Raw genomic sequence first — 144,179 nt, forward strand, 5'->3', positions numbered from 1 at the left:
CTTGCCCCAAACCGACCAAAAAAATTGCAAAAAAAAAAAAAATTAACACCTCCCCCAAATTTTCACTTGCGATTAAATCGGAGCTCTGAATGGAATAGACTCCTCCGCACCACAGACCGACACAGACCGACCTATCGATCAACAAGGTTTATTTATCTGTATCCCATGTGCTGCCGGCTAGTGACATGAGGACCTTGTTCCTACATCTCAACTTGTCGCATATAGCTTGGCCTGCGCGGACGTCGTGAACATGTTGTCGAATGTGACCTCTAGAATTTTGGGGTAGCTTGTGGTCGAAATTCTGCTACCATCGTCCAGGACATTCAACTCTGTTCTCACCTCTGCCGTTCATGTGGTGAACAGAGTGATTTAGTGGCGGATATTTGCTTGACATAAGGCAAGGTACCTGACGCCAAGACCGTACAATCATCCGCATATATTACGATCTGAATACCGTCTGGGAACCACCCTGTTTAATTCTATTGGGCTTGGACTTTTTGTTCCTAAATTCCGAACACGAACGACTTGCGTCAACACATAAAATTGATTATCCAATATTTCAAATTTGGTAGGAAGATAGTCTGCTTGATGTCCTCAGTCGTAGTTGATGCCATAAACAACTACTGTGTGTGTAAATGTGGTCTTCGAAGTACATCCCCCATTTATCGCCGCTGAAGAACATTAGATGCCATGACAAACGAGAGTAGTTTTGGCACAATTACGATTGGCATAAATTCCTGTAACGCAAGAATTGATTACACCGTGGAAAACATATGCCCAGCATGCGATACAGGTTTGTATAATACACTTCTCCTTTTCAACTACCCTGTCAAACCTATTCAACTAACTCTGTAAGCTTTGTGGTTACAACCTTTCGAAGCAACTACATTCCTAGACCTGGAGTTAGAGTCAGAGACAGATTGAGTAGAAAAATGATATGATTTGATGTTCGTTTTCCTGCTTATATATACTGTTACAACAACAAATGTTTGGCAACTATGGAGATCACTAATTACCTCTCACCAATACTCAACTTCTGAGCTGCTAAAATCTTGATTCCCCATGGCCTGTTATATCGAATCGTTGAACTTCTTCCTAGGTTAGGTTAACTTCTTCCTAACTTCTATTTAACAAAGCCGAGATCAAAATTGTTGAAGGGGTCATTACAGGACACTGTTATGTAAGATCCACAAATTATTGGTGAGATGAAAACAATGTCAATTACTGCAGTCTATGCGACGATTTAGGTTGGAGGGTGTGGTGGTAAAAGAGACTATCGGGGACATACTATGGCTGTGTGCAATGTTAACTCTAGACGCAGACTCTTCGGTGACAATGAGTTCTCGTCTGTCTCCATACCTTTCAAAACAGGGACCCAGCAGTAATTATACATTCAGCCTTTGATACAACCAAAATTGTGCCTCATCGGAATAATTTATTATGTTTGGCCGACAATTTCGTTTGAAACAATCCATTTAGTCCTGTCCATGCAGGTTCTGTAACAGAGCAATTTATAGTAAGTATGTTTTGATTTTTTCGTATCATTTTTTGCGTAGCAGAATACAGTCGAAATCGCTCATAGCGTCGCTCAAGAGGCCGACGAAATTCGGAAGCTATAGGCGATAGTGGTTATAAACTATATTGGCAAAATGAGGTGACTTTGTACTATATAGAAATTTCTGGGTATAAATAAGTTGTTTTTTTTTTTAATATGTAAATGCAATTTTCCTACTTTTTCGTATTAAGAACATAAAGGCATTCATAAGTTTTAAATTTAATTTAGAACCCTGTTTTTTCGAATCGTCAGTTGCTTTGTTGTCATGAAAGAAATCTCATGAAATTAGGCGTTCTGAAATCTAGTTCCATATTAGAGTAATTTTATGAAATTGCAGTAGTTGGGAACTCGATCAAAGAACGCCTAATTTCATGAGACTTGTTTTATGACAATAAAGCAATTGACGATTCGGAAATCAGCCACAATGTTTTTTCTTCATATGTTACCTCGTTAAAGCCGATAGCAAAATCCAAATACTTGCCACAATGGCGACGTTACAACCGATATGTCGTTATTTATTTGTGTGGGCTATAAAGGGCAAAAATTCGGGACTTTCGTATTTCGTCGTTATAGGCGATATGACGTTATAAACCACGACGTTATAAGCGATTTCGACTGTATATCAATTTTGTTTTTTTTTTTTTATGGAAAATTACCCAAAAGTAAATAACTTTGTTACAGTTTACTTTAATACACTCTATGAAATTATCAAACATCGACATTAGAAAAGATATTTTATGTGAAATTCCAATAGATTTGATTTCGTCATATTATCACTTTTTTCCTTTTGATTCCAACTAAGTAATCAATTTAAAGCAACAACAGGTTTCGATAGAATTTCCTTCGTTTTACATTTTCGAAATGGTGAAAGAGACCCCAAGGGAAAATTAATAAAGCAATTTACAACACTCAACTATGTTGAGGATTTGCTAACCCACATTAAAAAGGGGATTTTTTTGTCATAACCTTGCTTTTCAATATTTTGTTCTTGTTCAAATTACAGCGCAACATTTTCAATAAATAATATTTCATTCTTTTTGTATTATTTTCGTTATAGTTATGTACGATTTTTATTCATAAACATTTTCAATAATAGTTTGCTTTTTTAATGAAAACAATTCTACGGGTTGTTATGTTTCTTATATGCTGTTTATATTATAGTTTTTTGCAGGGTTAACCTTCTTTATGAGGATTTGTTTGAAGTATATACAATGGAAATGACATTTGAAACCCAGACCCACTGGGTTAACCTTGTTATATATAAACGGCCTATTATTTTCTGGCATATTCTGTTTAAAGGTTTACATAAGTTTTACACTTATAAATTACATTGAAATCCAATAATATTTTTTTTTGAAAAACAGAAACCAATTTCATTGTTTTTTTTTTTTTTCTATATATCTCAAGTGATTATTAATAACATCAAAAGAAATGAGGGATGGAAGGAGGATGGAAAATTAAAGTAAAATAGGAAAAAAGGAGGTTAGGTTTTATTCAGAGTTGGCCTCAATTTACGTTCTGTGAAAAGGAAAGAGAATTACAGCAGGTCCTTTTGGACAAAGTAGAGTAGAAAGAATCATTAGCTGCTCTAAATGCAATGTGTACTAAGTTCTCCAAAGTAGTTATAAAACATACGATCAAAACATTTTTAAACACCCATGTTTCACGTCAAGAATAGACATCGAATTGATGTTAAACACCACTTAAGTCTATTCCACAACTATTTAAATCCTAATTTTATATTAAATAAAAATTTTGATGATATTCTTTAAAATAGATCAAATTTACATAAGGCAATTTACCTTGCCGCAAAAGTTCCCATTGCCGCACCACTTCTCTCTCCACGTCAAACTAACAATTGTGGCAGAGAAAAATTTGCCTAATGGAAATCTAAACTTTCACATTTCTAAATAAGAAAATTGTCTGTTTTTTGTTCATTAACTTTTTCAAAGAACGAAAAATCGATGCTTCTGAATGATAAAAGAACTGAGATAAAAATTCAATTAGGGATAGGGAAAATTAGTATAAATTATTCTAAAGTAGAAAAGAGCGAAAAGAAATAATTAAAAATAATAATAATTAATTTTAACATGGTGAAGAAGGAGAATTATTAGGATATGACGAGTTGCCCGATGAAGAGGCAGCGGAGTGGGGGGATGATGCTGATGAAGAAGAAGAGGTAGTAGATGATGACGATGGCATAAGAGAAGATGATGATGCCGATGGTGAAGCAGTAGAGGAATTGGTGCGATTATCACTATTATCATCTGCATTATTTGAACTACCAAAGCCTGAACTGAGTGAATCGTAAGGTATATTTGTTGTTGTACCACCCAGTTGTTGATGTTGTTTTTGCTGTGTTGTTTCTAAATTATTATGCATAAATCTAGTGGTGACTGCTGTCGCTGCTGCTAATGGTGTTTCATGTTTCTCCGCTGTTCTACAAGTGTCTTTTGTTGTTGGTGGTGGTGAAGAAGCAGCACCTGCAGTTGTTGCAGGTATAGCATTAACAAGTATGGATTTACCATTTTCATCTAAAATTATATTAAGTTTATCTTCGATAATTGGCTTGTGATGTAGCGGTGTTTCACTTTCGGTTTCCTCTACATTGGTGGGAACATTTAAACGCAATCCCTTCTTTAGATCTTCGGTTAACAGCTCATGCAATGTTGTTCCATCACGTTGTTTGGAAATTTTATATATAGCCGGACATGATTTTGAAGATTTGACATCATTGGTATCCTTGATGTCGTGCATTTCATTTAGTTCCATATTACTATCGGCAGGCATGTTATCTAAATGTGGCGAGAAGAGAGATAGAGAGGAGAGAATATGTATAACTAGAGTTTGCAGTTGAAATATTCATCTGTTCAATTAATTTGATTTAAAGGTTAGGTTCTCCCCAAGCAAATGGGGATTAACATTCAGGCTTTACACTACAGATTTATCTGCACTGAGCTAGACTCAAGTAAATATAGTCTATGTGATCATTGCATAGCCAAGTGTGGAGATACTCATGTTAAAAGACTATTATTACAAACAATAGAGCATTTGTCATATGCCGAACTATGGTAGAACAGAGGAATGACACATAGCCCATATATAACAATAATCGATGACGGCACACAATCCCAATTGGCATAGATAGTACCACAGACTGGGGCAAATCATTTTTTTTCGGAGACAAGTACTCTAAGGGCATTTATTGTTGTCATGACAGAGCAAAACAGGCATCTGCTGGTCCTTCTCTGCACAGGACATTAGTTCTGATACTCGTATAGGACATCTTACAATCTCGCTTCCTTCAGAAACATAGTTCAAACTACGGATTAAGAATCAGAGACTCGTAGGCGGATAACTATGAGTACTCAGGACCGAGAGGTCAGAAGAAGTATACAACAAAAGACGTGACAGTGACAAATCCGAATAGGTCCAGTGTTATTTTAAACGAAAATTTATAGAGCACCCCGAGAGTTATAGAGCGAAGTGGAGTGTGCTACACCCTATAAGAGTTGACTCAGACGAGAAGGTACCATCACAATTTACGATGAGCGAAGTTGCCGACGACATCCGAAACGCAAAATCGTCTAAAGTCTTGTGGCCACACGGAATCTCAATAGTAATGCTAAATCAACTGGTGGATGAACCCTGTGTTGAGTATTTACCATGTGTCCTCTACCTATCGTTACCCACCCACATTGTACCAGAAGTCTGGAAAGTTGTCCACTCAAGGATGCCAGCAGAGGCGAATACAGGCCGATAGATTCTAGAGCAGCATCGGGCATCATCACAATTAAAGGCTAAACATTGTGCCTCAATCGAAAGAAGGCACGCGATGTTGTTGTTTAACATCAGCAAGGATTCCGGAAAATAAACCGCACTACAACAGCATTACACAACATATCCTCATAATCGGTCGAGGGCTGAACCAGAGCAGGCCCTGCAACCGAACAGTTATGGTGTTATGGTATGACCTATCGAAAGCCTTCGAGACCATCAACCATGCGAAATGTGTTCGAGGACAAAGAGTAGACTTCCCTCCAGCCGTGTTTGCAACGTTAGATAATCAACTATATGTGTGTGGGCACCTGTCGCTTGTGAAATTGAGAAATAAGAAGTCTAAGGCCCGTACCAGATCCCACTACCAGGTCTTAATCAAGTAATGGTAAATGATCTAAAACAATTAAGGGATTTTGTTAAGAGCACAGAATTCCTAGAGTAAAAATATACAGCGTCCCTTTCTTCAAAAAATCTAGTCTGGAGTACACAACAGGCCTACTATGGCTTAAGTGTATGTCTACAAGGACATATGCCGATTCCTCGCCACTCTTTTCAACATAAATTCACCTAAGACCCGCAGTGTGAAACAGCGATTTCCCCAGGGCGGGACGATATCTCCGGAACTGCTTATCCTCTACCATTTTAAAGTTCCTCACCCTCCAGACGGCATAGAGATCGTAATGTATGCGGATGACTGTACGATCTTAGTGTCAGGTCTTATCGTCGATGACGTTAAATGTCTACATAGCTGAATTAGTGCAGTTCTTTCATCTGAAAAATATGAAATTATCCGCCACTAAATCCACTGCCACACTGTTCACCACCTGGACGGCTGAAATAATGCTCCCCTGAACATATTAGTTGATGGTGTCTTGATTTCGACCACAAACCAAAATACAGGGTAGCATGTTTACGTCGTCCGCATGAGCCTCAGCTATTTGCGATAAGATCAGAAGTAGGAACAGGGTTTTAAAGTCGCTGGCTTTGTTCACCTCTTGAAAAGCAATAGGCCGGTCTGTGGTAAGCTATGCGGTGCTAGTGTGGTATACAAATGCTAACGTTGCGCAGTGCAATAATATTCAAACCTGACAGAATGCCGTCTTGAGCACTGCAGCAGGGTGCCACCTCATGACACCAGTTGATCATCTTCATGAGGAGGTTCACGAGCACATGATGTTGTCGATGCATTAACTATTTGGGTGTTAACGCCGGACAGTGTCACGACCGTGGCCAAAAATGGTAAAAACTAAATACTTCGTTGAACAAATTTGTTGATGGGGAGTGATAGAAAACATATTAATTAAGAAGAATCTGAAGTTTGGTACTGATACGTGAAGTAGTTTTTGCAATATGAGGATTTAAATCCGACAATTTTAGTTAATACTTATTTTTGTGTTTTTTTTTTTTCTAAAATTAATAAATTATATTATGCGTTAATACTTAAAATTTAAAAGTAACGGTCGCTGCAAAGATGGTTCCTAAGTTCTCTTGGGATGTAATAAACTTGGCTACACTTTTGTTTGCATGTAAATATTAATCATATGGTGTTTACATTTACCCAAACATGTATTACTAAGTTTATTAATTTTCTGAAGCAAATTTTAAATTGAGTGGACTGGGAAAAATATTGTATAAAAGTGTATATCGATATTTTTTGCTGCATGAGTAGTAAAAAGTGAGTACTTCAAATATCTAAAGGTCCCAGCTGCAGAGGTTTGCAGACGAATGTGTCATTTCTCTTTTTCAGCAACCACCTCACTGAGAGGATTACCCACTTTTTAACAAATAGTTTTGTGGTGTTGGCCATAGCGCGAAAACTAATGAACCGATCATCATATATTTTTGTGGGCTTATTAAGTACCTAATAATCTTGCTTTAAAACGAGCGAATTTTAAAAATATCAATTTTTAAAAAAATTGTGAACAGCGAAAATCAAAATTGGATTTTTTACAAAAAATTGACCGTTTTTTGACCACTAATCGGTCAAAAAATATTTTTAAAGGAAATTTCTCATATATAAAGACAAGAGTTGATATATTCAATATGCTCACAAACAATATGAAGACTAAACACCAAATTTCAGTCATATCGGGTAGATATTGAGGCCACAACACTCAAAATACCAAAAATGAGAAGGCACGGTTCTATGGGGGCTATAGGAAGACGAGGACCTATACCGACATATTTCTGGTGGAAGGTTATAAGTCCCCCAAAGGAGACTTAATACCAATTTTCAGCCATTTCGGTGTGATAATCAGGAAGAAACCTCTAAAATACCGAAAATCGGGAGGTACCGTCCTATGGGGGCTATATGAAGGCGTGGACCTATGCAAACAAATTTCAAGGTGAAGGTATAATGTCCCCTACGAAGACTTAATACCAAATTTCAGCAATTTCGGTGTAATAATGAGGCTAAAACCTTCAAAATACTGATAATCGGGAGGTACCGTTGTATGGGGGCTATATCAAAACGTGGACCTAAGCCCACAATTCTCTGTTGGAATGTTTGATACCTCTGACGAAGACTAACCACAAAATTTGAATACTTTCGGTTGGTCATTGTGTCTAAAACATTCAAAATACCGAAAATCGGGAGGTACGGTTCTATGGGGGCTATATCAAAACGTGGACCGACCAACCCAATATTTTGTCCTGAAGATTGTAAGTCAATAATAGGTACGTGTACCAAAATTGATGCACCTACGACAACTCCTTCTATTTTTGGCCATAGTTAATATGAACTCGCGACATTGTGCGCCGTGAGCAACCCGGCACGATCTAGTGGACAGGTGCTCTGCTGAGACCCGGCCTTATAAATAATGTAGAATCCGTCTTTAATTTTTTTTTCGTTTTTTTTGGCCATCCTGTGTATGCAAAATAGTGATAGAATAGTTGACGGCCCGGAAATCTCTTTGGGCAATGCTAAAGTCAAGAATGATGCTGATCAGTCTTCGCTGACAGTGTTGATACTATGGGCGGTGACGATCCAGATAAGACTCACATGACTATTGAGGATAGTTTAGAGAAACAAGGAATGAAAAGGTAATGTGGCAGACGGGGTTATGGACTCAAATGCACAACTTGTAGTCCTATAATACATATAAGCACATATCGGCAGGATGCCAACAACAGTCAATGTATCTACAGACAGAAAAGCCAACGAATTTGGATATACCAAGACTATAAAAGTGTTGTGCTGTATCTTCGCAAATTCGTGAGATGAGATCCGAATATACACCCTGGGAAGAAGGTCTTCTTTATCAAAAAAAAAAAAACTTAGGTTGATGATGCTAGACACGTCGTTCGGACTCTTGCATTGAAATATTTAGATCTATTTCCGCTAATATCTTATCACAAAAATTCAAAATTTTGCAATTAATAATTCGAATTACAAATGAAAAGATTCAAATTACAAATGAAATAATTCGAATTTAAAATGGAATTCTCAAATAACAAATAAAATAATTCGAAATTAAATTGGAATTCTCAAATTACAAGTGAAAAGTTTCGAATTTCAAATGAAATAATCAAATTACAACTGAAATTCTTCGAATTACATGTGAAAATATTGTAGTTTAAGACAGCTTCTTCGAAATGTTTACGAATTTCGGCAAAAAAAGACATTAAACAGTGACAGTTATCTTGTCACTAGAGTTGGGTAATCTAGTTCCTAGTTCCTTGTACTAGTTCCAAAACGTATGAGTAACATCATGAAATATAACGTGTGATATTAAGTACACGCAGTTTGTTCAAAGAAAAAATGTGGGCCATTGGAACTGCGAAGTGAACTAGATAGTTCCATATAGTTCCTTTGGCACAACTCTACTTGTCACCACCACACGATGACACCACTTCTGTTTCTCTCAATCTGTTACTTTTAATTTCTGGGTTTCCTTAAAACTAACTTTAACTTACCTTCATAAAAAGCCGAATGTCTTTGGGCTTTACCACCCTCCACATGAAATTTATCCGCCATCGTTGCTGCATAATGATTATCTTCAATGCTGCCAGCACCCTTCGGGTGATCTGTGGTTATTTGCAGGTGACACAATGTCAAAGCAGTATCATCTGTCATGCCAACATTTAAATTATTGGCTAAATTATTAAATGTTGTAGGACTATCATCTTCGCGGGACATGTTTTGTGTGGGGGTATTTATCAAAAATGGTTGCTGCTGTGTCAAATTGAACGATTCCAATTCGTGTTTGCGATGATCGAGATTCTCATTAATGTAATTTATGTGAATGGGAGATGTTTGTAAATTCAGCTGTGAACGACGGTTTTGTTCCTGTTCCTGTAGCGATGGTCCGCCGCCGGCTGCCGTTGTATAACAAATGGAAGCTTTATTTGCCTGACTATTGGCCAATAATTTTGATTTGAGTATTTGTAAATCTTTGACATCTTTGGAATTGTATGTCGATGAAGGAAATAATGAAGCTGTTTGTAGAGGATCATTTGTGGATGCCATTTTTGTTTTTAAATACATATCAATATCTGTAAGAAAATGCCGGAGAAGAGAAGAGAAAGAACAAAAACACAATGGGAAACATATGAAATTGGCGGTAATTGGGGAATAGATGAATAGGTTGGTTTTTGAAGTGCGCCGCATATTGCGCTGCACTGCACTTATATACACACAATATGTATATCGTGCTGTTTATTCGCACACATTACCTTCGGCATAGTCTTCTTCGCCGCGACCACGACAATTCTCAAAATAGAAACTGGGTAAATTCTCAAGAACTTTATTCAATGTCTGCTGTTGATATTTGTAACCCTCGCGTAGACGCAATACTTGATGAGCGCTGAATTTGCGTATTTTATTGCGCTGGAAGACATAATTTTCGCGTACCCAATTCAATTGACCGGTGGAATATTCACGAACCTTTTTCACCTAAATCATACATATACACATACATAGACATATTGAAAATTTACAAATAACTGAAAAATATATCTAAAAATATTATACAACATAAACAAATAAAGATAGATATACATATGACAGTGGCGGGTGAGCGAGACGCTTATGCTGGGTGTTAAATTGTTGTTCGGTTGGTTAATTTTTTATACCTTAATCCAATTTGTATTAATTTGAAATCAATTTGTGGTATTCGTAATTTGAAAAATTTTGTGGACATGTCCATTTTCCGTTATGGTTTCCAACACAGTGGCATACATTTATTTTATGTACAGTGTTCAAATTTTTGCACCAAAATGTTTTCATATTGGAGAAGACTAATAGGTTGTTATCCTTCAGAAAACTTAAGATTTCTTTAAGGCTTCTATAAGAAAACCCAGGCTTCTGTAAGAAGACCTAAAAGAAGAACTATAAGTATTCTATAGAAGACCTCTAAATCTTCTTTGGAAGACCCATAAGTCTTCTATAAGAAGACCCATAAGTATTCTATAGGAAGATCCATAAGTCTTCTTTAGGAAGACCCATAAGTCTTCGATAAGAAGACCTATAAGTCTTCTACAAAAATACGTCTATAAAAAGACCTAAAAGACTTCTGTAAGAAGACCTAAAAGTTTTCTATAATAAGACCTTAAAGTCTTCTATAAAAAGACCTAAAAGTCTTGAATAAGAAGACCTAAAAGTCTTCTATAAAAAGACCTAAAAGTCATTTATAAGAAGACCTTAAAGTCTTCTATAAGACCTTAAAGTCTTCTATAAGACCTCATAGACTTCTATAAGACCTATAAGTTTTCTATAAGAAGACCTAAAATCTTCTATAAGAAGACCTAAAATCTTCTATAAGAAGACCTATAAGCCTTCTACAAAAAAACCTATAAGTCTTCTATAAGAAGACCTATAAGTCTTGTACAATTTCTTCTTATAGAAGATTTATAGGTCTTATTATAGACGACGAATTTGTCTTCTAAAAGAAGACTAGTGGGTCTATTCAAAGGCCGACTAATAGATCTTTTTTAAAAAATTTCTAGTATCCCTATAAAATACTAAAGATATTCTTATACTGCTAATATAACTTCTTTCTATAGACCCTAGAGACCTTGGCTTGTCTTTTTAAACACTGTACGTAAAATAACTATTTGCTCTAGCACACTGCCTCTCGCTGTTTTATTCGTTCTTGTATTTGCAAGTTTTCTTTCTTTCTTCGTTTGGTTTCAATATTCGATGACCAATGGCCAACCAAATGGAAGAAAAAATAAACTGACTGATAAGATATTATGAAATACGACGACAATCAGTTAGAAAATGTTCCAATTGTCAAATAAATTGGGACACACGAGAAGATACGGCAATGCGTTATTTACGAAGAATTATACGAAATGAGACAAATATGATTATTCAGCAGGCAACATTCATCAACCGCGAGCTCGCTCATTGCTGGCGGTTGTTAAAAGGCCTGTGAGTTTTTTTCATGTCTTGCTATAAAATAATTATGGGCAAATAACTAATACGCAAACAAACAACGTTTTTTTAATTCTGCTAAGATTTGCGTTTAAATATGCTCAACACACGTGCACCCCCCTAGTGTTATTCTTTTTTTTTAAGAGAGGGCAGTTCAGTGTAGGATATACCAAATCATGCGATTAAACCATCATCCGTATTTTTACGTCGACGCTTGTAATCAACAACAACACAACAACTTATTTTTTTGTTGTTTAATTTGTTCATTATGTTTGTCAAGTGTAGGCTGTGGAACTTCACTGGTTTACGAACAATGAAATTGAATACTTGTTTTTTTAAAAATTTGCCCTCAGTAGATGTTTTGTAATTTACGTAGAAGTTTTCTTATTTTCTCTCCAAAGTCATCCTTCGCGTATTTGTTTTGTGTTATTTACAACCTTATCGAAGAAACAATTGTCGATAATTTTTTGTTCATAGAAAAATAAATAAATATGGAAATGTGTGCATCCTGAAGGGCTGTGTAAATGAGAGATTTCACAATAAGACGAAGCTAAATATCTTAAATCGAACCCTACCAAATCGTTGACCTGTACATGTATGTGGTAGGTAAAGTATGGGGAGCCGTTATATTGGAGGCTTAATCAAAGCTTGGATCAATTTTTTGCAAGGCTAATTTCTACATCTGTCAATTAGGGTGATAATTTGTCTCAAGCCTACAACAAATTGGGCGGAACCGAATGACGCAATTAGGGGTACGGCTATACCAATTCTGTAGTGGATTTAGGAACAAAAATCGTTGAAATTTAAATGCTTATAATTTCAGAAATTTACCGATTTTGTAGCTAACTCAAAATATGAGTTAAAAAAGTCCACTATAGGAAAACCAAAAATGCAAATGCTAATATCTTCAAAATACCTTAAATGGGGTGGCACCGTTATATGGGGTTTATTACAATACGAGGTCCTATATGGAATACTTTTTATAAAAGTGCTTGCTACCATCGGAGAAAACGAAATGCCAACTTACAACCAATTCGTTTCGAAAATATTGCGAAAAACTTCAGAGTACCTTAAATCGGAAGATGTCGTTATATTGGGGCTATACAAAACAAACATGGGGCTATACAAACAAACAGGGCTCAATTTTAATACCAACAATTCTAAGGACTTAAAATACATTTCAACATAATTTTATTCGCCTACTTCAATTTGTTTGGGTGCTAAAGTGATTTCCACAAACGGACGGACATGGAAAATCTCATATGGCTAACCCACACTCCCAACATAGAGAAAATAAGTCACACCTTATCAAGACTTCATACTACTTCGCAAGTTCTTCTCTTGATAAATCCTGACTGGATGAACCTAAGTGCCAGTCGGGCTTATTATATTGGGACAAAGACCAATGACTAGAATGTGGATTGGAAACGAATGAATGAACGGAATGACAACCTTAATGTACCCTATATTGCATGGAGGAGTGTATAAAAACAACCCAAAACTTTCGGGATCATTAGCGAATCGACGATTCATGGACTAACTCTGGCCTACACTCCCAAGGTAGAGAAAACGAGGCACTCCTTATCAAAATACTACATACACAATAGAACAATCGCCTTGCACACTAAATGCCCAGGATTGATTCAAAGGCCAGACTATATAACATTTTCAGCGGTGACAGAATCACCCCTTCGCGTAATGTAGGCGACATTTCCTGAGTATTTTAGCCATGTAGAACTTCTCCACAAGTGCCGCTCGGACTCGGCAATAACATTTAGTTCCCATCGGGGGAAAATGAAGGCATCGGGCATTTTTCTGAGAATCGTATTCCCGATTTGTCATGTACATGTACAAAACGCAACTTAGGTGGATTGTTGTGGATGTGATGATGATTTGGAATATACCGGCGATGCTCCAATTTGCCTTAGAGTGAATATATCCGATCCTGGAAGAGATATAAAACAGGCTTGTCTGTTTTTTCGTCCGGGACAAGAGGTGAAAAGCTCTGACATCAAGCAGGAAAACCTTATTAGCTTATCCTTATTTCTCCTCAAGATACTGGAAAGACTGATCGACTTGAAGATTAGGAGCCATGTGGATACCACCTCTCTTAGCAACTGGCAACATGCCTGTAATCTGTAGAAACGGTTCTTCATGGGGTGGTGGCTATATTGAGAGGAACATGGAGAATTCAAACTAAACCTTCACTATTTTTTTTGCATAGTGGAGGCTCACAATAATGTAAAACTTGAATCACTTCACCTCTTACTTAGAAATGTTAATACACCGGAACAAATTGGGTAAACAATAATTAGAGTTTATTCTCAGGGTGGGGTACTCACACCGTTCCTGTGACTGTTTGTGACCAACAATATACTGATGTACACTCCACGTCAGTAGAATAGAACACCTAATTATACCCTCAGCCTTTAGGCTAAAGAGGGTATTTACACTTTGATACGACCAAAAATGTGCCTCATCGAAATAATGGTTTTAGACCCCAAGTATGTTTGTACGATATCCGTTTCAGACAATTTTGAGTAGATCTAGCAATGTCCGTCCGTCTGTCTGTCTGTCCGTCTGTCTGTCTGATTGGCTGGTGCGCACGATAACTCTCGAACGGATCAATCGATTCGGTTCAAATTTTGGGTATCTAAATATTTTGCCCAGATTTGATTTAAGTTCGAAGATGGACCATATAGGTCCACTCCTTCACGTACCTCCCCCACAAAAGTTCCAAAATGTTCGGAAAATTTGTGGGCACGATAACTCTTGAAGGAAGTAACCGATTTGGTCCATACTTTGCACATCTTGAAATTTCTACCAGACTTAGATGAGGTTCCAATATGGACTTAATCGGCCCACAGCTTCGTGTACCTCCCACACAAAATTTCGGATAAGTTCAGTTTAGGACTTGCTCTCGAATCGATTTGATTTTTGTTGCAACAACTTGTATTCACTACCCCCCATACGAGAGTGCAAGTTTCATCAGGTGCAAGTCCATACTTCCTGAGAAAATGGCCGGAAAGGTGCAAAAAGCCCCTATGACACCTTGTGTAGTGGTTGGAGCGCAAGATAACCCTCCAACGGATTTGTCGATTCGGTCCAAAATTTGGTCTTTGTAATATTTTATCAAAACATAGTTTAAATTCGAAGATGGGCTATATCGGTCCACTCCTTCAGGTACCTCCCCCACAAAACTTCAAAAATGTTCGGAAAAATTTTGCGCACGATAACTCTTGAAGGGAGTCAGCGATGAAATCCATACTTTGCACATCCTAATATATCTACCAGATATAGATCAGAATCGAATATGGACTATATTTGTCTACTCCTTCTGGTGCCTCTCACACAAAATTTCGGATAAGTTCACTTTAAGACCAGCTCTCGAATCATTTTGATTTTTGTTGAAGCGATTTGCATTCGCTACCTCCATTACGACGGTAAAAGTTTTTTCAGGGGCAAGTCCATATTTTTTGGGAAAACAGCCCGAAAGGTGTAAAAAAACCCATATGTCACTATATGTGGCGGTCGGAGAGCACGATAACTCTCGAACTGTTCAACCAATTTGGTCCAAAATTTGATCTTCGTCATATTTCATCCAAACTTAGTTTCATGGGGCAATACCGGTCCACAACTTTCGGTACTTCCCCCCAATATTTAAAAAATTTCACTACAATGCTAGGACGATATCACTTGAATGGGGCAACCAATTTGGTCCAAACTTTGGATCTCCTAATATTTTAGTTTAACTTCTAAAATGGCCCATATCGGTCCTCCCTAAGGGTACCTGCCCTACAATTGTCTTAGTGCAGTTAATTCCTAATCCACATTTTTGTCGGCAAGTTCAAATGTTCAAAAATTCTAAAGAGACCTTAAATACATTCGATCTGTCCGGAGGTGAAAGTTTCGCTTCACATTGGCTGAGGGTATCTATCTGTCGGCAAAGCCGACTGACACTTTTTTACTTGTTTTTTTGTTAATGTTATCCTATTTATCCCGAACCGAATGAATCTACGTTTTTAATTTTGTAGGAATCTCAAGTCTATGATGTTCCATATCAAACATCAGTATATTGTTGGTCACAAACAGTCACAGGAACGGTGTTGGTACCCCTCCCTGGGGATAAACTCTAATTATTATTTACCCAATTTGTTCCAGTGTGTTAACATTTCTAAGTAAGAGGTGAAGTGATTCAAGCAAACGGCCTTGGATTTAATCCAACGAATACAGAACTGGCACTGTTCACTAGAAAACATATGCTCGGCGATTTTATGCTACGACTACCGCATGTAGTGCACTCCTCTCCACTCCATCGGATATCTCTCAAACAGAAGTTCAGAATTTTTGAGTGTAAATCCAGTTAAAGTCCACTTCTCCTTATGGTCTTATTCAAACGGTATATTTTTTTTTTGGGGAAAGATAATTTTTCTGGACATATGTAAGTGCACCGAAAGTTCTTGGGAGGAGCAAGAGGAAGGTACTCTCCTCGTGGTCGGAATTGACCATCACTTCACGGCCAGTCTGACAAAGACTAGGGGCACGACTCTACATCTACAAGCGTTAGAGGCTAGGATGGGTGAGGCAAACAAGCTAACAAAAAACAGCTAGGAGGTAATTAATATCTGCAAGCAACAAAGAAAAGGGAGCCGAGAACCAATAATCGAGGTCATCCAGATTAACATCCCTCAAAGCCAGACGACAACAATAGCACTGAGGGAGCAAATTACTACAGGTAAAATACATATTGGCTTAATTCAGGAAACTTTGACTATTCAGAAAAAGGTCTTTGGACGACTAAACCATACAAATTACCAAATATTTTTTTAATCTAAATACGGACGCAACTTTACTGAGGCAGGGGAATGACAGCATATACATACAGTGGTGGCCAAGAAAATTGCACGTTTTAGAAAGTGTTTTTGAGAGTGAAATTAGGTATTTTTTGCAATTATTAGAGTTTTGTCTTTTATTGGAAAGCCTCTTCTCTTCCCGGAAATGTCTATATACATGTGTGTGGTAAATTATCCTCTGATGAGCTTTCTAAATATTTTCAAGTTTACAGACTCTCGAATTTCCAATGATACCGCCCGTTATAACATCAATAGTTTAGTATTCCTCACCCTGATAAGGGTCCAATAACTACGCTCATATGTTATTTCCGAAGTTTCTGACTCTTGCACCCGTGTTCATGCTTCTCCCCTATGACCCGGCAAAAATGATATTTTTTGCATGCCCAAATGGCAGTTGCATATGTTTCGACCATTAAATTTAAAGGCGTGTCAGTATTTTAATTTTGTTCATAACTGTTTTTTTTATATCGAATCAATACTTTTTATTTTCTTGTTTTTTAAGCATATAAATAATTGCAAAAAATACCTAATATCACTTTCGGAACTGCAGCGACTGGTGGGGAGAAGAAAACAAACAGGTAACGAAGTACTAGTAGGTAGCGATACATAGCTAGCGTGGGACAGTACTAACAACTCATTTAGATTACTTGAGTACTAACGACCTAAAAACCCATTACATAACATCTGTGGTTGTCCTTGTAGTGAAATATTTTTTAATTGGGAAGTCAAAATTCAATAAACAATCTAGAATGAGTTTTCTGCTAAATCGATTTTTTAGTTACGACACTCTTTAAGTAAATAAGCGATATGTTCTACGGATAGGTTCAAAATGGAGTGATGGAGTTGGCTTTTCTATTGTTCATATGTTATGCGAACAGTTTAAGAAATAAATCTTTAATACTTTAAATTTGACTACTAAATTTTAATTCCACATGCCATTATCTAGTATGCGAAAAAGCTTAATGCAATTTATGACTATTATCGAAATTGTAAACTTTTTTGTATATAAATTTGTAGAGAATCTTCCAAACGATGTAAATGCCTAAAGATAATATTTTTATCATAGTTATTGTAAGATACAATTCAATTATCCCTTATTATTGGTATGATACATACAATTTACCAAAATAACTTTCTCTCGTCTTGTCATTACATTACTTTCGGACGATCCACCACTGCTACACACATATAATCATATCTTGTTGATCTTGATAACAACAACAAAATTCGATATACCTGATCATAATATTGATCCTTAAGCGCTGTCAAATGATTTGAGCCCATATCACGAAATTCTTTCAAATGTTTTGCCTGAGATGAGTAACTATTTTGTATCCATTCAACTTGTTGGGTGCAATTTTCACGTATACGATGGACCTGGGGAGGGGGGCAATACATATCACAATAATAATCAAAATTATTAATAGAATATTTCCAAGTGGAAAAATGCAACAATGAATGGTCAAAAAAATGTATTACTTGCTGAGCATAATTTTCTCTTAAACGTTCCAATTGTTGACTCTTATAATGCTCTATGCTATCCAACATGGCGTATATTTGACGTGCTCTGGGAGATTTCTTGTTACGTTTTGCACAGCAAGTGAATTTATCAAAAATACCAAATCTACAAAAAAGCGGAAATCACAGGAAATCAATAAAAAATTGGTTTTATCGCAATCAATATACCTGGATTTTACTCACCTATTTAATAGTTGTCTAAAACCTTGAACAATAAGGGTTAGCAGTAAAAAGGCGGTGGCTGCTGCTGTACCGGAAAGTAAACTTCCGATTTTAACGCGATAGAAAATAATGGGATCTATTTGTAATCTGTAAGGAAGTTTCAAATAAATATTCAAATTGATTAATTTGATTTTGTTCATTCAATTCATCACCAACATCAACTCACCTTATATAAGCCGATGCATTACCCATTACATTGTATGCATAACACGTATAAAGGCCACTATCACGACGTGTAATGTTACTTATTAGCAATGAACCATTCTCAATTAGTGCCACACGTTCCTTGGCATCTTGACGTTGCAGACTAACATTTAATGTTGTCTCCTCATTCGTCAAAGAGTTAAATTCAAATTTGCCCAATTCTTTGTCATTGTGATTGATAATAATTGGCCGTTTATCTGGATCAGCATGATAGCGTAGAATTTTATTTGTTGGCGTAACCTTGAAATACAAATAATAGTCATAATGATGATACATTATAATGATGCGGAAAATGGAATAAAATATATCTTAGTTAGTCTGTCTTTGAATTTTGCAACAATTTATCTTAATGAAGATAGTAAGGGGAATTTATAGTGCAATAAAACATCTCAAATGGTTTTAAATTCTAGGGAAAGTAATTTAAAAATGTTTCAGACTTTTTTGTTACAGCATTAAGGAGGCTAAAGCAAAAGCAACAACTACTGCGAGAGGGTCTAAAATATGGGGATTCGAAAATAGCATCTTAATTTCTTACCATCAATAGACTTTCAAACTCGTCGATATTCAACATTACCTCCACAATTTTTGATACCATCTTCTGAGAAAAAATGATGAACTTGGTATTTTCATCGTAGCCTTGTCCTCTTTTTCAAGTCTGTTTTTCCTTTCAACGAAATTGGTTTCAGACAATTTCGAGTCTATTTAGCTCTGTCCGTACTAACTCTTGAACGGATCAATCGATTTGATTCATACTTTGCACCTCGTAAAATTTAGTTCAAACTTAGATCTAATGGGTCATATCGGTAATATTTCTAACAGCCATAGATCAGGTATGGACTATAGGTCCACTTCTTCGAGTACCTCCAACACAAATTACAAAATTGTTCGTAAAAGTGCAGCATAAGGGCATGTCTCAGATCGTTTTCACTTTTTTGCAGCAGATTGTTCTCGTGACCCCTATTATACAAAAGTACAATTTTTTTTGGGAGCGAATCCATACTTCGTCAGTTGGGTCGAAGAAGAACTATATCGTAAAACTCCTTCCGGTAACTCCCTCACAACAGTTAATAATGTTCGTCTAAGTGCAGTTTAAGGGCTTTCTGAGGATTGTTTTAAACATTTTCATCGTAGGTAAGCTTTGTTATTCCGATTACAACGCTATAATTTTTTCCTGAGCAAGTCCATGCTTTCTGACATGATGGCGCAAAACCTCTACAAATCCTACTATGACCAACTAAATGGGTGTTTTGCAGGAATGATCCTCCTCATGTCTGTTCCGTTTGCCAGATCCACATCCACTACATGTCAACATCGGTGAGATGTAATGGATGTAGGGAATGGATACACTTACGAGGCTGCTCTGGTCTTTGCCGCCTCCAGGATTACTGCGATAGGAGATATGTTGCTGCTTGCTTTGCTAGAGCATATCCCAGCGTGCCTCAAACTTCGAAATGTAAAGTGTGTCGTTCCTACAATTCAATTGCAACGGTCTCCGCAACAAAGTCAGCGAAATTGTAGAGTATGTAGACTCATGGTCGCCGCGATCAAGGAAACAAAGCTCACCGTATCCTGTAGCTTGCAACGTTGCCATGGTTTTGCAATGTTTTGCGAAAGGATCGCACAAGAAGCGCAGGAGGAGAACTTGCTTCCTTATACACTAGTCTGTCCATTACAGCTGGGCTTAAATGAGGGACTGCCGAGGTCGAGGTGCTTAACGTGTACATATCTCAGATTAATAATTGTACCCTGCGTTACATCCCCGACATTAGTTCGTTTTTGGAGGACAATACCGTCTGGTTTCAATGTTCATTATTCAATTTCCATTGAAAGGCATTATAAAATGGAAATAAATTGAAAAAAAAAATTGAAATTGAAATTTCAATGCTCATCATGAGCTTTGGCATTCCGTCCTAGGCAATCACCAGCGCTGGCCGAGCAAATTGAAATTTGGCATGGTGATCGAAGACACTCCAACGACGATTAGAGGAGGCTGCCCCATCTCGCCAGACATTATCATTGTGGCACCCGGTCTGGTTGTTAGAGATTCAATCGACTTAGTTTGTAATTTTCATTATAATATTATTTTATATCAATCAAGTATGCTTTGACTTTTGAATTTTGTTGTATTGTCAATGTGAAAATATTTTTTTCATTCCCAAATAAAATTTCGTGTGTTCAAATCGTTTGTTCTCGAAAGGAATATTTTTCCACATATTGCGCCGCTAACAGGTTATGGGCTCTATCGCAATGGATTTTTTGAGAACATCTTTCGCGAAATTAAACGCAGATAATTACCATTTATGGAAGTTCAAGCTGGAATTAATCTTGCGTAAGGAAGATTTGTGGGAATGTGTTACTTCCGATGTTCCTAGTAACCCTAATGCGGAATGGAAGAAAAAGAATGAAGCAGCGACGGTTATAATTGGCCTTTCCGTTGAAGACAATCAACTTATGTTGATAAAGAAAGCAACGAGTGCCCACGACTCTTGGAATATATTGCAAAATCATCATGAAAAAAATACGCTTGGGACTAGTGTACGTATCATGAGACAAATATGCAATATGAAGTATTCAATGGATGCGGATATTAATGAACACATAATGGACATGAAGTTACTATTCGAAAAATTGGAAGCTATAGGTGAGAAATTTTCCGAGCGCTGGTTGGTGGCCATGCTTCTTAGCAGTCTTCCGTCGTCATTTGACACGCTTGTCACAGCCTTGGAAGTTCGAAAAGTTGACGAGCTGACTATTAAAATCGTGGAAACGTGCTTAATTGAAGAATGCCAACGCATGAAAGGTAACGTACCATCAAATTCAATTCTCAAGACATCTGAACGCTCTGAAGAACGCCACGTAAAGCGATGTCATTTTTGTAAAGCAAAAGGTCATCTGAAAAAGGATTGCTGGAAATTCAAAAAAGCCAAGAACAATAATGTCAACAAAGCGAACGAGGCAAAAGACGAGAAAGCTGTTGAAGGTAACTATTGCTTTTCAGCAAATTGTGACGCAACATCATGGGTTCTTGATTCCGGCGCAACATGCCATATCAGTTCAAATCGTGCTCATTTTGCAACATTGGATACGACCGTACATGAGTTAGTTACCGTTGCAAATGGAGAATCGGTTCATTCAAGTGGCAAAGGCAGTTGCAATGTCCAAACAGTGAATTCAAAAGGCGAAACATTTAATATCAAAATCAAAGATGTGCTGTATATACCATCCTTCCATGGGAATTTATTGTCGGTAAATAAGATATTAAAAAATCGATTTAAAGTTATATTCAAGGAATCGAATGCGAAAATTGTGGCTGCAGATGGAAAAGAGGTAGGCCATGCCGAGATGTCTGCTGGTTTATTCCAACTTCGTCAAAGTCAACATGCATTGTCTGCAACATGCAACTCGACCAACTGTCAGCACTATTGGCACAAAATATTCGGTCATAGAGACGTTGAAGCTCTTCGTGAAATGGAGAAAAGAGATTTGGTAAAGGGATTGAAGATACGTGATTGCGGTATAAGAAAGGTATGTGACATATGTATTCAGTGTAAAATGACGAAGAAGCCTTTCAATAAAACCTCTGAGGGAAAATCAGTCAAGGTTTTAGATATTATCCACACTGATGTATGTGGACCCATGCAGACTGTAACGCCAGGAGGAAAGCGTTATATCCTTACATTTATTGATGACTTTAGTAGATATACACACGTCTACCTAATCAAAACCAAAGATGAAGTCTTCGATAAAATTAAATGTTTTTTAGAATTGATGAAGAATAAATTTTCAAGATACCCATCCCTTATACGATCCGACAATGGTGGTGAATATACCGGTAAGAAGGTGCGGAATTATTTGGAGGAGAGAGGAATAGAATGTCAATATACTGTGCCCTACTGTCCGCAACAAAATGGTATTGCTGAGCGGAAAAATAGATCCCTTGTCGAAATGGCAAGATGTCTACTGGCAGAAGCCAAACTTCCAAATGTGTTCTGGGGAGAAGCAATAATGACAGCAAACTATTTACAAAATCGCACTTTCTCCAAAACGATCGGCATTACACCGTACCAAGTATGGGAAAAGAAAGTACCCAATATTAACCATTTGCATGTTTTTGGATCGAAAGCTCATGTCCTTATACCAAAAGAAAAACGCCGAAAGTTAGATGAGAAAACTGAAATTTTAACTTTCATGGGTTATGACCAGAACACAAAAGGATACAGATTTGTTAATCCAATTACCAAGAAGGTAACTATTAACAGAGACGCAAAATTTACAACGACTAATGTATATAACGAGAGCAGTGAGAATTCAAACCACAACAACTCGGAAGTACAACTCGATGTTTTTACAAGAGAAGCAAATTCCAATAATACTCGTGATGAGGGTCATGTACAGAATTTAGCCGATGATATTCAGTCCGAAGAAGATGTATTTTTTGAAAGCATGGAAGATCAAATTGAAATCTCTTCAGATGATACAAATGAACCACTACAATTGCGCAGATCAACTCGTGAAACAAAAGGAAAACCTGCTAAAAAGTACGGGTATAGTGCTCAAAATAATGAAGAATTTCAGGAACCAAAAACTTTTAACGACGCTTTACAATCAGAACAGCGTACAGAGTGGATAAAAGCAATGAAAGAAGAAATAACATGTCTAAAGAAACTGAATACGTGGGAGCTCGTGGTACCTCCGCAGAATGCAAATATCGTTAGCTCAAAGTGGACATTCAAAATAAAACGGAATGCTAAGGGAACAGTTCAAAGGTATAAAGCTCGACTGGTAGCTCGTGGATACTCTCAAAAATATGGTCAGGATTACGATGAAGTTTTTGCTCCGGTTGTTAGACAAACGACTTTACGGACCTTTTTGTCCGTAGCAGGAGCAAAGAAAATGTCAGTTGTTCACTTCGATGTAAAATCAGCGTTTTTGAATGGTGAATTGCAAGAAACCATATATACGAAACAGCCTCCAGGATTTGAAGAGAGCGGAAAGAAACTGGTATGTAAACTGAATAAAAGCATATATGGACTCAAACAAGCTGCTCATGTATGGAACAATACGCTCCATAACGTTTTGAGTAATGGAGGTTTCGAACAGTCAACAGCAGACCCATGTCTCTACACAAAATGCACCAACGAGGAAGGGATAACGTATGCGTTAATTTACGTTGATGACATATTGGTTGCTAGCGAAGAGAAGTCAAACGTCGACGAAGTAGAAACATTACTCAGAGGTAACTTTGATATAAGTAACCTTGGAATGGCGAACCACTATTTGGGTTTGGAAATTTTTCAAGACAAATTGTCGAACTTTTGTATTCGTCAGAGAAAGTACATTAAGGACTTGGTCAAAGAATTTGGAATGGAGAATTCGAAAGATTCAAAGTACCCTATAGATCCAGGATATGGAAAGTCTGAATCAGAGCAACTGCTTGATAACACAAAATATCAAAAATTAATTGGATCACTACTATACATAAGTGTCAACTCTAGGCCTGATATAGCCGCTAGTATTTCAATTTTGGCTCAAAAAGTGAGTGCACCAACTCAAGAAGATTGGACGGAATTGAAACGGGTCCTCAAGTACCTAAAGGGAACCAGTGAATATTTCTTGCGACTAAACTGTGTTAATGCCGAGCAATATATATTAAAAGGCTACGCCGACGCAAATTGGGCCGAAGACAGGGTTGAAAGGAAATCAAACTCTGGTTACATATTTCAAATTAACGGCGGTACTATCAGTTGGTCATGTAGAAAACAAACATGTGTATCTCTTTCGTCTACAGAAGCTGAATTTGTTGCCCTTTCCGAAGCATGCAAAGAAGCCATATGGATTAGACGATTATTAAGCGATATGCGAATCAGTCAAGAATTACCAACAACAATATTTGAAGACAATCAAAGTTGCTTACGGCTCATTAAGGAAGAAAAACTTAGCAATAGGACAAAACACATTGACACCAAAGTTCATTTTGTGAAGGATCACATTGAAAAACAAAATATAATATGCAAGTATTGCCCTAGTGAGTTAATGGTAGCAGACATGCTAACGAAACCGCTCCCTGTATCAACATTTGTAAAATTCAGAAAATCTGTTGGTGTGGAAATCGATTGAGGAAGGGTGTTAGAGATTCAATCGACTTAGTTTGTAATTTTCATTATAATATTATTTTATATCAATCAAGTATGCTTTGACTTTTGAATTTTGTTGTATTGTCAATGTGAAAATATTTTTTTCATTCCCAAATAAAATTTCGTGTGTTCAAATCGTTTGTTCTCGAAAGGAATATTTTTCCACATATTGCGCCGCTAACACTGGTAAATGGTGTATCCTGGGAACTTGTCATTTCCCTGGTCTTAGACCGTCTTCCGATCATCGCTATCGTAAACAAACTTCATAACATCCGAACAACGGAAAAACTGATTGGCTAGGGTCCCGAGAATTTAACTTCAGAGAGCTGCCCATTCCTTCAGATCCACGCGTAGCAGAAAGAATTTTTCGGGACATCGTCATCCGAAATCAGACCAAATTTTTAGCAAATGCGACGGAACTAGCAAAGAAGCGTAATGAGCTTCGACGTACGAACCCTGAAGACCCAAAAGTTAGGGACCTTACTCTTGAAGTCAACGGGCTAGTACGCTAGCATTAGTCGAAAAATTGGCTAAACCACCGACGGTTAAATCACTCTCAAATCCGAGATAAAATATAGAACGGTTATTACTTTCAACTGTCTTACTTTCAACTGAAGTTCAAATTGGGACAATGCATTGACTGTATCATCTCCTTTAGTCCCATTTCGATAGGACTTGCGGTTTCCAAGCAAAATCGTGAAAACCTAAAAAACCCCTAAAAATTTCAACTTGAATCGCCATTTATTTAAAAAGCGCTCCGGCGACTTTTTTAGTCTTTTGATTTTTTTCATCTATGAACATTGTAGTTTCAGAATCCGCAAAAACTTTCCAGGTGTAAGCACCTTCCATTTAAAGTTGCTTCAAGAGCACCGAGCTTCATGACTGGATAGAGAGGTCCAAAGGTGTAAGCAAGGAAATCTAGATCAACGAGCCAATCAGGCAGGTTTGAATAGCATTCACACTGATGCAGTTGCACAGGCAGTACAAAGGTACAGCGTGAATGCCGTACTCGGAGACCACCACCAATCCATCGCAGCAGAAGAACGCCAGCTTCCTGGATAAACGCGAATGGTTATAGCAATGTTATAATCCGGACGGTGCATCCGCCTCAATTCGTTCTGAGCCCGAAATGATAACACGATACATAACAAATGCCCTGTATTTGGATTGGGACCGAACGACACGCTGCATTTGTTTAAATGATTTTTTCAATCTGGATACAGAGCCACCATAACCATATAACTGAAAAATATATACGAATGAACATATTTGCGTTGCTACAACAACAACTATGAGTTGTTTTACAACAGTGAGAACAAACGGATAATAATAGAATCTTCCTTTATCTGTAAACTTGATGAATACTGTATTGCTACAAATAGCATGTCTCCTTTTTATAGTTTTTAGCTTTAGGTCTAGCCCGAAACATTACTTTTAATTACTAAGGAGAGGGTTCCCCATAAGTGAACATATAAATATTGAAACATTAAACCTGGCCTATATTTATCTATTTGAACTTATGGACAACATTGTCTTTACGTCATGTACTTACCCATATAACATCCGGTGCCGGGCTACCCGAAAAACTACAATCCAATTGTGCCGTTGAATGCAGTTCATGCATTTTCAAATCGGTCGAATTTAGTAACGCCGGTTTGGTACAATTCAACGTTTTCAATATCTGTATCATGTCACCGGGATAACTGTGCAGACACTTTAGTGAGGATATCAGTAAATCTAAATCTTCAGCCTTTTCCGATGAGGTAAATTCTTCTTCGTCGCTCTCCATCGGACTATCGAGGAGCGAGAGCGAATGTCGATGTAAACGCAAGGTGTTATTTGTCGATGTCAGCCACGTGGCAAGCCAATACAGCTTACAATTGCAGATGTAGTCGTTATTTAGAATATTTATAAATCGTAGATTTGGCAGATATCTTAACGATTCGGGTAGATAGGAGAGTTTATTGTGGCCCACATTTAGGCGTTCCAGTTGTTGTAGATGAGCAATTTCCGTGGGTAATTGTTGTAGGGCATTGTGAGCCAGGAGTAAAACCTTAATGTTCGGCGCATTTAGGAATAAAGTCTTTGGAAGTCTTTTCAAATTGGGATTGTACTGCAGCGACAAATGCGACAAATGTTTGAGGACTGAGGGATCAACATGTGCCGCATCCGATCGAGATAGCAAATTGTTAAGTTTCTCAAGCGGTGTATGTTCCAGTCGGAAGGAGATTAAGTTACGCTGATGCATCAATATACCACTGGGCAGTTGGGTAAAACGATTGTTGCTCAAATCCAAGTGTTGTAGCCGCTGCAACGGATGGAATAGTATGGAGGAGATTGTGGTTAAATTATTCGACGATATGTTGAGAGTAATTAAATTACTCAGCGACTCGAATGCTTTGCGATCAATGCTGGTGATGTGATTCACCGACAAATCCAAATGCAATAATTTCTGCAAATTATAGAAGGAATTCTTGTTGATGCCCTGCAACTGATTGCGTTGCAGCAACAACAGTCGGAGTTCACCGTTGGGCGCAAAGAAGTTGTCCGGAAATGATAACAGCTTGTTGTCGGCCAAATTGAGGATTTGCAAGTCTCTCATCGAACGGAACAGTTGAAACGGCAACACCTGCAGTGCATTGTGAGCCAGGTATAGTCTTTGCAATTTGAAAACATCATCGAAGGTGTTCCGCGGCAGGTCAGCAATCGAATTGAGGGTTAAATTTAATACTTTCAATTCACTTAAATTCTTGAGGAACACCCCGTTCAGGGTACGTAAACGATTGCTGTCCAGGCGTAATTCTCTCAGCAAATTGGCATGATGCAGTGGAGAGAAATTACATTGTTGAGAATCGATTTTATTGCCCGAAAGCTTAAGTACTTTTAAACGTCTGGATACCTGTGGTTTTATCCAGCCGATACATTCCAGCAAATTATCCGACAAATCCAGAGCTTCTAAATATTCAAAATTCGACTCGTATTTGCCAAAGAGATCATCCATTTGTTGATCTCCCACAGCTGATGATATCCATTGGAAATTCTGGACACTTTCCAGTTGTTGCAATTGTAAACGATCACCGCTCTCGCTGCCGTCACCACCGGCGTCATAGCAATGCTGTAGAGTAATGTGGGTATATTTGATATACTTTTTCGCTCTAAGCTCTTCGTTAATATTCGAGATGGAGGTGTTTTCACAGAAAAGTTTGAATACATTTAAATCACCACCATCGGCGGCATTCGAAGAACCCACAAATAGAGGACTGATAAAAGCCACATTATTATCGTCCTGATAGTCGGCCAAGATGTCACGCTCTTGTATCTCATCGTTGGCATCCTTCGAAGATGACCGAAAACCAAAGGCCTCAAAGGGATTAAAGATATGTGAAAAGAATCGATTAACCTCTTTGATGGGCTTTTGGTGGCTGGGATGTTGGATAAATGTGGGCGTCGGTTCATGGGCCAATATCGATGAGATACATGATGTTGTTTGAGTATCAACAAGTGACGGTTGTTGTTGTTGTTGCTGCTGCTGTGGTTTTAATTTGGTAATTGAATCTTGGGCTACGGCTTGTACTACAAACGAACGATATTGGCGAACCACTTTATTTACATTTACATTATTAGTAGTGGGTGCATATAATGCTGATTCATGTTGTTGCTGTTGTTGTTGTTTTTGTAGTAATTGTAAATTATTTAAGTCAATAGTAAGGAATAGAACCAATATCAGGGAGATCTGGGATACTGTTTCCATTTTTCTGTTTGTAATTTTAGAAATGTATGTGACATTCTTTTATCATTCCCGCTAGGCATAGTATATCTGGAAAGAGAGAAGAAGAAGATAAATATAAAATTAGTTTTGATGTATATACATTATTATTCTTAATATAAATGAAAAGAGTGCTCCGTGCACAACCCTTATTTCGTTGAGGCACATTTTTGATCGTATCAAAGTGGATATACCCCTCCTCTTTGGCCATCTGAGGTATAATTATGACCAATCAATTTCAAATTTTAGTGGAAACAATTTAATTAATATCGCCATTCTTTGAAATCGGTCAATAACAGTGTGAAAGTGAAATTAAAATTTATAATAAATTAAAAAGTGTGCGAACGCGGAAGTTACACATTACCCAGCGTTTGTGGTTACAGTTCTATTTGCAGAAGAGTTTGTGATTTATTATTCAGTGTCAGTGAGGTGAGCTATCCAAAAAAAAAGAAAAAAAACACACACAACCATAATTGTTAAAGTGAATCCAAACAGAAAAACAGTCAACCAACATTTTAGTCATAAATAAATTAGCTGGCATTGTGGTTGTATAAGTACATACAGAGTACAGAAACATACAGCGTACCCCCTTGGGAATCATGGGGGGGGGGGGGGGGGGTGGGAATTGTAGTACATACTAACTGCCAGTTACGTTGTAGTTGTGTTCGCAGCATGTGTGTAGGAATTTCTTTCTTGTGCTTTTACTGGAGAACATTTGCTTTTCCTGACCATGACCATCACATATCGATGTCAACACATTAAATTTATATGAACAAAGCTGCTGGTTGTAACTGCTGCAGGGAAATTTTTTTATTCCTTTCCTTCTATGCCCTTATCCTCTCGAAAATATTATGGATATACAATTGGAGAAAATCTCTGTACTGCATCGCAGCTGGTGCTGTCATTGATTAATAACATCAATATACACTAGCGGTCATCTGAATAGGTTTGATTTTTTTTCTTTTTATATGTTAAGGTATCTTCTGATGTGGTCGTATTGCAGATCCATAATATTTAGTTTTTGAGAGTCCTATACTATGCCAACATTCCCAAGAAAAAACTTGACGGTGTTGCCATATTTTCGGAAAATATCCCAATTATAATACAAAATGTACAAAAAGTGACCAATTTTTGCGATCATCAGAATAGGTTTGAATCAAATAAAATTGAAAAATTGTACTATCCAAGCAAATATTGCGCAGTTTTTTGGTTTAGTTTAGTAAAATGGAACATTCTGATAAATCCTACAACAAATTTGACCCGCTTTATTTGGAACGTGGGTTCAATTCTCAACATTGAAAAGTTACCAAGAACTTTCAGATAAAATCAAGAAATATTCAAACCAAAACGTTTTATAAACTTGCTTTAAATGACTTTTTGATTTCGTTAGATCTCTTCTGAGCTTCGAAAATTGTCTGAAAGCAAATACCAAGTGTAGCCATATTATTAGGATCGATAAAATAGAAAGGTCATTGAAAATAGTTGGTATTTTAGTACAAGTTTCATTTTTTAACTAACCTTGCAGTACAAATCTAAGTATTATCATGCTCACAAATCCACCATAGTTGACCACATGCATCATAAATGTTCGAAAATTGGTCTGGAAGAATGTTTCATCGACGACAATAAAGTAGAAAATTGTAATTCAAATTTAAGTCAAAGGGGCATGATATCACCGACTGTTATAGTGCTGTAATACCTATATAGTCAGGTCAAAATGTTTTTTTCTGTTCACAAGTCATAAAACAAACACGAATAAGTACAAAAGAATGGACTACTGAGGTTATACAGCACTATAAAAGTCGGCGATATCATGCCCCTTTGGCTTAAATCTGAATTACAATTTTCTACTTTATTGTCGTCGATGAAACATTCTTCCAGACCAATTTTCGAACATTTATGATGCATGTGGTCAACTATGGTGGATTTGTGAGCATGATAATACTTAGATTTGTACTGCAAGGTTAGTTAAAAAATGAAACTTGTACTAAAATACCAACTATTTTCAATGACCTTTCTATTTTATCGATCCTAATAATATGGCTACACTTGGTATTTGCTTTCAGACAATTTTCGAAGCTCAGAAGAGATCTAACGAAATCAAAAAGTCATTTAAAGCAAGTTTACAAAACGTTTTGGTTTGAATATTTCTTGATTTTATCTGAAAGTTCTTGGTAACTTTTCAATGTTGAGAATTGAACCCACGTTCCAAATAAAGCGGGTCAAATTTGTTGTAGGATTTATCAGAATGTTCCATTTTACTAAACTAAACCAAAAAACTGCGCAATATTTGCTTGGATAGTACAATTTTTCAATTTTATTTGATTCAAACCTATTCTGATGATCGCAAAAATTGGTCACTTTTTGTACATTTTTTATTGTAATTGGGATATTTTCCGAAAATATGGCAACACCGTCAAGTTTTTTCTTGGGAATGTTGGCATAGTATAGGGCTCTCAAAAACTAAATAGTATGGATCTGCAATACGAACGCATCAGAAGATACCTTAACATATAAAAAGAAAAAAATTCAAACCTATTCAGATGACCGCTAGTGTATAAGCACGTCCATACATACATACATATGTGGAAAAGTGAATTTTGTTATCGTTGTTCTGGTTTTTGGGGTTATGTAATAACGAAATTCCTACTTTATGTGGCCACAAAGATAAATTCTGTTATTGTGGGATAGTTGCAAAAATAGTATAACTTATGAAACTCGGTCAATAATTTTTAAGAATTTGTATAACAACTATTTTCGTCGAATGGGTGACGTAGAAGAAGAAAGATTACATAACAACTCTCCTGAATAAATGTGAAATTACTTAGATCTCTCTTGGATATCAAGTTTAAAATGACGAACCTGTACCTGTTGAACCCGGCTGAGGCGTCGGTTTAGTAATCCATCCTTGTGTAACCAGCAAAAGCTAAAACATCCAGATTCAGGCAATTTGTAAACTCTTTGAAATCTGTCTTTTATCGACGCCAATGCCCTAACTGAAGACACAAGGATGGACGAGCAGACCAATATTATACTGTACGAGCGCTTAAAAAGAATATATGATCGATGCCCTGATCAAGACAATAAATTTATTTTAGGCGGTGTTAATGTTAAAAATTGGAAAGAAGAACGTTCTTGGTCCAGCTGTGGACAATTTAGCTTCCGATGATATTAATCAGCGACTTGAATGCTTCGCGATCAATACTGGTGATGTGGTGCAGCGACAAATCCAAATTCAATAATTTCTGCAAATTATAGAAGGAATTCTTGTTGATGCCCTGCAACCGATTGCGTTGCAGCAACAACAATCTGTGTTCCCTATTGGGTACAAAGAAGTTTGTCCGGAAATGATAGCAATTTATTGTCGGTCAAATTGATGATTTGTAAGTCTCTCATCGAACGGAACAATAAAATTATTTTATGCGATGCTAATTCTAAAAATGAATGAATTTGGCCCAGCTGTGAAACCGCTGACATCGACCATGTTGTAATTGATGGAAGGAGTTGTCACACGGAGGAAAAAAGGCCTCTCTAACATGTGTCTCAACATAGTTTGCAGCAAACATATATATGTAACATAACATATGTTTGGGTCCTGCAAACAAATATATGTTTGGCTGCAAACAAATATTTGTTTAGCTGCAAACAAATATTTGTTTAGATGAAATAGAAATACAAACCAAAAATCCCCAAAAACATACACATTTATAAATGATGGTGGTTTTTCTTTTATTGAAATGCATAGAAATACCAAACACAAAAGCAACAACAGACGGGTAGATACATAAAAAATTCGAAATACAATAAATAGTGTCACACTTTTACAAACAAAAAAAAATCAAATAAAAGCTATTAGTTATAAAATATAGAAACATCGTTGAACGCTTTTCGTTAGTAGTAAAATAAAACACATTCTCCTGAAAATTTAAATCATCAACGGGAAATCGGCATTTGAAATCAATTGATTATGTAATGTAATAAATAGGTACATTCATATTTCAAATACAGTCGAAATCGTCACTCTCGAACCCTGGAAGGAGGGAAGATAGGATCTCAGTCACGCTTGGCGACGTTAACTTGACTGACCCGAAGAGGTGTTCAAGTTATTTCAATCGACAGTTTGTCGAGCACCTCGAGAGTGCCATCAGGAAGGCCAAATCATCCAAAGCGTTGGTCCCTGAAACAGCTGGATGAGCCGGGAGTGAAGTATCTCACTAAGGTTCTCAACTAGTCGCTAGCCAACCTCATTGTTCCCGAAGTCTGGAAAATGAATCGTACAGGCCGATTTCGCTTTTGTCGTCCGTAGCAAAGATCCTGGAGGCCTTAGTCCTCCCCAGTGTCAGAAATAGCTATCAAGTTGCCGATCATCAACATGGATTCCGTAAACGGCACATTTATGAAAAATGTAAAATGTATTAATGCCATTACAAATATTAAATGCAATTTCTTCCTTGTCCAATAAGATATTTCCATTCACCTTTTTGATACAATTATAAAATTAATTAGGCATTTCTTTAAGAAAACACAAAACACTAGCGGTATTCACTCATGTTGGTAAAGTGGCATTGTAGATCTTGTACATCTTGTTAATATTGTAGATCTACAAGTGTTTACAATATCACAACAACAAAATACATGAAAGTTTAATTTACCACAGGGTTGTTAATTTACTCGACCTAAAAGTATTGTAAACATTCCATTGTACTTTTACAAGGGTGTAGAACAGCTGGTTGTTGGGCCATCACTTTGTTGTGAGTTTTATTTTATGTCGGAGTTTTGCTTTTTGGTGGAAAAAGAGGAAAAATAAAAAGAATGGAGGCCAAGAAAAAAACATTTTTTATGAAAAAAGTATAATGAAACTGAAATTAAAAGATAGACTTACGACGACGTTAAGATGTTTTGATTTGTTTACGATATTCACAAAAAAGACATTCACAATTCGTTGTAAAAAGCCCTGGTACATTTAGTACATTAACAAGAGTTGTAAATCTACCACCATGAGTGAATACCGCTAGTGATTTATTCACTCACTTTACCGTCTTTACTCAACGGCTGCCTTGGGGAAACTGAAGAAAAACTGTCTTTCTCGCAAAAAGAACAAAAATAATTCATACCCTTTTTTCCTCTTCACTTGCTAGGTTTGTTAACTGTTACAGAAAAAAATGACTGGTTGTGGAAAAAATCGCAACAACAGCAACAAAGCACGAAACACACGCGTTTGGCCGCATACCGCAAACCAGCGTCGCCCAAGAATTTCCATCAATGTTCCCACTAAACAACTGTTGCCGAGCGCTCTGATGTTAGATTTTTTTAAGAGTTTTTCCAATGTATGATCAGAAAATATTCCGATTTCTCAAAATTTCCTTCAGAAGTTGAACCTATTATCAGCCATTTTTCTTTAAGGAATCTCTGAACATTTTCTTGTGCTTGTTTTCGAAAATCTGCCAATATTCCGCACATTCTCTGATGGGAAATGTTGATTCGTTTCTCTTTCTCGCTAGTAAATTCCCAGATAGATTATTTTAAGAACTACAAAGACAAGGTAGAGTTTTTGTTTTGTTTGCATGCTGTGGTTTGCTTTTTTTTTAATTATTTAGCAACTGTTAATTGACAAAGACGTAGCGAAACAAGTCATTTTGCGATTTAAATCGGAAATTAAAATTGTAAGTTTGCAAACACATAATGGAATAATCAATATCTTTAATTATATTTTAGAAAAATCAAATAAAAGCATTCGAAAACTTTATCAGGAAGGACTGCGACTATAATTTTGCAATTTTTGCGGGCAGCAGCGGTGAATAATAAAATAAATCCACATTGTAATTATGAACATAGCTTAAATAAAGAAGTTCTTATTTAAATTGCAAGAAATTCGAATCAAATCCGAATAAAGATTAAGAATTTTGGGCGAATATATTTGGAACATCTAATGAAACATCAGAATAGTTTCCGACTTTCGGATAGAACATAGCAAATTTTTTAGAATAAGTTCCGAAACTTTCCAGAATCTCGAAACACATCTCCGAAATGTATTCCATTTTCGGCACATTTTCGAATACTTCTTCAGAGTTTTGTCCGAGATTGTTACGAAAATCACAATTTACTTCAGATTTTTTAAGAAATTTCTTCAGAATTCGAAACTAATTCGAATGTTCTTTTCGCATTTCCCTCGACAAATTGTTCAGTATTCTGCGAACCGCTTCACACAAAAACGGACATGTTTTGCATGCGAAGACGGCATCAGAAATGGAAACTTGTGCAGAGATTTCGTCCGAATTCGGTACGATTTCGCCAAAAATTGTTTAGTGGGTTATTTTAGCGAGTGTGTATGTATGAGTGAAGAAAACAACAACCACATGATGTTTATTGTTTGTTTTTATTCACTTACACTGTAAGTAAGAGAGAGAAGCAAGTGCAAAAACAACTCAGTGGGCGCCCCAACTATACTGTCATTACAAAGAAGCGCGTCCCTGCCGCAAGCAAACACACCACCAAAGCAAAAACAAACATTTTTAACCTCCCGTCTTCGCTTCTGCGTCTTCTATTACACCATACACACAGCCCTTTATTATAAAACAGCATTCCGCATGCAAACACATATTTCGTCGAGCATAAGCGGAACAAGTGGAGTTGCAACATTGGAGCCGGAATAAGTGAATTGTGGGCAACGGTTAAGTAACTCTCGAACCCTTGAAGGAGGGAAGATAGGACCTCAGTCACGCTTGGCGACGTTACCTTGACTGACCCGAAGACGTGTGCAAGTTATTTCAATCGATAGTTTGTCGAGCACTGCGAGTGTGCCTCAGGAAGGTCAAATCATCCATGGAATCTCCATGGTAATGCTGAAGCAGCTGAATGAGCCGGGAGTGGAGTATCTCACTAAGGTTCTCAACTAGTCGCTAGCCAACCTCATTGTTCCCGAAGTCTGGAAAATGAATCGTACAGGCCGATTTCGCTTTTGTCGTCCGTAGCAAAGATCCTGGAGGCCTTAGTCATCCCCAGTGTCAGAAATAGCTATCAAGTTGCCGATCATCAACATGGATTCCGTAAACTGCACAGCACGACAACAGCGCTGCACGCCATCTCCACATATATTTGTCAAGGACTCAACCAGAGACCGCCGTATGATAGAACAGTGATGGTGGCGCTTGACTTATCAAAAGCCTTTGAAACAGTCAGGCACTCCACGCTGTTTGAGGACATTGAGCAGACAACCCTCCGGCAAAGTCAATTATATGTGTCGACGCCAGTCGTACGTGGAATTCAGGAACAAGAAGTACAAACCCCGTAAGTGAAACAGTGAGTTCCCCAAGGTGGGGTGATATCTACGGAACTGTTTAACCTCTACCCCTCCCATGATTCCCACCGTTTTCCACGAGAGGAATATGCAGATTTCTGCCACAAAATCTACAGCCACTCTGTTCACCACATGGACAGCGCAGTTTGGAAAAGAGTTGAATGTCGTGGTCGACGGTAGCAGAATTCCGACCACAAACTGCCCCAAAATTTTAGGGGTCACATTCGACACTACGTTCAAGTCGTGCGCGCAAGCCACAGCTATCTGCGACAAACTGAAAAGTAGGAACAAGGTCCTCAAGTCCCCAGCGGGCAGCACTTGGGGTACAGATAAAGAAACCTTGTTGACCACATACATATAACGCGATAGTCGGTCTGTGGTAAGCTATGCGACTCCAGTTTGGTCCCCGGGATTATGTGATACGAATTGGAAAAATATTCAAACCTGTCAGAATGCCGTCCTGAGAACAGCAACAGGGTGTCTCCTCAAGTCTTCAGTGGACCATCTACATTAGGGATAGGTAAGTTAACTTCCGATTAATCGGTTAATCGACATTTTGCAGTCAAAAGTCTAAAAATCGTAGTCGACTTTTGTCTGGAGGAAAAACAGCATAATCGATTATCTTGTGATCGATTTTCGAGTTTGACCATAGATTAGGTGTGTTCGTTTACTCAACAATTTGTACAAATTTGTACAAGTTCAGTAACTTCATGCAATCGGCTAAGGTCTTTTGCATTGTACTGTAGAGTAAACGAACAACATCCAGTAACAATTTGTACAAATTATGAGTAAACGAACACACATATTGTTGACTGAAATAATCGCCAGACCGAAAAATCGCATTTTTAGTTTTAGACCAAAATGGAAAAGTCGAAAAATCGATTATTGCTTTCCATTACCTATCTCTAATCCACATGAGGAGGCAAAGATTCTTCCAGTACTGCAACACAATGAGATGCTTTCGTTGCAGTACTTGCTTGGGTATTACCGTGAGAACCATCCCAATCACCATCTGGTGGGTGGCCCGACACATTCAGGCATATCAGGAAGGATATCCACGCTCTAGAGAGAGAGGTCCAACGATACAAGAGAGAATCCCTAGATCAACAGGCATATCAAGCAGGTTTAAATAGCATTCACACGGACGCAGTTGATAAGGCCATAGTGTGAATAAAGTCCTCGGAGTACATCCCCCATCTATCGCAGCTGAGAAGCGTCAGCTGCCACGACAAACCAGAGTAGTTTTGGCTCAACTTCGCTCGGGATATTGAAGTCGCCTAAATTCTAATTGGGCGGACATCGATTGCGAAGTGGAAGACATTTGCCCAGTATGCGGCATGGGCCCGCACGACACAATGCACCTTTTCAACTGCCCCGCCAAACCTACTCATCTAACTCCAGTGTATCTGTGGTTATATCGCATCGAAGCAGCCACTTTCCTGGACCTAGGAGACCCAGAGCCAGATAGAGCACAAGAACGAACACACCAACATACAATAATAAACACTGTTACAACAACAACTTAGGTTACTAAACAATGTAAACATTCAAATCGCCGATACACTCGCCTTTCCCCCTCCTTTTTAAAATAATAAAATACTACGAGGCGCAAAATTTACACCAAATCGGTTACTTTGAAGAAGTGGACCGATCGCCTCATCTTCGAACTTCATCTTAGTTTGGACAAAATATTATGAGTGGCAAAGTTTGGAACAACAAATCAGTTGATAAGTTCGAGAGTTATCTTGCGCATCAGTCAGACAAACAGACGGAATGGGCTAAATCGAACCCAAATTGTCTCTTTAATCATGAAAATGAGTGAAGAATTGGATTCAACATTGAAAAAAAAAATGAAAAACCATATACGAGGGCGGTTCGGAAACTTCATAGCCTATCAATGAAAGAGAATAGTTAGTTTTTCAAAAATATTTTTATTTTTCAATATAATCACCTGAAACTTCAATACACTTAGTCCAACGCTTTTCTAGCAATTCTATCCCTTGATTAAAATAGTTTTCCTCAAAGTCTTCAAAATAGTGGTTTACAACTGTAATTGCATCTTCATTTCAGGTAAAACGCTTGCCAGCAAGGAATTTTTTTACATTTGGGAACAAGTAAAATTCACTGGGAACTAAATCAGGAGAATAAGGTGGGTGGTCAAGCAACTAGTACTTTAATTCGTTGATTTTAGCCATTGTTAAAACACTCTTGTGCGCCGGTGCGTTGTCTTGATGAAAAATTATTTTTTTGTGTTGTAAGCCAGGACGTTTTTCTCGAATTTGTACATTTAATTGATCCAAAAGGTTGCAATAGTACTCTGAATTTATTGTTTTACCCTTTTGCAGATAGTCAATCAATAAAATACCTTTGAAGTCCCAAAAAAACCGTTGCCATAACCTTACCAGCCGATTGAATTGTTTTTGCCTTCTTTGGGGGCCTTCCTTCAGCTTCAGTCCATTGTTTGGATTGTTCTTTTGTCTCTGGAGTATAGTGGTGGATCCATGTCTCATCAACAGTTATGAAACGACGCTTAAAATTAATTTTATTTCGCTTAAAACGATCCAAACAAGCTTGAGAAATGTTAATTCTTATGCGTTTTTGATCGACTGTTAACAAATGCGGCACCCATCTTGCAGAAAGCTTTTTCATCTGTAGTTCTCCATGCAAAATCAATGGACTCGATCATTTGAGATGCCCATGACATTAGCAATTTCACGCACTTTTATTCGTCGATCATTTAATACCATATCATGCACTTTGGCTACAATTTCTGTTGTTGTTGCTGTTTTTGGACGTCCACTACGTGGTTCATCTTCAATGCTTGTACGACCACGTTTAAATTCAGCAACCCAATTTTTTACTGTTGCATATGAAGGAGCACTTTCACCTAACACATTCACCATATCATTATGAATTTCTAGTCCCGATAAACCTTTTTTATGTAAATATTTAATGACAGCACGCATTTCTAATTTTTCCATTGTAAAAAAATTGCGGATGCGTCTTTTTTGAACACCTGTTTCTATATGAAGGAGTTGCCAGATCGAAACAAAATTTAACATGTGTTCATAACAGAGATGGAAGTTTCCAAAACACTTAAATTTTTTCTGTTTATACCGCGCTTTTTGTGCTAGGCTAAGAAGTTTCCGAACTGCCCTCGTAGACGAAAAATTTTAAAATTAACATTTTCATTAACCCTCTAGCCGGCAAGCCTGCCTTTAGACGGGTCGCAGTAAATACGTTGCTATGCAGCTCTAATTTTTTAAAACTTTGTTTTGACAGTAAATATCAGTAAAGAAACGAATGACGCTTTTAGTGACAAAAAAAACGCAGCGATCATTTGTCTGCTGGTTACTAATTATTGAGTGTCAAAGTCAATTTTTAGAAGAAATGTGTAAAATAATTATTTTTGAGAAGAGTGCAATTTTCACAAAAGTATAAATCCTTATTAATTCACAATGAGTAGTGTTTTGAATAAGTTTTTTTTGCGAAACATAACGGGCGAAAATTGGACACTGCCTAAAGGCGGATCTGTCGGTTACAGTCAACTTTACGCATTGCTATATTCACAGACAATTTGTATTTTAGTTTTCTGTAAACATATTTTAGACATTCAAACACGAAGATAAATGCTTAAAAATGTTTTCCTTATGCAAAAATTTACGATATTGTCACAAATTTTCAAATTTCAACCACGTTGGACTTAAAAAAATTTATAGGAATTTTAAATATTTGTAATGGTATCTCAATGTTGAGAGTTAGCAAAAATTCCTTAGAGACAATTCGTAACTCAGTGACATCCAACCAATTTGTTTCCATCAAAAAAAATCTTATTTAATGACACCATAAATCATGCATTGACGAACAAATGTGTTCTATCAAAGTTTTGACCAAATTTCGGTAATATATGCCCGCGAAGCTCCACAACTTCTGGCATATCCTTTGTAAGTGTGATGTTTTTTTTGCAATTATACAACGAAGCTGGCGATAACGATGTACTTCCTCAAATGCCTGACATAGGAAGATCAACCAGTGTGGTCATTAGGGTATCAAAGACTAAACTCCAACAAGGGTAAATATAATGTAAATTACAGGGATGTAAGTCCAAATGTATATTAAGTATATGTTTATGAAACAATTACAATTTTTATCCAAATTTATATTAAGGAACATTTAAAAAAATAAAAAATCACAAGTTACGTCACCGGGCAGGTCCGCCTTTTGGCGGTCAAAAACTTTTCTCTTCTAGAGCATAAATTTAACATTTTTGCCTGCTTTTACTATTAACACATGGCTTATTTACCTAAAAATTATCGATAAATAATTTTTTTAATTAGAAAAAAATTGACCGGTTAGAGGGTTGATGATTTCTGAATTGTTTTCGTAATTTTTCATTTTTTTTACAATCAATTACAGTCGCGTTTAATCGCAGGTTATATGTCGGTTTTCCATGGACTTTTAACTAGTAAAATCAAATCCGACACTATTTACCGAGAAGTTTTACATTAGAGTAAAATACTTTATTACTGGTGAAAAATAAGATATTGCCTTGCAGAAGACTCGAACTCGTTACATTTCATCGTTCTTAAATCAAAGTGTTTTAAATGTTCATTCTCATTTGTAATAAATGACCCAAATATATAGCTTTTCAACTGACATAACTCACATTCACACCCGTGCACACACACCCACTAACACTTTTACATAGTAATTTCAAACACAATTACACAACACATCCTTTTGATGAATAAAATTTGGACAAAAAAAAGGAATAATAGTTACCACACTATCACCACACAAATTGTCCGTTGATAGAACTGACACAATACTTGGTCTAACCACTCCTATTGCCAGACTAAACGTATCCACTTGTATTTGTGCAGAAACAACTGACTATCCTGTGATAGGAGCAGCAGCAGCAGAAACAACAGTAACAAAAAAAGCACGCGCCAGTCAACAGTAGTAGCAGCTGTACAAAGAGCACACGAAGGGAAAGTAAAATAACAACAAAAACATGTTGTAGTTTCCTTTGCCATAGCTAAATGATATTGCATACATACGTACTTAAAACACACACACACACATAGAGAGACACTCGGCAAAGCGTCACAACCATTTGTCCTTGAACTTTTTGGTGAATTGAAAGTGAATAGCAACAACAAAAACAATGCATAATACCATCCATCCCTAATCCTTCCATCCAAAAGACACACTCCGCACAAAGAAGCACACAACAACACTACTACTCCTCCATATACACTCCGGAGCCATCTCAAAGTTTAAATCGAACCATCCATCCTTCAACACTGAAACATTTCAGGGACGTACAAGAGAAAACCTGACTCGACTGACAGACTGGCTGTTATTTTACCTTCAAAATTTTCTAATTTATTTTCTTTTTACAAAATTGACTACCCCCGAAAACTCAAGGATATTCGTAACACGATTTCGTGCAGGTGATTCATTTAGCATATAAAGTTTTGCAAAGGAGAAGAAGAAGTGAAATAAATGTGAATTCTTAGAAAATAAAATGAAAATGGGAATTGCTGTATTGTAATTCAAACTTCGATGCAACTTCTTCGAAGAGAACTATCAGGACTAGCAGCAATAGTCAAGGGGAAATGCATTAAATAACCCATGAACAGCTTTAAGGTGACATACTCGTATTATCCCATATCATTTCTACAAGAAATATCAGGAAGGTGATATCCTAATCCATGATGTTCCAAATTAGAGAAGCAGCACAACGAATCAAGAGTGTTGAAGAGTCTAACTGCGACTTGCAGAACAAAGGTTCAGTTAGGAACAACCCAAAGTTAGGAACAAATTAAAGGGCAGTAGCACTCACTAATGCTTATTTATTAAACAATTCGATGATTACGAACTGCGCTATGGCTGCCATGAAATGAAACATGAGCTATATACGAGGTCTGCACGAAAAATATCTGGCCTGGGCAACACCTGGTGCCAGTCGCCATTTGAAATGTGTTTTTGGAGTTTGTCAGACAGTTTGTCATACGACCATGTGGTGTGTTGTTTACATTTTCGTCCGATCATTTTTTACTACTTTCGACGTGGATAATCAAGAATGCATCGATCAAATTAAACCTTTGTATGTCGATAAAGGGCCACCCTATATATGATGAATACAATCGTGGCCGACACTCGCCAAAAAAAAAAACGACCGTTGTGCCAGAAAAAAAAGCCGTGTGTAAACGGATAATGCAAGATCGCCATGTTATATACCGTTAGATAGAGGCATCCTTGGGCATTTATTCCACCAACTAAAATTTGATATTGCATGAACACTTGGCGTCAAAAATGGGGTTTTTATCGTCGGATCCCGTGTTGATACTATCGCGGTGCTTCAAAAGACGTTTATAAAATGGATCCAGGTGATGAATCATGGAACTATGCGTATGATCCCGAAAAATCACAGCAATCGGCAGAAGATGCTGCAAAAGCGTGCAAAAACCATTTTGGAGGCGTCTCAATCGAGCCACTGTAAACAACCCAACATATGGTCATATGTCAAACTGTCCTGAGTACGCTTAGGCTAAAAACTGTCAAACTTTCCAAAAAAAAATGTCAAATGACGCCGAGTCCGAACGACGTGTCTTTTGACACCATTTGTAGAGAAGTTTTCATGGCTGAAATACTCGGGAAATGTAAGATAACATTACGCTGAAGGGATTTGCCACCACGGCGGCTCCCAAACATGAGCTATATTAAATTACAAACTTAAAAACATGGTATCCAAGTGGATGTGAGAATTGTCGCCATCCGTAACATTCTTTAAAGAGTAAGATGAAAAGATCAAGAATATATTCTACGAGTACCTAGCATCATAGCGCATATTAGAGCTGGGCAATATAGTTCCCGGAGCGGATCGATCTTTCTAGTTCCTTTTCCGGAACTACACAACTCTAGAGCATATGAGCGTTACCTTGGTCATGACATTAAGATTGTTCTAGGAGATCTTAATGCTATAGTTGGTAGGGATAATATCTATCTTTGGTCCCACGTGAAGTTCAGCTTTCATGAAGTAACATCCGACATCAAATTTGCAGTGGCAAAAAACATGGTAGTAAGCAGCACCAGGTTCCAACACCTCGAAATTCACAAGGCCACTTGGATAACCCCAGTAGAGTTGTATAGTTCATGAACAAACTAGTTCAACTGAACGATTCATTTAAAATAGCGTATGAACTAGATCAGTCGATATAGTTCATTATAGTTCAATAGTTTACTGAACTAGAATCAGTCGGTGACAGTACGACCAACGAACGAACGATTCACCATCTAGTTCAACATGTCGTTCACAAATCCCTTAAGTGACGCATAAAGTGAAAGACATTTTTTTTTAAATTTAATTAATTAATTTTCTTAAATTTTTTCTTAAATTCTGATGCGAATGATTGAACTGCGTAGTGAACTATGAACTAGATTGCTGAGCTAATTCAGTTGAAAGAGCTGAACTTTTCCCAGATGGAAAAATCAGAAACCAGATTGATCATGTTGTGCTAGCCGGAAGAAACTCTTCCAGCGTGTTAGATGTTCGATCGATTAGAGGAACGAACATCATCGATTCGGACCATTTCCTTGTAGCAGCCAATGTACACGCTCGTCTTTATGTTGAAGCAAAAGTACGATCTAACATAGGACATAACCTGACGATACAACAGACAGCGCAATCCTATTCAGCTCAACTTAAACACATGCTGTAGTAGCAACACGAAGTGTAAGGGAACATTTCGGGCGAAGAGAAGAAGAGTAGTTTCAGAAGAATAAATAAAGAGTCGTAAAAAATGTGCGTAAGATACTCGAGATGTTCAGGAGCTATCCAGATAGCAGTTCGAGAATCTCTAGTTCAGATTTAGTCCACAAACCGTGGCTCCGCTTAGTACTACCTTTGGATTTGGGATCCTTAGATAATATATTGCGAAAACTGGCCGCTATATTAACTCCCTCCATAAACTTGGGAGACTAGTTAATCTGCCTATCCGTTGATTGAGCAGATTGAGAGTCTTTAGACCAGAGTTAGTCCACGAATCACCGCTCCGCTTAATACTACCTTATAATTTGGGAACATACATGATTTCATTCCTGTACTTATTGAAAATAACCTTGTAGACATCTCAATCAGGTCATACCAAACCGTTGAAACTTCCATACTAAACTTCACATCTTTTGGGAGGAAGCGGGGGTAAAGGAGCTCCTTCATCTCCTCTCTCTCTCTCTCTCCCAAAATCTGTGAAAGTTTCGTACGAAAGTTTCAACGGTTTGCGCTTTACAGTAACATACATAAGGTAAGATTATATGAGGCATTGAGTTATTGGCATTATAATAGACCGCGTGTCGTGCTTAGTGCTCCGTCATTCGTGTCTTAAAATGAAATACGAGGAAGCACGCAATGGCCCGATCCTGCCAAATGATTGTTTTCAAAATCTGCACTCTTTGAAATATTCGAAAATCACATTAAAATATTTCTTCTCCTCCACTTAGATTCGAGACTGTGACTCTTCGGTAGGTAGTGCCGCACACTATCCCCTGCAATATGACATTTTGTATACATTATTTGATGGTCGGGATTACAGTTATGCACTGGCCGTGTCACGCAGTACATAATGTTTTTGATTCCACTAAAAGAGTTTCTTCTCCTTTGCTTTGATTCGTGTCTGCAACCCTTCGGTGAGTAGTGTGGCACACTATTTACTGCAGTACGACACAGCCGGGTTGTGCTCTGTGGTACATAATGTTTTTGTCTTTCGTGCCTCAGGTTAAACACGGGCGAAGCACGAAAATCACACAAAAACATTACTTCTTTTTCGCTTAGATACATAGGAAGGGGTATTTGTTGGTCGAGTTTAGAGATAGACACGGATCGTGTCACGCGATACATGATGTTTTGGACGTTTGTGTTCATGCCGTAATTTTAAAGCACGAATGATGCTATCCTGCCAGTTTTTTAAGGCACGCCGTAAATCTGCCATTAAAAAGATTTTTCTTGATAAACAAAGTCTGGATAATTATCTACTCTGCAGTACAAAGGACTGCGTCAATACCCCTCAGGTCGCTTTAAACGATATTCTGGATCTTCAACCTCGGAAAAACCTAATACAGTTTCAAGTGAAAAGAACGGCGCTTCGGACATGCGAAAGTCTTAAAATTAATTGATAATACAGCTTGAATTAAATGACTGGTGTTGTGTAAGCGACTATATGCCCACCTCCTTCAGGTATGACTATCGGTTATATTTCCTAGTAGGGAAACATGGGTTGAATGTAATTCTCTTCTGGACGATCTGGCAATATACACAGGCACTGGTGTCGCCGGCATATACTGCGAAAACCCACTAATTAAATATTCATATAAGCTTAACAATAGCTGCGGCGTTTTTCAGGCAGATATTCTTGCTATCAGGAAAACTGCGGAATTGGTGAAAGGACTTGATTGTAATCTTATAGGACCTGACAGTGACTACAAACGTCGATAGCCCAGCGACTCTCAAGGCTCTCAAGTCACATACCATTAACTCTTGTGCTATACTTAGTTGCAGGAAAGCTCTGCATGACATACGCAATATCGTTAAACTATGCTGGGTTCCGGGTCATAGTAATATAATGGCAAACGAAGCAGCAGATGAACTAACTCGAGGTGGCTCTAAGTCTATCGACCTGCCATTTGATGAAACTGTCCGGCCACAAATGTGCTACTACATCGACAAACTTCGTGAGACCTACAGCGAGAAGGCACATCAAAGATGGTTATTGGAACCTGTTTGCGGATATTCAAAGCAATCTCATCGTAGAACGACCTCCCACTTCTCACTCGACTAGTTAGGGATGAAAATCTCGGTGGGACTTATAACAGGTAACTGCAGAGTGAGATCTCTAACTTCAAAGTGAAATGACAGTGGCCTTGACAAATGCAGGCTATGTGAAGATGCAGAGTAAAACTAAACTTCTACTTTATAGGTGTCCCTTGTTGCAATCAAGAAGACACCGAATACTAGGTGGATATGAGATAGATATTTTGACCTGACATAGATCCCATTATCTTACTTAACTCTGCCAAGCACTTATCCTGGCTTGGCAAAGGACCATAACTACTAAAAATTTCTGTTTCTTTTGTCTACTTCCAGTAACACATTCGATCAATGATACTGCTACAACCCGGTAATCTACTCTTCCTCATCTCTAACTTTATCGTCTTTATCCGATAACTTCATCAGCATCATCATCTTACCACAGCACCATCTTCAACGCCTTTAACCTACCCAAAATGAACACAATGGACCAACGGTCTCTGAGTGAAACAGTCACCTATACTATTAGATTGCTGTACATCCTTAAACCTAAACTAACGGGGTATTTTATGGTTGGGATTAAGGCTGTGTGTGGGTCGTGCCGTTTTTCGTGTTTTTGTTATATCAAAGAGCTAATTATGGAATTAGACTCCACTGATTGAAAAAGTGAAGGTCTGCTATTTCCCTTGTCCCCTTTTCAGGGATATTTGTGGAATTTTTTTTTTATAGATGCCCAATTCGACTACTGTGTCGTCACCTTCGTGTCTGATTAATAGACAGCGGAATCCTATGCAAATGTATATATGGTTAGGATAGCCGTAGAGAACATCTGATTAGACAGAATAAAACGAATTAGGCCCAGAAATGTTTGCATATTTTGCATATCAAGGGCTTGCTGCCTGAATATCCTACCGAAGTGGCTGAAATTTTGTATTAAGTCTTCGTTTGGGGTATGAAACTTTACACCTGAAATTTGTCGGTATTGGTCCACGTCTTCATATAGCTCCTATATATACCCGATTCCGATTTTTTTTTAAGGTTGTGGCCTCAATATCACACTGAAATGGCTGAAATTTTGTATTGAGTCTTCGTTGGGGGTATTAAACTTTCCACCTGAAATTTGTCGGTATTGGTCCACGTCTTCATATAGCCCCCATAGGATAGTACCTCCCGATTTTCGGTATTTTGAAGGTTGTGACCTCAATATTCCTCCGAAATGGCTGAAATTTGGTATTAAGTCTTCGTTGAGGGTATAAAACTTTCGACCTGAAGTTTTTCGGTATAGGTCCACGACTTCAAATAGCTCCCATAGAACCGTATCTCCCGATTTTCGGTATCTTAAGGGTTGTGGCCTCAATATCCCACCGACATGACTGAAATTTGGAATTTAGTCTTTTTTGGGGGTATAAAACTTGCGACCTGAAATTCGTGGGTGTAGGTCCACGTCTTCATATAGCCCCTATAGAACGGTACCTCCCGATTTTCGATATTTTGAAGGTTGTGGCCTCAATATCCCTCCGAAATGGCTGACAATTGGTATTAAAGCCTCCTTGGGGGTATAAAACATTCGACCTAAAGTTTTTCGGTATAGGTCCAGGCCTTAGCGAAATGGCTGAAATTTGGTAATAGCCCCCATATAAGGATACCTCCCGATTTTTCGATATGAAGAGAACTTTAAACAGAAAAATTGTACACACGAACATTTTTGTGCCTATTATTGAAATATTTGTTGTCATATGTTTCGATTGCAATTTAATCAGAAGCAAAAAATATGCCCAGTCCCAAAATTTGACCTGAATCGGATCGGACCAAAATTAGGGGTTGCATTAAACTCCGCTGTCTACTGATTAAGCACGAGTTTAAAGAAACCAATTTTTATTTTGGTTTACGTTTGTCAAAGCTTACATAGCCTCAATTGTTTGGAACTTTTCTTTATCCCCCAAACCTTTGAATACCCGACTACAGACGCCACTGCTGCTAATGCATATTAGAGCAGATTCACTTTCTGACTTGGACATTTCATTTGCGCAAACAAAACAAAAGAAACCCCTATTGGGAATTGTCATGGAAATGGATAGTTAAGGACACCACGAACGACGACGAAGCAGAGAATTTACAATAACCTGTTATAACTTTTAACTGATAGAAATTACGTGTGTAATAGCACAGCACAGGGCAATGGAAATAACTCGACAACAACAGCAACAAACAATGCAGTAACAAATTAATAGCAGTTGAAGTGACGCCTTCTTTTGACCACTCTTCTCTTTGTGTACAATACAATGTGACAACGTCAACAATAACCATTTGTAATTAGTTCGAAAGTGTCATTACAAACCTGAAGAAGAACAGAAAGAGGAAATGTTTATAATTACCAACATAGTTGGTTTATTAAGTGCAAATGGAAATCGCTTAGGAAAAGGTAATTTAATGACTGATTTATATGCTATTGCTTTACAAAAGGGAAATAACAACAACTTTTGTAGATTTATATCTAAATTGATAATTTATTTATATATAAATATGTACATATATATGTGTTTACTTTGTGTATAGTTTGACTAATTGCAGGTGGGTGCTTGGTTAGGCTATAAATAAAGCCTCACACAATAACAGCTCCCTATAGTATGCAAACGAAAATATGGTGCCGATTCCTGGTAGAAAGGAAAAAAATGGATGTTGTGAAGAGGCAATATATGAAAACCCCGCACATAGAATCAATTACCGCCCACATCGTTATGGTCTCTATTAACATTTGATTTCAATAAAATTTTCAGTAAACAATTAAATGTTTCTAGCCCTAGCTGCCTACTGGCTACGTCGATGGGTTGTGAGATTCGATTAATAATTTGAAGTTAAAAGCAATCCCTTGGATGCGAGGAACTAAAAACTTGACAGGAATAACAATCTGGAAGCGATGCGAGGACAATTGTTGTGTGGTTTATTAAGTCCAAATGGAAATAGCTTAGGAAAAGATAATTTAATGATTGATTTATATGCTATTGCTTTACAAAAAGGAAATAACAACAACTTTTATAGATTTATATCTAAATTGATAATTTATTTATATATATAAATACATACATATATATGTGTTTACATTGCGAATAGTTTGACTAATTGCAGGTGGGTGTAGGTTAGGCTATAAATAAAGCCTCACACAATAACAGCACCCTAAAGTATGCAATAGAAAATATGGTGATTATTCCTGGTATAAAGGAAAAACAAACGGATGTTGTGAAGAGGCAATAAATGAAAATCCCGCACATATAATCAATAACGCCCACATCGTTATGGTATCTAATAACATTTGATTTCAATAAAATTTCCAGAAAACACTTCAATGTTTTCTTACCCTAGCCGCCTACTGGCAAGGTCGATGTGTTGTGAGATTAGATTCATGATTTTAAGGTAAAAGCGAACCCTTGGATACTAGGAACTAAAAACTTTGCCAGGTGTAACAATCTGGAAGCGATGCGAGGACAATTATTGTGTGCTAAAACACAACACGTTTAAAGCACATCCCACCCTTTTTTGAAAATGTTCGAAAATATCACGAACATATTGGGGGTTATTGTAAATGTAAATTCCCCGGCAGTTTTGTCTCCCTACCGTTTCATTTAAAGGAGATAGTGAGAAAGCTCATGGGATATTTTCGTTCAGAATAACCCACATTATTTCTCCTCCGTTTGCATACGACCCTGAATGCGATCCATCTTTGTGTAGTTTGGCACAACATCTATTGCAATACGACACTTAGTATGGGGTATTTGTTTGTCGGAATCAGAGGTCCGATTTACTCGCGAGTGAAAATTTGGTGGGAGTGGGGGCAGGTTTATTTGAGGGTGGCGTAAGTTTTTGTTTGGTGGTGGGGAGGGGGCAAGTTGCCTCCCTCAATTTACTCGAATTAGAGAAGAGTTACACTCGCTAGTGGAATTCGAGCGAGTATTCTGAGCTCTGGTCGGAATTACATGATGTTTTATCGCGCCAAAGGATTTCCACACATCTACTTCGACCCATCGCTGATTAATCTGGTACATTATTTACTGAAGTATCACACTTAGTATGGAATATTTGATGATTTAAAGTAGAGGTGGTGCTGATCGTGTCACGCGGTACAAGATGTTTTTATCGCAATTTTTTTAGACAAAAAGATTTCCACACTTTCACTGCGACCCAAGGGCAATAATCTGGTGCATTATTATCTGCAGTAGGATACTTAGTGTTTGTTGTTCCGTTGTACATGATGTTTCTATGATCCCTATTTTAAACTAGCAGACCCCGGTCCGCGTTACTGGCCCGTCGCAATGAGTTTTTATGACAACTTGTTATGACAATTCAAAAATTTATATTTTCTACCTCAATTCTTCGGCCCATTGTCAAACCGAGGAGGAATTTAAATGTATCTACAGATTTTGTCTGTAACCTTTCTATTTTACTACGGACTTTGTCGGATTTTTTCGTTCATTGATGCTGTTTAGGATTTATTATTGTCCATGTCCCCTGTCTTTATCCTATAGCGGTCTAATTATAAAAGTTAAAAAAAATGATTAAGTCGAATTCTCCAGCTTATTGAGACTTTTATGTTTTAGTTTTTCATGGCTGATGAACCGTTGAACCTCATCATTTAAGGAAATTTGTAAATTTATCGTTTGTCTTGGTCGGAGGCGCAACCACCTTTGTCTCGAAAATTTATTTGCACTCATAAGTTTAGCAAATAGAGCGATTATAAAACAATAAGCCCCGGAAATTCGTCTATAAATAAAGGGCATTTTGGACCACGGGACATTCCTGAACATTTTCTGAAAATTGCATGAAATTAGGTTCAGTAGTTTTCGAAAAATAATGTATTGAAAAAAGTGGGCGTGGTCATTAGTTTTCAATATATAACATATTTAAAAAGTGGGTGTGGTCCGGTAATTTGGCTCCAAATATGTACCTGGTATACACACAACCCCATTGTCTCTCCCAAAATGTATGCTGAATCTGATATAATCCAACGCTGAGCTTCTGCTGCAAAGTTCATGGAAATTCAGTTGTATTGGAGATATAACATATTTAAAAAAGGCAGGCTAGGTCGGGTTTTTAGGCCACAAAGAACGTACATTTTTAAGCCGATACATTCGTAATATTTGCAAACATAGCGTTTTTTTAAATATCGCATAGGGGAGGTACCGCACCCCCTCTGGAATTCAATAAAATATTTAGCCTGTACATTCCCTGACAATTTCCAGAAAATCGGTTCAGTAGTATGGTAGATGTAACATATTTTAAAAAGTGGGCGTGGTCATGTTTTTGGGTCCCAAATAAGTAGGTAAGGTCGGAGACACAAGAACAATTGTCTCGCAAATTAATTTCCAAACCGATACATTCGTAATTATTGTAAATATAGTACTTTTAAAGATATAGGGTATAGGGGAAGTACCCCGCCCATTTCGAAATTCAACAAATTATGTAGTCTATTTTCATCGGTGGCCATTCCATGACAATTTCAAGAAAATCAATTCAGTAGTTTTTGTAGAGAAGATTAAAATTGAAAAAGTGGGCGTAAAAATGGGCGTGGTTAAATTGCATAAAAACCTAAGTTAGGTTATGACGAACATTTAAAAAAAAAAAAAAAAAAATATCCAAATTAACCAACTCGGATAGGGTCTAAAGAAAAGAAGTAAACACAATACTTCTTGTCTCCCGGGGTTTTTTGAGTTGTTTGCCCATTTATGAGGAAGTTTGAACTTGCCTCCAAAAAAATCGTACCGTCGTAACTGGGGCCGTTGCAAAAAATTCATAACGATCCGAGATGAACTGTTAGACTGTACTTCTTCCAAATCAACTCCAAACTATCTGAAACGGATTTCGTCCAAACATATATACGCTCTTTAGCCTAAAGACTGAGGGCACGAGAACAAGTCATACAATGGTTATATGATACCTTGGTTCTGCCCATCTTAACCTATGGTTGTTGTAACAGTTTGGCTGCCTCGTTTTCCCTGAAATGATCTATAAGATGGTGGTATGAATTAAATTTGTACGTGTGCCGGTACTGTGTGGAGGGTGATTTGTGTGAGGATGGATAGGTTGTTATGTGTGTGGATGTTTGTGAGGGTGAGTTGGGATGTGATTGGGATTGTGCTGTCTGGATTAGGTTGGGAGCTGCAGGAAATTAGCCACTTCTACTGGCTTTAATCACAGATCTATGGGGCGTAGGTCTGTAGGTTGTGATGTGATTTATCGGATGCCAAAAAATGCGCGCTTAAGTTCTGTCAACAATTTGTGGTCCACCCAACAGAGCAGAACAGGGACAAAAGGGCCGTCCTCAGGAGAGCTAAGAAGCTTAACCTATGGCGGACTTGTCTGGTGGCAAGCACTTGGGAATAAGGCACTACTGTCCCAACTATCAAGTTTACAAAGCTATGCGTCAATTCTTAATACCGTTACAATCAAAAGCACACCTCAGGCTGCATTGAACGTGATCCTAGATCGCCAACATTTGGATATCCTGGCCCATTTTCATTCTGCGAGGACGAATTTTAGGCTTCGAGAGTCATGATCGTGGCGAGTTTCATACTTCGGATATGCGAAGGTCTTAAACTTTTTTGATAGTCAGCTTGATTCAACCTACACAGGAATCGTTTTATATGCCCATTTTCTTCAGGTTTGACTCACTCTCCGTAATTTTTCCAAGCAGGGACTTTTGGGCTGAAGGTAACTATCCTCTGGACTGAGACAGATCCAAGAGGGAGGGTAGGCACTGGCGCCAGCGTATATTCCGCAAATCTATTAATCTAACCGGATATTCTTGCTATCAGGAAAGCAGCAGATTTGTTTGCAGCTGTATTCTTCAGCTGTATTTTTACTTTTTTTTGTAAATTGGGTTTCAAAATGTAATAGGGTCTACTCATAAAATTTGAAATTTCGAAATTTCTTACCATAAAATATTTATTTTATGTTGTTTTTGTAAATTTGTTAGTTCTTGTAATTTATGCATTTACCTTCTTAAATTTGCCTTGGTAATCTGATGGGAAATGAATGAGAAAGCAGATGAACTAACTCGAGGTGGCTCAAAATCTATCAATCTACCAATTGATGAATCTGTTAAGCCATCAAAGTGCTACTACATATCGGCATACCTCGTGAGATCTACTGTGAGAAGGCAAACGGCAGATGGCTTACGGAACCTGAATGTTGGATATCCAAAGCTATCTGGCCTGTAATCTATTAACGTAGAACGATTTGCTTTCCCTCATTCGCTAAGTTAAGGGAGAAAATCACTGTGGGAATTATCACGGGCCACTGTAGAATTAGATCTCTATGGTCAAAATTGCATGGGGGCAGTGGTAGAGATGGGCGCATGCATATCGTGTCGTGAGTACTGCGTTTCGTGCCTTTTTCAAAACGTGTGCATATTTGTGCCTTTTTGTAGGAAACATGAGTGTAACGATCGTGACTCTTTTCATAATCGCCGTGTTAGTGCGTCAATGCGTCATGCACGTGCCAAATTTATTAGGCACGCACCCATTTCTAGACAGTGGCATCGATTACTGTAGGTTATGTGAAGATGCAGAAGAGATAGAAATGGTTGAACATCTACTTTGCAGGTTCCCCTTGTTGCACACACAAAACTACACCGACTACTGGGTAAATAGATAAGCTCACCTTCTTATCACAAAGGACCATGTACGTGCCTAATTTCTTTGGCACGTAACCATATCTAGACAGTGGCATCGATTACTGTAGGTAATGTGAAGATGCAGAAGAGATAGAGATGTTCGCTGGTTTCCCTTGTTGCACACTCAAAAATACACCGACTACTGGGTAGATAGATAAGCTCACCTTCTTATCACAATGGACCAAAGATCTCCTAGTAAAGCATTCTCTATATCCTGCTATGCTACTACAACCTCGTATACCTATATCATATTTTGATTTGATTTTTATTAAGGATTATATAAAATCTTACATATTAGGTCATTCTATAAAAAACCTCACGCACATAATGATTTAAACAAATATAAAATAATTTCAAAGGGGTTTGAGCGGAAGATTTTCCTAAATTTAAATGAAATAAACGTTGTTTTAGTCATTATTAAAATCGAAAAGTCAACACCCTAGTGAAGTGGTTTAGGAATTACAATTTCTCAATTAAACCACAAATTGTCTTCGCTGAGTTGAATCGGCCATTGTAAAAACCACAATATAACCGACACAATTTAAGTGTTCATTTAGAAATCTTACAATGCAATCTGAGCGATTTAAAGCATCTGCGAAAATAGAACAATTATTTACATTTAAATAAAATATTAAAAAAAAATTAAAAATACTTCCCTAAAAAATATATTGAGAATTCGTTTAATTTTTGTTATGGTATGTATGTACGCAGCTGCACTTTATTGCATAATTTTAAAATATTTAGTCTCAATTGTTTATAGAATGTCTGATTAGATATTTAGAGAATGTTTATTTTCCAGCTATACCAAAGATTGGATGGGGGTACCTACTAAAAGAAATCTATTTTTATGTGAAGACTGATGCCAAAACCTATAACTTTGCGTGTTGCGTGTGCGTTTAAAAAACAAAATACATGTATTTCAATTTGAAATACATGTATTTTGTTTTCGTATTTTTGAACGCACACGCAATACGCAAAGTTTTAGGTTTTGACTTGAAACATAAACAAAATATTTTCCAAAATACAATCAAAACAAATTATGACGAATTTGTCAGACATCTTTTCTTCGATTTTGAATAAGCGATAATGTTTTTATGAACACGAAAAATAAGAGATAACCCACCAGAAGCACTTGTGCGTGAATACATTTCATTATAAGTGTCTCGTGATCAAGAGAAGGCGATCAGTACACCTGCACTGTCTGAAGCGAATACTTAAAATACAGCACATGTCGAAGGTGTCTTGTGGTTACCGACATATTTTTCGAAGAGATTAGTCATTTAACAATCGGACTGATTGAATGTAAATTCCTCGTGCATTTTCTCACTTTCTCCTTTAAGTTGAAACGGCGGAAAAACGAAACTCACGGGGAATTTTCGTTCAGAATAACCTCCATTAATTAATAACGAAATACCGGATATCAACATTCCCTTTAAAACTATATCATCAGCCTATCGGAAGAGTTGATATGAAATAAATCGTGGCAAATTTACTTGAATACGGTGTATTAACAGGTAATCTCTGAAGCAAAAAATACTACAGATTAACAGTCTCCGCAATAAGGTCAGCGAAATTGTGGACTATATGAGTCATCATGGACGCCGCGATCAAGGAAACAAAGCTCACCTCCACCTATAGCTTGCAACGTTGCGATTGTTACAACGTTCTGCGGAAGTATCACACAAGAAGAGAAGGAGGAAGACAGGAAGTCAAGTCCTCCTGTCTGTCCAGTACAGACCAATCTCGATTGAGCTTGACTCTAGTGACCCATACATGGTATGAAGACCCATGAGTTAGAGAATTTACTCCTGAAGTCAATAGTCTAGTAGGCAAACATAAGCGGAAAAAGTGACTAGACCACCTGAAGCAATGGTTAAGTGAATTGTGGGTAAATGACTCTAGAATCCGGAAAAGAATGATAATAGAACGTCTGTTACTTTCAACGGCGTGGCAGTGACAGATCGAAATAGTTGCGCGTGTTATTTTAACCGGCAATTTATAGAGAACACCGCGACTGATAGGGCGAAGAGGATTGAGGTACCACCATAATTTACTATGAGCGATATTGGAGATGTCATGCGAAACTCGAAATCAGCGTTGGAACTACACTGAGTTGAGTATTTGAGTGTCCTCAATTTCTCGTTAGCCACGCATAATGTACCAGCAGCATAAGAAGTTCCGCTACTGAAATCAGGCAATGATTCCAGCAGAGGCGTATGGTGCAGACCGATCTACCTCCTGTCGCCAGTAGCGGAGATTCTAGAGGCACTACTCCACCCCATGATAAGAAAGAGTTTCAGTTGCCCAAAATCAGCACGGATTCCGGAAATTGTACAGTCGAGGACAAACTAGAACAGGTCGTGTGACCTAACAGTCATTGTGAATCTTGCCAAGCTGTTTAAGAACATAGAGAAGACTTCGCTTCAGCCATATTTAAGTGAGTGTAGTTTGTTGACTTCATAAATAAGAAGTCGATGACCCGTTGAATGAAGCAGGCTGGTATCACCGGAACTGTTTAACCTCAATCTCTCTGTAACAACCACACCCTCCAGACGGCATAGAGATCGTAATGTATGCGGATGATTGTACGATCTTGACGTCGGGTCCTATCGTTGATGACATATGTATGTGAAAGGTAGACAGCGGAATTTTATGCAACCCCAATTTTTGGTCCGATTCATGTCAAATTTTGGGACTAGGCATATTTTTGGCTTCTGATTAAACTGCTATCGAAACATATGACATATGCAACATTATGCAATATGCATAAATTTTGCATATGCAAGAAATAATATGTGCATATGCAAAATTTATGCATTTTACATATTTTCTTATGCAACAAATATTACAATAATAGGTACAAAAATGTTTGTACCTAATTCTTTTCAGACAAGCCAATAAAATAGAGAAATGTATAACCACAGCCACAACCTTCAAAATACCGAAAATCGGGAGGTATTGTTCTATTGGGGCTATATGAAGGCCTGAATCTAAACAGCCAAATTTTATGTGGAAAATTCTTTACCCCCAAAGAAGACTTAATACTTAATTTCAGCCATTTCGGAGGGATATTGAGGGCAAAATCTTCAAAATAACAGAAATTTAAAGTGGAAAGTTGTATACCCCCAACGAAGACCATATGCCAAATTTCAGTCATTTCGGTGGTATATTGAGGCCACAACCTTCAAAATACCGAAAATCGTTAGGTACCCTTCTATGAGGGTTATATGAAGACGTGGACCTATACCGAAACATTTAAGGGGGGATGTTTTATACCACAAACGAAGACAGAATACCAAATTTCAGTCATTTCGGTGGGATATTGAGTCCACAACCTTCAAAATGACGAAAATTGGGAGGTACGTTGAGGCCACAAATGTTAGCGCTATGCAGTGGAAGAATATTGTGACCTCTCAGAATGCCCGCTAGAGGACTGCAATATGGCACCTTCTCATGCCACCACTGCTCCATCTTCTCCATCTTCTTGAGATAACGAAGATTTTTACCGATATATCAGCACAATTAGATGTTGTCGATGATGTACCTGCTTGCGTGTTATCACAGTGAGCATACCTGCCACGATCTAGTGGACAGGCTTCCTCACCCCGGTGCGTCAATAAAGATCTTCATGATCTATAGAGAGATGTCCAAAGGCACAAACGAGGAAAAATTTCCAGTACTGCCTCGTCAGGATTTGAAAATTGAAAACAGCCATACAAGACCGGTGACTATATATGTACATATGTATGTCGATAGTCAGACGCCATCTAAGGCTCTCAAATCATGGATCATAAACTCTAGAGCTATGCTTGATTAGGGCAATATCTTTAAACCTTACTGGATTCGAAATCATAGTAATATGATAGGAAATGAATGAGAAAAAAGCAGATGAACTAACTCGAGGTGGCTCAAAGTCTATCAATCTACCATTTGATGAATCTGTTAAGCCATCAAAGTGCTACTACATATCGGCATACCTCGTGAGATCTACTGTGAGAAGGCAAACGGCAGATGACTTACGGAACCTGAATGTAGGACAACCAAAGTTATCCGGCCTGTAATCTCTTAACGTAGATCGACATCCCTTCCCTCTTTCGTTGAGTTAGGGAAGCAAATAACTGTGTGAATTATCACGGGCCACTGTAGGGTCACTCTATGGTCAAAATGGCGTGGCGGCAGTGGTAGAGATGGGCGCATGTCGTGCTGTGAGCACTGCGTTTAGTGGCATAGCTTGGAACACCTGTGAACGTAAAGGACTGTCGCACGCAGCCCTACAGTCGCCAAATGGAGGTAAGTGTCGATCTAATTCCCTTGAGACTTTTTCAGAATTTAATGTAAGATAAAAATCTGTCAAATGGTGCCCAAAATAAGTCCTTGCACAGACCATTCACCATTGCCAATGTGAGAAAATGAATGATTTGTTTTGGAGATGAGTTATCGAAAAGATTGTTTACAACAAAGTTGTTTTGCATGTTGTTGTTATTTGCTGTCGAATTTCCCTAAGTGATTTGGCTGACGTAATATTTTAAGTGATTAAAAAACACAAACAAAAGAAGAAAATTGCCGGCGCACAAGTGTCTATCATTCTTTTTTTTGGCAAAGGAAAATGTCGTCAAGTTATATTTTTTTAACCATAATTAAGAGAACAATTGTCCACAAAACATTTGTGTGTTTATCTAATTGAAAAACAAAAAAATATGGAACTTCGAATAGCATCATGAATGACGTAGGGAAGGTCAGATATTTTAAACAAAGGTATTTTTTATTGATTTCTTTTATTTATCTCATGTGGTACCGTGTCACCTATTGGGAAGGTACCTCTCATCTGATTCTGATCTAACGTGAGATGCACAAGACGCAACATACTAATAACAATAATAGGTATAGTAAATATATAACCATATATCTGGTTGTTGAAAATATATTATGGTGTCTGCCATTATTATAACATTATAGCAAATGTTGCTGTGACTATGGCTACAACCATATTTTGTTAGAATAATAAATATGGTAACTATATTGCCAGATATTTGATTGGTGTCATAATATGGTACCAGTAACAAAATATGTTTCTATACAAATACCATATCAATCTAAAGCATACGACGAAAAGTCAAGTCTACCCAGACCTCTACAACTTTTTTGTAGCAAAACGATGAGGGTAAACATGTATATTGTTGTATTAACCAATAGACACAGACACAATATATATGGTTGAAGCAACAAAACATATTTTTTTAATTATATATATAATTGTTCGACAAACATCCCCAAAGGGACAAGGACGACTACTCTCATATCAATGAGTGAGTGCACGCCGATTCATATTAGCTCAATAATACGGGACCTACTGTTTATCGCCGAGTTCGAACGGCGTGTCTTACGACGATGTGACGCAGTAGATATTGGGAGTGTGTGCATTTTAAGGGTTGCCCTGGGTCGTCTATGTTGGTGCATGCTGCGAGAACTCCTCCGCAGACCCCCCAACGGCAACGACATACGCAGCACATCGTCGGTGTCATGCTTAAGTGTTCCATACGCCATTTTTGACATTTTGAGATAAAGGTACCTTACAAGGTTTTGAACCATGCTCTTTCGGATTTTTTGGTCGGTTTTTCTCTATCTCTTATAGTTTCTGAGATATTCAGATGCCAGTATGTTCCATATCCGCTTTGTGACCCAAAAAATCTTGTCGTTTTGTTCCATATCCATAAAGCCTGGCGTATGGAACAAAACAACTTTGAACTTTTTAGTTCCATATCCATGTCGTTTGGCGTATGGAACAAAAAGAGACAAAAACTAATTGTTCCGCGCCAAAAATGATGGCGTTTGGAACAAAAAATTGCCCATTTTTGCCAAGTTACGGAAAAGTGTGGCGTATGGAACAAATTTTTATAAAGGACTTGGTTTAAAAACTGAAGAATAACAGTTTCTAAATTCAAATATTTTTGATTATTGTATTGTTATATGAAAACGAAAATTTATAAATCGTTTAAACAAAAAATCCCTTGTTTAAAGACAAAATTTTGATGTAAGTCCACAAAAATATACTCAAAAACGTCCATTCAGCTTGAAGCTAACCGACTACAAAAATGGTATTATAAGAAAATCGCGTTTAAATGTTTTATGTTACCTTAGAAATGCAAAATATCAATCCGTTTTGTCCGATCGAAATTTTTACCACAAAAAAGTAGTGATAAGTGGAGACAATCCCTTAAATAAGTCTTAAGGAAACCTTTAATTATGGTCCTTATTGTGTTTATATGAGAAAAATAAATGTTTCATTTAAAGTCCTGATTTTTAAACTCCACAGTAGCACTTCATATAAGGGAGGTGGAACACGATTGATAAAAAGTGTTTTGGTTGAAATGTGACAAAATGTGTTCCATGTGACACAAACTGCCAAAAACATGAAAAAAAGATTCCATGGAACAATTCAGCAACTTTTTGCAATTATAAAAATTGACCATAACTTTTAGACTATCACAGATATCTGACTAAAATAAAATACTGATATATTCTATGAGTTTAGTTACGTAGAACTGAGCTCTTAAAGTATTGGATTATTGCACCATTTTTATCCTATATGGCCTTAAAAATTAACTTGAGCTTTTCTCGAATCAGGCAAATGGCGTATGGAACACTTAAGCATGACACCGACGACATAAAACCGGCAGTTGCTGTTCGAATTCAATAATGCCTCATTATTGCAATTTATTTGCTTCGAAATAAGATCGAAGTAATCATGAGTCGGAAGAATATCATGGCCGCGGCGGTAAAGGAAACCAAACTCAAAAAGAACTGCCGTTTACAGGGTTGTTGTGGTTGCAAAGTTCTGATAAAGGATCGTACCATAAGTTTAAATTGGGGACTAGCTGTCCTGTTGCACAAGTCTGTTCAATGCAGAACTATTTCACTCGACCCTGGCTTAACGACTCGTACATCAAATGTGGGGTCGTAGCAGTTCGGTGCGGAACTGCCAAGGAAGCGTTTGCTTAACATTTTGACTCCTCTGATAAATAGCTGTACTCCAGGTTTGAAAGCTCATAACCGGGTGGGTCCTAGCGGACTTTGGCTGAGCAGATAGATGGCTCTACGTTTTGCGGTCAATGAGGATGCCCATGCTAGAATTAGAGGAGAGTGCCACAGTTCGCCAGACATAATCCGTCGTTTCTCTTGAATAAAACCATCTCCCCATAATTATCTACATCAGCGATTTCATCACCTCTGAACGCCGTACTTCCATCAATCATGGGAAAACTAGTTGCTCAAGTTTCAGAGAGTTCATGCATCGCCGTTTCAGAGATCTGCCCAACACTTCTGATATTCGGGTATCTGAAAATATGTTCCTAGACATCATCCTTGCTGCAGCCGCTCGCCATATACCTTCTGGTCGAATACGCGAAGTGAGACTAATCTTCCCAGCAGAAGCGAAAAGATTGGTAATTGAGCGTGGTGAGCTTCGTCGTGCCATCCCTAGTGACCCCAGAGTCAGGGAGCTGACACTTCAACTAACAGGTTGGTCGGCGAACATAAGCAGAACAAGTGGTTAAATCATCTAGAGAGTTGCAACATTGAAGCCGGAATAAGTGAATTGTGGACAACGGTTAATTCAATCTCGAAGCCTGGAAAGAAGGAAGATAAGACCTCAGTCACGTTTGGCGACGTTAGGCGATAGTCAATTATATGTGTGAGCGCCAGTCGTACATGGAATTCAGAATTCACAAGAAGTCCAAGCCCCGTAGAGTGAAACAAGGAGTTCCCCAAGGTGGGTGATATATCCGGAACTGTTTAACCTCTACATCTCCTTTTTATACCCTTAAATTTGTCATTCCGTTTGTAACACATCGAAATATTCGTCGGAGACCCTATAAAGTATATATATTATTGATCAGCATAAAATTCTATGTCGATTTGACCATGTCCGTCTGTCCGTCCGTCTGTCTGTTGAAATCAAGATACAGCTCGCAATTTTAAAGATAGAGAGTCAAAATTTGGTACAGAAGTTTTTATTACTTGTAGGATGGTTGGTATTGAAAATGGGATATATCGGTCCACGTTTTGATATAGCCCCCATAGAACGGTACCTCCCGATTTTCGGTATTTTTAAGGTTTTAGCTTCATTATCCTACCAAAATGGCTGAAATTTGGTACGTAGTCTTCTTTAGGGGTATAAGACTTTCCCCCAGAATTCTGTCGGTATCGGTCCACACCTCCATATAGCCCCCATAGAACGGTACCTCCCGATTTTCGGTATTTTTAAGGTTTTAGCTTCATTATCCTACCAAAATGGCTGAAATTTGGTACGTAGTCTTCTTTAGGGGTACAAAACTTTCCCCCAGAATTTTGTCGGTATCGGTCCACACCTTCATATAGCCCCCATAGAACGGTACCTCCCGATTTTCGGTATTTTTAAGGTTTTAGCTTCATTATCCTACCAAAATGGCTGAAATTTGGTACGTAGTCTTCTTTAGGGATATAAAACTTTCCCCCAGAATTTTGTCGGTATCGGTCCACACCTTCATATAGCCCCCATATAACGGTACCTCCCGATTTTCGGTATTTTGAAGGTTTTAGGTTCATTATCCTACGAAAATGGCTGAAATTTGGTACGTAATCTTCTTTTGGGCTATAAAACTTTCCCCCAGAATTTTGTCGGCATCGGTCCACACCTTCATATAGCCCCCATAGAACGGTAACTCCCGATTTTCGGTATTTTGAAGGTTTTAGCTTCATTATCACACCGAAATGGCTGAAATTTGGTACTTAGTCTACGTTGGTGGTATAAAACTTTCCCCCAGAACTTTGTCGGTATCGGTTCAGGCCTACTCAAATTCGTCGGTATAGGTCCACGTTTAGATATAGCCCCCATAGAACGGTACCTCCGGATTTTCGTAATACTGAAGATAGTGATGTCAATATCCAACCGAAATGGCTGAAATTCGTTATTTCGTCTTCCAAGAGTTATAAAATATTCCAGAAGAGTATTATCAGTATAGGTCCACGTCTTCCTATATCCCCATAGAAGCGTACTTCTTGATTTTCGGTATTTTTTTAGTTTTAGCCACATTCTCTTACCGAAATATAGGAAATTTGGTATTTTGTCTTCTTTGAGCCTATAAACTTTCCGTCAAAAATTTGTCGGTATAGATCGACGTTTTGAAATAGCCCCCATAGAATGGTGCCTCACATTGTTTTACCGAAATTGCTGAAATTTAGTATTAAGTCTTCTTCATACACGAAAGGAAACTAATTATTCCATTTTACTTCAATACAAATTGTGGTGGAGGGTATAACAAGTTCGGCCTGGCCGAACTTAACGCCATTCTTACTTGTTTCAACTCCTCCAGACGGCTTAGAGGTCATTAGGTATGCGGATGATGGTACTTTCTTGGCGTCAGGTATATTCCCTGATGTCATTTGTAAAAGACTGACCTCCTATTTGACTGATCTTATCAACTTTTTCCACGCGATGAATATACAAATATCCACCCATAAATCTATGGCCACTCTGCTCATCACATGGACTATAGAGGTGAGCACTGAGTTGAAGGTCATGGTCGATGGATACAGAATTCCGACCAATAACTACACCATGATTCTAGGGGTCACATTCGACAGCATTTTCAAGTCGTCCACGCATGCCATTACTGTCTGCGACACACTGATATGTTGGAACTATTTCCTCAACTCCCTAGCCGTCTGCAATTGAGGTGCAGATAAAGCAACCTCGTTGACCACGTAAGTATAACGCGATAGGTCGGCGACAGTGTGCTTCCTCGAACTTATATCGAGTGGAACGCGATGGAACAATATTCAAACCTGTCAGAACGCCGCCCTGAGCACTGCAACAGGGTGTCTCCTCATGTCTTCAGTGGACTATCTACATGAGGAGACAAAGATTCTTCCAGTACAACAACACAATGGCATGCTTTCGTTGCAGTACTTGTTCGGGTGTTACCGTGAAAGCCAACCTAATCACCATTTGGTGCATAGGACGCCCCACCCAGGCATGTCAGAAGGGATCTTCATTATCCTGGAAGAGAAGTCCAATGTTACCTGAGAGAACCCCTAGATCAACAAGCATATCAAGCAGATTTAAATAGCATAGACATGGATGCAGCCGTGGCAGACATAAACAACTATCGTGTGAATGCGGTCCTCGATAAATCTCCCCCATCTATCGCAGTTGAAGGAGGAGGTCAGCTGCCAAAACAAACCAGAGTAGTTTTGGCTCAACTACGCTCCGGATGATGCAGCCGTCTAAATTCCTAGGGCAAGGATCGATGACAACGTACAAAATTTTCTAGGATCGGGATTTTAGTCGGTTCCGGCACGTATTATTAAATTTCTGGGACGAGTGTAATTCGGGTAGTTTCGGAGCATAGATCCGATTGTCGTAGAAACGTGATTACCCGGTTGTTGTATTCGTGTTTACATTCATTCGCCTTTTTAGTTCAGTGGAATATTTGTTATGTCTTGTTTATGAAACTTTCTAAAATTGTTTTCTTTTTTTGCTTCAAAGTAACCTTTGATGCATGGCAAGCCATTTGCGAAAAAAGGAGAACAAAAACTGATGCTATTGCGGTGAACATAAATATTTATTTCGCAAAATGACATCCAACATCCAAGTAATGCTGAATTCTCAAAATGTAAATTGTTGCCAAATAAATTGAGTTCTATTGTTTTCCTTCGGGGTGTACATTTGTGTGTGTGTGTGTGCGCGCATATAACCTTCACCGTGACAAAGAAATTGTATTGTTTTCTGTGGCTACAGTGTCAGCTTTTCTCACGTTAAAGGGGGTTTTGTGCATGCCAAACCCGTCACAGTCAGTCCCCACATTCATTCATAATGAGACTTTGTCGGCAAAACACAGATGTGTTGGGTATTCTCCTTCTGTTTATTCAAATCTTAAGTTGAATGAATTGCAGTTATGTCCGTCCGTCAGCCCATCTGCCTTGCCTGCTTGCTTGTTGTGTGTTTTTAGTTCCTATTTCCAATTTCACCCAAAACAATGCAGTCTTCCATAAATCTAATTGAAGTGATTTTGTGCTGCAACAGAACAGAATTTGAAAATGGGCTTTCAAACCTTCTTTTGTTGGCACTTGGATGCGGGACATTGTTTAGAACAACAAATTGCGGTTTGTGATTACATGACGTTTTGTGGTTATCAACAAGAGCCAAAGACAATAATATTTCCTACTAATGAATGTAGGTTAGGTTGAAACAATGACTGGGGAAATGGTTAAATCTAAACTGAAAGGTGGAGGACGAGAGCGAGATAGGAAGAAGAATGAAATAATCTTAGGTGACAAGGAAATCAATGAATAAAAAGTAATGAATATGGACGCCGTGGTGTAATTATCGCCTTGCATAAAAAAGTTCAAATCTCCGGCAAGGCAATATCACACGTTTCAGCGGTGCATAAACCATTTAGCTAAACGGTAACTACGTTTGATATGAGAAAAAAAGCTTCCTAGTCCCTTATGGGATGTTTGTGGAAAATTTTTCCAAAATGGGACTGGGATCGTTTACATTTTAAATGCAATTCTTAGATTGTTATATCCTCCACCATAATACGAGGGCAGTTCGGAAACTTCTTAGACTAGCACAAAAAGCGCGGTATAAATAGAAAAAAGTTAAAAAGTTTTGGAAACTTCCATCTCTGTTATGAACACATGTTAAATTTTGTTTCGATCTGGCAACTCCTTCATATAGAAACAGGTGTTCAAAAAAGACGCATCCGCAATTTTTTACAATGGAAAAAATAGAAATGCGTGCTGTTATTAAATATTTACATAAAAAAGGTTTATCGGGACAAGAAATTCATAATGATATGTTGAATGTGTTATTTGAAAGTGCTCCTTCATATGCAACCGTAAAAAATTGGGTTGCTGAATTAAAACGTGGTCGTACAAGCATTGAAGATGAACCACGTAGTGGACGTCCAAAAACAGCAACAACAACAGAAATTGTAGCCAAAGTGCATGATATGGTATTAAACGATCGACGAATAAAAGTGCGTGAAATTGCTAATATCATGGGCATCTCAAATGATCGAGTCCATTTAATTTTGCATGAAGAACTACAGATGAAAAAGATTTCTGCAAGATAGGTGCCGCATTTGTTAACAGTCGATCAAAAACGCATAAGTATGAACATTTCTCAAGCTTGTTTGGATCGTTTTAAGCGAAATAAAATGGATTTTAAGCGTTGTTTCATAACTGTTGATGAGACATGGATCCACCACTATACTCCAGAGACAAAAGAACAATCCAAACAATGGACTGAAGCTGGAGGAAGTGCCGCAAAGAAGGCAAAAACAATTCAATCGGCTGGTAAGGTTATGACAACGGTTTTTTGGGACTTCAAAGGTATTTTATTGATTGACTATCTGCAAAAGGGTAAAACAATAAATTCAGAGTACTATTGCAACCTTTTGGATCAATTAAATGTACAAATTCGAGAAAAACGTCCTGGCTTACAACACAAAAAAATAATTTTTCATCAAGACAACGCACCAGCGCACAAGAGTGTTTTAACAATGGCTAAAATCAACGAATTAATGTACGAGTTGCTTGACCACCCACCTTATTCTCCTGATTTAGCTCCCAGTGACTTTTACTTGTTCCCAAATCTAAAAAAAATCCTTGCTGGCAAGCGTTTTACCTCAAATGAAGATGTAAAGCACTATTTTGAAGACCTTGAGGAAAACTATTTTAATCAAGGGATAGAGCGGATAGAGCGTTGGACTAAGTGTATTGAAGTTTCAGGAGATTATATTGAAAAATAAAAATATTTTTGAAAAACTAACTATTCTCTTTCATTGATAGGCTAAGAAGTTTCCGAACCGCCCTCGTATGTAGGGTATAATAAAAATTGTCATTCCGTTTGTAACACATGGAAATATTCACCGGAGACCATATAAATAAAGTAAATATATTCCTGATCAGGGCCAAATTCTATGTCGATATAACCGTGTCCGTCAGTCCGTCTGTTCAAATCAAGATGCAACTCGCAATTTTTCAGATAGAGCTTTGTAATTTGGTATAGAAGTTTCAATTACTCCTAGGATGTTTGGTATTACAAATGGGCTACATCGGTCCATGTTTTGATATAGCCCACATAGAACGGTACCACTCGATTTTCTCAATTGGAATTGGAAAAAGATTCAAACTTTCCAGAATGCCGCCCTGAGAACAGCAACAGGGTGCCTCCTCAAATCTTCAGTGGACCATCTACATGAGGAGGCAAAGATTTTTCCAGTAAAGCAACACAATGAGATGCTTTCGTTGCAGTACCTGCTTGGATGTTACCATGTTAGCCATCCCAATCATCATCTTGTGGGTAGGCCCGGCACATACAGGTAGATCAGGAAGGATATCCATGCTCTAGGGGGAGAGGTCCAACGATACAGGAGAATAAAGTGTGAATAAAGTCCTCGAAATAAATCCCCCATCTATTGCAGCTGAGGAGCGTCAGCTGCCACGACAAACTAGAGTAATTTTGGCTCAACTACGCTCGGGATATTGCAGTCGCCTAAATTCTTATTGGGCGGAAATCGACCGCGCCATGCCTAGTATGTGGCATGGGCCCGCACGACACAAAACACCTTTTCAACTGCCCAGCCAACCCTACTCATCTAACTCCAGTGGATCTGTGGCTACATCCCATCGAAACAGCCACTTTCCTGGAACTGGAGATAGACCCAGAGCCAGATTGAACAAAAGAACGAACATACAAACATAATAACAAACACTGTTACAATAACAACAACTCGATTTTCGCTATTTTCAAGATTTTTTTTCGCTGGTGGTATAAAGCTTTCCCCCAGAAATGTGTCGGTACAGGTCCACGCCTTAAAATAGCCCCCATAGAGCGATACCTCCCGATTTTCGGTATTTTGAAGGTTATGGATACAATAATTACTCGAAATGGCTGAAATTTGCTATTTAGTCTTCGTTGGTGGTATTCAACTTTCCCCTTTAGAACTGTACCTCCCGATGATCGGTATTTTGAAGGTTGTGGCTTCAATATTCCCCCAAATAGCTGAAATTTGATATGTAGTCTTCACTAGGGGTATTCAACTTTCCCCTCTAAATTTGTAGGAATAGTCCACGCCTTAATATAGCCCCCATAGAACGGTACATCCCAATTTTCGGTATTTTGAAGGTTGTGGCCTCAATATTCCACCGAAAAGGCTGAAATTTGGTATTTAGTCTTCGTTGGTGGTATAAAACTTTCCCCTGAAAATTTTCCGCACAAATCTTTCTACCTGAAATTTGTTGGTGTAAGTCCACGCCTTCATATTGCCCCCATAGAAGTGTACCTCCCGATTTTCGGTATTTTGAAGGTTGTGGCTTCAATATATCACCGAAATGGCTGAAATTTGGTATTTAGTCTTAGTTGGCGGTATAAAACTTTCCCCCCGAAATGTGTCCGTACAGGTCCACGCCTTCATATAGCGGCCACAGAACGGTATCTCCCCAATTTCGGTATTTTGAAAGCTAGCCACATTGTTTCCGAAATTGCTGGAATTTGATTTTTAGTCATCTTCATAAACGAAATGCAACTAATTGTTCAGTTTTACTTCAATACAACTCGTGGTGGAGGGTATAAAATACCCGACCGGGCCGATTTTAACGCCGTTCTTACTTGTTATACCCTCCACTATAGTATGGAGGGTACATATATTAAGTTTGTTTTTTCCGTTTGTAACGCATTGAAATAATCATTTGCGACCCTATAAAGTATATATATTCTTGATCAGGGTAAACTTCTGAGTCGATCTGTGCATGTCCGTCCGCCTGTGGTAATCACTCTAGCATCCACAAAAATGGAGATATGACGCTGAAATTTTGGGAACATGCGTCTTTTGTTTGGGAAGATGCGTCTTTTGTTTGGTATAGCTCCCATATAACGGTACCACCCGATTTCAGGTATTTTGACGTTTTTAGTTACATTTTCAAACCGAAGTAGCTTTGGTTTTACATTTAGGGTTCCTAGTGATCAAAAAGCTTATATTCCAAAAGTCGTCAACATAGGTCCATGTTTTGGTATAGCCCCCATATAACGGTACCTCCCGATTTACGGTATTTTGAAGATTTTAGCTACAATTTTTAATCGAAATAACTGTAATTTGATTTTTGAGGTTCTCAGTAGCCACGGAACTTCTCCACCGAAAATCGAATTAGCTGTAATTTGACATTTGAGTTTTCAGTGGTCACTAAACTTCTTCACTAAAAACCGTCAACATATGTCAATGTTTCGGTACAGCTCCCATAGAACGGTATCTTCCTACTTTCGGTACTTTGAGGGTCTTAGCTACATTGTTTGACGGAACTACCCGTAATTCGACTTTTAAAGTTCCCTGCAGTTATAAAACTTTTCCACCAAAAGTTGTAAATATAGGTAGACACTTTGATATAGCCCCGTAGGTGGTACCTTTCACCTGGCTGAACACATTTTTTAGATTAGATTAGATAATTTTTAATTTAATAAATTTGTGAAAGGAAACTAATTATTCCATGTGAATTAAGACAATTTTATGGTGGAGGGTATAAAATGTTCGGCCGGGCCGAACTTAACGCCTTTCTTACTTGTTTTTTATTTCTTTTTAATTTTTTAATACTCTTATTGCATTTTCAAATTAGCATACAGTGTTCTATATTAAAGAGAGGTGAGAGGAGCGGTGTCCGTTTGTTCGAAAAGTAAACATTTGATTAATTATATGCAAATTATTCACACGTGATATTAACCGCTGAAGGTCCCTTCCTTACAATGAACGGTAGAGTCGCATTAACACTTTTACGTTAGAAATGCAACAGAAAACAACAACAACAGCAACTGAATAAACAAAATAACAATGGCTACAAATCGAGAAGATAAAAGCTATTGTCAATATTTTGATAAAAATAGAATAAAATATCACCCGATAAGGGGAAATCATAACAAAGTATTTGCTAGGGGTACTCGAGGGAGGGATATTTGCTATTATTTGATTATGTTGAAAATTAAATTATGGAGGACTGGAATCAGTGGGATAGAACAGGTGTTGTCAGTATTTTCTGTACCTAGTCTACACAAAATCGCCAAGTACTTTTTGGCACAACCATTATTAAACAAGTAAAAAAATAATTAGTCGCCTTTACCGACAGCTAAATACCCCCAGCCTGTGACTGCAATAAACGAATATCAAAAACAATGGTCCTAATTATATCACTATCCCCCGCCAGATATACAGTCGACTCCGGTTTACTGAAACGAAAAAAATAGCATGTTCGTTTCAGTTACCAGAGTTTGCACATAACCAGAGTTCGGATAACTGCTATTTTCTCAGTTATCCGAACTTCGCATAAACGAAAACGTTTTCAGGAATCCAATCATATACCCTTCTAGCAAAGTATCAAAGTCGAGAGTGTCGACGAATATGTTTAAAAATGAAATAATTACTTTCTCTTCAGCAAAATTGTGCACCAAATACCTTAAAATCGGCCGAAAAATATATATTTGAAAAAAAAAACCAAATCTGAGCCGATTTCAATATAATTTGGCAAACTTATTTCTAGACCGAACTTCGTCACACATTACAACTTTCATCGAAGTTGCGGCCGAACATATGTATGGAAGTTATATTCAAATCTGAACCGATTCTCACTAAAATAGCGATATGCCGCCTATGGCTAAAAAGGAATCTTCCCCAATTTTCAGACGAATTGCACAATAAATGCTATATTTTGTATCGAATACGGTGACAAGTAGTGAAAGAATTGAAGACAATCCCACGGTGGTGGGTTCTTCGATACAGGATTGGCCACCACACAACACCCGTGTTTCGGACGGCGACTGCCACCTCAGTTTACATATGTTTGTATTTGTATTGTTTTTCTGTGTTTGGGAGCAGCATATCCCGGAATGCCTATTCCGGATTCTTCTGGTCCATGGCGGGACGGTGGAAAACCCAGGACGAATTTATTTGTGATCTGTTTGACACATCCGCATCCACTACACTCAAACTTCGGTGAGATGCAATAGATGTCGGGAGTGGGTGCATCTCAGAGGATGTTCTAGACTCGTCCATGCGAGAGACTACGACAGGGACTATGTTGCTGCATGCTATGTGAACACATACCTCAATGAGTCGTCGTCAGATTTCGCATCCACCACACTCAACTTTCGGTGAGATGCAATAGATGTCGGGAGTGGGTGCATCTCAGAGGTTATTCTGGACTCGTCCATGCGAGAGACTAAGACAGGGACTATGTTGCTGCATGCTATGTGAACACATACCTCAATGAGTCGTCGTCAGATAACGCGACTTCCCCCGAGTCCCCCAACATCAGCCGCACGCGCAGCTCTTAACACCAGCCGTTGCTGTTCCCAGTCCCTAAAAATGTATCCTATTTGCAATTTAATTGCAATGGACTCCGAGGTAAGATCAAGGAAGTAGTGGATTTCATGAGTCGGAAGAATATCATGGCCGCGGCGGTGCAGGAAACCACTCTTAAAAACAGCTGAAGATTACAGCATTGTCATGGGTACAAAGTACTGAGGAAGTATGGCTCCAGAATTGGAGGTGGAGGATGATTAGCTTTCCTATTGCACTAGTCTGTTTAATACAAACCTATCTTGCTTAACCCAGATAAAACCACTGGTCGTTTAAACGCCACAAAAAATGGTTGCAAAAATTGACGTAAAACTCTGGTTTTTTCAAATATTTTTGAGGGGTTTTTTGCATTTTGTTATAGTATTGTCTGTTATCTGTAATTTCACGCTGATAGCGCTTCATTTGACCTACGCATTTCCACGCAATTGGCCAAAAACCCAAGCTATTCAAAAAAATCGACTTTTTTGTAATTTTCGACTTTTGATGAAAAATTTAAATATGCGATAAAAATTTAATCAAAAATGTTAGAATCATATAAAGTCAGGGATTTGTTAGGAAACCAAGGGATTGGCATGTAAGGATACACCAATATTACCCTCCAAAGTTTTTGGAACTTTTAAAAGAAGGCCCGATTGCAGGAAAACTATACGTTTTAGAGAAAAAAGTAATTTTTTAAAAAATGCTTAAAAAATCTCAAAAATATAATTTTCATAAAAAATTTTAAGTTTTCTCGCAAAAAAAATTCTCGGCGCTAAGTGGGTTAAGCCAGACTCTAATGACCCGTACATGGGATATATCGGGGTAGCAGTCAGGTGTGGAACTGCCGAGGTAGAGTAGCGGCACGTATACATCCCGCAGATAAATAGACTGACTTCCGAAACGTCAGTTGCTTTGAAAATTTCTCAAGCATATTCCATATCGCAGTGATACAGAATATGTGCGGTGCATTTTATTCCAAAACGTTGCTGTTGCGCATTTGGAACGCAGAATTTACTAAAAATAAACACCAGCACATTTTCGTGACTTCCCGGAAGTCAGCCTAGCTGACTGGAAGGTCATAACCGTCTGTTCCTGGCGGATTTTAATGGTCATTATGAGCTGTGGCATTCGGTCCTCTGAAACGACCAAATGTGTTTAGTGCTGGCTGAGCAGATTGATAGCTCTAAGTTTTACATGAACGCCGCACTTTCATCAATCATGGGAATCCTCCACAGAGTCAGGAAACTGACACTGGAAGTTAACTGGTTTGTCGGTGAGCATAAGCGATACAAGTGGTTAAATCATCTGGAGAGTTACAACATTACAGCCGGAATAAGTGAATTGTGGGCATCGGTTAAGTCACTCTAGAACTCTGGATAGAAGGAATATAAGACCTCAATCACTTTTGGCGACGTTGCGCTGACTGATCCGAAGGGGTGCACAAGTTATTTCAATCGACAAACTTCGGGAGTGACAGGGCGAGGACTACTACTTCGCATTAGATCTCTCCTTGCCCAGAATGAACCACCACAATCTACAATGGATGGTGCAATCCCACGGCAGCGGGTTCTTACGTACCGGATTGACCCGAAACCAAAAGTGTTTCGGCCAGCGGCTGCCAACCCAGCATTATATGCTGCTACAACAACAACAACAATGGATGGTATTGCGAATGTTATCAGGAACGCTAACTATCGAAAGGAGTTGTTGTCATTGGTTCAACCTATTACATCATAATGCCTCTATCAAACTTAAATCAAGAAGGACCATATCTTACAATTCATTCCGGTACCTCCCTCACAAAGGTTAAAAAATTTCATTGGAGTGTAGTTTATGGCTGTTGGAGAAGTGTTTTCATATTTCCATCGAATGTAATCCTTGTGATTGTGATTACAACGATATAACTGTTTTCGTCAACAAGTCCAGGCTTCCTGACATAATGACCAACTAAAATGACAGGTTGGCACGATGACAATGAAAGAAATTGCTATGTTGGTCCATTCCTTAGTTACCTCGTTCCCAAAAGTTAAACACTTTTGCGTTTTAGTCCAGTTTGACATTGAAATTGTTTACTATCCCGTGGTGGCTTTTTAATCCTGGGAAGTTTTGGTTTCCTATAAATTCTTCTTTCTGTAAATAGCTTATCTTGGCCAACAAAAGTTCTGAAGCAAAACAATCTTATAATACCCTTCCCACAAGAGTAGGGTATAAACGAAAGTCGCCCGCACTGAATGTAAATACGAAGAGCAGAAAAGGCGACAGCAAAAAAGTCCATAATTAAATTAGTTTGAAAGCTGTAAACAAACAACCAAACCAACCATCCATCCATCTGTCTGTCCATCACATTCACCTAACCATCATCATCGTCAAAAAAACACAGAAAATTGCGACAATGACAATGGCATAGAGTACATACAACGAACGCAATAGTCGTCATCCATGCAGCATTTATGGTCCCGGTAGTAAGGGCGGGCAGAGTAAGGACGGGTGGCCAAACAATCATTCAGATATATATTTTGGCATTTGTTTGTGTATTTTATCAGTTTACATTATCGCATGTTTTCAGTTGAAATGTCAGACCGCATTATCTATGAGTTGTGCATTTTCACAATCATTAACGAAAGACAGTGTTGCCGCTCTCGTTGCCCCGAAACGATACTACTATCATTAAGAAAACAAAATCGATCTATCGATTCCCTATCGGCGCCCAACTAATAACGTAATAATGTACGTACGTAACGTTTGCATGATGAATGATTTCTCTCTATGTTTCTATATTCATACATGAGTTGTAAATATATAGATATGTACATATATGTTAGATATTAGTACATTTGTTAGGGAACTCTAGCTTTTGGTGGGTGGGGGACGACCACAACACAGCGTCAAACAGTTGTTTGCCATTCACACTTCTTGCAATGTTCGTTCCATTATTCGACATCGTCGTTTTGATTTCTGTTGATGTGGCGTTATTTCAACGCCATTATTTTTAGTCACATTTACCATCTTCAACCAATAATTCACACACACCAACAAACACTCTAACTTACCCACCCACTCACTCGCATACGGACTTTGCGCCACAGAATGACTGCAAAGTAACCAGAGACCATTATAGCAAACAAACTATTAAAGCGTCATAGCTAGATGGGTTTTGGGTACAGTGGTTTTGAGAAATTCGATAAGCTGTTAATTGAAACCACTTACTATTATTCACAAAGAATATTTGCCTTTTGGCGCCAAAGTAAGGAAATTTGAGGGTTATTAGAGAACATGGAAAAAAAGGAGGAGGAAAAGTGATTTCAATTATATAAACACGCAGAGAATATAATATAGTGCCTCCGACAATATTTTAAGACCAAACTTTTGTATTATAAAGATATTTTCTGATTTGCTATATAATATTGTCTCTATAACAATAGCTTTGTGTCCTAAATAAGAATAAGTATTATCACAACGACAATACAAAGCGTTGGACATATCATGTAATTTGTCCCTTAAGAACATATACTAACAATTCAACCCTTTGACAATACAAAGTGTTGGATCAATCTTGCCATTTATTCATTTAATAATATGTATGATCACATCAATAATACATGTAGTTATGAGAACGTTTTCGTCTTTTACGATTTTATATTTGTCATTTCTGTGTCCTGCATTTACGCTAACGAGGGTATATACACTTTCATACGGGCAGAATGTGCCTCATCGAAATAATGGTTTTAGACCCGACTTGGACCCGACCCAGGACAAGGGAGACTTCTCTCATATCAATGAGTGCTCCCCGATTCATATTAGCTCAATGATATGGGACCTATAGTTTATCGGCGTGTCCTAAGACACCACTTGTAGAGAAGTTTTACATGGCTGAAAAAACATACATTCACATTTTTGCCGTTCTCTTCTTGGTTACCGCTGTTTTAGACCCCAAGTATGTTTAGATGAAATCCGTTTCGTTTATTATTGTCTTTTTAGGACGAAGGCCATTGTTTATGAAAGTTTTTAATTAATTAATTGGATTAATCGAGCTAACCGTTATATACACTTTGATACGACCAAAAATGTGTCCCATCGAAGTAATGGTTTTAGACCCCAAGTATGTTTGGATAAAATGTGTTTCAGATAAACTTAGTTTAAGATCGAAAAAGGGCCACATATGTCCACTCCTTCGGGTACCTCCCCCACAAAAGTTCAAAATTTTTCGCTAAAATTGTGCACACGACAACTCTCGAAGGGAGTAACCGAATTGGTCATAACTTTGCATATGGTAATATTATTTCCAGGCATAGATCAGGTTGGAATATAAACTAGGCATAGATCAGGTTGGAATATAAACTATATCGGTCCACTGCTTCGGGTACCTCCCACACAAAATTCGGAAGATGTGAAGTTTAAGAGCACCTCTCGGATCGTTGTGAAATTTTCTTCAGCAGGTTGTCCTTGCGACCTCCCATTCGACGGTACAATTTTTTCAGGTGCAAGTCTATACTTCCTGAGATAATGGCTTAAAAAAAAACAGAAATGAAGAAACCTGAGAAGTCTGACCAGGAACTTACCAAAACCTTATTCATCAAAATCCACGGTGAAGAGAGTGAGGTCAACGTAGGAACCACATTCTAAGGCTAATAGACCCAACCCAGACCAGGAATCCAAACCTTCCACCTCCTCTGCGTTTTACCAAAAGACTGGTAGTCGATGGCATCATATCTAAAACCGTTTGCATGTCATTGGGGCTTGTTCTGAAAGAAAATTCCCCGTAAGTTTTGTCTTTCCGCCGATTCAACTTAAAGGAGAGTGTGAGAAAACTTAAGGGAAATTTACTTTCAGAATAGCCTCCATCGTTTCCTCGGACGAAAGGGAACCTCCCAAACACACACATTTTGGTAGCGCTGTCCCCTACAGAGGATTTAAGGTCATCTGTTGTGAAAAAAAGGAATCCCTGGAATTTGTGTAAAGGGGATCCCCTCCATACTGGCAATACTCGGTAGGCATAATCCCGGATAATTTATGATTGTCAGAGAAGAATGATGCTATGGACACGATTCATTGGAAAGGATGCTGAAAGGACCTGTTCGACTGGATGGGACACTTATCACTATTTATAGGAGGAAGCATTAAAGAAAGAAATTGACAAGGGAAATTCTAAGAATGAACTTCTTATCCCACTTCATGAAGAAGAGAAACCCCTGTCTGCAACTATGCGTGAGATTTCGGCAGTAGAGATTGCGACTAGCTTGTAGCCCTACCAAAGTGAGTCAGAGCCATTTATTGTGTGGATAAGAAAATCTTTCGATTCCTTATCATGGAAATTAATGAATTTGATACCTTTGAAAATTGCTGCCCTGCCAAAGTCGGTCTACCTACCGTCCACCTCTTTAGAAGTTATGACCTCCATCAGACGATTTTCTACCAGCAACCACTGATCCTGCCTTCAGGATAAGACAATTATTGCTATTAGAAGGTGATATTGAGAGCGATCATTCTCGCAGATCTGGATGGCTCATGTGGCTTTTGGCAGTATCCGACCCGGGTTACATTTGCAGTCCTTCACAAGTTGATCTACCTTAACTGTCTGCCGAGGGGCCACCATCGCGTACGAAAATCCTTTTAGCACTTGACTGTGGAAAGACCGCAATCTCTTCACACACGCCAGTTGTGAAGTGCTCGTCTTCGGGTCAATAGCTTGCTTTGAAGTTGATGGACCGTCAGTCGTATCAGTCACCTTACTACATGCCGCGTTGTTCCTCATACTGGATTGCGAACGCTTCTCAACGTAGGGGTATTTTCTCTTAAAACGTTTCACGAAGCGCTCTTTTATAGCCCTGTTTGTCCTTTCATTCCCGGGTCTTATGACTTTTAATGGTTGAGAATATGATGGAGTGATCCATCTCTTCATCCACAGCCTCATACGTCAAGACGTCCTGCCTGGGAAGGACAGTTTTTGCTACAATCTTGGACCATCGCATGACATGGAAAAGAAATATCGAGAAGAATAAGGAATATCGAGGAACCCTATTGGGAAAAGTTGCAAACTCAGATCAATGGTTATATAATGTCAGTATATAACCATAGTTCTGCCCATCTTAACCTATGGCGGACTTGTCTGCCAAACTATTCAAACTATCAAGTGTACAAAGGACTGTCTCAATTCTGATTGATAATGGATCTTCAACATTTGGATATCTTGGTACTGTTTCAGACGGCGAGGACGACTTTTATGCTACGTGAGTCAGGATCGCGTCGGGTTTGACATTTCGGACATGAGAAGATCTTAAACCTAATTGACAGTCACCTTAAGTGAAACGACAGGAATCGCGTTATATGCCCACTTCTTTCAGGTTTGATTCACTCTCCGTACTTTTTTAGACAGGGACATTTGGGCTGAAGGTAACTCTCCTCAGGATGGTCTGGAAATATACACAGATGGATCCAGGATGGGGAAGCACTTGCACCGCGTCTATTGCGATCATGCCTTTCAAGCAGAGATTATTGCTATCAGGAGAGCAGCGGAATTAGTTAAAGGACTTGACCATTACACGATGGTGTATGTCATTACTAGTTGTGATATTGAAGTTTTCTCCGCTAGGTGGCGTTTTTTTTTAACATAATCGTTCTGAAGTGCGAAATTATGACGTCAAAATATATTTTTCCAATTTCTGGGTATATTTAAAGAACTCAATCAAACCGATTCTGATACCGCAGCGTAATGGAAGACGAAAAATAAGAAGACACGTGTCTCGGCGTTTTTCCCTGTTACTTCGAATTGCGCGGTTATGGGCCCCCAAAGACCTGAGGCCTTGATGTCAAAAAGGACCATTTTGTCAGGCTCATATCTTCTAAACCGCTAAGAATTTTGGTTTACTCGTTTAGGCAAAGTTGTAGCTCTCATCTTAAAGAATAATAATTGTGAAGACATAGAATCCATTCAACCTTATCTTCAAGGTCAAAATCGTTAAGGTCAAGTTTCCGTTATAATTTTTCTCAGATTTTGGCCTACAGATATCAAACCGATCAAAATTGAATCAAACAACCAACTACAAAAATGTACCCTAGATCTCAATAAACAACTTTCTAGAATATACAAACCCTATAGAAATGGTTCTTAAAGGTCAAAATAGCAAAACAAATGCAATTTTTATTTTATTTTTTCGGTTTCTGTTCCATAGAAATTAAACCATTCAAAATTCAAGAAAACATTCAACCACAAAAATGTAGCGAATATATCAGTATACAACTTTGTGGAACATCAGAGCCCACTACGAACTGTTCTTAAAGGTCAAAATAGCAAAAAACTTTAGAAAATATTCGATTTTTATACTTTTTTCTCCGATTCTGGTCCATAGATACCGAACCGTTCAAAATTCAAGAATAAAAAGAACTACAAAAATGTACCTAAGATCTCAGTTAACAACTTTCTAGAACATATGAACATTCTAGGAGCGGCGTGTCAGAATGTGGTTAATTTTTTTCGTGTCGCACAGTGTTACCTTCGTTTAGTTCTTTATAGGGTAATGCCATCCTTGGTCACCACTGTACTGTGTGTTATAAACTTCTATCTGCGACTTTTAATGTTTTATTATGGGGGGGCGTTGTTATATTTCCATTACGAATGCATATTGGCGCTAGGATTTCAAATGAATAAATAACAACAACAACGAAAGAAAAACAAAAAACTGTTGGGTCCGCACATTTAATATTAAAGTGTGTCAATATTTATTGTTCGTGCATTAGTGGTAGCTGCTGGCTGGATAGATGATATGTACGTCGCAAATGCTAGTCCGTAGTTGGTAATTGGAGCAATACTTGGCAAAGACGTAAAAGAAAAAATGACAATTCTGACTTATTTTGCTGACACAATTGTAGTTTGGACGGCTTGCGAACTCACCACACCATATGCAAATGTGTTCATATTATGGCTGTTTAATTAAATGATGAAAATGATAAATTAGATTTCATTTTAATAACTAAATAAATAGAGGGTCGTGGTAAAGCGATCATCTGTATATTTCTTTTAAATTGTATAATAGTGTTTGGTATATTATATATAGAACAATTTTACTTCAGATAGGCTCTAGTGATTGGAACACAGAAAGTATAAGGCTTTGAAGTCTAGCGTGGAACTGTAAAGGTCCATATCTGTCATATTTATTTATTTTATTTACTTATTCCAAGCAGATGGGAGTTAAACCTTGCGGATCTTGACCTATCAAAATCCTTTGATACCTTCAATAATGTCAAGCTGTTAGAGGACATAGAGAAGAAATGTTTCAAGCGGTATTTGAAATGGTGGAGAAACAACAATGGGCGCCAGTCATCTGGTGTCTAGTAATAGCCGCAGAACCAATAGAAATTGGCATGGAATGCATACCGTCCAGTCTGAATGAGTTCACGGTAGTCAGCTTTTGGGCGTATGATGGCTATTAGGCACCATCTGGTATAAGGAAATAATGTGTAAATACGACGGCATGTTCCAATTAAAGAGGAATAATTTTTATCTCCATTCCTATTAAAGTCATACTCAGCGCACAGTGGGAAGTATATTAGTGAACATAAAAATAATTTGACCATATCAATGCAGGGTAGACTTGACAATCCACTATCGACCAATTTCTGAAGAATGCTCAAGAAGAGCAGTTGAATACATATCACCTTTGTTAAAGCTTTTGGATCATTGTGTCAGGAAGCAAGGACGTTGTAATCAGAATCCCAAGGACTGCCCTTAATGAATATTTCAAAATACTCCTCGAACTACAACTTGCAGCGGTCGAATCAATGTCAATCACTCCTTTCGATAGTTATCACGCCTACTAAAGTCTTTATTTGCTCACAGAAGGATTTTTAGAACTTTTGGACCATTATGACAGGAAGCTTGGCCTTGCCCACGGAAAAACATAATATGGCTGTAAACAGTACCACAGAGTATCTTGGGTAAAAATGTCAAAACTATACTCGAACAGAATCTTAACTTCACTTAAGCGAAATTTTTACCTTTTCTTTGGGAGTTACCTGAGCTTGATGTTAGTTGGGAGGAAATTTTACGATGTGGAAAGGTTTGGCCAAATCTGATACTCAATTCGTGTATTATCGGCCTCATCAGTTGTTGTTGTTGTAGCAACGCACATATGCTCGTTCGTATATTTTATTCAGATATCTGCTTCTGGTTCTTCTGTATCCAGATTCAAAAATTCTGCAACCTGGACTGGAGGCATCCATAAAGAATGAGGAGACATGTGAGTGGGGTTAGCTGTAGGGTTGGGCAAATCTAGTTCCAAATCGTTCCCAATAGTTCCGACACCAATAAAATGTTTTTTCTGTCCTTGTAAATACTTCCCAATAGTGCGATTATCTAACACATTTTTTGATTTACCGACAAAAATCGGTAAAATTAAAACGCGAAATTATAAATGAAAATTTCAAATTATAGTTGACAACACTCATGCTATCGGTAGAACTTTACGACTGCTTTTTATTCGTCGCTAACTTACCGAAAAACATCGGTAATTACCGAAATTATAAGCATTTTAATTTTACCGACAATTGTCGGTGGTAACTCAAAAAATGTGTTAGAGAATCGCACGACAGACCGATATAATTAAATAAATCTATCAATTTACCGTTCTTTTGTGTTTTCACGCGTTCTCGAAGTTCTGATGTTCGGAGTTGATACATAGGTTAGGTTAGGTTAGGTTAGGTTGAAAAGAGGGGCGCAAGTCGCCACATGTCCAATGGACATACACTTAAGCCAGAATAGGCCTGTTGTGCGCTCTAGACTAATTGAAGAAAGGGTCGTATTTGGTCTCTTTATTATTTTAGGAATTCTGTGCCCTTAACAAAATCCCTTAACTGTTTAACATCATTTACCGTTAACTGATTAAGTCCCGGTATAGTGTCGGTCCCTAAAGACTGGGACCTGATATTTGCGAAAGCTGGGCATTGGCAAAGAAAGTGTTCCAACGTTTCGTCGTCCTCTCCGTATGCCCTGCATAAGCTGTTATCTGCGCATTTAATTTTATGCAGATGTGCTTGTAAGCCCAAGTGACCAGTAAGGATACCTGTTAGCCTACTAATGTCTGCCTTACCTAATAATAGTAAGTTTTTAGTTTTATCCTCGTTTGGGTCCCCCCAGAGAATCTTAGTGGTTTTCCCTATCTCCTCTCTATTCCATTGGGATGTATGGGCCTATTTTGCCCAATTTTTTAACTCTAGACGTGACGCATTTAGAGGCTTTGCTCTGTATGTCTGTGAAAATAAATTCGTAAACAACTCCAGCGTCTCTGCCCATTTTGATTTAGACGCTTACCAACACTGAAAATCTTTTTGCGGTAAAAAACACGAATTTAAGTATAAAATCACATTAAATTATAATAAAAATTAAACAAATTTAATGCAAAAATGCTTAATTAATAATATTACATAAAATATGCCAACATTTTATTAATATTTAAGCAGATATTTGAGTGTGAATTATTATTCCGCCTCAAGTATCCCACGTGCCATATAGCAACATACACCATACGATAGGTAATAAAAATACCTATTCGACAGTACCCGATATATATCCCAAAACGTTTTGGTTCCCGAGATATCGGCCAATTATATATATCTGCCGAAGGGCCCATATAGTAAATGGCGAGTTTCTCAGGAACGGCTCCACGTGCCATATAGCAACATAAACCATACACGATAGATAATAAAAATACCTATTCGACAGTACCCGATATATATCCCAAAACGTTTTGGAACCCGATATATCGGCCATTTTATATATATGCCGAAGGGCCCCATATAGTAAATGGCGTGTTTCTCAGGAACGGCTCCACGTGTCATATAGCCATATATACCATATCATAGGTAATTTTAATTTTATCACATGTAAACAAGTTCATTGAGGCAAGTAGTTCATAGAAACATCAAATAAAACATCATATTCTTGTTCATCTTTGTAAATTTTGCGAATAGTGGGATGTACCCACCAGAAGTTTGCATCTGCAAAGTCCGTTTGACACAAAAATTGTCATTAAAAACTGGAATATGATGCTTTGAGCTATTGATTTTATAAATACTTATCCATCTGGACTGAATTTTACCGATATGTTGTGGTGTATGCCACGATAAACCTATGTTCATCTCTATGGTACCTACGCAAATTTCAATAATTTTCTAAACAAAAGGCAAATGGGAGATAGTCTAGTGAGACCGCAAGAAAATATGTTTCCCGGAGCTTAAACCGATTAAATTTAAAATCAATAATCCAGAAAACATTTATATTGAATAGTATATGCCTACTTTCAGGGATTTTAACCAATTTCAGCAAACCTCAAAATCCTTTATGGTCAGAAAGGGGTTATACCATTAAACATACCCATGTGCTACGTGTTCATCTAGTGCTTGGTTGGCTGTTTTGTAATGATAGGTCCTTGGTGTTATTCAGACGTGTAATTTTGAATTACAAATGGTGTTATAAGTCGATCCTTCTTCACATAAAGGTGCATTTTATTGATCTTTTTTCTATAATCCCCATACAAATCGAAAATTTTCTTGAATGAATAATCGACCTTAAACACTTTTTGAAAAGTTTTTGTACGTTATATTTAAATTTCGGTAATCGGTTAACAATTCCAATAATTTCAGATCCAATTGTACATTTGTTTTTAAAGTTTCGGCGACTTTCTGACGTTTAAGTGTTCATTACGAAAAATGGTCCGCTATTGGGATATATTTTGAGATTCCGGGGTGATAAATTATTTTTTCGTTCAAAAAATTATTTGTTCAATACGTTTTGAATATGAATTAACTTCAATATAAATTAATTTTTGTATATTAATTGAATTAAATTAAAAATCGTAGGGTGTGCTAATTATATGTCCCCTTGATAATTTGGGCGTCTTCACAAAACTTTTATTTTCAAAAAACCACTGATAATACTATCCACTTATATCATTAAATATGTTAAATACATTATAGAAAAGGATTTTGTTTACGAAAATATTTCAATTTGCCCTATCAAAACTCTTAGCCGACTGAAATCATTTTGCCCCAACGGGGTGTGCTAATTCTGTGACCAACAATGTATATTTTGGAGACTTTAGTTTCATTATCCTACGGAAATGGCTACATTTTGGTATTTATTTTTCTTTGTGCTTAGAAAATCTTCCCACATGGAATATTTCGCACAGGTCAAGGTATTATATATAGCTTCCAAAGAACGGTACATGCCGATTTTCGGTATTTTCAAGGTTATATCCACAGTATGACAATGTTTGGTATTTAATCTCCCTTCTAAGTTTAAGAATCTTTTGTGACATTGTAAAATTTTAAAAAAATAGGACGCGATCGCGGTTTTCTACTACCAAAACACTAACTAATGATATAGACCACAATTACCAATGTAGTTTATACCAATACGTCCAATAATCTCTGAAATTTCGCGTTTTTGTAAGAACCGTTGTGGGGGAGGTCACCCTTGACCACCACTTCCTGTTATTCTATGAGAATTTGCATTGAAAGCTGCTATTTAGACATTTTGAAGAACTGACCTGATTTCCTAATCGATTGCTTTGGAATTTTGGTCAAGTGCCATTTTAAATTTTCGGGATTTTATTATATTCCAAATTGTAAAGTTGATCGCGATATCTAACTTATCAAAGCCAGTCTTTATAGCGCTTTTGTAGTCACAAAAAATTAAGGATATAACCTATAATTATAAATTTGTGAAAAATTGGGCTGACCGCGATATTTCACTTACCATAGTATTGCAAGTAATTTTTAAACAATACGTCCAAAAATATCTATGATTTCACGTTTTCATAAAAAAAATTGTGGGGAGGTACCCTGTCACTCCGATGATCAGTATAAAAAATAGCTAAAAACCTATTCTCAGACCTAAAAACTCCACATACAAAATTTCATCGAATTCGGTCCAGCCGTTTCGGAGGAGTTTAGTTTCGATCATGGCAGACTCGATGAATTTTATATGTATATAGATATTATTTCTTTCATATAATATTGTAATATTGCAGTGGACTAAGGCATGTTATTATGCTGAAATAGACGACTCATGACTCATGAAGGGGGTCATTTACTATATGGTCCCTTTGGCATATATCAAAGGGATTTTATAAAATAGCCGATATCTCGGGTTCCAAATGGTATATATGGCTATATGGCACGTGGAGCCGTTCCTGAGAAACAAGCCATTTACTATATGGGGCCCTTCGGCATATATATAAAATGGCCGATATCTCGGGTCCCAAAACGTTTTGGGATATATATCGGGTACTGTCGAATAGGTATTTTTATTATCTATCGTATGGTTTATGTTGCTATATGGCACGTGGGATACTTGAGGCGGAATAATAATTCACACTCAAATATCTGCTTAAATATTAATAAAATGTTGGCATATTTTATGTAATATTATTAATTAAGCATTTTTGCATTAAATTTGTTTAATTTTTATTATAATTTAATGTGATTTTATACTTAAATTCGTGTTTTTTACCGTAAAAAGATTTTCAGTGTTGGTAAGCGTCTAAATCAAAATGGGCAGAGACGCTGGAGTTGTTTACGAATTTATTTTCACAGACATTTGCTCTGTCTAAGTTTATTGTTGCTAATTCCCTGCCATTTTTTGCCAGAGAATTTGCTCTTTCATTACCTTTAATCCCCGCATGGCCTGGTACCCATATAATATATCACCACTTACTCCTAGGCAGCACATTCTTTGGACTTTTTGTAAAATTTTTATATTACATTTTTTTCCATCGCTGTCCACCAGACTACTGACGCATATGTTAGGATGGGTCTAACTACGCTTTTGTATAGCCAGTGTGTCATCTTTGGATTGAGACCCCATTTAGAGCCTATGGCCCTTCTACAGGATGCCCAACATCTGTATGCTTTGTTGGCTCTTTCTTGGATATGATCCTTCCATTTATGTTTCCTATCCAGGATTACTTCCAGATATTTGACCTTATTGGAAATCTTAATAGTTGATACATACGTATTTTTTTTTAGCGGAGGAACTAGGTAGTTTCGGTACTACCCAACTCTAGTTAGCTGGGTAGCTAAACAAATACAGCGTGTCGTGCGGTCCCAATCCACATATGAATTGAGGCGGCTGAACCGTCCGAAACATAACCAGGCTAAAATCACTCGTGTTTGCCTTGACAGCTGGTGTTCTTTTGCTGCGATGTATGGTGGATGGTCTCCAAGTACGGCATTCACACTGTATTCAAGACTGCCTGGTAGTCTCGTTGATCTACACCTTTATCAGATGTAATTCGATTTATTTTAATTGTAACTTGAGAGTTATATTTGTAATTCGTAACATTTCATTTGCAATTCAAGAATTCCATTTGTAATTCAAATTATTCCATTTGTAATTCGAATAATCTCATGTATAATTTCAAATAAAATAATTCGAATTACAAATAAAATAATTCGAATTACAAATGAAATAATTCGAATTTCAAATGAAATAATTCGAATTACAAATGGAATAATTCGAATTACAAATGGAATAATTCGAATTTCAAATGAAATAATTCGAATTACAAATGGAATAATTCGAATTCCAAATGGAATAGTTTGAATTACAAATGGAATTATTCTATATACAAATGAAATGTTACGAATTACAAATAGAATTTTCCAATTACAAATGAAATGTTACGAATTACAACTAAAATGTTTCGAATAACATCTGAAAAAGGTGGTTCTCACTTATAACTGGGTTCTCTGGGTGGGAAAGCCTGTCCAATAGATCGTGGCAGGAATGCTCACGGCGGTAAAATCTTCGTCTCCTCATGATGAGGATCTTCTGGTACCATGAGAGGTCCCCTGTTGCAGTCCTCAGGGCAACATTATAACAGGTTTAAATATTCTTCCACTGCGTGACGCTATCAGTTGCATATGGAGACCATGATCGAAAGATGCTCTGAGCCATGGGAAATAACAGGTTGCCAGGACGCCTTATTTATCAGACCGGGTGCCACAATGATGATGTCTAGTGAGATGTTGCAATATCCTCTTATCCTCGTAGGGGCGTCTTCATTCACCGTGCAAAATGTGTAGCTATCAATATGCTCTGGTCATTTCCAAGGTCTGAATGCCAATGCTCATGATATGCACTGAAATGCCCTACCTCCAGACGGTTATTACCCTCCGAAAGCGAACACATTAAGCAACTCTACCTGACATTCCTACACTTCTCTGCTAACCCCATCCATACATTCCATGTATGGGTCACTAGAGTGAAGCTCAAGCGAGATAGGTCTGTACTGGACAAACTGGTGTATAACGCAGGCAAGTCCTCCACCTCCGCTTCTTGTACGACATTTTCGCAAAACCTTGTAACCATTACAAACTACAGGTTGACGGTGAGCTTTGCCTATGGATCTGGGCGACCATAATGTTCCTCCGAATCATAAAGTCCACGATTTCTCTGACTTTGTTGCGGGACGCTGCATTTTTGGGGGAAACTGTGAGGGTGTCTCGAAGTTGGAGACACTATGGAAGATGTTCTGGCGCTGCAATCAGTAACATAACTCCTATCGCAGTAGTTCTGGAGCCGACCAAGACCAGAGTAGCCTCGGAAGTGCACCGATTTCATACATCCATTACATATCACCGAAGTCTACATATGGTGGATGCGGATCTGGCAAACGGAACAGATCCATGTCCGCGGTTCTTCTCCATTCTGGCACGGACCAAAAGTGACACGGAGCAGGCATTCCGGAATACATTGCCTCTCCCATAGTGAAATGATTTTAGAACACAAATACATAATTGTTAAGGTGACGACCCCTGGTCGAAGATTCCTCCATGACAATACGGTTCAAAGTATCGGCCGCCGTGGAATTGGTGTTCATCAGTTATTGTAGGTTTTTAGAGCTTTTGAGTCTTTATCTCAGCAAGAAGTATGGAATTGCCCGAAAAAATATACCGCCATAATAGGGACCTCGAGGACAACCTATTGCAAAAAGTTTCAAAATTATCCGCAACATGTTTTTAAACCGTACGTTTGCGATGGAGTCTATATCGGTACACTAACTGATTTATGTTTAGAAGAAATATTACGATGTGCAAAGTTTGGACAACATGTTTTGATCCGCTCGAGGGTTATCGTGCGCCTCAGTCCTCTAGACGAACGGACATGCATGAATCGACTCCAAATTGTCTGTCGTTCAAACATTGTTTAGGTCCAAAACCATCATTTTGATGAGGATCACTTTTGATCTATCAAATTGTACATATAAAACTTACGAAAGTAAACAGAGAATATCGGCATAGGAACAAGTCTCCTTAGGGACACCTCTAGAATCGGGCTGAGATTTTTACCATAAGTAGTCCTTGGGACTTGTCCATAGAAGAAAGTCTTAAATCCCCGGCTGTAAAAAAATCAAGATCCATATCTTGGGAAGTATGGACTTCTCCGGGAATGCTATATATCGTTGTGATCAGGCTCCCAAGGACTACCTATGGTAAACATTTCAGCCCGATCCGAGAGTTGCCCCCAAACGAGACTTTAGACCAAATGTGTTCTTCTTTGACACGGCGGTGCCGATGATTTTCGGCAATTTACACACACACCACCCGAATGCACAGAAAGAGCGTACAAAAGAGAACAAATGTTTTGATTTGTTATTGTTTTATAGCAGGCCTGCTCAGACACATACAAACACATTTTGTAATTGTGTTGGTTTTGAAATACACAAATTTCAATTTTCCTTTGTCTCTCTGTATACTGTGAGAAATATCGTAACAGTTTTTTTTTTATTTTATATTTCAAAATATAGAGTAGAATAATTATTTTATTTTGACCAAATGTGACTGTTGATGTTATAATTTGTTGCAAATCAAGTTCGTGACAAACCAAAGTGCGTTGACAAACCAAACACTCTAATTTGCCGTAAAAATTTTAGGCAAATAAAAATTCGTATTCAGTATCTTCATTCATTTTTTCAGTGTACGCATATAAATTCATAGACAAATTCGAAAACAGAACCTTCCTCATTGAATGTTCAATAGAGACTGATTTTTAATTTTGAAAATATTCAAAACAAAAACAAAAGCTCTCTTTTTAAATTGTGTGTGTGAGAAAATTGACACACACCGACAGCTCAGGTGCGCACCTTGAGCAGGCCTGTTTTATAGCTTGCGTGAATACAAACTTACTAACACACTGTCATAAGTTGCCAATATTTTGAATTTTCTCCGTTCTCTTTTTGGTCATGTCTGCTTTAGACCCTGCATATAACGGGTGATGCAACAAGTGGAACATTTTTCAACAGTTCACGCGTGAGTCGTGTCACGTGTTCATGTTATTTTTGTTTGTTGACATTTTATCATGTAATGTTCATCAACTTTATTACGAAAATTCGCGTTATGTGGGTAGTGTATTTCGAGCCTAATTTTGTTCAGTGATTAGGCACATTTCTGGCTTTATAGGTATGTAAAGAAGCAAAATTGCCACATTTGGGAAAAATAGCAACTTAAAGAGATTAAAGAGCTGCCACTTTATCCAGAAAAATAACGGTTTGTGGGTCGGTGGAATCATCGGACCCTATTTCTTCAAAATGATGCCGATTAGGACTTCATCGTCAATGGCGACCGTTATTGCGACGTGATAACCGACTATTTGATGTCTGAAATTGAAGCTCGTAATCTCGGCGACATTTTGTTTCAACAAAACGGCGCCACTTCCCACACATCGCAGCAATCAATGGATTTATTGAAAGAACACTTCGGTGAGCACGTTTTGGAACAAACGATTGGCCAGATCGTCTCATATCACTCCGTTAGACTTTTTCCTGTGAGAATATGTAAAGTCAAAATTGTATGCAGATAAAGCGGCTTCGATTCCGGTCTTGGGGTAAACATCAGACGTGCCATTCGCCACCAAATTCTGAATATTGGCAATTTTGACAGTGTGTTAGTAAAGTTGTATCCAAGCATGCAGCAAAACAAATCAAAACTGTTTCTCTCTTTTGTGTGTTCTTTCGTTGCGTTCGGGTCGTGTGTGTGTGTGTGAAATGCCGAAAAACTTCGTAACTTCAACAATACCAAAGAACGGCAACGGACAAGAGAGATCAATGAGTGCTCAATGATATCGTCGAGTCCGAACGTCGTGTCTTAAGATACCACTTGTTGAGAAGTTTTCATGACCGAAATACTCAGGAAATGTCGCCAACATAACGGAGGGATATTTTGCCACCGTTGAAAATTTTGATGTTGGCAGAACGGGGAATCAATCACACAATTTTCAGCGTGCAAGGTGGGTGTGCATACCATTGTACCACGTTGGATCCCAAGTCCATGCATAATACATGTAATTCCAGCCCAATCAGAGAGCTGTCTCTAAACGAGACATAAGCTCCTTCATAATACAAGTATCCAATCTACTAAATATATCCTAACTAAAAAACATGGCTGATAAAGAATACTGACACTAAAACAAATTTATATGATGAAATAAATGCCATTTGCGTGTTTAGTTCAGTTCTTTTCCAGAGAACGAACAGCGTATTGTCGTTTCTATTTCATTTTTTTTTTTGTATTTAAAAAAGCAAAAAAGTGCCGACATTTTCCATTTTAAATGTTAATCTTGAAAATGTATAATCGTTAAAATAAACACGAAACGAACGATAAAGTCGGCTTCTTCTGCACATGGAAAGAAAAAAAAGAAAAGAAATTTGCCAGTAAATATATTTTTTTGCATTCCACTTTTGGTCTGTGATTTCATTTTAGCTGAGCTTCTTTCTGCCTACTTCTCCTTCACTTCTCTAAATTTTTTGGTTTGCTATTTCTTTGCAAAAGCTTGGTTTTGTGTTATTCTTTCATTTGTGCTGTTACTGTGTTTTTGTTGCCATGAATCCATTGGAGGTTTCTGTTTACAATAGATATATGAGTATGTCTGTATGGTTTGTGGTGTCCACATGTTGTTGTTTTTTCTAGCTTTTATAGATTTTGTGAGTTGGCCCTCTTTCTGCAATGCTTCTCCTCCGCATGGCTTGTTAAATGTGTAGCATATCTAGTTTGTTTCGCCCTCTGTTGGGTGATTGAATTTTGATATTTTCTTTCCAAGTTTGTTTGATTTTTGTTTTGTTACTGTTGGCTTTGCTTTTCTAGGTAGTCGTTTCAAATTAAACCTCAGACGTCCGCCGTCTTTCTCCATTGATAATTGTTATTCAAACATCACATATGTATTTGTATGTATGTATGTTTTTTTTTTAATCAAACAATTCATTTATCCCCAAAAAAATGTCAATGTCACCAAAAAGTTATGACACCAACAACGACGTATCTATAACAGTTAGGCGGCTACAGCCCACCACCACTTAAGCCCTTTGAAAAACCAAACAATGCCACTCAGCCAGCCAGCAGCAGCTTGCGACACAAAAATACTGTTATTTGTTGAGAGAGAAAAAATGTTGTAAAATGTTTGCATTATATAATGAAAATTCTTTATTGTTATCAGGGCGTGGGTGCCTACTGTCGCAAACATTCTTACACACTTTTTACATTAAGGAGCCATCAGCAACAAAGTAAGTGAATGGAAAGCAAAATTTATACAAACGCTGCTAAATCTTGTGATAGTTATTTATTGATGCACCCCACAAAATGTCTTTAGGGAATAAGGCTTTTGAATTATATCTGTAGCTTTCTTATCAAACCACCTACCTACCTGTCATTAGTAAGAAGCTCATATCTTATATTTCGAATGGAATTTTTAACCTAGGTTCACAAAATCGCGCCTGCATAAAGCAAAAAAAAAAAAACAAATAGTCGGTGATGTTGCACTCATAACTGAAGGAATTTGAAACTCCAATTATTGAGCATTATTAGGGGCAGTGCACTTATTTTGATCAAAACAAGCAGTATCAGTCAGCTGTGCCGACAGAAATACACCCTCAGACTAGGACCTAAAGAAAATAACTAAACACAAAACTACAGTTTTTGGGTCAATTTCTCAGGAAGTATGGAGAAAAAAATTGCACCGTCGTAACTAGGGCCGCATACACAACATGTTGCCAAGACTTTAAAAACGATCCCAGACAAGTCACACTGCCAAACTTTGTGTAAGTACCCGAAAGAGTAGTCCGATTTAGTCAATATTCGTACACAATCCGAGTTTGGACAAAATCTGTTTCTTCCTTCGAGGGTTATTTTACGTGCTACCCAGCAGTTTAGTTGGTGCGCGCGCGCGGTCTTTTTTGGAGCCTTTCTCCAAAACCATCCTAGACGAGCTGTTAAACTTTACTTTTACAAATTTTGTGTGGGAGGTACCCGAAGGAGTGAACCGATAGAGTCCATATTGGAAGGTCATATAGGTCTAGTAGAAATTTTACGATATGCAAGGTATAGACCAACTCGGTTACTGCCTTCGAGAGTTATCGTGAGCACCATTTTAGCAAAGAGTTTTGAACCTTTTTTTCGAACTTAAACTAAATTTGAGCTAAATATTACAAAGTGCAAAATTTGGTTTGAGTCGGTTGATCCTTTCGAGAGTTTTCCATTAAAAAAATCAAAGAAAATGTTGATGCTACATCAATGATTTTTGGTACATACACACCTGCCCAAAATAATAGATACACTTTGTACATTTTTCTTGAAAGTTCAAAAGAACGGTTATATTTATTTAAAGAAATTGGGAATATGCTTTTTCTTATACCTCGATATCATACATGTATAGCAATCAACAACCAACGTAAGTTTTATTTGAAATTAAGTTTAGGTTATGTTTCCACTAATGGCAGTAGCTTTGCTGCTCATAATAACGCTTCAACATATGTTAAATTCCTACGTCATTGCCCATATACTCCCGTTAGCCTAAAAAACAAAATTATGGTAGCAGATCGAACGAATTTGAATTTAAATCATCTTTTCTTTTCTAACAATTGAGAATCCGAATTACCAAGTTACAGCCACTTCAGTAGAAAAATCCTTTAAAAGACTTCACATCGGGCGTTATCGTTTACCTTCCAATCTGAGAACCCACTATCAAAAACTAAACACAAAATATTGGCTAAATTTTCAAAATACCGAAAATCGGAGGCAGGTTCTATGAGAGCTATGTATATCAAAACGTGGACTTATACCGACAGTTCCCTATAGGTATGTTGTAAATTCCGAACGAAGGCTATATACGTAATTTTCAAATATCTTTCGGATAATGCGACTAAAACCCTGAAAATGTCGAAAATCAAGCTGTACCCTTCTATGGGGGCTATATCAAAACGTGGACCTATACTGAAAAATGTCTAGGGGAGAATTTTGTAGTCCCAAGGAAGACTAAATACCAAATTTCAGCCATTTCGGTGTAATCATTTAGGTAAACCCTTGAAAATACCGAAAAACGGCCGGTACCGTTCTATGAGTGCTATATCACGTGGACCTATGCTGACAAATTTCTGGGGAAAAATTCTACAGCCCATGGAAGTCTAAATACCACAATTCCAACCATTTCGGTGTGAAAATTAAGCTAAAACCTTCAAAATACTGAAAATTGGGAGGTACCGTTCTATGGGCGCCATGTCAACACATGGACTGATATAGCCCATTTTCAATATCAAACATCCTAGGAGTAATAGAAACTTCTGTATCAAATTATGGAGGTCTATCTTAAATATGGCGAGCTGTATCTTGATTTCAACAGACGGACGGACATACGTATCGTCTTAGAATTGTATGCTGATCGAGAATATATATATATGTACTTTATAAGTTCTCCGACGAATATTTCGATGTGTTACAAACGGAATGATAAAGAGAAGGGACATCTGGCCACCCCGGCCCACACATCAACCTTTTGGTTCATTTTACTTGCAGAAGTTCAAATTTTGTCCGTTGGGCTACTATTAATTACTGAAGGGACAAGGTGACATCAACTCTCATGTCAATTAGTGTAGTCTGCTCCTATATTTAGTTCAATGATATAGGAACTCCTTTTTATTGCCGAGTTTGAACGGTGGATCTAACGAAAGCACTTGCGGAGGCTAAAAAAATACTTAGAAAACTAAAAAACATGACACTGAAAGTTTTTTGGTATCGTTGACATTGAAACCAAAAGATACTAATCATTTTTTTATTAATCTGTCCTATCAATGCGTGGGCTTCTGGCTCCAATCAAACCACTCGCTCCAATACCGACGAATATCTCTGTGTTTTCTGAACTTTAATATATGAAGTAATCACATGACCCTAGGAATTTCAATGTTCATCATGAAATTTGATATCCGGACCTAGAAAATGACCTACTTTACAATCAGTAGCAACGCGTAGCGCACGAGATATCGGGAGAAAAGGAGAGAAGAGAAACGTCTTTTCCGCAAGAAAAAGAGAGAAATGGAAAAGCGGGAGTGTGAAAAAATCGAGATGTACAGGAGCCAGAATGAAGTCCGAAAATTCTACCAAAGAGTGAAACATCAAACAGATGGCTTTGGTACAGGCACATCCTCCTGTAGAGACCAGCAAGGTAATCTGGTAACAGATACAGATAGCGTGCTCAGGATATGGAAGGAACATTTCTCCAATCTGCTGGTATCCAATAGTGGCGAAGACGATGATACCGCAGATCCAATCCCAGAAGATGGTATAGAATGTATACCACCCGGCCAAGATGAGGTAAAAACAGCAATCAACCGGCTGAAGAATAATAAAGCAGCAGGAGCCGATGGCTTACCAGCCGAGCTGTTTAAAACCGGAGGCGACGCGCTGATAAGGTGTATGCATCAGCTAGTTAGCACCATCTGGCAGGAAGAACGCGTACCCGACGATTGGAACCTGAGCATCCTATGTCCCGTCCACAAAAAAGGAGATAAGACTGTATGCTCCAACTATAGGGGCATAAGTCTACTCCCTATTGCCTAATGTGGCTTTAGACCTGGCAAGTCCACCATTGACCAGATATTTACCCTGCGGCAAATCCTAGAGAAGACCCAAGAGATGCAGATCGACACATTTCATCTTTTTGTCGATTATAAAACAGCATTCGACAGTCCCCTCCGATCAAAGGTATTCCATGCAATGTCTGAATTTGGTATTCCCGCAAAGCTCATCCGGCTTTGTAAGATGACTCTAACTGATACTAGGTCCTCAGTTAAAATTGGAAAGAACCTCTCCGAAGAATTTTGTACCAAAAGAGGTTTCAGACAAGGAGACAGCCTTTCGTGTGATCTATTCAACATTTTGCTGGAAAAGGTAATACGGGATGCAAATGTCAAAAGAAATGGCACAATTTACACCAATAGCCACATGTTACTTGCCTATGCTGATGACATAGACATCATGGGACGATCAGTAAAGGAAGTAACTGATACCTTTAGGAAGGTCGAAGCAGAATCTGCGAAAGTGGGTCTGGCGGTAAACGGCGAAAAGACCAAATTGATGGTGTCGACGCGCAAAGCGTCCATAGAGCTCGGACCAACCGTAGAAGTTGGTACCTACAATTTTGAGGTAGTTAAAGACTTCGTCTACCTCGGCACTGCCATAAACACAACAAACAACATCAGTTGTGAAATTAGAAGAAGAATTGTATTGGCCAACAGATGCTACTATGGTCTAAGTAAGCAATTTAAAAACAAAGCCACATCTCGTCAAACAAAAATAACACTATACAAAACGCTGATACTATCCGTGCTAATGTATGGCTCCGAAGCATGGGTACTTACGCAAGCAGATAAGGCAGTGCTTGGTGTGTTTGAGAGGAAAATTCTTCGAAAGATCTACGGGCCGATTTGCGTTGACGGTGAATATCGACGTCGTATGAACCACGAGCTATATAAGCTATACAAAGAAATGAATATAGTTAAACGTATCGAGATGCAACGATTGCGTTGGCTAGGCCATATCATGAGAATGAGCGATGATGAACCCGCTAAAAAGGCGTATGAATACATGCCACATGGCGGTGCACGCAGAATCGGCAGGCCTAAGCTTCGATGGAGCACACAAGTGGATGAAGAAATGGAAAGGCGCGGTATTCCAAAAAGTCAAGCGAAAAACAGAGAGGAATGGAGATCTTTTCTTAGTTCGGTCTATGGAACAAATATTCTGTAATGGGCCAACTAAGTAAGTACCTAGAAAATGAATAGAGCTATTCATCTCCACGAACGATTACTACCCACAAATGATAGAGGAGCCTACAATCCTAATCTTAAACGGTCTACAATGAGGGAAATTGAAAGAAGTTCGAGTGTTAATTTTACAATCCGTTTAAAGAGTAACATTGCGAAATGAAGTTCTACGTCAAAAATAACTATCCTTTCCGGGTAGATACAGCCTCTATTCATCTATTCGAAACGAGAAATCATCCAAAGCATTCGCTAGTCCTTCCCACGATGAGAAACAGTAGACCAGAATCAACGTTCATGCCACATCCATCCATATCAGATCTATGAGGCACCGAATTAGACGGGGAAATGGTTGTCCGATGTCAGATAGAACAAAAAAAATTGAAAATTTAAATTAATTAATCAAATTAATAACTGAAAATCAAGGTGTACCATTCCATACAACATACACTCTTAAATGTAAAGATCCATATTTATAACAAATCTCATTAAGAGTAGCTCTCAACTTTGCAACTGAAAATCCAGTGTTGTACTATTTTTCTTATCATATAAGCTAATACAACAACACAGCATACATCGATTTTGATACACTATTTTCCACATACCGTAAAATAAATTTAAATGTCTGCATGTTTTATGTTTGATTGTACATGAACAATGTTTTTTTTTTCTTTTTAAATTTTATAATTTTAAACTATGTTAATTTTTTATACCCTCCACCATAGTATGGAGGGTATATTAAGTTTGTTTTTCCGTTTGTAACGCATTGAAATACTCATTTGCGACCCTATAAAGTATATATATTCTTGATCAGGGTAAAATTCTAAGTCGATCTGAGCACGTCCGTCCGTCCGTCCGTCCGTCCGTCCGTCCGTCTGTGGTAATCACTCTAGCATCCACAAAAATGGAGATAGGACGCTGAAATTTTGGGAAAATGCGTCTTTTGTTTGCAGGCAGGTCAAGTTCGATGATGGGCTATATCGGTCCACGTTTTGGTATAGCCCCCATATAACGGTACCCCCCGATTTACGAAATTTTGACGTTTTTAGCTACATTTTCAGACCGATTTGGCTATAATTTGACATTTAGGGTTCTTAAGTATCAATAAACATATATAACAAAACTTGTGGACATAGGTCCACGTTTTGGTATAGCCCCCATATAACGGTACCCCCCGATTTGCGGTATTTTGACGTTTTTAGCTACATTTTTAGACCGATTTAGCTTTAATTTAACATTTAGGGTTCTTAAGTATCAATAAACTTATATAACAAAAGTTGTGGACATAGGTCCACGTTTTGGTATAGCCCTCATATAACGGTACCCCCAGATATACGGTATTTTGACGTTTTTAGCTACATTATCAGACCGATGTAGCTATAATTTGACATTCAGGGTTCTTAAGTGTTAATAAACTTATATATTAGAAGTTGTGGACATAGGTCCACGTTTTGGTATAGCCCCCATATAACGGTACCCCCGATTTGCGGTATTATGACGTTTTTAGCTACATTTTCAGACCGATGTAGCTATAATTTGACATTTAGGGTTCTTAAGTGTCAATAAACTTATACAACAAAAGTTGTGGACATAGATCCACGTTTTGGTATAACCCCATATAACGGTACCACCCGATTTACGGTATTTTGACGGTTTTAGCTACATTTTCAGATCGATTTGGCTATAATTTGACATTTAGGGTTCTTAAGTGTCAATAAACATATATAACAAAACTTGTGGACATAGGTCCACGTTTTGGTATAGGCCCCATATAACGGTACCCCCCGATTTGCGGTGTTTTGACGTTTTTAGCAACATTTTTAGACCGATTTAGCTATAATTTGACATTTAGGGTTCTTAAGTGTAACTAAATTTATATAAGAAAAGTTGTGGCCCTAGGTCCACGTGTTGGTATAGCCCCCATATAACGGTACCCCCGATTTACGACATTTTGACGTTTTTATCTACATTTTCAGACCGATTTAGCTATCAATTGACATTTAAGGTTCTTAAATGTCCATAAACTTATATAACTAGTGGACATAGGTCCATGTTTTGGAATAGCCCCCATATAACGTTACCGCCCGATTTCAGGTATTTTGAGAATTTTACCAACAAGTTTTAACCGAATTATCTGTAATTTGAACATTTGACATTTGAAATTCTTAGTGGTCACCACACCTCTCCACCAAAAATTGTCAAGAAACCCCCCATATAACGGTACCTCCCGATTTTCAGTAATTTGATGATTTTAGCTACAATATTAAACCGAAGTAGCAGTAATTTGACATTTGAAGTTCTTAGTGGTCACAACACCTCTCCATCAAAAATTGTCAACATAGGTCCATGTTTTAACAGAACTAACTGTAATTTGACATTTGAAGGTTGTAGTGGTCACCACGCATCTGCATCAACAATTTTCAACATAGCCCCAATATAACGATACTTCCCGATTTTCGGTACTTTGAGGATTTTACTTCAAATGTTTAACCGAACGTAGGTCCATGTTTTTGTATAGCCCCAAAACAAACCTCCCGATTTGCCGTACCTTAGCTTTATTTTTGGACGAACTTTCTGTAATTTGAAATATAAAAGTCAACAAAAATTCTGCAACAAAAATTGTTCATTTAAGTTCATATTTTCGTATAGCCCAGATACCTCCGAACTAGCTGTTAATGACATTTTCGATATTTTGAGGATTCTAGCTAAATTTTTTAACCGAATTAGGAGTTGTTTGACATTAAAGGCTCCCATCAAAAACTCTCAACATAGATCCATGTTTTATTAAAACCCCTATATAACAGTACCTCCCAATTTCTAGCCCACCAAAAATTGTCAACAGTTAGATATAGGCACCATAAAAAAGGGCCTCCCGAATGAAGCATTTTATGTACATTATCTGACATTTTAACGTACTCACTTAAAGTTGGGGACAGGAATGAATATTTTATGGTGGAGGGTATGAAAAGTTCGGCCCGGCCGAACTTAATGCTTTTTTACTTGTTTATACATATTTTGAGAAATTTGTATTAAAATTGTTTGTTTTTTATCTCATGATAATAATTTTAGCAGAGCAGTAATTTACTTGTAAAACATAAAACACTACCTCATATTCAAAGTTTCAATTATAATTATAACTTCTGAATTATAAAAATTATACCAGAGTAGTTATTTACTTGCCAAACATTCAATGTACGTCATAGACGTAATTATTACTTATTTCTAAGATATTAATATTTTTGTAATTATCATCATGGAGTAGTTCAATTTGCAATTTAATTGTAATCGGCTCTTGGGCTTAAAATTGCATTATATGAAAGAAATAAATAAGTATTACTTATTGTATATAAGTATCTGTTATATTTAACAAAACATATGTTAATTGCTTACTAAAAATTTGTTTACCAATATGACGTTGGCAGCAATAACATCATCGCTCGCCATCGTCGTCATCATCATCATCATCTGCTATTAACCACTACCATTCACATCATAAAACAATGAAGCAATTGACATTTTATGCCGACGAAAAGAAGAAACTGTTATAAAAAAAACACAACACTAAGACGATAGCATTCAAAGTTTATGCACGAAACTTGCAGAGTGAGTTTGCAGTTTGGGTATGGCGGTATGGTATGGCGAATTTTATTTTAGAATGCCTAAAATAAAAACAAAAGCAATTTTGTGCAAAAAACAGAACTTCTTTGTATATATTAAGACAAAATGAACACGTATACAATAAAACGAAGGAAGCAACGAAGGCAAACATTTTATTCTGGATTGGTAGCAGCTATGAAAAGTTAAAGTGAGTAGAAGTTTGTGAAGAAACGCAAAATAAACACGAAAAAAATCAGCTGTGGAACAGAAGCAAGGAATGCTAGAACATTTTTTTATATCAATGAGTGCAGGTCGATAATTTTTTAAGCAGACCTTATGTGACCTACAATTTATCCTCGTGACCGAATTGGGTGTCGAGAAACAGCATGATTTCACTTAGAGATAAGTTTTTCATAGCAGAAATACATAAAAAATGTGAGTGAGTAGCATTCTGAGTGTCGGAGTATCAAATTAACGTCCTACTATAGGTTTGTTCTTCTCCGAGCCTCCCAGCCACCATTAAGTAGAGTATACTCTACTCTATAGAGATTGATAGATGGATAGGTTTAGTTACAAGACAACTGCTCTGGAATCAGCATGCGAAGAAGACGATTTTGAATCAGTTTCTCTGCCAGTGCCCAGATTTTAAGACTCTATCCGAGTTCTTGGAATACGACACCATATCAGATCTTATTCCAAACAAATGTCTTTATATTTGTGAAGGGATTTTGTTAAAGACTCAGAATACCTAATGAACAATTATGACGAATCTTTTTTTCACGGAAAATCTGTCTAAAAGCCATATATTAGCTTAAGTGTGAACTAACTTTGGACCAGAGTCTCCCGAACTGCTATCAGGGGATCATTTCCTCGGTTGCGCGGACTTTGACTGTGGCTTGCCTACAGCAAGCCCGAACCGAAGATGATGAACAGCTGATAGACAGATTAACTAGAGTTGTGCAAATTGAACTAGATTGATCGATCTAGTTCACTACGTACTTCCAATCGTCCACATCGTTTGAATGAAAAACACTGCGTATACGTAATTTCACACATTAGTTTGTATGTATTTGAATTACCCATACGTTTTGGGAACTAGAACAGTGAACTAGGAATTAGATTACCCCAATCTAAGATTAACTAGTCTCCCAAGACTTCAACGGACAAATAACAGCTTTCATTCTTACAACTCACCGGAACAGGATGATTGTTAGATCTTGACGTCAGGTACCTTATGTTATTTGTGAAAAGCTGAACTCCTATTTGACTGAAATTATCACCTTTTTCGACGCGAGGAATATGCAAATATTCGCCAATAATACGCCAATACGGCCACTCTGTTCACCACATGGACGGCAGAAGTGAGAAGAGTTGAATGTCATTGTCGATAGTAGCAGAATTCCGACCACAAAGTGCCCCTAAATTCTAGGGTTCACATAGCTAGAGCAGAAGAACATATCAAATACTGTCACAGCAACAACCGGATGGTATAATACCGGCAATGCTTCAGCCGGTACTAACGATCCTGACGGAGATTTTTAAGACCTATCTGCGTTCTGGAAATTAAGTCACAATTAGATTCCAAAAAGATCAATGGATCTCAGCACGCCTACATCAGGGGTAAATCAGCACAGACCGCCTTACATGAGTTGGTTTGACACCTTGAGAAGAATATGGAAAATTCAAACTCTGCCTTCGCGACTTTCTCGATATAGAGAACGCTCTCAGCAACCCAGGAATTTCCTCCACCCTTTTGGCATGAATTGGCAAGATGCTGAAAAGCAGGGATATCTGTTCGCGCATAGGAGTGAGATCCGTGAGGAAAGCTGTTAGTAGAGGTTCCAGGTTGAAAGACTGGGCATTATAAAATGGAAATAAATTGAAGTTGAAATTTAAATTATTGCGTGTTTCGACCAGTTGAAATCTAAGGCGGTGCTCTGGTAAAACTGTAAAGTCGGGCCCATGACAATGACCTTGGAGTCAACATAGAGATGACGGAACTTGTACTATTCACCAGAAAATGCAAAATTCCCAATTTCCAGCATCCAGTTTGCATTAGTACTTTCTCCGGAAGCAAAGTACCTTGGTACAATCCTGGACTATCGTTTGACATGGAAAGGGAATACCGAGGAGAGGACGAAGGAAGGACTTATTGCGCTATACTCATGCAAGAACTCTATTGCGAAAAATTGGAGACTGAGACCACAAGTCACGTGTTGTATGCAACCGTGGTCCTGTCCATCTTAGCCTACGGTGGACTTATCTGGAGGCAAGCACTTGCGAATAAAACATTACTGTCCAAATTATTCAGTATGTAAAGGGCCGCGTCAGTTCCTATTACCGGATGAATCAAAATCACTCAACAGGATGTCTTGATTGTGATCCTGGATCTCCAAATTCTGGATATCCTGCTCCAGTTTCAGGCTGCCAGGACAGCTTTTAGGCGTAAGTGACAGGAGTCGGGTAAGCGACACAGGTTTTACTTATTATCCGTAATAGTACTCTCGATAAGCTTTCCAATGGTACCCATGTTGTCCCGGCAGAATTTTCCTAAAAGGATCTGTAGTTAAAAAAATTATCCTTATTGCAGGGTTTATCCCGAAAACACTTAATATCGCGACATCGGGCAATATTTTTTAAAGATTTTATTATGGCAGGGGATAGTACTCTCGATAAGCTTTCCAATGGTACCCATGTTGTCCCGGCAGAATTTTCCTAAAAGGATCTGTAGTTAAAAAAATTATCCTTATTGCAGGGTTTATCCCGAAAACACTTAATATCGCGACATCGGGCAATATTTTTTAAAGATTTTACTAGCGCAGGAGATAGTACTCTCGATAAGCTTTCCAATGGTACCCATGTTGTCCCGGCAGAATTTTCCTAAAAGGATCTGTGGTTAAAAAAATTATCCTTAATGCAGGGTTTATCCCGAAAACACTTAATATCGCGACATCGGGCAATATTTTTTAAAGATTTTATTATGGCAGGGGATAGTACTCTCGATAAGCTTTCCAATGGTACCCATGTTGTCCCGGCAGAATTTTCCTAAAAGGATCTGTGGTCCAACTAATTATCCTTATTACAGGGTTTATCCCGAAAAAAATTAACATCGGGCAATATTTTTTAAAGATTTTACTAGCGCTGGGGATAGCACTCTCAATAAGCTTTCCAATGGTACCCATGTTGTCCCGGCAGAACTTTCCTAAAAGGATCTGTGGTTAAAAAAATTATCCTTATTGCAGGGTTTATCCCAAAAACACTTAATATCGCGACATCGGGCAATATTTGTTAAAGATTTTACTAGCGCAGGGGGTAGCTGTTTCCATAAGCTTTCCAATGGTACCCATATTGTCCCGGCAGAATTTTCCTTAAAGACCCTAAAAAAGATATTTTTTACAAAGAAATCCATTTTTGAATAGCTCTGTTAACATTAACCGTGCTCTGCTAACGCGCTGTTAGCAAAAGCGTTAACAGAGCTCTTTGTGTCTACGCTACAGTGATTTGTGTCTTCGCTAGAGAGATTTGTGTCTTCGCTAATTAAATACGAATTTATCTTAATGGACATACAGATCCCGTGACTATATAGTCATGCGGCCATTATAAGATTCTCAAGTCATTGATCATAAACTCGAGCTATCCTGCACGCTCTCCATGATAAACAAAATATCGTTAAACTTTGCTAGATTCCAGTACAGTAATATAATCAGAAACGAATTAGCAGATGAACTACCGCAGATGGTTTATGATGGCCCCAATGCAGAACCATTTCCTTTCTATTATTCGATAAGTTTGAGATGAAGATCACTGTAGCACTTATTCGGGTCACTGTAGTATTTGATCCCTAACTTTAATATGGGATGACAGATGCGAATAGAGAAAAATCCATAACGTCATTCTTTGAAGGGTTATCGGTTGCCAATTTCGAACTCCTCAAGCTGTGTGCATAGACAGGTGGTCACCGAAGCCATAAATGGCTACAGATGCAACAAAATCCTGCAGCTAATTTGGAGCGGAATCTTTCAATACAATTATGGAACCTAAAATTTTTTTAAGATTTTCACGCCTGATTGTGTACCACCTTTTGTGCAAATTCCTAACAAAAACAGTTTGAAGTGTGATTTCAGAGCAATAATCATTCCGGCTTCGATAGAGAGGAAAGGCTGTTTGACGCAAAGTCTTATAGAACTTTCGAACCCATTTTTCGGATAGTATTTATTGACTTCTAATAGGGTAGACTTTTTTGACATGAAAGTAGTTGACTCTAACAGCCTGTTTCTGTATGTCGAAAGAAGAATGTGTGCGAAAGAAACACGTCCAAACTCTTGTGTGTTTTTCAAATTTGTTTTTTTGTTTTGAAGCAAAAGCAAAGGTAAAGGTAAAACTATTTCGAAAACTAAAGTTCGGGCGTCTTTCATTCGCACACATTCTTCTTTCGACATACAGAAACTGGCTGTAACATCCTCTGGGTTGGGTTTAAATTTACCCGGAACAAATTGATTACTCTACCAGCTGACGGAAAAAATCTGAAATTGTTTTAAATTGTAAGTTTTTTCTAAATATTCGGCCTTCGGCCGGGAATTTAAGACTTTGTCCTATGGACAGGAGCCAATTTAGGGCACGGGAACAAGATTTTTTTTTAATTTAAAATTTTTTTCTTGCTTTAACAAGGAATTTTCGGAACTTCAGAGGCCCATATCTCGGGAAGTATGGACTTCCCCCCAACAAACTTTATATTTTTGTAATCAGGACGTAAAGATCTACCTGTGGTAAACATTTCAGATTTATCCGCCAGCTGGTAGAGTATTCAATTTATTCCGTACCTCTTAGGTCATAGCAGCTCAACTCGAAGGAGAATTAGTTCAAATAAAAAAATAAGTTCATACATTTTTTGAGGAAAATTTGAAGATTTCGGTTGCAGATTGAAGGCTGATTGAATGCTTTGCTACGCACTTATCAAGCAAACACGTACAGAAGGAGTTAATCTGCTAGTCAAGCCAATTTGATAGTGAGTGGGCCACATTACAAATTTCAAAACAATGTGAGTCGGACTTTATATTTGATTTCAGTTTTAAAAATCTGGTTTGGTAGCATTCTGCGATATCGAAGTATTTGGTCCTTGTATATTTTTGGGTGCGTTTACTCTTTAACTATCTTTCAGTATAATAAAAATATTTCTCGAACTGTGTTGGAATTCTGCACCCTTTTTATATTAAGAAAACAAATAGGTAAGATTACATGATTTGATTCGCGATGGGCCTTAAACCGAACATTGGCTCTTTTGAAAGAGACCTAAAACTTGTTCCCTTGTATTTGTATGCATGTAGAAAAAACGTGTATAAAAGACAATAACAAAGACTTGGAATACACATATTTTTGTTAATTTTCCACTCTTTCACTGATGTTAAAACAATAAACAAAACCACATCCCCACATCCACATCCAGTTTTATGATGGAAAATTAATTTGCATACGTTTTTAATAACATAGGGCAAGAAAAAAATGGATGTCAATACATTCACAAGAATGTGCAAACGTATGCTAATGCAATCGACAGATACTGCTGCTCACTGGGTGATGGGTCGTAATCAAATATGTAAATGTAGATACAGTTTGTATTTCCATTGGCGTTCTTCATGTGCCCCACACTCAAAAAATGATACAATTAAAAATACCAAACGGACAAAATATTAATTATTTGTTAATTAATTAACTTACCTTTACTCCGCCATGACTGCAATCTGTTTCCTTATGGCCGTTCTCTTAGATTAAAAAACTATTATCCATATATCCAAAAAGAAGAAAAACACTTTCTGTAGTTGTTGTTATGTCGTAGTTAGTTACTGCTTGCCGTGCTATAAAAATGTATACAAAATCTTTTTTCTTACTAGATTTTTTCAGCGACAACGTTAACAATGATAAAGAAAAAATAGAATATTAGATTTTATACTAGATATAAAACTGTTCGATTGATTTTTACTTTGTCTGCTTCTTCTTCTCGTTAAAAATTCACATACTTTTTTGTGTATATTTTTTCACACGCACTCACTTCTTTTTTCTTCAATTTGTTATTTTTTTCTTCTTTTCATCAAATTTCAAAAAGGTTTCGATGTTATGTTGTTGCTTCTTTATTTATCATTTAATTCAATTAGATTTGGTTACACATACAATAATTTTTATTTTTTTACTTCGTTTTTTCCTAAAGCATCCCAACAAATTTTCAGCGATTTCAGATGGTGACGGATAAATGAGAAACAAAAAACTGAAAAAACTGGTATAAAATGGAAGAGAAAAAGCCAAAAGCAACGAGACCACTATAATAACAATGCAAACAGCTGATGTGAACTGTCAAAATGTAAATTTTGATTTTGCAATGAAATTGTTGTTGTTTTTTATTATTGATTTTAATAATTATCCGTTATTTTATTCACATATTTATTTTTTAATTTTTTCTTTTAACTTTGGATAGGCAATTGGAATAATTTTATTCCCATTTTGAGCTTTGTATTATTTTAGCATATGTCAGAAATGAGCCGAATATCAACTGTACAGTACTTTTTTTTATCAATAGACAGGGTTCACAAGGTAATGTACAATTCAACTTTGTTTACATCACAGGCTACATTTACATTATGACATTTCAAAATGACGGTAACCCTGCGTTTACAAATGACAGGACAGTTGAGTTCATGTATTGATTGTCAAAATCCCACAACTTGCCTTTGTGACGTAGGCGTCCCGACAACTGCAAAAACAGTTGTAATGCTTGGTTTACATTTACGAAATCCACTCGATTTCAACTGTCAAATCCATAGGATAAACGTCAAGTGAAATCCAGATGAGATTTCATTTGACGTTTGAGCTATGGAATTGACAGTTGAAATCGAGTGGATTTCGTAAATGTAAACTTAGCATAAGATTTTGAATGAAAATCGTCGATTCCTTTTTGTTTCCGTTCACATGTTTTGTCTTTGTTCATATTCTTTTGATTTCAACACATTTCAATTATTATCTCTCTTATACTTAGTTTACATTCGGCGTCGTTTCGTGATTTCGAAGGCGTTTCGTGATTTCGCGCGGAATCAAGCTAAATTTATCATGATTTCGCATACAAAAATGAAATCATCTAATTTCGTGATTTCAGCGAAATCAACATCGAAATCACAGTACACATGATATACAACCCTGTTTTTGCCTAAAAAGGTACCAAAAGTTGCAACACTTTTCACGTATCACAATAAACAAGGTAGATGGTCAATAGCTGCAACAAAAAATGTTAGTATCAAAATTTGTAAACAATGTGAAAAAATTATTAAATTACTTTGTTACAATTCTATTTTTCATTGTGTTCCCGTACTTTTTTAATGGTAATGTTAGAAAAAAGAGCGAATTGTCAAAAATTGCTTCCCCATACAAATTTCTTAAAAAATGACGGAAATTGCATAAATGTCAAAATCAACGTATCAGCTAACATATTAGATGCCAATGAAAATACTTGCTGCTAGTTTCTACTAAGCCAAAATTGTATTATTCGGCGCTATTTTTGTTTAAAGAGAAGTGCTAGTCGTGCTAGATTTCGGAGTACGGGAACGCATTTTTAGCACTAAACGGGAAAACTTCTGCTAGTACTAATATTATGCAGGTTCTGAGCACAACTTTTATCTATCAAAATTTATTATTATGATGTCTCAACGATAAAATAATTTTTTGATTTTTTCATTTGTTAGTACTATACACAATTAATACGATATATAGATAATTTTACAATAATTTTCCAAATAAAGTTGTAAAGTTCTATATTTTTATATTTTTGATGATAAATTCAATTTACAACAACTTGTGAAAATTCATGTTGGATCAGCTGCGCATATGCATCCACCTTTATCATTGTGATATGTTTGAAATCAACAAAAATAAGTGTAAACACCGGAGTGTATTTCAGGATTTCGTGAAATCCAGTGGATTTTGGAGCGCTAGTGTAAACTTGGCATTATTTTTACAAAAATGCCAAAAATTTGTCTTCTCTACTGTCTGTGAAAAAATGATGGACAGCTGGGAGACAAACGACAAATGTATGTATGTGTTAAGCTGGGTACACATTGCCAGTTTTGAATGACAGCTTTGTTGTTGCTTGCTAGTGTGGCCGTTCATTTTTGTCATTCATCATGCAACCACAAATGTTTTGTGGTTGCTGGACGGTTTGACAGTTATCGATAATTGCGAAATATCGTCATTCAAAACTGACACTGTGTACCCAGCTTTAGTAAATCAGAGTTGTATTTGAAGACAAACTGTCTGGTGTAAACGCCTGGTTAATGATTTCTCTTTCTCGATTTAAGCCCACAGTCCGGGTTCACACTAGCGTGAATTTTATAAAAACATCTCTCTCTAGATCGAGTTCCATAGTAATAGCTGGTTTATACCCCGGTTACACTATTGAAGGTTAACCCACTGGGTTTAATAGATCCAGTGGGTTAATATTTGCTGGTTACACTTAGCTTTTCGAGGATATAAACTGTCAGCTGTTGTTTGTTTACGTATACATACAAAATAACTAATAAAGTCGTGTTTTACACTTTTACAATTTCTCGTATGAGATATCGTCCCCTCTTTGCTAATATTGGTATATTTTACACACAGGGATACATTTTTGTATCATGGTATCAAGCGTACTTTTTGTTAAAAAAGTGTCTAATGTAAAAAAATAAATAATTTTATTATTTTCAAATAACTTTAGATTTATTAACTCCATAAAATCTCATGTGACCAATCGTAAACGTGTAAAACACGACTAACTCTGTTGCAAAGACAGTTGCAACTTTTGGTACTTTTTGAGTAGAGTTGGATTTTTTTGCACAAATACCGAATACAACACTGTATTTTTGGTGGATTTGTGTCGGATTTAAAATAAACCCAGTCGTGAGAGGATTTAATTTTTGTATGGCAAATCTGGTCAGATTTGACCAGATTAAGCTATAAATCCTCATGAAGTGGGTTAACCCGGCAAAAAGCTGTAGTGTAACCGTGCTATTATACTTAAGCTCCGGAATCCACTGGATTTCACGAAATCCTGAAATACACCCCGTTGTTTACACTTATTTTTTGTTGATTTCAAACATATCACAATAATCTAGGTAGATGCATATGTGCAGCTGATCGAATATGAATTTTCAAAACAAGATGTAAATTTAATTTGTCGTTAAAAATATACGACAATATAAAAATTTACTGCTTTATTTCGAAATTCATGGTAAAATTGTGTATATGTACATATGTTATAATTCCTGTGTATAATGCTAACAAATGTACAAAAAACATATTTTATCCTAATAGCACCAAAATTAGAAATTTTGATTGATAAATGGTCTGTTCCAGATCTGTTAGAATCTAAAAATTTTTACTATTTTTTCGATAACATAAGGGAAAAATTGTTATAGCCCATTTAGATATGACTTCATTAGCCGGATTTAGCGCATTATGAGGTTTTATTTGCTAAATCCGGCCAAAATCTACCAGATTTCCCATACAAAAATAAATCCTCCTATTGAGTGGATTTGTTTTAAATCTGGCATAAATCCTCATATACAACTCTGTTTTTTGCAACATGTTGCTAGAAAATACAGAAAGTTGCAAGCTGGCACAAGAAACAAGGTAGATGCATCGGTGAATTGCTACACTAAAAATAATTTAAAATGTAAAAATTCATAAACAAGGCGGAAAAATAAAATTTGTTTCGATGTACAAAGTTGATTTTGATCAACCAACCCCCATTATTATAAGTCTTCTTTTGTTATAGTTTGGATTTACCGAACAGATTTATAGCGTTCCGGTTAACTTAAAGTTAAAAGTGATGATGGAATTTCAGGGAGGAGCTTCTTGGAATTAACTTTCAATGTGAAAATTATATTTCTAATGCCTCCAAGTTAGTTTATTTTGCATTTTCAAATCCATCAGATAGTAAAAGAACACATGTAATAATGGCCCCAAGATGTCTAAACGATAAAATAATTCGTTTATTTATTTTAGGTGGGCAAACTGCGATAAAATAATTCTTTATTTGCTCTTTAGTTAGCATTAGTAGCATAATATGTTAACATTTTCAGTATTAAACAATAAATTTGCAATTTGACGTATGTTTTTTGAGACGAATTCAATTTACAAAAAATTCTTTTGACGTTTCAAAGTCGATCAGATGGGCTGATGCATCTACCTTGGTAATTGTGCTATGAACAAAAATCAGCTGACTGCCATTTAAATCCTCCAAAATGTATATCTAAATGCAATGAGATTTGTACTGGATTTATTAAATCCAGTCGAGGATTTATGGCTAGTCTAAATGAGCTATTATCATACTAAAATTTTGTAGATTCTTGCAGGTTCTGGAACAGACACAAAGTTGTGTTCAAGAACCTGCAAACTAGTACTTCTTGTACTATTTTGCCAGAAACGCGTTCCTGTACTAAACTCGCACTTCTCTTTATACAAAAATGGAGCAAAAATAAAATTTTCTGCTATACAAATTTGACCGAGTAGAAACTAGCTGCTTGTTCGCTGTCATCTGTAGTGGGATTCTGTAACTCATTTTTGATGTTACCGACAAAAATCGGTAACATTAAATCGCAAAATTATGACTAAAAACATAAAGAAAAGTTGGCATCACTGTTTGTGACGGTAGAGACTAGCGACTACTTTTTATTCATCGTTAACTTACCGAAAAATTTCGTTAACTCTTGTGTCAGACACTGAAAATAACACATGAAAATATTTTAGCTTTTAGGAGAGAGGGGAGGTGAAGGAGCTCCCTTTCTCCCTTCTTACCCATAAGCTGAAAACATTTTCATGAAAATTTTCATAGTCTGGCACAAGACTAATTATCGAAATTATAAGCATTTTATGCTTTGTTCCAGAACCTGCAAGAAGCTACTGGAACAGACCATTAAGTATAGTACACATTGACAAGCAAAACTGACAGTCATCGAAGTCTATTTCGTGAATATCAAAGCCTAATTGAAAAATTTCTTTTATAATCTCTAAATAATACCGTAAACATTGTATTTCAAACGTTTTTAGCAAAATAAAAGTTGTTATTTGCCGGAAAATTGTCCTTAAAGTACGTTGACTGTCAGTTTTGACTGTTAGTGTGTACTCCCCTTTAATTTTACCGACAATTATCGATAACAGCTAAGACTATGTTTACATTTACGAAATCCACTCGACTTCATCTGTCAATTTCTTTGTGTATACGTCAAATGAAAACTCATCCGAAATCGATTGGATTTCATTTGACTTTTGAGCAATGGAATTGACTGTTGAAATCGAGTGGATTTCGTAAATGTAAACATAGTATAAAATGAGTTTAGAATCCCACTACAGATTGCCTGATACGTTGATTTTGACGTTTCTAGTAGATTTTTTGACGTTTCTGCCATTTTTCCGTTCACGTACTGCTTGAACGAATTTGTATAGGAAGGTATTTTTTGAAATTTCGCTCATTTGCTAATTTCACCACGAAAAAGTACAGGAACACAAGGAAAAATTAACATTGTTACAAAGTAATGTATTTATTTTTTGCATAAATTCGCCATCTACCTTGTTTATAGCTGGTTTACATTACAAAATCGAGTCGATTTCAAAGTGTCAATTCCTTTGCGTATATGTCAAATGAAAACTCAAATGAAATCAATTCGATTTCATTTGACGTTTGAGCAAAGGAATTGACAGTTTGAAATCAACTTGATTTCGTAATATAAACCAGCTATTATTGTGATACGTGAAAAGTGTTGAAACTTTTGGTACTTTTTTAGCAAAGACAGGGTTGTATATCATGAGTACTGTGATTTCTATGTTGATTTGGCTGAAATCCCGAAATGAGATGATTTCATTTTTCTATGCGAAATCATTATTAATTTTGCTTGATTCCGCGCGAAATCACGAAACGCCTTCGAAATCACTAAACGACGCCGAATGTAAACCAAGCATAAGCCCACCTGATTGTTCTAGCTTCGTTCCAGTACGCTTTTAATAGCTCTGTTCCTTTACGTGCAAGAATCTTCAAGTTTTACCACTTTTTACTCGAAAAGCGTTCCTTTTCTTCAGACACCATAATATTGATATGGGAGCAGTTTACAACTTTTACTGCTTTTGCCGGTTTTACCATTTTCAAAAGTAAAGGAACAGGCCAAATGATAAAAGTGTCAAAAGAGCAAACTGTCGAAAATGAGTTCCACATACACATTTTTCCAAAAATGGCCGAAACGTCAAAAAATCTAGAACAAATGTCAAATTCGACGTGTCACCCAATCAGAAGCCGGCAAACATGTTGCAAAAAATGTGTTCGCTCAAATTTGTCGTGTAAAAAGATTCTAAAGAGAAAGGCAATTAGCGCCATTTTTGTTCAAAGAGATGTAAACATTTTAGCTTTGTTCCTTTACTTTTTTAATGGTAAAAGTGGTAAAAGAGAAAAGTGTCAAAATTGCTCTCTCATGAACATTTTTACCAGAAAAGTAAAGGAACGGGAAAAATGGTAGATCTGGGGCTTAATTCTGTTTACATGAAAATGTGAAATGAAAACTTTTATAAAGGAAAAAACTGTCAAATGAAAAAAATTATAAAGGAAATATTTTCCATTTCAAATTTTCATAGAACAAGAATCCAGCCCCTGGTAGCAATGTCAAAAAGAAACATAAAAAATCAATTTTCGTCTTTTATTTCACAGTTTTTATTTTTGTTTTGTCAGCGTTCGACTTTTTCTTCTGCTTTTAGTTCATATTTTTCTTCATTGTGAAATAATCGTCAAACAAAAGTCGAAAAATCAGTTCTACCATTTTTTTACCTACAGAAATTTTGCTGGTAGCCATTGATGTCAACGCCTGCACGTTGTCGTAACAACAGAGAATAACGAATTCAAATGAGAGCTATGTTAGCCGTTGTTTAACAAATGGACATTACTCTCCCATCAATTCTCTCTCATTTAATTGGACATCAATGCTGGTAGCCTGCTGCCAGTTCTACCATTTTTTGGGGTTAAGGAACGCTTTGCAGGTTAAAAAAGGTAACAAATGGTAAAAATGGTAACCTCAGGTAAGTAAAGGAACACAGCTTTTGCAACTTTTTTGGTGTACGGGAAGCATTTTGGGGAAAAATGTGCAAAATGTTTTGAATGTGTAAAAACTTTTTAGTTCTTGAACGAAGCTTATATTTGTTGTCAAAAACATAACTGTGATTTAAAATACGAAGAAATTCAAATCACAATAATATAAAATCTATAAAGGCCCCCACGCATTTATCAGTCTGTGCCGTCAGTCCGATGAACCCTTTATGTATGTGTGACTGACAAGTGTCTAGCACCAACCATCAGTCAAGTCTAAAAATCTTGAATAGCTGTGTCTGGTTACCCTAAAATTTGTAACAATTTGTACCAATTGTTGCTGGAAGTCGTCTGTTAACACAAAAAACCAGCAAAAGAGAGCGATTTGAGAGAGATATTTTGACAGTTCTTTCACTGAGAGCTTGCAAATTCTTGCTGGACAAATTTCTTCTAGCAAGCACTTGCAAGCTCTTCTTCTTCCTGAAAACAATCAATCAGCCGTTTTTAGTTTTTTGTTGATTTATGTTTGTGAACATTAAAAACAATTTTATTGTGGAAATAGCATAGTCTAATTGTATTGTTTTATGGAGAACAAATTTGTAAAGTGGAAAAATACTTTTTTGTTTCATTTTCTTTTTTATTTTTGATAAAATACAACGTTTTGTTTCCTTTGTTGGCGGACAAATAGTTCTGTTTTGGCAAGTCAGCTGATTGCTTGCTGGTTTTTGCTGGGAAGGTGTCTGTTTACTTTTTACAATTTTCTTGCAAAAGAGAATAAAAACCCCTTACTCTCTGAGAAAGTTCTTGCTGGACAATTCTAATTTCTCCTTCACAAATGAATGATTTCTACGTTTTTTGTGTTCCTACACGAACATTGTTTTCTGTTTTTCAAAATTATTTATTGACAATTTGAAAATAAACACAATTCAACCAGACTGATGGGGGTTCATTTTGAAATCAAAACTATTTTGATTTTCATCAGTCTTGAAAAAGTCACACATACATTCTCAAATTTTCAAAAATTTACACATACTACCATAAATGCTGGCAGTCAGACTGACTAATGAGTGGGGGCCTTTATGTTTGTTGTCAAAAGTCGACCTTCTATAGGCCTTGGGTGGGACCTTTATAAAAATGTACCTTGGTTCTGTCATAGTTGAATTTGTTCAACTTCACCCGTTTTTTTATTCTTACAGTTTTGCTTTAAAAATAAGTGTCACATAAACTGAAAGGAACTTTGTGTTCCTTTTAAAATTTAAAGTGCGCCCGAGAGTATGCTGCACCAAAAATTAGAAAATTTTGAGAGCAAATTCAAATTAACCAATCAGATTTTAGTAAATGTGATGCAAGGCACATTTATATAAGGTAGAAGTGACATTCAGCTGTATTTTTCACTTTTTGTAAATTTGGTTTTCAAAATGTAATAGGGTCTAATCATGAAATTTGAAAGTTCGAAATTTGCTACCATACAATACTCCTTTTCATCCTAAAGGGGTGAGTACATAAGCTGCCTTGCCTGCTTACCTTGCTTGCTTCTGATAAAAGAATAAAAAAGAAAAGGGCAACCCAGTTCGAAATTTCCTCGGCCTTCTTTATTCTTTTATTTTTATTATGTCAAAAATGAAGCAGGAAAGCAAGGCAATCAGGCAGAGCAGCTTATGTACGCAGGCCGTTAAACGTGCAATGACCTACGACATTTGGCCTTTAAGGCCTGCGTATATGAAGCTGCCTTGCCTGATTGCCTTGCTTTCCTGCTTCATTTCTGACATAATAAAAATACAAGAATAAAGGCCGAGCAAATTTCGAACTGGGTTGCCCTTTTCTTTTTTATTCTTTTATCAGAAGCATGGCAAAATTACCCAGGTAGTGGCATCGTAAAATTTTGAATATGTTATGTCAAAACTTTCTTTGAAATACATGTATTTTGTTTTTGCATTTTTGAGCGCACACGCAAATGGGAGGCCTTAAAATAAATTTATTGTCCGCTTTGATCTTGCGACAGTGTGATATTCTATTCCCACCTCTTTAAGGTCTGAATCACTCTCTCGCTAATTACTCAAACAGGGACATTTGGACTGAAGGCTTCCAAATCACGGACCGTTAACTCGTCGAGCTATACTTGATTGCAGAAAGACTCGAAAATCTACTTTGCAGGTGTCCTTGTTGCTCACAAGCAGACAGGCAGACTTCCGTATCGTCAGATGCTTGGCAAATGTCTGAATTATTGGGGGTTATTCTGAACGAAAAATCCCCGTGAGTTGTCTTTCCGCCGTTTCAACTTAAGGGAGAAGTGAAAAAACTCACGGGGAATTTTGGTTCAGAATAACCGAAATTGTGACGTTTTGAAGTACATAGCTTCGCATTTGTTAAGTATGAAACACAAGGTGTGTTCGTTTACTTAAAATTGCATGGCAAAGAAACAACTACTCAAGATACCTCTTTCTCCCTATTCTATTCTGGAAACTTCATATTCAATTCAACAAGCAATAAGCATGAAAATTCTCATCATCATCTTCAAGATGAATACAATTGGAAGTGAAGTAGCGACTATACAATTAGATGGCTGCGTATCCTTAAACCTAGCCTAAAAAAGTAGTCTATTGGAATGTAGCAGTTTAGATGCAGTCGCGGGCATGAAGTTTGAACTACAGCTGATAGGAATTCTTCGTGTGAAATATTGTCCTGAATCGCTTACAAAATATATAACCTTTAGAAAAATATAAAAAATAACAATAAAAATTAAATAATGTAAGAATACAAAATTTGTTGTAATCAGTATGAACAGTTTATTTACATTTTTTAATTTCAAATTTGTTTTTGAAATTTATATAAATAAACTAAATCATTTAATTCATTGTTTGGATACAACTAAAGATAGAACAAAGTTTCGACACATTTAGGCGCTGATTAGAAAATGGAAATGCTTATCAATATTTTTCAAAGCAATGAAAAATGTTATTTAATAGGATACGAACTTGAAGTTGGTAGTTATTATAAAATAATTGTTCCACAAATATCCCAGAAGGGACAAGGGAGACTTATTTAGTTATTATTAAAAAAATAATGCGAAATTAAATTTACCAATCTAAAATTAAAGAGTAACAAAAACGAAAATAATTCATTTTGAAAATCTATTGAGAACAAAAATCCATTGGTTTGCAAAAGGCGGAGAATGTACAGTCGAACTTCTCTATAAAGTACGTCTTTATAACGAGAAATTATCTGTAACGAATTGTTTTATATAACAAAAATCTGAAATCTCACACAAAATAAGAATTTTCTCAATAACGTAGTAATTCTTCGTTCCCGGCAGCTACGTTATAGAGGAGTTCAACTGTAACTCTTACAATATTTTTAAGGTTTTAAAAAACGCCCACGACCATAGCTGCTACCACCTATGGTATTGAATGAAGCATCACTGAGCAGCAAACGACCACGACCAAAACTGGCCACAGAACTGTAGTCGTCAGTATCTGTGGTTAGATCTTCATTAGTGTTATAGTTAATATCAAAATGGGATTTATCCGGTTGACGGGGAATATTACGGGAACGCGATGTCCATGGATTCAATTCACCACAATCTTCATATTCAGCATCTTCAAAGCTACTTTTAAGGGTACGCGTAATATTATTTAGCTGAGTTGTTCGTTGAATATTTTGACGTTTAGCTCCACCATCGCCGCCAGCAGCAGCTGCACCACCACCCAAGGCAGGGAAATTTAGAGTATATGTTTTACTTGCTTCCGATACAAGAGTTTTTTGGTCATCATTATCATAATAGAGTTTGGAACCAGCCACAGGTCTGGTGAAATTTGTTGCTGTTGTACCAATTGAAATAAAAGATTCGGTGTCCGAATACAGGCTAGCTGCTGGTGTAACAAGTTCATTCAAATTTGTATTAGCTGGACAGTGGAGTCCAGGTAGTAGCTGTATGGCAATATCACTGCACATATAATCGGAAAACATATAACCCCAACGAGTTACATACGATTGTGTACAATATTTGCTTGTATCGATTTCTTCGTGATACTGAAAGGGAATTGAAAAAGGAAAGCAATCAGAATTATGGACAATCCAATTAGAAAAATAAAAATTGTCACACAGGCTCTGGGACGAGCACACTGTGAACATGAACGTCCACAAAATTGTAAGAGCAGATTCCAACACTTACCTGACATCCAATACCACATTGATATTCGAAAAAATCCCTTTCAAAATAGGCATCAGTAATATAAAATGTCTTTGGTTTTTCCAATTCACCAGCCTCACAGGTGGCCTCCTTCATAACGAACAGCAAATGTTGTATGGAATAAATTTGCAACACAACATCATTTGCATCCATATCGGAACGTAAGAATGACAAAACCGAATCAACAACATGTATGCTATCACGATGTGTATAGACCGGTGGATAATTGTCACTTTTGCCATCACGCACAAAATTCAAAATATCATTGTAAATTTTTCCCAATCTCTTGTCTCCTAAAGCATTCGGTGGCAAGGGTAGCTTATGTGTTGTATCCGAAAGATGTTGAGCCTCATATTGGTGGCCATAAATACTAACACCGGGATTAATAAGTGTCTGATAGACTTGTTGTACACCTCCTTTTAGCGAGAACTTGGCCACAGCTATTTCGGCCGGTACATAAACACCATCTTTTAAGGTTTTTGTAAAATAGTTAGCCATTATAAAGTAGTATGTTTGCACTTCCAGTTGTCCAGTTCTTACACTTTTCCGTATAGTTGTTTCAATATCACGTTTCATTTGACGTTCCCTATTCTCTTGGTCCATGCGTTCTTTTTCCACCAGGGAAATTGGCACACCAGTGCATGTTAATTTTTCCGGACCATTACCGATTATGGAGGAGCTTTCATTTTTGGCTTTTTCATTATACGGAGCACGTTGAATAGCATCCATAGTTTTCCATATTTTCCCAGCTTCTTCAGTGGCTTCAGCAATTGTCAGACCTTTACCATATTTATTTCTCCATTCAGTTGTAAAGAACATAAATCCAGAGGGCTTTTGTTTCTTGGGTGCCATTTTAAATTGCGAAATTAAATAAAAATTACTACGTTAAGACGCGAAAAAGTGCAATGGACTCCGATGCTCTTTGAATAACTGTTATTTGTGTACTCCACCGTGTGAACCCTATAATTTTTGTAAAACAATTCAATGCTGATAAAGTTTGCGCGCCGCCGTAGCAAAGATAAGTATCCTAATGCTTGGTTTACATTTACGAAATCCACTCGATTTCAACTGTCAATTCTTTTGCGTAAACGTCAAACGAAAACTCATCTGAAATCCATTGGATTTCATTTGACGTTTAAGCAATGGAATTGACAGTTGAAATCCAGTGGATTTCTACGCTAAATTTAGTGGTATGTTCCTTTACTTTTAAAAATGGTAAAAGTGGCGAAAGTAGCAAAGGTTGTGAGCTGGGGCTCAATTCTGTTTCTATGAAAATGTGAAATGAAAACTTTTATAAAAAAAACTATCAAATGAAAAAAATTATATAGAAAATATTTTTCATTTCAATTTTTCATAGAACAAGAATCCAGCCCCTGCTCTCATATCAAGTAAAGGAACGCTTTTCGAGAAAAACGCGGTAAAACTTGAAGATTCTTGCACGTAATAGTATATAATACCCCTGTTACACTTAACCGGATTAAACCAGTCGGTTTGGATTTTAAATGTCAATTCCATAGTCGTGGTCCACACTAGCTTGAATTTCATTAGGCGTTATTAAATCAAATTCCCCACTACAGCAATTTTGTGATTTTACTCTACAATGGAAGTCGATCTAGAGACGCATAATTTCATGAAATTTCGTTCAATGAAATCAGTCTAGTGTGGACCGGGACATAGCGCAAAGTTCAAATAAATCCTCTCGAAGTGAGTTAATTCGGCAAAAAAAAACTCTAGTGTAACCGTACTATAACCGGATTTAACAAACCCACTAGGTCTCAAGTGTCAACTCCATTGAGTCATTTCTTATAAAAGAATAAAGAAAAATTTACAGCCTGTTCTCTATGGCGAAACGAAAATGTGTGCGAATGAAACAAACCCAAGCTTTTGCTTTCGAATTTCATGAAATTAAAGCTGTGTTCCAGAACTAAAAAGTTTTTACAATTTTTACGACTTTTACACATTTTACTCGAAAAAGCGTTCCCGTACACAAAAAAGTTGTAAAATGTTCACTTCTCTTTAAACAAAAATTGCGCTGAATGACGCTCTCTTTAAAAACTTTTTACACGACAAATTTGGGCGAGTAAAAAAAATAGTAACATGGTTGCCGGCGTCTGATTGGCTGATACGCCGACTTTGACATTTGTTCCAGTCTTTTTGACGTATTTTCCATTTTTCCGTTCCCGAACTATTTCAAAAAACTTGTGTGTGAGAACAAATTTTTTGCAGTTCTCTCTTTTACGAGTTTTACCATTAAAAAGTACGGGAACGAAGCTTAAATTTCATGAAATTATGCGCTCTTAAGTCCCGGGCCAAACTACAGTAATTTCACTGAAATTTTTACACGAAATTATGCGTCTCTAGATCGAGTTCCATAGTAGAGTAAAATCATAAAAATGCTGAAATTTTTTAATGAAATTCATACTAGTGTGGATCGGGACTAAGGTAGAAACACAATGAATTTTGTTGCTTGTTATTTTATTTTGCAATTTATTAATTCTTCCTCAAACATCGTATAATTTTACCATAAATGACTTCAGCCAGAAAGCCAGCCAGAATTAGACGTGACATAACCATAACGCCATAAAGGTAGAAACACAATGAAATACGCCGCTTTTTCACGCTCAGTTTCATGTAAAAGACTAAAGGCCTGCATACATAAGCTGCTCTGCCTGATTGCCTTGCTTTCCTGCTTCATTGTTGACATAATAAAAATAAAAGAATAAAGAAGGCCGAGGGAATTTCGAACTGGGTTGCCCTTTTCTTTTTTTATTCTTTTATCAGAAGTAATAGCACGGTTACACTACAGCTTTTTGCCGGGTTAACCCACTTCATGAGGATTTATTGCTTAATCTGGTCAAATCTGACCAGATTTGCCATACAAAAAATAAATCCTCTCACGACTGGGTTTATTTTAAATCCGGCACAAATCCACCAAAAATACAGTGTTGTATTCGGTATTTGTGCAAAAAAATCCAACTCTACTCAAAAAGTACCAAAAGTTGCAACTGTTTTTGCAACAGAGTTAGTCGTGTTTTACACGTTTACGATTGGTCACATGAGATTTTATGGAGTTAATAAATCTAAAGTTATGTGAAAATCATGAAATAATTTATTTTTTACATTAGACACTTTTTTAGCAAAAAGTAGGCTTGATACCATGATACAAAAATGTGTCCCTGTGTCTAAAATATACCAATATGAGGAAAGAGGGGACGATATCTCATACGAGAAATTGTAAAAGTGTAAAACACGACTTTATTAGTTATTTTGTATGTATACGTAAACAAACATCAGCTGACAGTTTATATCCTCGAAAAGCAAAGTGTAACCAGCAAAGATTAACCCACTGGATCTATTAAACCCAGTGGGTTAACCTTCAATAGTGTAACCGGGGTATAAGCAAGGTAAGCAGGCAAGGCAGGTTATGTACGCAGGCCTTTAAGGCCACGTACTATCTAATTCAAATGCATTAGGCAGCATTTGAATTAGGTAGTACTTGGCCTTTAATCTTTTACATGAAACTGAGCGTGAAAAAAGCGGCGTATTTCATTCTGTTCACACATTAAAGTACTACCTAATTCAAATGCTGTCTAATTCATTTGAATTAGGTAGTACTTGGCCTTAGTTTTTTACCCTGCGTTTACAAATGACAGGACAGTTGACTTCATGTATTAATTGTCAGAATCCCAACACTTGCCTGTGTGACGTAGGCGTCCAGACAACTGCAAAAACAGATGTAAAATTATGAATGAAAATCATGGATTTCAATTTGTTATCCGTTCACATATTTTGTTTTTGTTCATGTTCTTTTGTTTCAAAAATGAAATCCAATCGATTTCAGATGAGTTTTTATTTGACGTATACACAAAGAAGTTGACAGATGAAATCGAGTGGATTTCGTAAATGTAAACATAGTCTAAGGCCATATCAATCAGCTGATTGAACCAAACCTATGAAAATCAATGTATTCGATTAAGATGTCAATTTTGCTACCCGTGAATGTTGTACACATGGTAGAATAAAGTAAAGGTAGGCCACAGCTAACAGCTGATTACAATTTTTTTCTTTTTATGGCCTAATCTGTCAAAAGCAGGGTTGACATTTTGTACATTATGCAATCATAAAGGTAGATGTATCGCTGAATTGTTCCAACAAAAAACTTCTGCTGTAACACTATATCTTAAAATTGAAAACAATGACAAATAATGTGTATTGTTGATTTTTTTAGCAAAACTTAGTCCCAATTTACATTGGGCGAGTTTACTTGCGGCAATTGTAATTTTGTAGGAGAGAGAGGTGAGGCATATGGTAACCCTTTGCCTCTCAGCACCCTCTCTCACCTATAAACTGACAATTGCCGCAAGTAAACTCGCCCAATGTAAATTGGGACTTACGAATGAACAATTTATCAAATATTTGTTTTGTTCCAGAACCTGCCAAAAGCTACTATTTTTTACTACGATAACATTTTTTCCTTTATGTTGTCGGAAAAATTAGTAAAAATTAGTAGATTCTTGCAGTTCAGGAACAGACCAATTGATATTAATTTAAATTTGTTCCAAAAGTACGGGAATGTAAAAATTACAATTTTTGTAAAAATTCTGCTGACATTTATCTGCAAATCGGATGCCAGCAATCAATCAGATTAGCCAAACTTGTTAAGTAGAAAATAAGTGAATGACATTTTTTCATTGTCATAAGTTTGGGAAGAACTTTTGCTATTTTTGGAACACTTTTCCAACAAGAATATTCTGGAGCCCAAGATCTATTTAAAGGTCACGTAATCAGCACAACAACAACTCTATTTTGGCCGAAAATTCTTCAATATGTCAAAATGTTTGTTTACGTTTTCATACAATTTATTCACAATAACAAAATATTTGACAGATTGAAACCAATCAGCTGGCCGTTTTACGCCACCTTATAATTTCATCATGCTGGAGCCTAGCTAGAAAAATGTTTTTACACTATATGGCACTTTTAACATATAAAAAGTGAAGCTCTAAGTTCCATATGTTTTTGTAATACGGGATAGCTATGCAGGTACATCTGCAGGTAAAAAATGGCAGAACTGAGTTTTCGACTTTTGTTTGACGATCATTTCACAATGAAGAGAAAAAATGGACGAAAAACAGAAGAAAAAGTCGAACGCTGACAAAACTAAATTAAAAACTGTGAAATAAAAGACGAAAATTGATTTTTTACGTTACTTTTTGACATTGCTACCAGATCTACCATTTTCCATTCCTTTACTTTTCTGGTAAAAATGTTCATGAGAGAGCAATTTTGAGCAATTTGGCACTTTTCTCTTTTACCACTCTTACCATTAAAACGTAAAGGAACAAAGCTATAGATTGAATACTATGAAAATTTTCATCTATCAAAATGATGTGGCAACTCATATGTACATTTTTCATTTAAGGAGCGCTCTATTCGACCATGTATTTTCGCATGCAGTTGAGAAATTAATTATTAGAAGAAAACAATTTTACCAAAAATGAAGGAAATAGGTAAAGAAAACGAAAATGTGAGTGTGATTAAAGTTTTTAACAATATAAATTGTGTTATTTGCGTGATTTATATTTTGTGGTCATATGAAAATGTATGCTAGTGTGAACGCAAAAACTAAAAGTGGTATGGACTTTGACTAACATAAAGGATGTCATAAAGAAAGTGACAGCTCATATGACATTGATAGATAGTGTAAACACCCCTTTAGTAGTAACATAATGACATAGCCGTAACCATAAAGCAAGGCTGTTCAAAGTGCGCACTTGGGCTGTCGGTGTGTGTCAATTTGCTCACACACACAATTTAAAAAGAGAGCTTTTGTTTTTGTTTTGAATATTTTCAAAATTACCAATCAGTAGAGCTGGCAAACTATCGATATCGGCCCCATTCGATTTTTTTCGATATTTCCGTTTCAAATACTATCGTAGATTTCCTACTCCTATTTATTTGCAATTCAAAATGGCCGACAAAAGTGTTTTGTTTACATTTCGCATGTCAGTGAAATACGAGGCGAATTAGAAAAGTTTGCGGCCTAAGGCCTGAACAGAATCAATCGTCGCTTGCTTTGCCTGCTTCCCAAATGTCAAATTATAAAGGAATGCCAGAGCCTCCTAAAGGAGAACGCAGGCGGATTTGCAAAGAGGCTCTAGCATTCCTTTATAATTTGACATTTGGGGAAGCAGGCGACGATTGATTCTGTTCTGGCCTTAAGTAACACGCAGTGTCGCCAGTCGTCATTTGACATTTTTTGGAAAGTGTGACAAGTTTACCCTAAGCGTACTCAGGACAGTTTGACATACGACCATGTGTTGTGTTGTTAAGTCCCAATTTACATTAGGCGAGTTTACTTGCGGCAATTGTCAGTTTGATGGAGAGAGAGGTGAGGCATATGGTAACCCTTTGCCTCTCAACACCCTCTCTCACCCACAAACTGACAATTGCCGCAAGTAAACTCGCCTAATGTAAATTGGGACTTACAGTGACTAAAAAAACACTTTGCAAAACAAAAATGGAATTTACTTGTGAACATTTTCGTCCGACGTGGATAATCATGGCAAGAGTGCATCGATCAAACTAAATCTTTGTATGTCAATAAAGGACCATCCTATAGCACTATGAAAAACTGGTTTAATGAATTCAATCGTGGCCAAAATTCGACAAAAAAAAACGAAGTTCTTGAGGGTCGTCCAAAAATGGTCGTTGTGCCAGAAAAAATTAAGCCGTGCCTAAACGGATAATGCAAGATCGCCATGTTATGTACCGTGAGATAGAGGCATCCTTCGGCATTTATTCCACCAACTAACATTTGATATTACATGAACACTTGTCACAAAAAATGGGGCTTTTCTCATCGGATCCCGCTTTGATCGGTGCAAGAAATTTCGAAAGACTACGATCGCGGTGATTTAAAAGACGTTTACAAGAGAATGCAGAAAATAATTTCGACATGATCCGAGAGGAACTCTTAAACTTCACTTGTTCCGAATTTTCTGTGGGAGCTACCGATCTATATCTGGAAGGAATAATACGATGTGCAAAGGTTGGAACAAATCTATTTATCTCTTCGATAGTTATCGTTCACACCATTTTACACGGACGGACTCTAAATGCTAAATCGACTCCAAATAGTCTGAAACGAATTTCGTCCAAAAATACTTGAGGTCTAAAACCTTTATTTCGATGAGGCACATTTTTGGTCGTATCAAATGCCCTGTTCCAGAACCTGCAAGAATCTACCATTTTTTACTACTATAGCAATTTTTCCTTTATGTTATCGAAAAAAGTAGTAAAAATTAGTAGATTCTTGCAGTTCTGGAACAGACCATATGTGTATATGCCATCGTCAGCTTACCCCCAGTTTTTGTAAAAAATTTTATTCTTCTCACACGAATTGTCAAATTTTGTAGATCGATTTACTCGCCTTGGCGTAAATTTAAGTACAGTACACATTGTCAGTTTTGAATGACGATTTTTTGCAATTATCGATAACTGTCCAACCGTCCAGCAACCACAAAATATTTGGTGGTTGCATGATGAATGACAAAAATGAACGGCCACACTAGCAAGCAACAACAAAGCTATCATTCAAAACTGACAATGTGTACCCAGCTTTACAGCGCTGATTTTTAAATGAGGAATTCTCTACTAATTATGGAACGCGTCTACGAAAAATTAGGTCAGTGTGTCACCTGTGGGCAGAGCTATGGATGCCTAAATTATTACGAAAATAAACGAACGAACAAAAATTAGTTACAAAAACAGGGGGTTAAAGGCTGGGGTATAACAATCTGTGGCTATTGCTTCTATGGCTTTTCTTTAGTGATGTCAAAATGGCCGATAATATCGATATAAAAAACTATTCGTCGATATTGGCGTAAAAAATTAACTATCGATAATATCGATATTTCCATCGATGGTTTGCCAGCTCTAGAGTAAATACTACAACAAATACAACTCAACAACAACCACATAGAAATTTGTTTTTGTTTGTAATGTTAGTGTCACTGGTACATGGAAACAAAACAACGAAATGCCTATAAATTATTGGAATTTATAAACCTAATATTTTTATCATTTGAGTGAATATTTTGAAAAACATGAATGAAAATACGTTACATTTTCAATTTGAAAGTATCTATATCATTTTAAGAAATGAATTATTTCTCACAGAAATTAGAATTCTTGCAAAAATGTTTGGGGTCGCTAAAAATTCATTGAAAAAGGAGAAACTGTTTCAAACTTTTGTTTTTGAAATCAAAGAAGCGCATTTTAATTAGGGCTTTATTTTTTTTTCAAATTTAACAAACTACCACACATATGTATTAACAAATGTTGTACTGTTTCTATAAGCGGTGTTAAAGTGTGCTGCACGTTCATAAAAATGCCTCCTTACCATTAAAACTCGAGATTTATAGGGTGTATGTAGACTTTTTTGGTTGACTGTAGCTTTGTTCCAGAACCTGCAAGAAGCTACTATTTTTTACTACGATAGCATTTTTCCCTTTATGTTATCGGAAAAATAGTAAAAATTAGTAGATTCTTGCAGTTCTGGAACAGACCATGTATGTATACTTTTGTAATGCTAATGCTTGGTTTACATTTACGAAATCCTCTTGATTTCAACTGTCAAATCCATATGTTAAACGTCAAATGAAATCCAGATGAGATTTCATTTGACGTTTGAGCTATGAAATTGACACTTGAAATCGAGTGGATTTTGTAAATGTAAACTTAGCATAAGTTTAAATTTACGAAATCCACTCGATTTCAACTGTCAATTCCATAGCTCAAACGTCAAATGAAATCTCATCTGGATTTCATTTGACGTTTAACCTATGGATTTGACAGTTGAAATCGAGTGGATTTCGTAAATGTAAACCAAGCACAAGTATCATTATAAATACACATACTTTTTTATTTAATATTAGCTGTTTTCCTTTACTTACTATTTTTACCATTTGTTACCATTTTTAACCTGCAAAGCGTTCCTTAACCCCGAAAAGTGGCAAAACTGGAAGCAATTTTTAAGATAGTGAGAGTGGAGAGAGAGAGCGAAAATGGCTTTCTCTTCTACCACAGGCTACCAGCAAAATTTCTGCAGGTAAAAAATGACAGAACGGATTTTTCGACTTTTGTTTGACGATTATTTCAAATGAAAAACAAAATGGACGAACATAAAGGAAGTTTTGACATAACATATTCAAAAATTTACGATGCCACTACCTGGGTAATAGTGCCATGTTTATTAGTGAGAAGAAATATAACTGTATACTTGGAATTTCATGAATATCATTGTTTATCCTAAAACCCGAGATTTATAGGGCGTACGTATAATTATGTAAGACTGTGTATATTCGACTAAATATTAAATAATAAGCAAAATTTCCTTTTATTTCTGCTGTTTTTTTTAATGAAATATGACCAGTTTTCTCTTTTCTGGAATAGCGTTTTTCCTTATCGCTAAATTTTAATAATTTGTTATAAAATAAAATATCTTTGCACGCAGGACCAAAGATTCCGTTTGCAATTATTAAAATGTATACTAATATTGCAGAAAAAGTTCGATAATGACCTATTTTTTGGCAAAATATTTAACAAAAGCTACAAAACCGAATATGTTTGACGCACAGAAAACAGGGTTAACAACGTTTTCTTTGTTATTCTCGCTTATAAGATTGCCATGGATCCATTTTACATACACTTTAATTGCCACAGGACCAACATTTTTTTAAGTATGTCCGTGTTTAGACACACGGGAAAGTAAATTCAGTTTTTAGGCAATAGGGGGTAGGAAAGAGTATTGAGGAGCTCTTTTCTCTCCGCTCTCTCCCAAAAACTCAATTTACTTTCCCGAGAAATTTGTGTGTCTAAACACAGACTATTTGATTTTTTGGATATTGGACATGGTACAATTATTACAGGTAAAAGTAAGTGTTGTTGTACAACAATCGACACAACAACCACATAGAAATTTGTTTTTGTACGTAATACTAGTGTCATAGCCATATAGGCAAAAATGTAAACAAATATAAAAAATATAAGTTGTGTCTTTTTACTTTTTCAGTAATAATTATTCAGTAACTTTTTTTCAGAGAGTAAGAGAGATTTTACTCTTTGATACGAAAATAGAGAAAAAAGTAAAAAGACAGCATTTGGTAAACTTTATAGTACGTTTAGACTTATAAATCCACTCGGTTTATAATGTCAATTCCATAGAATATACGTCAAGTAAATCGTAGTTCTAAATCCACTGGATTTTATTTGACGTATATTCTATGGGATTGACAGTTTAAATCATAATACAAGTTCATAGTCTAACAGGCGTTTTAGCAAGATAACAGTTGATAACCGAAACAAAAACATTGGCGCCAATGCATGAACGAAAAAATAACTCCAAAGCAATGAAAAAGTTCTTCAATTTTAAGGAAAATAAATAGAAAATAATAAATATATTAATAAAATAATCAATAAATAAACCTGAGTCGTAATATTTATAGTATTTTTCCACAAAAAATAAGATAAACATTGAGCAGCTGACCATTTGCAGATGATTAAAAAACAGCTGATCGAACTTGCTAAATGTTGCTGGGAAAAAATCTTTCAGCAACTTTTAGCAATTTCTCAGCAAGCAACTGTCAAACTTGTTCTCTCACTTCGCTCTCTTTTACTGAACTTTTGTGTAAAAAGACAGCATTTAGTAACATTTCGTAATAATTATTACAAATTATCACGTAAAAAGACACACCTATAAACACATTTTTAGGGCTCATTAATATTGTTTTGAAAAATGTCAAGGCTTCTTAATTAAAAAGAGTTGAATGAAAAAACGTTAGATGTTCAATTTTAACGTTTCCAATACATTTCTTCTTAACAAGGAGTTGTTAGCGGTAAGTATTTCTCTAAAAAAATATTCACAATCAATAATTGATTATTTTTCAGACGATATCAATAATTATGAAGAAAGATGACGAGGATGACAAAACCTATTGCATTGGAAGATGTCGGGCACCGAAGGGACGTCAAGAGCCATCATATTATGATGTGGTCAACAATCCAATTGATTTGTTGAAAATTCAACAAGAACTTAAAACTGATGTTTATAAAGATTTCGATGGGCGCGTGCAAGATTTTGAGTTGTTGGTTAACAACGCCAAAGCTTTCTATAAACCCGACACAACAGAGCATCAAGATGCTGTGGCAATATGTTACAGCTCACAAACAAAAACTACTGGAATATAGATTCGCCGAAGATGAACCGAAGAAAAGAGGCTGCAGACGTTTGACTTGTACAGCCGATTAAGATGGTACGGGTAATAAGAAAGGTGACTTGAATTTATATGAAGAACTGTTTGCATCTGTAATGACATCGGTGGATAGCACCATGAATGACCGGCTATTTCATAGGATGTTGTTGCTACTGCCCTTCAAGAAAATGTATCTTGATTGCTATGCTGTTATTGAACATCCCATTGATTTGAGATTAATTGCCAGAAGAATGCCTGTCAATTCAATGAACCGGGTTCACAAATTTAAAAAGATGCTAAAACATCGAAGAAAATATTTACCCAAAGAAGGTTAGATTTGGAAACGGGTAAAGTGAAACTCATAAAGAGGCCAAATCATTGATGAGTGCTGGCATTGCGTCCCTCAAAGATGAAGGAAATAGTGCAGATGATGAGGAGAGCAGTAAAAAAAGGAAAGGACCAATGTGGGCTTTTTCGATCATCTTTACAATGCACCAAGTTTCTCACAGGGCCTCAATTGGGGTACATAATTATGGAAACTACCTATACGCAGATTCCATCCGGAATATTTTGAACTTCTAAAATGTCCAATTTCCATGTGTCAAATCCACACGAAGTTAAATAAAGGAGAATATGACAAGAAAAGCGTTTTTTAAATAAGTTTTTATTACATTATTGAGCTAATATGAATCATTGATATATCGTCATCATCAAGGTATATTTATTATAAGGTATATGCATGAATTACAACAACTAAAAAATTTACAAAAACAACATTGTTGTTATTGAAAATTAATTGTCAAAGAAAATATTAAATATTAGGGTCGTTCCAAAAATTTTTTTCAGGAAAAACATAAATACATTTTGAAAATCTTCTAAAATAGAACAAAATTGAATCAAAATGTAAATATAACGCATTCAGAACTCTCGTAGGTAATTTTTATTAAACGTTTAGGCTGAAAAACAGTATTTTATGGTAGCAAATTTAGAAGTTCCAAATTTCATGAGTAGACCCTATTACATTTTGAAACCCAAATTTACAAAAAAAGTAATTATACAGCTGATTGTCACTTCTACCTTATATAAATATGCCTTGGTCATCATAAATGCCCAAAGTCGTAAATAACAAAATAATAATTTCGAAGGAGAAGCAAAAAACCTTATAAAATGGAAAACTGTTTTATGGAATATTCATCTTATGAAGGCGAGTGTATGGGATATTATCAATCAGATACGAATGGGAGTAAGTAATGAAACCAAAACCGCGGAAACACTTGGTTTTGGGATGCGTCATTACAAGAAAATCTGCAATGTTATCCGTTTTTTCGAAATGCCTTTTCTTGAATAGGATCGTTTTTTTTTTTTACGTAGAAGCTTGAAATTTTGCAAGAGCCTGTGCTTTAGTTTTAAGCTGAAAACACATACAACGTTTGAGTAAAGTTTTGTGTCGTTTTGGCCGTTTTTACACTGTTGGGCATGATGCCGAAAAATTCAAATTCATTTGAAAAATATGCCGGCAAACACATCAACGCCGGACTTTGATGTCGGCGTCGCCCTGTTGTTGTTGTTTTTTTGTCAACGCCCAGCTTTAAGCTTTAACTTTCAGCTTTATGTATTAAATTCAATCAAAAACGAATTTTAATTTTTTGCAGATACGTCTTCGGACATTTATGGACGATATGTGGTATGTTGGACACGGGAATCCCATAAAAACGTAATTTCTTAACATAAAATTTCATTATAATTAATGATTTTTTTGTTGATTCAGGGCTGAGGTCATGGCACAATAATTAATTATATTGCTAATAAGTAATTATATTTCAGTAACAACGATTCGTTCTTTTTTACTTGTTAAAGTAGCGGAATAGTAATAAAACACTTTACTAACTTTAGCTGTGTTCCTTTACTTACCTGAGGTTACCATTTTAACCATTTGTTACCATTTTTAACCTGCAAAGCGTTCCTTAACCCCGAAAAGTGGCAAAACTGGAAGCAATTTTTAAGAGAGTGAGAGGGGAGAGAGCGAAAATGGCTTTCTCTTCCACCACAGGCTACCAGCAAAATTTCTGCAGGTATAAAATGGCAGAACTGATTTTTCGACTTTTGTTTGACGATTATTTCACAAAATTGACGAAAAACCGAAGAAAAAGTCGAACACTGAAAACGCTAAATTAAAAACTGTGAAATAAAAGACGAAAATGTTTTTTATGTTTTTTTCTGACATTGCTGCCGGATCTACCATTTTTCCTTCTCTTCTTCTGGTAAAAATGTTCATGAGAGAGCAATTTTGAACAATTGTGACACTTTTCTCTTTTACCACTCTTACCATTAAAAAAGTAAAGGAACAAAGCTTTTATATACATACTAATTTTATTTTATTGTTATACTACGTTTACATTTTCGAAATCCAGGTATGAAAATCGCTGAAAAAATACAACCCTGTAGCCATGGCTTAAAACGTCAAATGACAGAGAGTAATAATAAAGGTAGATGTATATTCATAGTTATCCATTGGATTTCATTTGACGTTTAACCAATGGAATTGACAGTTGAAATCGAGTGGATTTCGTAAATGTAAACCTAAATTAATTTAATTTGTTATTATTAATTTTATATACATACAATATTGTTACTTTAATCTAATCGGTATAATCAAAGATGAAGCATACTTAATTAAAATTTGTGTAAATTGTATTTTATGAATCTCAAAATGTTACAAAATATTGGCAATTAACTTTGTCTGTGTACCACATTCAGCAAACTTTTACGATTCCATAGTTTTATTTCCGTTTACATTTGGCAAAAGTATCCTGCGTAAAAGAAAAAAGCATTAAACACATAATATGGATTATTTATGTAAGACTAACTTTTTCTCCTCGTCTGTATCTATTTCCATTTCCTCACAATATTCTTCAACGGATTTGGAATGGAATGCAATATCTACATCTGTGGAACTGAATAAAATACATGTTATACTATGTTTACATTTACGAAATCCACTCGATTTCAACTGCAAAAAAAATTATATGAAAATCGTTTACGACTTTTACAACTTTCACGACTTTTACCACTTTATAAAGTACGTGAACAGGCCATATGTGAACAATATTCCAGGCTCTGGATTCTTGTTCTATGAAAATTTGAAATGAAAAATATGTCCTTTATAATTTTTTTCATATGACAGTTTTATCCTTTATAAAAGTTTTCATTTCACATTTTCATAGAAACAGAATTGAGCCCCAGGTAGGAAAGTTCACATCTCATATGACATTAATAGATAGTGTAAACACCACTTTACGGCGACATTTCAGCTAGAAATTTTACAAAAAAAAAAAAAAAAAAAAAAAACACAATGTATCACCAATGCATCTACCGTCATAATTGCATAATGTCAACAACAGTAAAAAATGTCAACCCTGCTTTTGACAGATTAGGCCATAACAAGAAAAAAATTGTAATCAGCTGTTAGCTGTGGCTTAGTCCCGGTCCACACTAGAGTAATTTTATTGAAAAAATTGCATGAAATTATGAGTCTCTAGATCGACCTTCATAGTAGAGTAAATCATAAAATTGCTGTAGTGGGGAATTCGATTTAAGAACACCTAATTTCATGAAACTTTTTAATGAAATTCACGTTAGTGTGGACCGGGACCTACCTTATAGTTTATTGTACCATGCCATGGTAGAACAAGAAAAGGTAGCAGCAATACCCAGCTGACTGAACTGGGTTGTAGTGTTAGTGTCAAATTCCATACGACATTTTAGCTTTGTTCCTTTACTTTTTTAATGGTAACGGTGGTAAAAGAGAAAAGTGTCAAAATTGCTCTCTCATGAACATTTTTACCAGAAAAGTTAAGGAACGGAAAAATGGTAGATCTGGCAGCAATGTCAAAAAGAAACATAAAAAAAATCAATTTTCGTCTTTTATTTAACAGTTTTTAATTTAGTTTTGTCAGCATTCGACTTTTTCTTCTGTTTTTCGTCCATTTTCTTTTTCATTGTGAAATAATCGTCAAACAAAAGTCGAAAAATCAGTTCTGCCATTTTTTACCTGCAGAAATTTTGCTGGTAGCCTGTGGTAGAATAGAAAGCCATTCTCGCTCTCTCTCCACACTCAAGCTGAAAACACATCCAACGTTTCAGTAAAGTTTTGTGTCATTTCTGGAAGAAGAATAAAGAAAAATTTAAACTTGGCGGCACTTTGTCTTTTATTCATCTACCATAAATGACACAAAACTTTACTCAAACGTTGGATGTGTTTACAGCTTCACTGTCTTAAAAATTGCTGCCAGCTTTACCACTTTTTGGGGTTAAGGAACGCTTTGTATTTTAAAAATGGTAACAAATGGTAAAAATGGTAACCTCAGGTAAGTAAAGGAACACAGCTTTTATGTATTTATTTCTATGTTCGATGTATATTAGGGATATATATTTTTGAAGAACAAATTTATTCATCAGAAAAAAAAACTATTTCCAATAAAGACGGCTTCATATCATTGACATGTAACCTCCTACAGGTCCGAACGACATGTCGCACACTAAAACACCGCTTATAGAGGCGGTACAATATTTGTTTATATGTGTGGTGTTTTGTTAAACTTGAAAATAATAAAACCCTAATAAACATGTGCTTTTTTGTTTTCAAAAGCAAACGATTGAAGCAGCTTATCTTTTTTTAATGAATTACCAGCGACCCCAAACATTTTTGCAAGAATTCTACTTTCTGCGAGAAGTTATGCATTTAGTGGAATGATATGGAAACATTCAAATTGAAAATCTAACGAGTTTTCATTCATGTTTTTTCAAAATATTCAATCAAATGTGAACAACGATTAGTTTTTTAAATTCCAATAATTTATAGACATTTCCTTGTTTTGTTTACATGTATGTTAACACTAAGGGGTAGTTTACACTATATGTAAATGTCATATGACATGAAATTTTCCATCGTCAAATATTCACTAATCTATGGAATATTGGAGATTTTCTTACGCCATTTATTCTGTGCGTCCACCCCAACAAAAATATAATAAAATAACGTCTCCACTTTGTCTCCGTGGGTAGATATGGAATGTTTTTATTTCGTGTCATATGACATTGATAGATAGTGTAAACTACCTCTAAGGTTTACAAACAAAAACAAATTTCAATCTGGTTGTTGTTGAGTTGTATATGTTGTAGTGTTTACTTTACCTTATATTTGTTCTACCATGTGTACCATGCTTTATTCTGTTTCTACATTAATAGAACGTTTATATTTTTGCGAAATCCAGTGGATTTCAGTCGTCAGATGTACGATATACTCTAGATATCGTAAGTGTAAACGTACCATAAGTAATACTTTTTGAAATCGACATGTTACTATACCACCATAAGTATATTAGCCCAACTATACGATACGTCACACACTAATTGCATGTGCCCTCTCTTCTCTACACCAGACAACGAAGCGAATTGATTTTTTCGGCGGCGGCGGCTCATCACTTGCAAGGACGGCGGCGGCGCGCCATTCGTATTTTTGTCGGCGGCGACTGAATTTCGGCGCAATTTGTTAAAAATCAAATATATACATGCTCTAATTTTCTTACCACTTGGAACCTCAAATATCGAAATACTGCTACTTTTTAGAAGGCCAAAACTTAGAACTATGCGTGTTGCGTATAAAAATACAAAAACAAAATGCATGTATTTCAATTTGAATTACATGTATTTTGTTTTTGTATTTTTATTCGCAACACGCATAGTTCTAAAGGCCCAAGTACATAAGCTGCCTTGCCTGATTGCCTCGCTTTCCTGCTTCATTTCTGACATAATAAAAATAAAAGAATAAAAAGAAAGGGTTGCCGTTTTTCGAAAATTTGCTCGGCTTCCTTTATTCTTTTATCAGAAGCAAGCATGGTAAGCAGGCCAGGCAGCTTATGTACCCAGCCCTTAAGTTTTAACCTAAAAATATAGAAATTCACGAAAAATTGAAAAGATGGTGAAATTGCTAAAGTGGGGAATTAGATCTAAGAACACATATTTTCATGAAATTTTTGCAGTGAAATTTCTCTAGTGTGGACCGGGACCTACAGTATTCTGGGCATAAGTTGAATGTTTTCACTAAGCTCCGATGGAGATGAAATTTTTATCACAGGTATATCTCGTCACCCTGATCACAAATATGTAAAACATTTGTTGCGGAAATCCATACTTCGAGATAGGGGTCTTTAAATTTCCAGAAGTTCCCTTGTAAAAAATGTCACCTAATAACACAAAAATTTAAAAATTTTGCAAGATTATTTTTCGCAGCCAACACAAAATTAATTAATTCACTAAAAAAATTCGGCGCGCGCCATCCTCGCTCGAATTGACAGCGGCGCATTTTTAGCCGATTTGAGCCGATGTAGTCGGCGGCGGCTAAACCCGTAAAAATGATCGGCGGCGACGCGCCGCCGTCTGAAAATCGACTCGCTTCCACCTCTGCTCTACACGCGTTTTTCTCACTGTTGTTTTTTTTCTACCTGCAAAAAAATAAATATTAGTAGGAATAGAGCACGTTTTTAGTTGGAAAATAAAATACAGTTTTTTAAACTGTTTCGTCGTTCTATTTGCAAATTCTATTTGCAAAACTGTTAGTTTTACTCCCCGCCGTTTGCAATGGGAGTACCAGCATTCTTCCGATGGCTTAGCCGCAAATATCCGAGTGTTATTATAGAATGCGTGGAAACTAAAGAAGTTGACCCAGAAACGGGCAAAAATATTTATCCAGATGCTACACTGCCCAATCCGAATGGCATTGAGTTCGATAACCTGTACTTGGATATGAATGGTATCATTCATCCATGTACACATCCGGAAGATAAACCAGCCCCCAAAAATGAGGATGAAATGATGGTCGCCATATTCGATTGCATTGATCGTTTGATGAACATTGTGAGACCGCGCAAGGTTCTGTATATGGCCATTGATGGCGTGGCACCAAGAGCCAAAATGAACCAGCAACGTTCAAGACGTTTTAGGGCGGCCAAGGAATCGGTTGAGAAACGTTTGGAAATGGAGAGAATACGCAGTGAGCTGCTGGCCAAGGGATGTATACTGCCACCGGAAAAGGAGAAGGGAGAACATTTTGATTCGAATTGTATTACACCGGGAACACCGTTTATGGAAAGACTGTCGCAGTGCCTTCATTATTATGTGCACGATCGTTTGAACAATAATCCAGCCTGGAAAGATATCAAGGTCATATTGTCGGATGCCAATGTACCAGGAGAGGGTGAACACAAGATTATGGATTATATAAGAAAACAAAGAGCCCAACCAGATCATGATCCAAACACCCAACATGTACTTTGTGGTGCCGATGCTGATTTGATTATGTTGGGTTTGGCTACCCATGAGCCCAACTTTACCATCATCCGTGAGGAATTCTTACCGAATAAACCCAAGCCTTGTGACATGTGTGGACAATTTGGCCATGAAATGGACAAGTGTCAGGGTCTAAATGCTGCCGGCATGCAAGATGTAACAAACTTTAAGCCCGATGTACCCATTGGATCGGAAGTTAGATTTATTTTTGTACGCCTAAGTGTACTTAGAGAATATCTAAAGAAGACTTTGGAAATGCCTAATCTCCCATTCAAATATGAGTTTGAAAGAGCTTTGGATGATTGGGTCTTCATGTGCTTCTTTGTGGGTAATGATTTCTTGCCGCATTTACCATCTTTGGAGATACGAGAAGGTGCCGTTGATCGCTTGGTGGAGCTGTATAAAAAATGTGTTTATCGCACCAATGGTTATTTGACAAACTCCGGTGAAGTGGATTTAGATAGAGTGCAATTGATCCTTACCGATTTGGGAAATATGGAGGATCAGATATTCAAGGAAAGACAGAGGAAAGAAATACAATTTAAACAACGCGAAAAAGCAAAGAAACGGCAGGAAGCCAATGCTTACAATGCTGCCGTTATGGAACAGTCTGGCTCTTTCAAGTTGAATGCATTAGGCAAGGGTAACAATCCGCTGCCCATAATTGACAACTACAAACAGAATGCAGCCAACTTAAGAAAAGGTGGAAAGCGAACTGCTGCCCAGGCTGGTCTGGACGATGACGAAGAGGAAGAATATGTAAATGACGAGGTCCGTTTATGGGAGGATGGTTTTAAGGATCGTTATTATGAATCTAAATTCGATGTTGGCGGAGAAAATCTGGATTTCCGCTACTCCGTGGCGTTGCAATATGTTCGGGGCCTTTGCTGGGTACTCAAATACTACTATCAAGGCTGTGCCTCCTGGGATTGGTATTTCCCATATCACTATGCACCATTTGCCTCGGATTTTGTCAACATATCGGGTTTGTCAACACACTTTGCCAAGGGCTCCAAACCGTTCAACCCCTTGGAACAGCTTATGGGTGTGTTCCCTGCGGCAAGTAGTAGCCATGTACCGAAACCTTGGGCCACCCTTATGCATGACCCGCATTCGGATATTATAGATTTCTATCCGGAAGATTTCAAAATTGATTTAAATGGCAAAAAATATGCCTGGCAAGGTGTTGCCCTGTTGCCGTTTGTCGATGAAAAACGTCTGTTTAAGGCTTTGAAACCCTACTATGGAATGCTGACCGAGGAGGAAATCAAACGTAACAAGCGTGGCGACTGTAGGCTATACATTGGTGATGGTCATTCGTTCTTTAAAACTTTTAAAAAATACTACACAAAGAACACATTTGCTGACACGCCAGAAATTGAAGTTCTTATGGATGGTATGGCCGGCACAATATTGGAAGCTGACGATAATGTGCCGATTGGCGGTACCCTGCCTTCACCGATTATGGGTCTATACGATATCACGGAAAATAAAGTGGTTACGGTACGTTTTAGAGATCCACTGTATGATGAAGATTTCATATTCCCAGCGAAACGTTTGAAGAATGCCATTGACCCACCAACAGTTTTGGCACCTGAAGGACGTGATTCGAATTATAGACCACGTATTGGTTTCAATAATAACATGCCACAAGCCTATATCACGCAAGGTGGTCATCGACATTTGAATCATGCCATGGGTGGTGGTGGCAGCGGCGGTGGCGCTCAGCAAGGAGGCTATCAAAATCAATATAATACCCAAGGTTTCAACTACAACAACATGAATAATAATTACAACAACAATAGAAATTCGGGTTATGGCCGCGGAGGAGGAGGAGGTGGTGGTGGCGGACGTGGAGGTGGTGAGTAAAGAATTTTTTGTTTTTAAATATTTTTGTTTTCACTGTAGGATTTCCTTGAGTTTTGAGTGGAATTAAATGTAGTCTGGAGTATGGATTTGTTTTAAAAAAGACATATAACGATATGTCAGGAAGTTGGAAGCATTGCTAGTGAGGGTGGCCGATGTTCTCCGAAGACAAGAAGGTTACTTTATCTGCACCCCAAGTGCTGCCGGCTAGGGACTTGAGCACCTTGTCCAGAAAGCTCTGGCATGCGACAGGAGAACATACTGTCGAATGTGACTCCTTGAATTTTGGTGTAGTTTATGGTCGGAATTATATATACTTCCATCGACCATGAAATTAAATTCTCTTCTCACCTGTGCCGTCCGTAGATTTAGTGGCGAATATTTGCATATCCCTCGCGTGGAAAAAGGTGGCAAGATCGGTCAAATATGTGATCAGACTTTCACAAATGACATCAGGGAAGGTACCTGACGCCTACTTTACGATCTCAATACCGTCTGGAGGGGGCGGGATACAGGACAGGTTGAGGTTGAACAGTTCCGGAGATATCACTCACCTTGGGGAACATCCTGTTTTACTCTACGGGGCTTGGAATTCTTATCCCTGAATTCCACGGGTCCACACATATAACTGACTTTCCAACGTTTCAAACTTGGCCGGAGGGTTGTCTCCTCGATGTCCTCAAACAGCGTGGAGTGCTCAACAGTATCAATAGCTTTTGATGAAACTTGCACTTCTATTTAAACAAAAACGGAATGACGGGACTGGTTCCGAATCGTCAGTTGCATTGTATTCGTGCATGAAACTAGGAGTTCTTAAATCGAGTTCCATACTAGAATAATTTTATGAAATTGCAGTAGTGGGGAAATCGATCTAATAATCCCTAATTTCATGCACGAATACAAAGCAACTAACGATTCGGATATCACCTACGTTATTTTCTACAATTTTCTTCTACTTTTCGCTAATTATACTTTTAAAATACTTTAAATGTTTTAAGGATCACTTAGTAGGGCGAACAGAATCCTATATCATTCATATGACTTTTTGGAAGTACTAGATACTTTTAAATATTGTTATCAATTTACCCCCTCTCTTTCTCCTTTAAGGCCCTGTTTATGGTGGAGCTGGACGAGGTGGTGGTGCCGGTGGTGTACAACGCTTCCATCCGTATGGTCAGCAGGGTGGACGACAACAACAACAGCAAGGACGTTTCCCACCAAATCAAGGAGGAGGCGGAGGAGGTCATGCTTCGTCGTCGTATCAAAACCGAAACTATCAACAACAAGCGAATCGTCGGCCAAACAACAATAACAATAATTTCCCACAAAATCAGTTCAATAAAAATAGTGGCGGCAATAATTGGTCAAGAGGAGGTGGTGGCGGCGGAGGCGGTGGTCGTAGATACAATTAATTGTATTTTATAATTTCCTTCTTTTTGCTACTATCCTCAACCATTCTCTTTTAACTTAAAAACAATTACCTTAACTTAGAACAATGAGTTAAACCTTTGATAGTTTCCAAAACTTAGTTTTTAATTGAAGAATCCTACCTAAAATCCATCCCTTCTGCGCGCACATTTTTCAAAGGGAAGAAAATCCCTATCTTTGGAAATATTAATTTCAAATATTGGCTATCAAAATTTACTTAATTTTTTCTGTTACTTTCTTAGATAAAGTATTGAAAATTGCACCGATTTCTAGACGATAAATGATTAAAAGATTTTCTTTTCTTTAAATTTTAATTTTCAAATACGATTTTGTTTCGTATATCACAACCCCCTGTGTATGTTTGTATGTATGAAAGATTATGAAAATACAATAGACATACCAATTTCTATATGATTAAGTGCATAGAATTAAGAAGAAAATAGTTTGTAATTTAAAAGAAAAACAAATACCACAAACACACACACACACAAAATACATTTTGACTACATCTTGTATAAAAAGGACAGAATGTTGTGGTAACACATGTTTTTAATAAAGAAAATAATTTAAATTACAAATACAAAAAATAAGTACCATTACTGTTTTGATTTATTCTTTAAGACACAAGAAGGTGCGCAAGACATTAAATTCGAGAATTTGTCTAGCAGGGCGAAGAGAAGAGAGCTACGTTGCGTTAGATCTCTTGCCGATGATGAACCACCACAATTTACAATGGATGATGTTGCGAAAGTCATCCGGAACTTTAAATCATCCAAAGCATTGGGACCTGATGGAATATTTGTCTTAATACTTAAACAGCAGGATGCGTCCGAGTATCTTACCAAAGTTCTGAACCTGTCGCTAGCCACACACATCGTTCCCGATTTTTGGATAATGGGCAGGTCCCGCTACTGAAGCCAAACAAGGATGCCAGGAAAGGTGAATTATACAGGCCGATTTCGCCTTTGTCGCCCGCATCAAAGATCCTTGAGGCTTTACTTCTCCCCATCGTCAGAAATAGCTATCCAGTTGCCGATCATCAGCATGGGTTACGTAAGCAGGACAGCACGAAAACAGCGCTGCACTCCATCTCCACACATATTAGTCGAGGACTCAACAGAGAAGCCGTGCGTTAGAACAGTGATGGTGGTGCTCGACTTATCAAAATCCTTTGATACTGTCAAGCACTCCAGCCAAGTCTGTGGAGTCTTCAGCCAACATGTCTTCTTCGGACCCAAATCCACAGTAAAAATATGATACTTTTTCAGAGCAGAAACCCGATACGAATCCCCGAAAAACAATTTTGATGAAAAATTTAAATATACGTTAAAAATTTAATCATAAATGTTACATTCATATAAAGTCAGGGATTTGATAGTTATAGTAAGAGTATATTCTTCATCAAAAAGCAAGGGATTGTTATGTAAGAATACACAGATATTATTCTTCCAAGTTTTCTGCATTTTTTAAAGAAGGCCCGATTACAGGAAAACTATACGTTTTAGAGAAAAAATTGTTTTTTAAAAAATGCTTAAAAAGGCCCAAGAATATCATTTTCATATAAAATTTTAAGTTTTCGCACAAAAACAATTCTCGGCGCTAAGTGGGTTAAAGAAAAATTATTATTTTTGAAGACAAGAGTTCGATGTATTCAATAAGCCCACAAAAAATATGAAGACTGAAAACTAATTTTCAGACATTTGGATATTGATGGGCGCAACCTTCAAAATACCAAAAACCGGTAGGTACGGTTCCATGGGGCTTTATGAAGGCGAGGACCTACACTGACAGGTGGAGTGTTATATACCCCCAACGAACACTAAATACCAATTTCCAGCCATTTAGGTGTGATAATGAGGCTAAAACCTTTAAAATACCGAAAATCGGGAGGTACGTTTCTATGGGGGCTATATCAAAACGTGGACCGAACATCCCAGTATTTTGTCCTCGACATTGTAAGTCAACAATATGTACGTGTACCAAAATTGATGCACCTACGATAACTCCTTATATTTTTGGCCAAAGTTAATATGAACTTGCCATATGAACTGTATGGTGTATAAAGGGTCGATAATGGATGGCAACCAAACTTCAGTTGTGTTGCCGACAGCAAATTTAATAATAGAAACTTCCATTTCCGCATTGAAATTCATACTAGCTCTGTTCCAGAACTAAAAAGTTTTTACAACTTTTACACATTTTGCGTTCCCGTACACAAAATTTATATGAAAAACGTTTACGACTTTTACAACTTTTACCACTTTATAAAGTACGGGAACAGGCCAACTATTTTACAATTAAATTAATAGCTACAGGTTCCAAAAATTGATATTGAATGAATTTGATACAATTAATTGCATGATTTTCTCTTCTGGCAACGCAACTACAGTTGAGTTGCTATCCATAATCGACCCCTAAAGTAAAGGAACGCTTTTCGAGTAAAAAGTGGTTTAACTTGAAGATTCTTGAACGTAAAGGAACAGAGCTATAATTACCATCGCAAGATGTTCTGGAAGGACATTTACACAAATATTATTTGTCAAGCCCTAGTCCATGCTTTTGGTAAAGAAATGTTTGTTTGCCAACATTGCTAATAATCTATCAAATTGGTGGCTCATTTATGACTAGGAATGCATCCTCCAAAATTCAACTTCCAATAAATTGTTTTGTAACATTTTCACAATTTCTTAATATTTTATTACAAAAACAATGGGGGCTGGAAAAATTTCCATCCTTCAACTACCAACAATGAACTTCACGCCGAAGTTTGTTGCGCAAATGATTTCCCCGTGTAGATTATATGGTTCTCTTTAGTTTTAATTTAAAAATTCTTTCAAAAACGAACAAAAATAACGAATTTAAAGAAAATCGAAATAATCGAAAAAATCGAAAATTGTTTGAATTTTGAACAGACAACGAAGCCGGTGTTATTTTGAATTTGTGTATGCCGAAGGCGGACAATAATTGGTCTGTTCCAGTACTGCAAGAATCTAATAATTTTTACTATTTTTTCGATAACATAAAGGAAAAATTGTTATCGTAGTAAAAAGTAGTAGCTTCTTGCAGCTTCTGGAACATAGCAAATATTTTTTAGAATTTTAAAATTATTTTTATTGTGTGTGAAAAAGTCTAATGCGGCCCATACACTGTGGGCATGCAGGACAGCATTTGTAATAGTATTAGTAAATTTTGAAGTTTTTGTCAATGTATTTGGGAGTAGTTTTGGCAGGATTGAAATCAAAATAGTTTTGATTTTGTAAATGAAACCATTTCAATCCGATGAATTTTGTTCATTTTCCAAAAAATCAAAAGACAGTTTTTGAAAATAACAAATATTGTTTGTGACGGAATTATTTTTTTTTTTTTTTTGAAACTTCAACTAAAAGTCGCTTTTTGGAGGAAAGTTTATCGTTTTTGGAATATGGATTGAAAAAATGCCACACACTATTCAATCACACACGTACACAAGGGGTTCATCGGCAGTAGCAGTTTGGCAGTAAATGTATGGGCCGCATAAATAATAAGAACAAGGATACAATAACGGCGAATTTTTAAGCGTCAATGCGAAAGCTTTTAGAGTCTTCTTTTGTAGACAGAAAACCTTTTAAGATCTTCCCTACTAGACAGAATACCTTTTAAGGTCTTCCCTAGTAGAAAGAATACATTTTAAGATCGTCCATAGTACACAGAAGACATTTTAAGGCCTTCCATAGTAGACAGAAGACCTTTAAAGGTTTTCTATGGTAGACAGGAGAATTTTAAAGGTCTTTTTTTAGTAGATAGAAGACCTTTTAAGCTCTTCTATAGTAAACAAAGGTCCTTCTAAGGTACATTGACCGTTTTGACCAACATCGGCTTGGAAATATAGCCAGGCCCCATGGCTTTGATTGATTTGGAGTGCTTCAGCATTTCATCAGTCAATCCCATTCTGTCACTCCTTTATATTCATTTGCAACAACAAGAGTGATGAATTGCCAATATAGGTGAACCTTTAGCCGCATCCACATTTGAAGTATTCCAGTTAGTGCATGGTATACCATGCAGATTGTGTTTATAAAGAAATTTTATTCAACTGAAGATCAATATTTTCCAACCTCTTTATAACCGCCAATTGGAATTTTATATCTTCCACCATAGTATGGAGGGTATATTAAGGGGTCGATTTTGCATTACCACTAAACTTGAGTTGCGTTGTCAATTGTCAGCACAACTGAGATGAAATGTTGTATCATTGTTATCAACCCAACTGGGTTGTCGATAAACATGTTATCGATCAGTATTTTTTCAAACTTGTGAACTCTAAAATCCAAAGGGCACAATTCGCAAAAAAAAACTATTTTAAAATGATAAGTTCAGTGGAATTATTTTTTGATGATGAAGAAAATGTACAGGACATGACATATATTAGAAGAAATATGAGAGACAAGTCGTATCCATTGGAATTGCCATCTGCACTGCAAGTTGAAACTCATGTTGGAAAGATCTGTATAATCAGTAAATTATTTTAGGTTTAAGGAGTATTTTCGATTGAAAAGGATGCCGTAGTTTACATTGTGGAAACGTTAAAAGATGACTTCAAAGTAAGATACAGATCAACAGAAATACCCCCGCTGCGTTGAGATTTTTTGTGGAGGGAAGTTTCCAAAAGTACTATGGCAATGATTACAGCAATTGCATGGCTCAATCTACATTGTCGAACGTATCGAAGGAAGTTGTCCACTTAATAGAGGACAAATTGTGCCAAAATTGGATCGTTTCGAAGTTGACTTAGGAGGAAAAAAGACAAAACAAAAATAATTTTTATTTAAAAACGAAATTCCCTGGTGTTGTCGGCTGTATAGATGGACCCATGCGCACATTGGATTTGCACCCAATTTATCAATTAATATTTCAAACTGTTGTTTATTGTTATATTCACCATATTTTTGAAACGCAAAATTAATTAGTCATGCAAATAATCAACAATTGTTAAAAAAAACATTTTTTTCCTTTCAATTTTACTTCTTGTTTCTTCAAAAATATTCACTGCAACTGATAAAAACTGGTTGCTGAAAATGACGAACCGGCGTCAACTGAGATTCGCAACTTTATTTGAAGGTTGCCATACATAAAGTAATTTTGACAACTGGCAACTCCACTCAACGATAATTGCTATCGATAATCGACCCCTAAGTTTGTTTTTGCATTTGTAACGCTTTGAAATATTCATTTTCGACCCTAGAAAATATATACTTGATCAGTAGTGGGATTCTGTAACTCATTTTTGCTGTTACCGATAAAAATCGGTCAAATTAAATCGCAAAATTATGACTAAAAACATAAAGAAAAGTTGGCATCACTGTTTGTGTCGGTAGAGGCTAGCGACTACTTTTTATTCATCGTTAACTTACCGAAAAATTTCGTTAATTATCGAAATTATAAGCATTTTAATTTTACCGACAATTATCGATAACAGCAAAAATGAGTTACAGAATCCCACTACAGGGTAAAATTCTGAGTCGATGAATGCATGTATGTCCGTCCGTGTGTGGTAAAAACTCTAGCATCCAAAAAATGTAAGAGGACGCTGGAATTTTGGAGAGATGCGTCTATTGTTTGCAGGCAGATCAAGTTCGAAGATGGGCTATATCGTTCCATATTTTGGTATAGCCCCATATAACAGTACCACGCGACTTTAGGTATTTTGACGTTTTGAGCTTCATTTTCAGACCGAATTAGCTACAATTCGGCATTTAGGGTTCCTAGTGGCCAAAAAACTTGCCTACCAAAAATTATCGACATAGGTTCATGTTTTGGTATAGCCCCCATACAACGGTACGACCCGATTTCTGTTATTTTGACGTTTTTAGCTACATTTTCTGCCTAGCTAAATTGGCATTTAGGGTTCTTAGTGACCAAAAAACCAAAAATTGGGGACAAAGGTCCAGGTTTCGGAATAGTCCTCCCCTATAACTGTACAGCCCATTTGAGGTATTTTGACGTTTTTAACTGCATTTTTATACCGAATTAGCTTTAATTTGGCATTTGGGGTTCTTAGTAGTCAGAAAACTACTCCACTAAAATATTGGACATATGCTCATGTTTTTATATAGCCCCCATATTAAGATACCACCCGATTTTAGTAATTTTGAAGTTTTTTCTGAACATATCTGTCTGAATTTGCTTCAAAATTTGTATTCTTTATGACAAGAGCTACAACTTTGCTTCCACGACTAAACCTAAATTCTTAGAGGCTTGTAAGATATGAATCTGACAAATGATCCCTTTTGACATCAAGGCTTCAATACTTTGGGGACCGATAACCGCGAAAGTGCAAGTGATGGGGCAAAGCGCCGGGACACGTGTCTTCTTATTTTTGGTTCCTATCATGCTGCGGTTAATTTTTTCATGTCACGTGGTGAACTTGTGGACATTGGTACTTTCGTAATAGATGGAAAACTAATTATTCCAAATTAGTTCAGAACATTTCTTCGTGGAAGGTCATGGTAGAACAAGAAAAGGTAGCAGCAATACCCAGATGACTGAACTGGGCTGTAATGTTAGTGTCAAATTCCATACGATATTTTTTATATTTATTTCTATGTTCGATGTATATTAGGGATATATAATTTTTGAAGAACAAATTTATTCATCAGAAAAAAACTTTTTCTCGTAAAGACTCCTTCATATCATTGACACGTAACCTCCTCCAGGTCCGAACGACATGCCGCACACTAAAACACCGCTTATAGAGGCGGTACAATATTTGTTAATATGTGTGGTATTTTGTTAAACTTGAAAAGAATAAAGCC

General features: G+C 37.0%; 3 protein-coding genes across 10 annotated transcripts; 1 reads left to right on the forward strand and 2 right to left on the reverse strand.

Annotated features, from left to right (window-relative positions):
* Positions 1-2,589: 2,589 nt before the first annotated feature.
* On the reverse strand, positions 2,590-104,764 carry LOC141394595 (uncharacterized). 8 transcript variants are annotated; one of them, XR_012410458.1, is made up of 11 exons: positions 104,385-104,764; positions 103,935-104,103; positions 26,195-28,459; positions 18,471-18,748; positions 18,266-18,391; positions 18,044-18,188; positions 17,801-17,941; positions 10,010-10,229; positions 9,251-9,829; positions 2,825-4,350; positions 2,590-2,693 (listed from the first exon to the last, which is right to left on the reverse strand). XR_012410458.1 is itself a non-coding variant. In XM_073969273.1 (9 exons), exons 2-9 carry the CDS (start codon positions 28,391-28,393, stop codon positions 3,641-3,643), a joined length of 4,398 nt encoding a protein of 1,465 aa, XP_073825374.1. In that variant the 5' UTR covers positions 28,394-28,459; positions 103,935-104,755; the 3' UTR covers positions 2,590-3,640. The 8 variants fall into 8 exon arrangements, 1 of the variants encoding a protein (XP_073825374.1); XR_012410455.1 differs by having other exon boundaries at positions 104,266-104,544; XR_012410454.1 differs by having other exon boundaries at positions 104,234-104,544.
* A 9,301-nt stretch (positions 104,765-114,065) lies between these two features.
* On the reverse strand, positions 114,066-116,470 carry LOC141394603 (protein maelstrom 1-like). Its single transcript, XM_073969286.1, has 2 exons — positions 115,475-116,470; positions 114,066-115,332 (listed from the first exon to the last, which is right to left on the reverse strand). Exons 1-2 carry the CDS (start codon positions 116,342-116,344, stop codon positions 114,658-114,660), a joined length of 1,545 nt encoding a protein of 514 aa, XP_073825387.1. The 5' UTR covers positions 116,345-116,470; the 3' UTR covers positions 114,066-114,657.
* A 16,697-nt stretch (positions 116,471-133,167) lies between these two features.
* Positions 133,168-137,975, forward strand: Rat1 (5'-3' exoribonuclease 2 Rat1). The gene is made up of 2 exons (XM_073969275.1): positions 133,168-135,955; positions 137,068-137,975. Exons 1-2 carry the CDS (start codon positions 133,387-133,389, stop codon positions 137,370-137,372), a joined length of 2,874 nt encoding a protein of 957 aa, XP_073825376.1. The 5' UTR covers positions 133,168-133,386; the 3' UTR covers positions 137,373-137,975.
* The last annotated feature ends 6,204 nt before the right edge of the window (positions 137,976-144,179 follow it).

Source organism: Musca autumnalis, unplaced genomic scaffold (genome assembly GCF_047663935.1).
Source record: "Musca autumnalis isolate F117 unplaced genomic scaffold, ASM4766393v1 scaffold_2, whole genome shotgun sequence".
In the NCBI taxonomy this organism is placed as follows: Eukaryota; Metazoa; Arthropoda; class Insecta; order Diptera; family Muscidae; genus Musca; species Musca autumnalis.

Coding starts and splice junctions, on each gene's coding strand:
- LOC141394603 (XM_073969286.1), bottom strand. CDS start 116,344: ATGGCACCCAAGAAACAAAAGCCCTCTGGATTTATGTTCTTTACAACT. Junction 115,333..115,474: donor AATGTGGTATTGGATGTCAG/GTAAGTGTTGGA, acceptor ATTCCCTTTCAG/TATCACGAAGAAATCGATAC.
- LOC141394595 (XM_073969273.1), bottom strand. CDS start 28,393: ATGGAAACAGTATCCCAGATCTCCCTGATATTGGTTCTATTCCTTACT. Junction 18,392..18,470: donor AATGCATCGGCTTATATAAG/GTGAGTTGATGT, acceptor ACTTCCTTACAG/ATTACAAATAGATCCCATTA. Junction 9,830..10,009: donor CGAAGAAGACTATGCCGAAG/GTAATGTGTGCG, acceptor ATTTTCTTACAG/ATATTGATATGTATTTAAAA.
- Rat1 (XM_073969275.1), top strand. CDS start 133,387: ATGGGAGTACCAGCATTCTTCCGATGGCTTAGCCGCAAATATCCGAGT. Junction 135,956..137,067: donor TGGTGGCGGACGTGGAGGTG/GTGAGTAAAGAA, acceptor TTCTCCTTTAAG/GCCCTGTTTATGGTGGAGCT.